The sequence below is a fragment of the Balaenoptera physalus genome, assembly GCF_965194825.1.
Source record: "Balaenoptera physalus genome assembly, chromosome: 20".
NCBI classification, from domain to species: domain Eukaryota; kingdom Metazoa; phylum Chordata; class Mammalia; order Artiodactyla; family Balaenopteridae; genus Balaenoptera; species Balaenoptera physalus.
In genome coordinates, this window is record NC_138901.1 from 19,267,445 (window position 1) to 19,376,288 (window position 108,844).

The 108,844-nt window shown below is 51.0% G+C and overlaps 7 protein-coding genes and 1 pseudogene across 15 annotated transcripts in view; 4 read left to right on the plus strand and 4 right to left on the minus strand.

Moving 5' to 3' along the window:
• Positions 1–1,400: 1,400 nt before the first annotated feature.
• GSDMB (gasdermin B) lies at positions 1,401–15,410 on the minus strand. Its single transcript, XM_082443662.1, is given in 7 exon segments — positions 1,401–2,810; positions 3,247–3,373; positions 5,430–5,442; positions 7,305–7,425; positions 8,147–8,401; positions 13,199–13,270; positions 13,274–15,410. Coding segments are annotated over 7 exon segments (939 nt in total). The 5' UTR covers positions 13,481–15,410; the 3' UTR covers positions 1,401–2,666.
• Positions 15,411–15,490: 80 nt separating this feature from the next.
• Positions 15,491–23,600, minus strand: ORMDL3 (ORMDL sphingolipid biosynthesis regulator 3). Of its 6 annotated transcripts, none has more exons than XM_082442484.1 (4): positions 23,334–23,600; positions 18,381–18,580; positions 17,526–17,677; positions 15,491–17,102 (listed from the first exon to the last, which is right to left on the minus strand). In XM_082442484.1, the coding sequence occupies exons 2-4, from the start codon at positions 18,552–18,554 to the stop codon at positions 16,967–16,969; spliced, it is 462 nt and encodes a 153-aa protein (XP_082298610.1). In that variant the 5' UTR covers positions 18,555–18,580; positions 23,334–23,600; the 3' UTR covers positions 15,491–16,966. The 6 variants fall into 6 exon arrangements, with proteins under 6 accessions (XP_082298610.1, XP_082298611.1, XP_082298609.1 ...); XM_082442485.1 differs by lacking the exon at positions 23,334–23,600 and adding an exon at positions 22,801–23,029; XM_082442483.1 differs by lacking the exon at positions 23,334–23,600 and adding an exon at positions 21,893–22,038.
• A 3,248-nt stretch (positions 23,601–26,848) lies between these two features.
• On the minus strand, positions 26,849–35,957 carry LOC309650748 (ribose-5-phosphate isomerase-like; annotated as a pseudogene). The gene is made up of 3 exons (XR_014268693.1): positions 35,086–35,957; positions 33,177–34,761; positions 26,849–32,268 (listed from the first exon to the last, which is right to left on the minus strand). The product of XR_014268693.1 is annotated as a ribose-5-phosphate isomerase-like (transcript).
• A 69-nt stretch (positions 35,958–36,026) lies between these two features.
• LRRC3C (leucine rich repeat containing 3C) lies at positions 36,027–38,555 on the plus strand. The gene is made up of 2 exons (XM_082442481.1): positions 36,027–36,248; positions 36,829–38,555. The coding sequence occupies exons 1-2, from the start codon at positions 36,046–36,048 to the stop codon at positions 37,628–37,630; spliced, it is 1,005 nt and encodes a 334-aa protein (XP_082298607.1). The 5' UTR covers positions 36,027–36,045; the 3' UTR covers positions 37,631–38,555.
• A 5,175-nt stretch (positions 38,556–43,730) lies between these two features.
• On the plus strand, positions 43,731–70,375 carry GSDMA (gasdermin A; the record flags this gene model as incomplete). Its single annotated transcript, XM_082443663.1, is given in 13 exon segments — positions 43,731–43,810; positions 62,280–62,326; positions 62,329–62,377; positions 62,379–62,442; positions 63,270–63,366; positions 63,882–63,929; positions 64,321–64,347; positions 64,863–64,883; positions 65,541–65,695; positions 66,180–66,272; positions 66,276–66,294; positions 67,015–67,088; positions 67,611–70,375. Coding segments are annotated over 13 exon segments (1,017 nt in total). The 3' UTR covers positions 67,854–70,375.
• A 712-nt stretch (positions 70,376–71,087) lies between these two features.
• Positions 71,088–84,705, plus strand: PSMD3 (proteasome 26S subunit, non-ATPase 3). The gene is made up of 12 exons (XM_082440728.1): positions 71,088–71,485; positions 73,862–74,052; positions 75,701–75,838; positions 77,068–77,204; positions 78,115–78,305; positions 78,480–78,583; positions 81,960–82,074; positions 82,179–82,298; positions 82,441–82,544; positions 82,826–82,981; positions 83,999–84,049; positions 84,246–84,705. Exons 1-12 carry the CDS (start codon positions 71,266–71,268, stop codon positions 84,321–84,323), a joined length of 1,605 nt encoding a protein of 534 aa, XP_082296854.1. The 5' UTR covers positions 71,088–71,265; the 3' UTR covers positions 84,324–84,705.
• A 4,934-nt stretch (positions 84,706–89,639) lies between these two features.
• CSF3 (colony stimulating factor 3) lies at positions 89,640–93,004 on the plus strand. The gene is made up of 5 exons (XM_082440729.1): positions 89,640–90,891; positions 91,005–91,159; positions 91,584–91,691; positions 91,838–91,984; positions 92,324–93,004. The coding sequence occupies exons 1-5, from the start codon at positions 90,879–90,881 to the stop codon at positions 92,486–92,488; spliced, it is 588 nt and encodes a 195-aa protein (XP_082296855.1). The 5' UTR covers positions 89,640–90,878; the 3' UTR covers positions 92,489–93,004.
• A 1,638-nt stretch (positions 93,005–94,642) lies between these two features.
• The window catches only part of MED24 (mediator complex subunit 24), a 24,737-nt gene continuing 10,535 nt past the window's right edge, over positions 94,643–108,844 (minus strand). Inside the window, exons 4-27 of one of the 3 annotated variants that reach the window (XM_082441136.1) lie at positions 108,589–108,627; positions 108,166–108,239; positions 107,569–107,801; positions 107,369–107,425; positions 105,813–105,924; positions 105,511–105,661; positions 105,105–105,218; positions 104,546–104,593; positions 104,054–104,136; positions 103,682–103,768; positions 103,131–103,242; positions 102,531–102,673; positions 101,723–101,760; positions 101,198–101,310; positions 100,681–100,859; positions 100,463–100,562; positions 99,977–100,152; positions 97,869–98,133; positions 97,387–97,568; positions 97,119–97,209; positions 96,697–96,796; positions 95,748–95,828; positions 95,344–95,492; positions 94,643–95,181 (exon numbers count right to left, since the gene is read on the minus strand). In XM_082441136.1, the coding sequence (XP_082297262.1) occupies positions 95,065–95,181; positions 95,344–95,492; positions 95,748–95,828; positions 96,697–96,796; positions 97,119–97,209; positions 97,387–97,568; positions 97,869–98,133; positions 99,977–100,152; positions 100,463–100,562; positions 100,681–100,859; positions 101,198–101,310; positions 101,723–101,760; positions 102,531–102,673; positions 103,131–103,242; positions 103,682–103,768; positions 104,054–104,136; positions 104,546–104,593; positions 105,105–105,218; positions 105,511–105,661; positions 105,813–105,924; positions 107,369–107,425; positions 107,569–107,801; positions 108,166–108,239; positions 108,589–108,627 (2,844 nt within the window). In that variant the 3' untranslated portion in view covers positions 94,643–95,064. The remainder of the gene's footprint in view (positions 95,182–95,343; positions 95,493–95,747; positions 95,829–96,696; positions 96,797–97,118; positions 97,210–97,386; positions 97,569–97,868; positions 98,134–99,976; positions 100,153–100,462; positions 100,563–100,680; positions 100,860–101,197; positions 101,311–101,722; positions 101,761–102,530; positions 102,674–103,130; positions 103,243–103,681; positions 103,769–104,053; positions 104,137–104,545; positions 104,594–105,104; positions 105,219–105,510; positions 105,662–105,812; positions 105,925–107,368; positions 107,426–107,568; positions 107,802–108,165; positions 108,240–108,588; positions 108,628–108,844) is intronic. The other 2 variants (XM_082441138.1, XM_082441137.1) reach the window with 2 other exon arrangements.

Below are 108,844 nucleotides of genomic sequence, written 5' to 3' on the forward strand. Positions count from 1 at the left end.
ATGTTTACACATGTAAACATGGTTACACATCCATGTAACCACTATCCAGATCAAGATGTAAAATATGTCCAGTGCCCCAGAAAATTCCCTCATGCCGCTTGCCAGGCAATACTGCACCCACTGAGATAACCACTATTCTTTTTCTTTTTTTTTTTTTGGCTGCGCTGGGTCTTAGTTGTGGTAGGCAGTCTCCTTAGTTGTGGCTCAAGGGCTCCTTAGTTGCGGCATGTGGACTCTTTATTTGTGGCATGCAAACTCTTGGTTGCAGCATGCATGTGGGATCTAGTTCCCTGACCAGGGATCGAACCCGGTCCCCCAGCATTGGGAGCACAGAGTCTTAACTACTGTGCCACCAGGGAAGCCCCAGAGATAACCACTATTCTGACATCTACCACCATCATGTAGTTTTGCTTGTTTTTCACTTCATTTACATGGAGTTATATGCTGTGTGTTTTTCAAGACTTTTATTGATGTATTGAATATAATACACTTACAGTAACATATACTGATCTTAAATGTTAGCTCAATGAATCTTGATATATTTCCAGCACTCCAGAAGATTCCCTCATGCCCCTTCCCAGTCACTACTGTCCCCACTAAGATAACCACTATTTTGACTTCTACCCCTATTGCTTAGTTTTGCCTGTTCCTGAGCCTCATATAAATGGAATCATACAGTACTGTGGTGGCCATGGAGGGTACCACCCAGATTTTCTTTAGGAGAACCTGCTGTGGGAAGCAGAGTTGACCGAGAACCTCTAGCCTACCCCGCTGTAGATCTGTCTTCTGAGCCCCAGCTCCCCGGGGCTACATCCAGCCAAAGACTGAGTATGAGGTACTGGAGCCTGGCCCTTCTGCCTGATGGGGAGCCCTCCGGCAGACCACCTGTGCTCAGGTTGGCTTGGCTGAGACCCTCAGATTGTGCTGCCATCTGAGACTCTGCCTACTTAGTCTTTCCCTCCTCCTCTCCATTCCCAAGTTTTAGATCTTCATTGTGATTTGAAGGTTTTCCATGCCAATTCCTGCTCCCTCTCCCTTTATTCTTCACGGGCTTTCCCCCTAATAAGTCTCTTGCATATCTGATTCCATTTCGGCACCTACTTCTCGGAGGACCCATGTGTTTTTGTGTTGGCTTCATTTGCTCAGCATTCTGTCTGTGAGAACCATCCATGTTGTTATGTGTAGCAGTAATTTGTTCTCTTTTATTGCATAAGTATACCTCAATATATGTATCCATACTAATATTATTGGACATTTGAATAGTTTTCAGCTTGGGGCTCTTATTTTTTTTTTTTAAACATCTTTATTGAAGTATAATTGCCTTACAATGGTGTGTTAGCTTCTGCTTTATAACAAAGTGAATCAGTTATACACATACAATATGTTCCCATATTGGCTCTTATTTTAACGTTTCTGTACATGCAATCTTTTGGTGAACACGTGCATTCATTTCTCTTGGGTATATGCCAAGGAAGTGGAGTTGCTGAGTCATAGGTATATGTTTAGCTTTAGTAGATACTGGTAAACAGTTTTCCAAAGTGGTGGACCAAGCTACACTCTGACAGCACTTACGAGAGTTCCTGTTGCATATAATATTTTTACAAATTTAAACGTAAAAGTAACTAGTTCAAAAGATAGATACAAAACAAATGTATGCTATATCATCCTAGCTTCATGTTTAAGTTACCATTTTTAAAACTGCTCCATAGAAAAAATGTTCACATACCCCAAAATGTTAATAGTGGTTATATTAAAGGGAGAAGGGAGATCACAGGTTACCTTTACCTTTGACTTTGAGAAATATCTGAAATGCTTTACAACAAATATATATTTCTTTTGCTTTTAATTACATTGTCTTGAAAAATGTTACATAGAACTAAAAGGCTTATGATGAAAACCAGCAGTCTCCTCCTACACGCCTCCACGTCCCTCAGTCCCATGCCTCCTAGCTTGCACTCCTATAATTGCTTTCTTGCTTCCAAAGATGTGTTGAAATCCCTTTTCTGCTGCCTAATTCTCTTTATTCTTGTGGGTTTCTATCTTTTCCATCGCTTTATTGTCATGTAGTGAGATTTCAAGAGGGAGAGGAAATTAATATGATCAATCTGCCACTTTTAATCATACAATCCAGGCTGATTTTTGGACATTATCATGGTGAATGGGATGTATCAAAAAATAGCGGCTTGTTTTAAAGACATCATTCTGGTGATTGGGAATAGGGATGGTGAGAATGGACTGGGGAGGGGAGCATCCAGAGGCTTGTGGGGAGAATGCTTAAAGAGCTGACAGGAGGGGCTTCCCTGGTGGCGCAGTGGTTAAGAATCCGCCTGCCAATGCAGGGGACACGGGTTTGAGCCCTGGTCTGGGAAGATCCCACATGCCGTGGAGCAACTAAGCCCGTGCGCCACAACTACTGAGCCTGCGCCCTAGAGCCCGTGAGCCACAACTACTGAGCCTGTGTGCCACAACTACTGAAGCCTCCACGCCTAGAGCCCGTGCTTCACAACAAGAGGAGCCACCGCAGTGAGAAGCTCACGCACCACAATGAAGGTTAGCCCCTGCTCGCCCCAACTGGAGAAAGCCCGCGCACAGCAACAAAGACCCAACGCAGCCAAAAATAAATAATAAATAAATAAATAATTTTTAAAAAAAGAGCTGACATGGTATTAGGAAAACAGAGAGGTAGGCTTCTCACCCATCTGCAGCAGGATGGAGACAACAACGTAGAGGGCACAGAGAGTCCGTGCCTCAGGGTCACAGCCCACATCACGGGGCTGCTCACCCCAGTTCTGCTCCAGGATAGGCTCTACCTGGAAGGAAACACACCAGACTGTAAAATCTAGAAACAAGGAAATATACCAGAAATGGCAAATATTTGGCCGCACTCCTTAATCCTGAGCCCACGGCAGACGTAGCAATCCACCATGGCACTCTTGCCTGGAGACCCTCAAACTCTCAACATAGTGACAGGCGCTGCTGATCAGTCAAGATGGGGCCAACTGCCCTCCTGGGACTAACAGTTTTCCACCCCCTTTCCTGCCCATAGGCAAGCAACAGAGCCTAAAAAGCCCATCCCAAATTGTCCTGGAAACTATATATCCAGGGAATTGCCACAAACCAGCTGAACAGACAGCTGGCAGAGGACTATGAAGTAGGAAGGGACTGGTCACTGGGACTTCTGGATCCCTTGAGAGCATGGGCATTCACTTCCACTAGGACCTGGGCCCTCAGCCCAGGCTGTCTTACCTTGTCCTTCAAAAGGGGCAGGGTCCCCTTATCTAGGGCCTCAGCAACAAGCTGCCCCTCCTCAGACAGCTCTGGGGGCAAAAAAGAGGGTGATTGGTAGAGAGGCGAGGCACGTGGTGGGATGGGGCTTCACTGTCTGGTGAGACCTGGGACAAGCATCAGAGGTTCCAGAGAGCCCCCAGGAGTGCTAGATGGGGGTTCTTCCAAAGGGCTCCTGCTTTCCTCTTAGCCTGCAGGAGGTCGTAGGGGAAGAGGAGGCCCTCCCTCAATCCCTGGCCTGGGAAAGATGGCTAGTGTCTGAAGTGTGAAGTTCTATGCCTCACAAAATGTAAAAGGCAGTGTATACTCCCTTCCTCCCAAGATTTGACTCCCCACAGGCCCCTCTGCTCAGCATTTCCTCCACACCAGCTTACATCCAAACCCCTCCTCACCCATCAAGTCATCCAGGAAATCCGAAATGGCTTCTGTGTGCTCCTCTATCAAGACGCCAGCAGGGTATATGCAATGGAATATTACTCAGCCATAAAAAGGAACGAAATTGGGTCATTTGTAGAGACGTGGATGGACCTAGAGACTGTCATACAGAGTGAAGTAAGTAAGAAAGAGAAAAACAAGTATCGTATATTAACGCATAAATGTGGAATCTAGAAAAATGGTACAGACAAACCTGTTTGCAAGGCAGAAATCGAGACCCAGACGAGAACAAACATATGGACACCAAGAGGGGAAAGCGGGGGTGGGGGGGGTGGGGGGATGAATTGGGAGATCGGGATTGACATGTATACACTAATATGTATAAAGTAGATAACCAATAAGAAACCGCTGTATAAAAAAAATAAAATTCATTGTTTTAAAAACAAAAAGATCTGAGCGGCGTTAAAAAGGCTGCATATGGGGCTTCCCTGGTGGCGCAGTGATCGAGAATCTGCCTGCCAGTGCAGGGGACACGGGTTCAAGCCCTGGTCTGGGAAGATCCCACATGCCGCGGAGCAACTAGGCCCGTGAGCCACAATTACTGAGCCTGCGCGACTGGAGCCTGTGCTCCGCAACAAGAGAGGCCGCGATAGTGAGAGGCCCGCGCACCGCGATGAAGAGTGGCCCCCGCTCGCCGCAACTAGAGAAAGCCCTCGCACAGAAACGAAGACCCAACACAGCCAAAAATAAATAAATAAATAAATAAATAGTTTTTTAAAAAAGGCTGCATATGACAGAACCTGCTGGGTCTTCCATCTGTAACTCCCCAGAGCGCCGGACCTCAGACACCTAGGACCAGGAGATGGGGGAGATAAGCCCGGTCCCATTATAGCAGGTTGTCTCCCCACTGGCTCCTCCCTCTCCCTGCCCCAGTTCTTCCTTGGGCCTCTTGCTCTTCGCTCTAGACCCTGCAGCTCTTCATCCTTGCTGAGGCACTTGGTGAAGCAGCTTAGCACCTCTTTTCGCCCCTCCTCAGTCGGATCCTGGAGGACTTATACCATGTCCTGCACCCTCTCCTTCACGCTTGGGAAATCCTCCAAACTCAAGGACTTCCCAGTAGAGGCAGAAATTAAGAACCCCACCCACCCAGCCTAGCAAGCTCCATTACCAAGGCCCCCCAGACCCCATTCTTTATCTATCTTTCTTCTGGAGACCACCTCTCTGTATCTTCCCTTCTTCTAGTCTTTTCCTGTTAAAATGAATCATCCTTCTTCCCAGACACCCACCAGCATTGCCTCCCGCCGACCCCACTTCCACCTCCCCAACTCACCCTCAGTCTTGTACCAACCCCCAATTCTTCTCCATCTGCAGGAAATCAAAGCTTATGTCATCCTTTCCATTCAGAGTACAAGCTTTGGGCCCCAGCAGGAGTAGTGAGGATTTAGAGGAAGTTAGAGCAGTGGTTCTCAGCCTTGACTGTGCATGAGAATCCCCTGGGGAGTGCCCAGACCCGATGCCCAGGCCAGGCCACACCCCCAGATCACTTAAGTCAGAATTTCTAGAGGTGGGACTCAGGTATCACTACTTTTAAAGTTCCCCCCAGGTGATGTCTACAACCAATGAGAATCACTGTGTTTAGAGGAGACAGATGCAATCTCCAGACTGAAGTTGAAACCTGCTTTGGGCACTGCCCTACCCTTGTCCTCCCAACGAGCTCCACTGCCACACACACATATACACACACACTCACACACACTCAGCTGCCCCACCTGAGCTGCACTTCTTGAGGCCAGAGGGCTCAAGAGTGAGGAGTGCAGCTACCCTGAACACAGCTGGCTTCCATCCTTACCTAACCAAGATGAACCGCCATCTTTCTCTGCAGAGAGGAAGAATAATCTCAGAGAGTCTTCAGGTCACCTCCACCCACCTGTGGACCTTCTTGTCCCAGTGGTGGAAGTTTTCAGTTCTGGACTCTGAGCCCTCACTGCCCATGCCAGGGAGCCTGCATCCTTATCATTGTGTGTAAATGACAAAGCACTATATTCACAGACCCCTTCCTACACCCTCAGAGACAGGCAGGCATAGGATTATGCCTAGATGATTGAAGGAGAAATGGAAGCCCAGAGAGGGCCGCTCAGCAAATTTGGATCAGGGCAGGAACTGGAATCTATCCCCTGACTCCTCTGTTATGGTACTTTAGTCTGTTTTGAGCTAGCAAGACCTTGCCAGGACTGAACCTGCAACTTTTACAACTTCCAGAAATTTTTCTTGAATTTTCTACTCCATCTAGACTTCTCTCTACTCCTTCACAAGGCCTTTTAGGCAGTACAACCCTTATTGGATTCAGGGAAAGACTCTGAAATTCCAGAGGAAGCCACATTAAGAAACATAGGGATCTCCTGGTCTAATCCTCGTTCATTTTAACGTCAGCATAACCATGGCTCAGGAGGCTGTGGAGCTAGCGAGTGGCAGAGCCAGGACGAGGCCCTGAGACCGTCTGACTCCTAGTGCAGTGCTCCTTTCAGTGCTGGTGCTATTGTGTGAGAACGGGCCAGGCAATTCAAGTGTGCTTCCTAGGCCAGCAACCCTTCAGTAAGGGCTGTGAGCCCAGGATCCAGCACACTGACCTGCACAGAGCAAGTCAAAGTTGGCGGAGCCTGGAAACGCTAGGTCAACATGCAATCCAACCTACTTCTCCAACAGGCAGATTTTTCTCCTGCCCTTACCACAGTTCCCACCTGGGTGCATCCTATTACATTCTTAGCACTAAGAACTCTATAATCCCAGGCCATTTGTTATCCTCTTTTTAAAAATGGTATCCTTGCCCATTCTGGAATGATGAACAGGAGGCCCAGAAGCTCACTCACCTTCTGGAAGGGATTTTTCTTTTTTGCCCAAGAAAACCTAATACCTAAACCAGTTTGTAAAAAGAGAAAGAGAGAAAGACCAGTTATCAGAAAGCTCCCTTCTGGGACTTCCCCGGTGGCACAGTGGTTAAGAATCCGCCTGCCAATGCAGGGGACACGGGTTCGAACACTGGTCCGGGAGGATCCCACCTGCCGCGGAGCAACTGGGCCTGTGCGCCACAACTACTGAGCCTGCGCTCTAGACCCTGCGAGCCACAACTACTGAGCCTGCGCTCTAGAGCCCACGAGCCACAACTACTGGGGCCCCCACGCCTAGAGCCCGTGCTCTGTAATAAGAAGCTCGCGCACCGCAACGAAGAGCAGCCCCTGCTCTCAGTAACTAGAGAGGGCCCGCGTGCAGCAATGAAGACCCAATGCAGCCAAAAATAAATAAATAAATAAATAAATAATTTAAAAAATTAAATTAAAAAATAAAAAAAATATTTTTAAAAAGAAAGCTCAGTTCTCTCTCTGTAAGGTCCTCTTTCTCCCCAACCTTCCCACCCTGCCCTCCAACAGAAAAAAAAATACTGGGAGAGAGATGGGAGTTAACACTTCTAGGGAAGAATTAGTGTCATGCTGGGGCAAATCCTGGGTCAGTGGTGTCTGAGCAAGGACCCTTCATCACCCTTCTTCTCATCCCCTGGAACTTCCCCCCACCTTCCAGCTCACCAGGGCCCCTCCAGGCTGACACAGACCCCAGCTGAATCGACCACCACCCTACTCATGTGTTCAGGCTCCCCCATCCACCCCGCCCCACCAGGCCTTGCGTACCCGTACTCTCTGCGTTGGGGAAGATGAGCTGCTTTACTCGATAGCCCAGGACCTTCTCAGGGGTGATGGTCACTTCCGTTTGGTGCTAGGAAAAAGGAGCTCAGGTTGATTGATCCCTAGGTGCTTGACATAGTTATCTTGCCTGATCTCCCAAACAATCCTGGGAGGTAGACATTTTTATCCTCATTTTACAGATGAGAGAACCGAGGCTCTGAGAGGGTCAGCAGATGAGCCCGTTTCACAGCAGTAGAGCTGAAATGTGAACCCGCATCTGACCCCAAAACTCATGTTGTTTCCACTTCATTCAACAAATATTTATGGGGAATTCCCTGGCTATCCAGTGGTTAGGACCTGGTGCTTTTACTGCCAGGGGCCCGGGCTCGATCCCTGGTCAGAGAACTAAGATCCTGCAAGCCACGTGGCGTGGCCAAAAAAAAAATTTTATGGAGGACAAAACATGCCTGTTTTGTTCCAGGCATCGTGGCTTCTGCCCTCCTGCCTCCTGGAAAGGGAGGAAGACAATGAACAAGCAAAAAACACCCGTGTAACTGTGAACCGTGGGAAGCGCTATGAAGCAAATGAAGACAGAGCACCACTAGAGAGTAACAGGGGAGAGACTGAGTGATGCCACACAGACTTTCTTGGGGCAAGAAGAGAAGTCGTAAGAAGGCCAAGGAGCAGGCAAGACTGCTCAGAGAGGTCTAAAGGAAGAGCTGAAGAGCACGGCGGCTGGGCTGGCAGCCCCTGACCTGCAGTGGGTGAGCCAGGCTGGCTCTCCCACAGTCCCCACCTCCCAGGATCCTAACCTTGTGTTCATATTGGAGACCAAAACATTTCATCGGGTCCCCCAAAATATATTGCTTTTCACTTTTCAGGATTACAGTCTTTGTGGTCTTCAGAGTTTCCGTCACTAGATAAAGGTCTTCTCTCATCGCCTGGATTGATTGGAACGTAGGGGGCAGTTTCCTCTTCAGCTTTCTGGAGGGAGTAAAGCGGGAATGAGAGGGGCCCCACCTCCCAGGGACATTTCTCCCTCTCCAGCAGCTCGTTTCTATTTGAGACTAAGAAGTGCCTCTGAGGCCAGAAGACCACAGCACCCCCGTCCCAGTTCACTTTACCCACTGTGGGCGGGAACGGGGTGCAAAGTGGGAAGGGAACCCGCTAGCATTTCTGGAAGATTACAGTGTACCAGCACTGTGAGATACTTCACGCGTCATTTCATTTAACCCTCACCGCCCCGCTATGATGTAGGCAGGATTGCATCCGTTTTTCACATGACGAAATTGAGGCTTAGAGACAGGTCGTGAATGGTCCAGGTTCACACAGCTAATAAATGTATAACTGGGATACAAACCCCAGTCTGTATGAGTCCAAAGCTTGTGCCCTTCCCATGGCACTGAGATAGGTATCTGCCCAGTCCACAACACTCCCTTCTCTGAGAAGGGGCTCCGACTCCCTGCACTGGTCTCTGGGGCCTGGTTGAATTGTCCACCCTTGGGGGTCCATGAGGCATCTCTGATTCCATAAAGAAATTCATTTGGTGACTTAAAACAGCCTGATGGGGGACTTCCCTGGTGGTCCAGCAGTTAAGACTCCACGCTCCCAATGCAGGGGGCCCGGGTTCAATCCCTGGTCAGGGAACTAGATCCCGCATGCATGCCGCAACTAATTGTGCGCATGCCGCAACTAAGACCCTGAGCAGCCAAATATAAATATATGTATAAATCTACCTCCCTCCCTACCTGATGGAACTTCTGGTATTCGCAACCAATAGACCCCCAAGAAAGTCCTACATCCTTGCCTGAGCAGATCTTCCCCTACCTACCCTCCCCAACACAACTCTATTTACACATTCCACATAGCTTCACTCTAGAAACAACAGGCATGTTAGAAAAATTGAGTTCCCTCAGAAAAACTGCAAAAGCCCCCTCCCCAGCAATACCGTGGTGGGTAGGGGTAGTTCAAAGGACCAGTACAATTTCACTGTAAGGCTTTCAGTTTTTAATTAAAAAGGAAAAACAAAAGGCATCCACCCTGCTCAGGGAGGGCTAGCCCAGGAGAGCGGTGGGGCCCCTTCCCCCAACGCATCCACACTTTCCAACAATTGCAGCTAGGGAAGAAGACACCAATACCAACCACAACGTGACTGCTGAGGAGGAAGGCTGGTGATATCCCTCTAAGTCCCTTGGAAGGACCGTGCCCTCAGCTATCAGAACTTCTGTGGCACTTGATTGGTGCCACCCTGGTGGGGTGGGCCGGTGGCACTTCCTGTGCAGGAAATGTTCAACGGGGGTGCTTTGATTTCATTGGGCTTCACTTCAGCTCTCTTACCAAGTACTTACCATGTGCTGGGGATAAACAGAGAAGTTAGTAAAGTCAGTCCTTTGTCACAAGTTGTTCAATTGAGGACCTCAGAAGAAGGGCTCCTGGAGGCTGATCCTGGAAGAATGAGAAGGCTTCCTGGGTGTGGAGAAGAGGAGGGCATGCTTGAGTGAAGCAGTGGGATGGGGAGAGCTGGGAGTAGGGAGTGGGAGGCTGCACCAGCCAGGGGCCCCCCACCTCAGACGCCCTTGGTGCCCAAAATGGGCTTCTCCCTCTCTCCCTCCCCCTTGCTGCCCGCATCCAGCCTCACTTGTTCTTAAGAGAATCCAGGAATTTCTGGAGTATCCAGGTCTTTGATAACTCGATGCCCTGCTCCGGGAACCTGGAGAATGTTATTCCCACTTCAAGTGTTTTTTCTTTGGGTAATTTCACTGTCAAACTTCCCTTCAAGTCTGCGCTGTCCATAACTTGGGACTTAACCTCTTGACCTGGAAAGAGAAAGGTAAACGTCACATTGAGGCTGACCCAAAAAGATCTCTCTCTAGAAAATCCTCCCTGGTGCACCCCGTCCTGGGCTCCCCTCCACGATCCCCTTTCCTTCTGAGGAATTCTTCCAGCTGTGGCTCTCCAGCCAATGCTGTTCTCACCAGAAGACATCATGCCTGGAGCCCACTCTGCCACCTTCTTACTAAATGACCTTGGATAAGTCCCATCACCTCTGAATCTGTTTCCTCATCTATAGAAGGAGAATTTTTTTTTTTGGCCACGGCCTGCAGCATGTGGGACCTTAGTTCCCTGACCAGGGATCAAACCCGTGCCCCCTGCAATGGAAGCTCATTGTCTTAACCACCGGACCACCAGGGAAGTCTCTATAGAAGGAGAAATAGTAATAGTACCTACTTCCCGTGCTTGAAGAAATTAAATAAACTAATGCAGTTAAGCACTTAACGAAGTGCCTGGCACACATACTAAATGTTCAGTAAATGTGAGCTAGTCCTATATAACTATTTGAGAGGCTGAAATGAGACAGGGAAAAGTAAAGTGAAAGAATTAGGAGCCCCTGACCTTGGGGAAATAAAAGTTAAGCAGAGTTCAGTCTCTGTGTTTGTGTGAACTGTGCAGGTGCAAAGTGAGGCAAGTCTGGAAAGTTGCCCACCCAAGTGGACTCTGCCCAGCCTTGCATAAGGCCTTGCATAAGGGCGTGGACTCCAAGTCAGTTGCTGCCCTGGAGTTAGTGGAGCATATGTGGAGATGCTGCCAGGCTGAGAGCCCGTCTCTCAGACCTCCCAGTTCTGAGCCTACAGAGCAGGGAGAGCTTCTACTGCTGGATTTTGGGGACAGGGCCGGATTTACAGAGAAGAAATGCATTCTGAAACTGGTGGAAATATGACAGACCTAGAAATAGTGCCTGAAATCAGTCCTGTGTGTGTGATGCTAATGTCTCAGGGCCCAATTGTTTCTTGAGTAACGTAAAAGTTTGTGTGTACTTTATCAGAGAGAAAGAAAAATCAAACCTTATGCACACAAAGAATACAGTACGGGGGAATTCCCTGGCGGTCCAGTTGTTAGGACTCTGGGCTTCCACTGCAGGGGGCATGGGTTCAATCCCTGGTCAGGGAACTAAGATCCTGCAAGCCGCGCGGTGCAGCAATCAATCAACCAATCAATAAAACAGTATGGCGGAGGGGCAGGGGGAAAGAGTACCTTGACAGTGGAGAAACCCGACAGGCACTACCTCAGCCAGCTGACCAAGGTCAACATCAACAGTGATAAGTCATGTTGATAGTACATAACCTTGATATGATGTGATGGGAACAGCACTTTACCTCTGCAGTCTTCCTCCCCCAAACCCAGTACCTAGGTCTATCCATAAGAAAAAAAATCAGACAAATTCCAGTCCGAGGGGTGTCCTACAATACGCCTGACCAGTACTCCTCAAATCTGTCAAGGCCATCAAAAACAAGGAAAGTCAAAGAGGAGCCAAAGGAGACGTGACAACTACATGTAACATGATGTCCTAGATGGGATCCTGGAACAGAAAAAGGACACTAGATAAAAACTAAGGAAATCTGAATAAAGTATGGACTTTAGTTAATTAAAAAAAAAAAAAACTATGTACACCATATACACCATATAGTTAAAAAAATAATAATCTGTTTGAAAAGGGAGCAGGCCAAGTCACTGAAAATCAATTTAAATTACCAGTTCACCTCATTCTTAAGGATTTTTTTAGTTTGGTTTCACCTCTCCGTCTGAAATTTTTTATGCAAACAGATAGACTTTCCCTTAAAGGAAGTTAACTGACTTCTTAGTCAAATTTTTTTTTCCATAATTAAACTTGCCCCTGCCCCTGGGGAGTAATATGATCACTGCAAAACATCCTAGTCTTGCTTTAAAGTTTTCTTGTTTCCAGTGAACTTGTCATTTTTTTTGTTGTTGTTGAGAATTAGCTTTTAGTAAATTGACTCTTGGCAATTCTCGTTTCAGAGAATTGACTCAGAGTCTTTGAAAAATACTAATCTGAAAATTTCCTAAAGTCCCTGGCTCACTTAAACCCCACTTGTGGAAAAGCCCACCACCTCAGAGTATTCTGGGCACTGCTCTTGGTCACATAACAGCAGTACCAGGCACGTGGCAGGTGCTCTAAAACTATACAGTGGTGTTAGAATTCTTTTCCATCTCTTGGTGAGACCCAAATGGGCTTTGGCAGAGATGTCTGAGCTGTAAAACTCCTCACCATGAGGAGATGCTGCAATAAGATGCTGCAATAAGTCTCCAAGTGAGGGTTCATCAACACCTATCCTGGGGCTTCTGAAACCCAAGAAACCCCAGGAGTCGCTGAGCTTGGAAGCAGGGGGATGGAACAGACTTCTCTACTAAGGCCTTTGAGCCCTTAAGGGAGTTCTGCTCACCAGCAACTTCCCATTCAGCCATGATCTCCAGGAACAGAAAGGGATAATAATAATAACCGCCACCAGTAGAATGATTGAGGCGAACTTTTATTGGATGCTCCTTCTTGCAGGCACTGTGGTAAATGATTTACGTAATTTCTCTCTTTTGATTCTTGCAACAGTCTTCTTGAGTTGACAGATGAGGAAACAAACTTAGATAAAACCACTTGTCCAGAGGTTACCCAGCTGGTAAGTGTGGCAGAGCCAGGTTTCGAAGCCAGATGCCCCCAATTCTAAAGACTGAGTCCTTTCCTAACCACTAAGCAAACTGCCTCCATTTAATTATCCATTTAAATGATAAACATTATAAACACATGAGAAGACCTCGGCTAATTTAAAAGCGAATTATTTACAGAGGAAAAAAATAGGAAAGACGACTATTTAAGAAGAGTTTCCAATAAAAATAAATTTCCATTTCCCCTATTCCCTTCTCCCCGTGCAGCTCTCCCGTACATTTCTTAAATTAAGGTGTATGGACGTGTACATACAAATACCACGGTTTCTTTTTTGACTGGCTGACCTCGTTGATAGCAATGGGGTGTTGACAGTGGGGTAGCGTAGGCGTGGGCAAAGTCTCTCACCCACCTCATACTGACCTTGGAGCCCAGGAGCCAGCTTATCAAACAGCCCTTCACCCTTGTCCATCTCCAGGATGTCCTACAGGGTGAGGTCTCTCTTATCATATTGGTATCCGAAGAAACGTCTCCTCTCCTTCACCAGATAGAAGCAGTGGAATCTGTCAGCATCAATGAGGCCTCTGACAGCAATCATATCCCCACCAGCGTCCATGTGTTGGACCACAGCTCTTGTGATTTTCTCAAATACCGCGAGCATGGTGCCTGGACCAACTGGGAAAAGGAAGCCCATTGCAGTTTGGGGGAGGGAAATATTGGTTCAGGTTTTTAAATCTTCTACCTTTGGCAGCTTGGGGTCAAGAAAGATCCAAAAGTTCTAGGCCACCCAGAACGGTTTGCCTTCCCTGTTTCCACAAGGTGTGGTGGTCACTACACACTAAGGTGGGATGGCCATCACAAATGCCGGATTCTCCTCTGCCCCTTGTGGAACCCTTCTGGAGGAAAGCTGGAGTGGTGATTGCCCCAGAAGGAAAGCTAGATCTGTTTTCTGCATCTCCCACAGCAGAGTTGCCCCTTGCTCAGAGGGGCCTGATGGGTGGGAAGGCAGGCCCACCATCCCCAGCCAGACCCTCACCAGTGCTGATGAAGAGGACCCAGGAAGAGATGAGGGGCATGACTGCCGGACGTCACATTACCAACCCCAACAGATGACTCGCTTGGCTCTGACTCCTGGCGCTCCCCCCTTTCCTGTTCTGCAAGGCAGTTGGATGGTTGCCCCTACCAACCATTTCCCAGTGAGATGGTCATAAACTGGCCACAGAAGGAAACAAAAGAGAAAAGGTAGCACTCTACCTTGGTACTCAGAGTGGCTTGGAGCTAGGTGCTCTGGACAGCCCCCCACCCCCAAGTCCTGTCTCCTCAGTTTCTGGTCAACTTCTGAAGGGTCCCCTTATACTTGGTAAAATAAAATGAATCCCAAAACCCCGCCTGGGGCATCTCCCTCCACCCACTCTCCCCTTCACCCTCTCCTGGTCTACTTTTGTCTCCATCTTGCCTGCCCTGCGGGACCCTCCACAGGCCCACCACCGGGCCAGCCTGACACAGCTGCTCCTCCCCCATTTCTATTCAGCAGCAGCTCTTGTGCCCCCACCACGTTGGACCCTTCGGGCTCTCTTTCCTCCAAATCCTTCTTACTCTTTCCCCTTCCATCAATCATTCTGCATCTCCTTCCTTTTGACATCTCCTTCCCTTTCTTCAGGCTCCTTTGCCACCCTCCTGAGGCCAGATCACCCCTCAGTCTTCCTGGCCACCTTCCCCTAAGTCCCTTCCGGCTAGCCCAGGCACCTACTCACCCATGCTCCCGTCTCTGCCCCTGCCCCCATCATGGTGGCCAACTCTCAACTCACTCCCCACCTAGGAATTCATCTGGGTATATGGAAAGGCTGTGCCCAGGGCCCACAGGTCCATCTCAGGGGCCACCCACCTCTTTTTTTGTCCTCAGCTACTCACCAAAAATGGAGGTTGTAAGAGTCCCCTCTGTGTAAGATCTCTGCACAGTTCCTGGCCACTGTGTCTCAGGAAATTATAATACGGGAATTGAAAACAAAAAAACAACTGGAAAGCTAAGTGCCCCACCTCTCAGGCTTTTAGATAAGCCACATTATGGCTGGGGTGGAGGCAGACAGGCCAAAGGTAAGAAACCAACCCTTCCCTCCTCCTGGACCCAGGGAGCGGGTGGGAGATAGATAGATATACACAGATGACACTGCACTGAACTCGCTGTAAAGACTCCTCCCTCTCCCGGCCGTGTGAGCCTCAGTAAGTCCTCTTCCCCTCCCACTCATGCTTACGGCGGGGAGAAGGAAGCAGGAAGATTCCCCTGAAGACACAAAGGCCAGGAGGAGATGCAGCCCTCCAGGGCAAGGAAGAGAAGTGAAACAGCGGAGGAATTCAGAGGAAAGGACTGGGCACCCCTTGGGACTCTGGCTTCTATATGAAGCCACTGCTGAACTGACCTCCTCCCTGGCCGTGTCACAAGCTATCCCTCTGCCAGCCCAGCCTGGCTGAAGCCCAGAGGTGTAAGTTCTGTCTGAGGACCAGCCAGGCGAAGTCCCAGAGCAAAATGCTGCTCTCTGGCCGGCTTGCTGCCTCTGCCGGTTCCCCGCCAGCCCCTCCAGCTTGCTCTGCTGGAGGCGGCAGGAAGAGCAGAGGTCCCAGGGGCCCTCCCACCATCCAGGCAGAGGGTCGGACTGATGCTCCACGCTGCCCCCTCTCCGCCCCCTCCCGGAAGCAGAGGCCAAACTCAGGGGAAATAGGAACACACGTGTCCTTTATTTGTGTTTCTCAGAATACTGTACAAAGGGAGTAAAAATCCTATTCACACTTTGCTTAGAAAGATTTTGAGGTCAAAGTTCCTTATGATACGTGGGGCGGGGGTTGGGGGGACCAGGACGCAGAAAACAGGGCCAGTGACGCCGCCACCGCCGCTGCCACCGCTCCCTCAGCGCCCTGGCACCCACACCTTCTCAGAAGTAACACGGACCCCAGTCAGGCTGGGGAGGGGAGAAGGCGGCTCCCCTCCAGCCCACGCGCAGGCTCCTCCCCGCCCCTGCAGGTCACTCCCTGCACCTGCCGCTGTCCCGCTTGACAGGGACCATGCGGGATTCTGCAGCCCACCAAACCCATTTGGAGGTGGCCTGATGGCCCCATAGGTGCATGCCACACGAGAGGCCCCGCCCCGGCGCAGTCTGCACGAGGAGGTTACCGGGTGAAGGGCTGCGGAAGGGCCCCACCATTCGTCATTTCTGTCCCATGTCCCCGCGGCCCTCACACCACTGCAGACACGGGTGTCAAACTGGACCTGTGCTTACCATGACGCACAGGCCCCTTCCACCCATCTCCACCCCCTCATGCCAACCCAGGAGCTTCAAACCCATGGCAGCCTCCCTTCCCATTACCCCCACCATGCTGTGGGTAAGTGATCCCTCCAAGCCTGCCCCCTTCCCTGACCACTTCCCAAAGAATGAGGTTGGGTCTGTTCCTCCCCCCGCGTCTTACACGAACCCCTGCTGCTATGCGGCCCCGTCCTTTTCAGTCTCAATTCACCCTCCCCACCCCTGCCCCCAGCCCCCTCCCCACCTCCACCAGGGCCAGGAGGCTGCAGCCCTGGCCCCCCACCTCTGCGACCAGGCCATGCACACCCAGCCCCACCCCCCACATCTCCTTATCCTCCCCACCCGCACCTAGTACCCCGGGGGGGTTGCACGGGAGCTGTCTGACTTGAATTAGACAATTCCCTACCCGGAGGGATGAGGCCCTGTCACACAACTGCTTTCGTATATATAAGCACACACTAAGTGTCATCCTAAAGACTTAAGAATTAAAGTGAAACAAACTAGAAGCTGTACCGTTCCCTCTGCCCTGCTCACAGGGGTTAAAGTGCTTTAGCAGGCCCGGGAGGAGCAAGCGAGCAGGGGGCTTCCCTGGCCCCTCGTCACAACCTCACAGGTCTGTGTTCAGCCCAGGAGCCCAGCCCATTCCAGGAGCAGCCCCATGAGGCGAAAGGAAAAGATCAACAAAATCAGAAGGGGTCAGAGCCCCAGGGGGGCCCACCCCAAACTACTTCAAGTCTGCTACTGCGGGAAGTGAGGGGGAAACTAGGGCCCAGAGGCGCAACCCCCATCTCTGGCGGTACCCAGCGGCTCCTTCTGTCTTCAACATCACAACACAGGCTTCTACCCCTCCGCTGCCATCCCAGGCAGGGGAAGGGGCTGCACCCTCAGTACTTATTGATTCCAAAAATCCGGACTCCATGGAGCTGGGGCAGCTTGGGGATGAGCACGCTCATCAGGGACACGGTGTTGAGGATGAAATGCATCTGGTCGTACTTGGTGTAGAAGCTGGTGAGGAAGTACCTGGCGGGGAAGGTGGGGGCAGGTATAAGACTCTGTTTGGAAGACCCCTTTCTCCCTCACTCCCTGGTCGGGGGAGGCAGATTCCTGATAGCTGAGGAGTTATGGGAAAGACCCCCCCGGAACAGAAGGAGGGTGGCAAGATCCGCGCAGCTAAAGAAGCCCCTGCTGACCCGGTCCCCTTGCTCTACCCCAGGCCCATGGGCCAAACTCACTGGCAGGAAGAAAGCCCCAACCGAGGAAAGACAGGACCAGGGAGGCACAACCTGAGCCCAGCATAAGACCCAGGGACACCCCAACTTTCCTTCCTTTGCTCATTCCTACGCCAAGAGCCACAGCTGGCGAGGGGTTTAAGCCTCGCAGGGCCCCAGGGTCCCCCAGGCCTTGGCCTTCCTGCTGGCGTCCCCCTCTCCCCAAGGCACTCACAGCACGATGGGTGTGATGGTCAGGAATTTCCGAGATGCCGTGAACTGGACTCCATAGTCCATTTGCTCCCAGTGGGTGAGCAGCCTCGCCTTGCCCTGGTCCGGGGTCTCAAAGGGGGTCCCCTTCACCGTGTGCAGGAAGATGTACATGCCCTGGAGGGAGGGGCCTTTGTTAGAGGACGCAAAAGGCCAAAGGCCCTCCAGCTCAGCTCCTCCGCCCCAGTCACAGACGTGGGCTCCTGGTGATCTGGAGCCCCCTCTGCTGGGCAGGGGGATGCGGGCTGGAGGTCAGGCGGGAGGAGCTGGGAGCCTGGCCAGAGAATAAGGGGACCCACTGGGTGAGAGGGCAGCCCTGGCATGAGGAGAGCTCCCGGGGGGAGGTGTCAGCCACAGAACCAGCATGGAGACGCCACCCCTCCAGCCCAGGGCTAGGCTCCCTGTGCCTGCCAGCTGGCAGGGGGCAAGCAGATGGGAAGGAACGAGGCCCCTGCTTGCCCACCAAAAGAATACCAGGGAGCAAGCAGGTAGTGAGGGAGCAGAGAGGGGCAAGAGGGAAAGATGCTCTGAGATCCTAACTCGGGAAAGAGGCATTTCTGCCCCAGGCTAGGACCTGGGTCCTCTGGACTCTTTAGGGCCCTTAGTTCAGCTCTCCATGGCCCATCTTCCAGGTCCACAAGTCACCCCATCCTAGAGGTGTGGACATATCTGCAGATTTTATTCCAATAAAGAGGAGTGGGGCAGAAAGAAGAGGGTGGGGTCTGGGCTCTGGTGACATCACCCTGACATCTGGCCCACGTCTGGCGGGCTCCCACACTCGCCAGCCCCGCCAAAGGCAGAGGCGGCAACAGGCCCTCACCATGTTGTGGATGAGGTTGGTGAGCGTCCAGACGACGGGGACGCTCACGAAGGGGATGCTGAGCAGCACGACGTGGAGAAGCCCGATGGCCAGCACGTAGGACAGCCAGATGCCGCGGCTGTTCATCACCCGCGTGTTGGGGTTCACCTCGCTGTGTGCCGTTCCCACGTTCATCCTGCTGCCCCTCTCCTGCCACTGTTCTGCAAACAAGCAGCACAGGTGAGACAGGCCACGCCACTTTCCCTGCCCGCTCACACCCGCCACATCCTGCAGGGAAAGAGGCTCTGCTCTCCCCCAAGAGCTCCAAGCAGGTCTACCATTTTGATTCTCAAGCGAGGAGGCCAGAGAAAGTCCATGTAGACTTAACTCTATTCACTTCTCACTGCTGGGTTGGGATAAACACCAGGCTGCTCCGCACACAGTCCAATCAGGACGGTGCCCTTCCAGGCACTGGGACTGCCTGGGTGGATAGGTCACCAAGAGGCATCGAGCCCCAGAGTAAAGAAACCACTGCCCATCCCGCAATCTCACCCCCCAGAGGGCCCTCTTCCCACGAAGCCCAGGGGAGGGGAGAAGAGGCCTGTGCCCTAAGAATCCCTCAGCATAACCCCTGCTGGACTCCGTCTTGCTGAGGGTCTGACATAAGACATCTCCACCCCTGAGCCCCCTGCCCTCCCGTTAGAAGGAATAAAAGGAGATGAGAACAGTCAGTAGTGGATAAAATATTTGGGGGTCATTGCTTCTACCCATCTCCCCTAATTCTCCAATCCTGGGTCTGACTGGCAGGGTAGAAAGAGAGGGAAAGGGAAGAAAAGAGAAAACAGACTAGAGACAAACTTTGCCCAGACCTGGAAGCTGCCTTCTTGGTGACACAAAACAACCCATCCAGATGTTTTATCCATTTGGCAGCCACTCAGGCTAACCCTCGTGATGCCACCCATTTTGCTGCCAAACTACCAGGGCCCTTTTCCCCACCAGAGGAGAGGCAAGGATAGAGAACATAGCCAACATCTACAGCTCCCACGGGTGGCTGGAGCCCACATCAACATACCTCTCCCAGGGATACAAAACCACACCTGTGGCCTCTCTCCTGCCCACCCCCCCTTTTCTCTCTGCCCACCCATCCTCACCTGGGCCTCCTTTCCCAGCACCTGTTTCCAGGTGTAGGTTAGCACCATGCCTTCCCCTGCCCAGCTCTAAGGGCAGAAGCCCTGCAGCAGGAGGAACCAGGAGGGCTGCCCTTGATGCCCATGAAACAGTGCAGCCCAGCTGCATTCCTGGATGCAGGTAAGGAGGGGAACGAGCAGCCCCGTGTCCAGAGCTCAGCTGTCCCCAGATCCCTGAGGGCCCTGTGACCAGCAGGAGGTGGGGACAGATGACACCTTTGTACTGGCTCTCCTCCCTAGCTGAGGGAAGATCCTGCCTGACAAAGACCCTAAGGTCATCACCATGACAACAGCCCCATCTTTCCTGGGGATACAGAAAGGGGTCCCAGATGAGGGCATCCTGGAAGTGCCCAGAAGGTCACCTCCCTCACCCTGCTGCAACAAACCCCCTCAGAATCAGCTGCCCTCTATCTCTGGCTAGGATCACAGAGTCTGCATAGGAGCCGATTCTCAAGAATCAGTTCCCTACTTCCAGGATAATGGGAACAAGTTTCCTCCTTTCAGATGGCTCCAAGCTTAAAGACCTCAGGGGAAATGTGACCCACAACACACTTTCCCAACATACAAACATACATGAGATGGCCCAGGGTGCATCCAAAAGTAGTGACGCTCCTGGGGCCCACCAGCTCAACCCATTAGGCTGGATCACTGGGCCTAAGAGAAACCCAAGGAAATTAGAAAACCAAGAGTGACTCAGTTGTTTACCTTCCCAGGGCCTTAGGGCTTCAGTTGCCCTAACAGAGCTCCTGGGACACCTACTGCACAAAAGCCTCCACCTGGTGGACAGGCGGGTCGGGGAGACTGGCTAGGAAGTGAGGGCTCTGAAGGACTTCATTACTGACGAAGGAGAGGGAAAGAATTCCCCAAGTCGACCAGAAACTGCTGCCCCTCCCCACTTCTCCCTAACCTAGACCTACAAGGGTGTAGGAGTAGCTAGACCTCTGGCCCTCCCTAGTGTTTTGTCCGGGAGTGCTAAGCGCCTTGCTGAGTTCCAGATCATCCTAAACTCCTTTCTGGCTGTATCAGGGCATCCAACGAAGCCTGATGAGTCTAGGAGGGGCCCAGACCTATGACTTAAATGATGCCCTGGGAAGCTTCTTCCTGCAACCTGAACACTAAGTGCCCTGAGGGCAAAACATCTCAGGAGCCCGCCCCCTCAAAAGAGGCCCCACCCCCAAAAAAGAAAAAAACAGAAGAGGTCAATAAACTAAGAAAAAGACTGGCAGCAAGAAGCACCCTTGAGACTTTTGTGTGACTAAGGGTACATATCACCTCTGCTAGTGAAATAACCAACTGCCCCTGGCCCAGAAGGGGAGAAATGGAGAGAAGAAGCTGTTGGAGATAGAGTAGGCGCACAGCAGCGGAGCCTGAAAAGTTCTGCTGCCACAGCTGGCAGCTGGCAGGTGGCTGCCTGTGTCAGTCCCTGATGTGGTTTCACAACCTGCCTCAAACCAGAGCCTGCAGCAGCTTTGTTCTGTTAACTACTTTCTTGCTGGTAACTCTTTCCTACTCCTTCTCTCCCTTCCCCTCTGGCTCCGTATACAAATATCTCTGCCTAGCGGGTCTGTCAGACACCTAAGCCGAGGCCACAGTGCCAGCAGCCAGGTGAGCGCTTCCTAATCTCTCCCCCAAGTAAGGGCAGCAAATCTTTCGCCTTCTGGGTTGAGGAGCACAAAGCATCCGAGCCCACAACCTGGACCCCAACGGGGAGTCCCTGGCAGCACGCCACAGTGCCATTTTCATTCCGCCCACCCCGCAACCCGCAGGGCCACAGTCGTTCACCTCGCAGCTCCGGCTCTGCCTCCCGGACTCGGGGTAGCGGTGGGAATGGAAAAACGGCGAGTACAGGAGGGAACCCACACTAGCACGGGGAGAGGGTGAAGCGAGGAGGCGGAGTTCTCACTATTGTTGGGGTTTTCTGAGTGGGACTTCAAGACGAAGTGGGGGGCCTCCGTTCCGTTCCCCAGCCTGGGACCTCGCACTCGGAGCCTGGCCCGGTCCGGAGCCCCACCCCCACCCCCACGCGTTCACCCAGCCCTGGAAGCGAACAAACCTTTATCCCCGAAGCCCAGCCTCTCCCCGCCCCCCACCCCCAGACCGAGCACTCCTCCTCTACGCCCCATCCCGGGCCTCCCGCCCGCACTTTCCCCTTTGGGCATCCCTTCGACTGATGCACGCCCCCGCCCCCCGCCTCGGCTGATGCACCCCCTCCACCTCCGCTCACCCTGTCCCGGTCCCCTCCAGCCACGGGCGCCTCCCCAGCAGCCCCTACCTCCTTTCCCGTCCCGCCTCTAGCCCCAGGAGGCTCCCGGTTTGGCCACTTCGAGGCCGCCCGTCCGAGCTCACCGTGCGGGGCCGCAGCTCTAGGCCCGGGAGAGTTGCCCGGGGGCGAGGGCCGCTGCTGCTCCAGCAGCGGTAATAAGCCGCGGCGGCAGCCACCCCGCTGGCAGCTCCGGCCGAATCAGCGCCCCGCGCCGGCCCCCATTACGTCACCGCCCAGCGCCGGCCCGCCCGCCGCCTCCTGGGAGTTGTAGTGTTTTTTTTTTTTTTTTTTTTTTTTTTTTAAAACCCTGCTCCAGCCCAGGCCTCGCTGGGGCCGCACGCAGCTTTCAATAGCAAGAGAAACAAAGATCAGATGGTATCGCTTTGGCGCATAGCAATGCCTGATTCGGCGTCTGCGCGCTGCATGTGGGGTTTACTCTTGCCCGGTTTTGCTGGCGAGGAAACTTGGAGTTTTAAGTAACTTGCCACAGCCCCCCGCTGGGTCCTCCCCCGAAATTCTGACCTCAAGTCAGAGTTTTTCATCTACACCTCGCTGTCTCTGCCCTGGCCCTCCAGAAACCGACTGGCTCAGCCGGTGCTGGACCCTCCTGGAAGAGGGTTTTTCACAACGTTGGTTAGGATGAGAGTCTGGAGGGCAGAGAACTCAGTCCACAGCCTGTGTGCTCCTCAGTTACACCTGACCCAGGCTGGCCTGGGCCAGGTCATATCCTCGGCCTCCCCACATTAGAAGTTGGAAGAGGACTTGGGAAGACGACCTGATGAATAGCCAAGACCCTGAGTCCCAGCCACAGGTCAGCTGTTTGGCTTTGGGTGGGAGGCTCTCAGATCTGCACTTTTCACCTCTCCATGCTGTAAAGGCAAGGGCACAGATTTTCCTGTCAGGTAGACTTAGCAGGCACTGCTTCACCAGCAGTGTCACCCTGGGCAAATAACTTGTCTTAATCTCCAATTCCATACCTGTGCAAACCTACCTCCGAGGTTGTGGGAATTCAAAAGAATGTATGTATAGCAACTGTTGCGTGGTAGGAAGCTATCGCTGTAGGAGGTTGAACTAAATGGCTCTTGAGGTCTCCTGGGTCACTCCCACTCTCCATGTCACCAAGAGTGCCTTGTTTGAGGAGTTTCCACTCCCCCGACCCAGCTTCTAAGTCCACTCTATGCACAACAGGGCTGGAATAGCAGGATCAGGTGATGTCATGACACGCCAATCTGGCTGTAAACACACACTGAAGGTGAGGAGACAAAAAGGAGAATGCTGGCCCAGGGGACCTGGGGCGCACTCCTCTGTGACCTCACCCACCCCTCCCCAGGGGGCTGCCAGGGAACAGCTGTCACAAAACAGGAGTGGGACCCCCAGAGGCACCTAGTGGGCACCAAGCAGGTGGATATCTGAACCACTCATCTCAGGAGAACAGGCAGCTTCTCGAATATTTCCAGGGCCAGTAGCCCAAGAGCACTCAGCCCAAGACCTAAATAGTCACCCCAGAGTCTGAAAATTTTTTACCTGTGTCTTACAGAAGTTCCTGCTGCTTGGGAGAGGCCCCTTTCCTTACAGTCAGCCTTGTGAAGAAATAAGCAAAAACTGAGTGTTGTCCTTTCCTTAGAAGCCTCCCCGGTATTGAGGCAAAAAAAAAAATGTCTCTTATTTTTCCCAAAGTGAGCCTACTTGTCTCCTTCGACTTTTCTCTGGGATTCTTCCGTCTTCCCCGAAGTTGCTCAAGCTCTCTGATCTTTGCCAGTTTCCTCACTCTCTGTGAAGTCCAGTGACCCAGACTGGATCCACGTCTCAAATAAGGGTCTGACTAATGCATAGTCTTAACAGAAAGATTATTGGACATGCCATGCCCTATTAATAGCTCCTGTTATCAAGGGTTTGTTTTGTTGGGGGTTTTTTTTTTTCACAACGGGAATGAACAGAGTACTGACTCACTCTAGGTTTGTGGTAAATTGTGGCTCGCTTTCTGCTTAATTTAGCCTGAGTCTGTGTCATCATCTTTCTCCTCTAGCTCTCTGCCTTCATAATTACCATGTCTTCACCAAACATCCTTCAGCCTTGACTAGGCCTAAATACTTAGAATGAGTGACAGCACTCTTGTGTGGTGCTGGGGATGCATAACCCCTTGGACAGACACTTGGTGATCTGTGCCAAGAGGCTGAACAATTGTTCAGGCCTCAGAGCCATGACTCCATTTCTGGTAGCATATTCTAAGGAAGTACGTACCATGCACTATGTGTGAAGATCTTTATTCCAGCATTAGTTATAACAATGGAAAACTGAAAGCAACCCAAATGCCCAAGAAAAAAATTATTGTACTATATCCATTGGGTGGCATAGTAGGAAGCCATATAATAAGCAGTATAGGAAAATGTTTGCTAATTTAGATGAAAAGATCAGGACACAAAATAGCATGAGCTGGGAGTTCCCTGGCAGCCCAGCGTTTAGGACTTGGGGCTCTCACTGCCATGGGCCCAGGTTCAATCCCTGGTCAGGGAACTAAGATCCCACAAGCCCTGCCCCACAGCATGGCCAAAAAAAAAAAAAAAAAAAAAAAAAATAGCCTGAGCATTCTCCAGGGGTGCAGTCAACAAAACAAACACAATTCCCTCATTAACAAATAAATTGGAAGAAAAAAAGGAAAGGGAGAGACTTACACTTAAAAGAAATTAAGCAATCTGTCAACCAAAAGCCTTATCTGGGTCCTCATTCAAGCAAACCAACTTTTAAAAAAATATATATTTTATTAAATTATTGAGGAAATTTGAATACTAACTATTCAAATTGATGATCTTAATGAAATATACATTTTAAAGCATGATATGGTGCTGTGGTAATTTTTTCGATAAAAAAACCTCGTACTTCCCTGGTGGCGCAGTGGTTAAGAGTCCGCCTGCCAGTGCAGGGGACACAGATTTGAGCCCTGGTCTGGGAAGATCCCACGTGCCGCGGAGCAGGTAAGCCCGTGAGCCACAACTACTGAGTCCGTGAGCCACAACTACTGAGCCCGCGTGCCACACTACTGAAGCCCCTGTGCTTAGAGCCCGTGCTCCGCAACAAGGGAAGCCACCGCGATGAGAAGCCTGCTGCACCACAACGAAGAGCGGCGCCCGCTCGCCGCGACTGGAGAGAGCCTGCACAGAGCAGCGAAGACCCAATGCAGTCAAAAATAAAATAAATACATTAAAAAATAATAATAAAATAAATAAATAAATAACCTCCTTATCTTTTGGAGATAAATACTAAAATATGTGTGGATGAAATGATATGATGACTGGATTTGCTTCAAAATAATCTGGGCTGCGGATGGAGGAAGGGAATAAAAGAAACAAGTTGGGCCATGAGGTGATAATTATTGAAACTGGGGGATGGGAACATGAGATTCCTTATATTATTTTCTCTGCTCTTTTGTGTTTGAAATTGTCCATAATAAGTTTTTATAAACCTGCATATACATTAACGATTATGATGAGACAAAATAGAGTAACACTGGTAAGATCCTGGCTCCAGACTGCCAGGGTTCAACTCCCATCTCCTGTAGTTACCAGCTGTGTGACCTTAGGCAAGTCACTGAACCTCTCTGTGCTGCAGTTCCTAAAAATAAAGGATGTTGATGATCACGGTGATACCCACCTCATGTTGTTGTGAAGATTAAATGGGTCATTAAGTGTGAAGCATTTAGAACAATTCCTGGCACATAGTGAGTACTCTATATATGTATCAACTTTTGTTAATCCGTTCCACATTTGAGTGATATTTGAGCATCTACTTTACTAGGCTGTGGAAATTCAATAAAATAAAAACAGATCTTGTGTTAGGATGGAGGGGTTGGGGGTGATCTTTTTCATTCTCTAGTTTCAAACTTTGTGTAATGTGAGATTATTCGTTTTAAATTTTTTATGAAAACTGTTTGTGTTTTTAAAACAGAGTGAGTCACCTTTGCAGGCTCTCCCTGCCCTCTGGGAGCTCCTTAGTCTGCTCAAGTAGACGTGTTCCCAGCCTTGGGGTATTTCCATCTGGCAGGGTGGTGTGGCCTCTGCTTGCCATAGATACACTGTGTGGGCCAAGATAGCAAACACGGGCAGGGTAATAAGCTGGGAGTACATTCCTGGGGTGATGGTAGTGGTGGGAAGTGAGGAGGTGGGGCATCAAGAAACAGAGCCCCTTCTTCTGACCCCTGGGGGAATGAATGGCACCCCTCCATTCTTACCACCTCCTACTCCGCTCCAATTCATTCCTGCTACCCTCCGGCTCCCCCCCCCACCTCACCTCCCTCCTTCCCGAAGGGGAGGTTTTGAGGTCACACCCAGAGCAAGCGCGAGGAAGCAAGGAGCTGTTTATTTCATTGGCAGTTGTTTTCATTTGGGTGGGGGTACCCTGGGCATGTAGTGGCAGCGGAAGGGAGGGGGCAGTGATGTTGAGCAGACGGAGCACTGAGTGACAGCCACCAAGCTGATGAGAAGCAGGAGGAGGTGCCGGGACGGGCGGCGGTGCCAGTGGGCGCCCCGCTCTCCTCCCCTCGCCCGGCCCTGTGGTTAGCTATTTTGTGCTGCAGAGGGAAAGAGCCATGCCTGCCAGGGCCTCCAGGGCCAGAGCCAAGGCCAGAGAACCAGAACCTCCCTCTGGGAACCAAGAGCGGGCTGTTCTTTAGGAACTCCTCAATCTGCATATTCTCTGATACAGACAATTGAGATTTTCTCTCGTGAAATAAAAACAGTTTAGAAGGGGGCTTCCCTGGTGGCACAGTGGTTGAGAATCTGCCTGCCAATGCAGGGCACAGGGGTTCGAGCCCTGGTCTGGGAAGATCCCACATGCCGCGGAGCAGCTAAGCCCGTGAGCCACAACTACTGAGCCTGCGCGTCTGGAGCCTGTGCTCCGCAACAAGAGAGGCCGCGATAGTGAGAGGCCCGCGCACCGCAATGAAGAGGGGCCCCCGCTCGCCTCAGCTAGAGAAAGCCCTCGCACAGAAACGAAGACCCAACACAGCCAAAAAATAAGTTAATTAATTAAATTAAATTTAAAAAAAAAAACAGTTTAGAAAACTGTAAATATTACAGATCAAAAGGGCAATGGATATAAAACCAGAAGCTTCAAGAAAAGCTCCCCTCACATGCTTCCAGTCGCATTTCTACCCCTAGCAGGCCCCACCTCTTTAGAAATTCTGGGCGGTCACTGTCCCAGATCAGCTTCCTCCTTCTCCTCCTAACACAGCTCCTCCTTCAGTGGCAATCACAGCCAACATTATCAGCGTTTGCTGTGTTCCAGGCACTGGGCAAAGGCTTTTACATACATAAGCGCTCTTAATCTTTAAAACGGCCCTGCAAAGTAGGTATTTTTATTATCTCCGCTTTACAAATGAGGAAACTTGCCGTACAGTGAGTTTAAATATTTTGCCGAGGGTCACACAACTAGGAAGTGGCATTTCTCCCAAAAGTCAATCCTGGACACAAACACTCCTCCGTCCATGTGTCCCTCATGTTTCCACAGGTGCCTTGTAAAGACTTCTCTCCTACACTGAGGGTGCTGTATTTGAGTTATCTGTTACACATCCGCTTCCCCTGGAGGCTGCTTGCTTCATATTTCTTACTCATATTTGCATTTCCTGCATATACTGGGTCCTCAGTAAACATTAGCTGAGGGAGGTAATAGACCCATACATCCCAAACTACAGTCACACCAAGCCCCTCACCATTCTCAGAACACACCTTACTCTTTCTTGCTCTTGTCTCAGCCTACAGTGCCTTTGTCCATCTGGTAGACTCCTACTTGTCCCGCAAGGCCACCCCTCACCTGTCACCTTCTCTGTGAAGGTTTCCCCAACTGTCCAAACAGAATCCACTGCTTCTCCTCTAGGATCCTCTGACACCTGCAAACACCTCAACTAGAGCCCACCCCTAGGCTATCAGGAGGCTGTGTTTGTGCACACATCCATCTTCGCCGTTGTCTGGGGGCTGTTCTACTTCTCTCTGCATCCCCAATGCCTAAGGAGCCCAGGAGGTGTGTGTTGAACAAATGAGAGAGTACATCGGAGGATGGGAGCAGGAGGTGTATACACCCTTGTCAGTTTCCGCAAGGAACAGGCATGGCAGAGGCCTTTGCTGCCCCTCCAGCCCACACCGCCTAGGAGACTGGCGTTAGATGGGTCCCTGGCTGACATGATGGGTAAAGTAGCCAGCCCTCCTGCTTTCCTTTCGATCCCCCTCTACCCATGCTGGATCTGGGATGGTAGATCCCATGATGGGGCATGGAGTTACTCCCCTTGGAGGAAGGAGTTGTGACTCAGTCCGCCCAGGGTCGGGGCCAGAAGGACCTACTTTCTGGGACCCTGAACTTGGGAGCCAGGCCCTAACGTGCCTCAGCCTCTTCCCTGCCCCACCATCATAGACACATTGAACATCAGGCTGGCAGGGATCTCAGAGGCCATGAGGTCCAGGGAATCGAAGGCCCAAGGGAATTGGGAAGGGATATGCCCAGTGGCACAAATGTCTGATGATCTTGGGCTCCTCCAGGCATAGCTCCTTCAGTCCCATGCTCTGGTCCACCAGGCCCTCATCACCTCCCACCTGGACTGTTGCAGTAACTGGTCTCTCTTCCACCAATACATCCCCCACACAGCCAGCAACATGATCCAAATATCAAAGGTAATTAAAAAACCCTTCAATCGGGCTTCCCTCGTGGCGCAGAGCCCATGCTCCACAACAGGAGAAGCCACTGCAGTGAGAAACCTGCACGCAGCAACAAAGACCCAATGCAGCCAAAAGTAAATAAATAAATAAGTAAATAACCTTCAATCCATCAGCCATGGAACCAAGTCCTAAATCTTACATGGTGTATAAGACCACAGGGATCTGGTCCCTTTCCACTTTAACTGCAGCCTTTGACACCACCCCTTCTGCTCTACTGTCTAGGAGAAGCCAAGCCTTCTCATGCTCCCTTGACCCTGCACATACTCTGCTGCTTCACCTGATGAACTGAGCGTTAAAGATCCAGCTCAAATGCTACTCCTTGGTAAAGCCTTCCTTAATATCTTGGAAAAGTTAGTGTATCAGGTAGGAATGCTCTCAGTTAAAAGCAACAGAAAACCCAAGCCAAGGAATTTTTGTGACCCTAGGTTGCCATCAGAATCTCTTAAGGATCTTTAAAAAGTCCCATCACTGTACACATGCCAGATCAATGTAATCAGAATCTCTGAGGTGGACCCAGGCATCCGTAATTTTCAAAACCTCCCATATTCGAATGTGCAGCCAAGTTGAGAAGCACTGAATGAAGCAGGAGATTATTTTTCTCACATAGTGAGTCCAGAGGTAGGCGGTTGCCTGTGTCGGTTGAGCGGCTCAGCAATATCCAGGCCAATGTCTCAGTGATACTCTTCACCTTTCCTTTCGGCTTTGCTGCCTCAAGGTCACAAAAGACTGTAGTTGACCCTTCATGTTCAAAGCCTGAAGAAAGCTGTACGGAGAAGGGGAGGGCCCAAACCATCCTCTTTTATGAGCAAATCAAAGACTGTCCTAGAAACCCCTTTAGCAGACTTCTGTTTAGACGTCATTGATCACAGTGGACCACGCCCAGCTGCCAAGGTGACTGGGAAAGTGGACGAGATTTCTGACAAACTGAGAGGACCAATCAGCTCTGTCATGAGGGACGGAGCACATTGCTACTCCCAGAACAGTGTGTGTTATCAAGGAAGGAGCTTAGGAATGGATACTGAAGGGTGGCAGAATACACCACCCCAGAGGCTTCCCTGGAGGCGCAGTGGTTAAGAAGCTGGCTGCCAATGCAGGGGACACGGGTTTGAGCCCTGGTCGGGGAAGATCCCACACCCCGCTGAGCAACTAAACCCGTGCGCTACAACTACTGAAGCCTACGCACCTAGAGCCCGTGCTCCGCAACAAGAGAAGCCACCGCAGTGAGAAGCCTGCGCGCAGCAACAAAGACCCAACGCAGCCAAAAATAAAATAAATTTATAAAAAAAAATACACCACTTCAAAATATGCCACTTGGGCTTAAGGATTATTTTGAGCAGATGCAAGAAGAGCATTCTAGTCTCCCCTTTTCTTCCAGAAAACAGGAGACCAAACCCCCATGTGAAAGGTGCCCTCCCTGTATGGGGAGAAAAGAAACATTCTTCAATGGAGAATCAAAGCCAAGAGAATTCTGTACAAACAGGCCTTGTTAAAATAGTTTTTCCCTTCCTTTAAGCTCCCTGTATATTTTAGTCACTTCACTACAATCACTGCTCTTTATTCAACCTAGTATAAAAGTATTAATGTTTTACCACTTCCCTAGGTCTTCATTTCCTTATGAGGGCTCCCGTGTCATTTATATAAATTAAAAAAAAAAATTTTTTTTCATTGAAGTATAGTTGATTTTTTTTTTTTTTTTTTGGCCGCGCCACACACCTTGCAGGATCTTAGTTCCTGCAGGGATGGAACCCGGGCCCCCTGCAGTGGAAACGCGGAGTCCTAACCACTGGACCGCCAGGGAAGTCCCATTGAAGTCAAGTTGATTTACAATGTTTCAGGTGCACAGCAAAGTGAATCAGTTACACACACACACGTATTCTTTACAGTAGGACCTTGTTGCTTATCTTTTTTGTATATAGTAGTGTGTATCCGTTAATCCCAAATTCCCAATTTATCCCTCCCCCTCCAAGACATATAAATGTGTACGCTTTTCTACTGTTAATCTGTTTTATGGTTCTTTAATTCCCAGGCCCACCTGAAAAGCCCTAATTGAGTAGAGGTAAAAATGTCACCCCCCCACCCCCACCCCCACCCCGACAACACCAGCAGATTCTGCCACAGTGACTTAACCTCTCTCTGGGCTTCACAGCTCTGGGCTTCACACACTGGTTCTGGCAGACATCACATTAAAGGCACTGTGCAGACATGTGTCCACACGTCCATGTCTCCCTCTAGACTGGCAGTTCTTTTTTTTTTTTTTTTCTTTCAAAATGGCACCATCCTGTTTTATTTCAGCCCTCAAACGACATAAAGAGGTAACAACTTCTGATGCCATGCAACTAACAATAAAGGAACGAAAAAAAATTTTATTTTATTTTTTTATTGGAGTATAATTGTTTTACAATGTTGTGTTAGTTTCTGCTGTAGAACAAAGTGAATCAGCTATATATATATATATATATATATATATATATATATCCCCTCCCTCTTGGACCTCCCTCCTCCCATCCCACCCCTCTAGGTCATCACAGAACATCGAGCTGATCTCCCTGTGCTATACAGCAGCTTCCCACTAGCTATCTGTTTTACACATGGTAGTGTATATATGTCAATGCTACTCTCTCAGTTAGTCTCAGTTCGTCTCATCTGCATCTCTTTTCCTGCCCTGCAAATAGGTTCATCGGTACCATTTTTCTAGAATCCGTATATATGCATTAATATATGATATTTTTCTCTTTCTGACTTACCGCACTCTGTATGACAGACTCTAGATTCATCCACATCACTACAAATGACCCAACTTCGTTCCTTTTTATGGCTGAGTAATAAGGGAACAAAAAAAATATTAACAACAAAAACACAGTCTTTGAAAGGTTGCTCACAGCAGTAGGTTGGCAACACTGGCAAGTATTTCTGGCCAATGGCTTCCAACAAGAGGGGTCTGAACGAACCCCCTCAACTCAGCAAAAGAGCTCCCACATTTTCCCTTGATAGTTTACACACTCTGCGTCACGCGTGCCACACCACTACACTCACCAGACTTTTGTAATTCACATCTTAAAACATGTAACTACATGTTGTGCGTAATCGCAACAAAAACTGAAAACAAAACAGTGTGGCAGAAAAGTAAACGAACCCCAATGTTTCCAGTAAGGCATCAGGGAATCACTGCTGGCTGCGCCCTTCATTTCACCAGTTTAAAGAAAAGTTTGATTTACATCTCTCAGCAAACCCAACATTCAGAAGCTTAACCAGCAGCCTCAAGTTAAAAGTTTAAAAGACAGTCCTCCTTTCTTTTGGTATATGGTTCATATACAACATGAAATCAAGTTCTACTTTATAAAAAAAACTGAGTATTTTTAACAGCAAAAATATATATGTTTGTATTTCTCTTTTTAAAAAGACATTTAATAACAATAATTCAGAGGACAGGATTTAACCCTCAACCCCCCACCCTGCCAGGTGTCCACCTGGCACAGATACATTAAGGCAAAGGCTCCTGGAGAGGCATGTCCGCCTAGGCGGTGGGCTGGGGACGTGAGGGGAACACATTCCGCTCCTGCAGGGCCAGTTTAGAAAGGCTTCTCCCTCATGTTCACCGAGCCGTCCTGCATCCCGGAGTAGACTCTCTCCGCCATGCTGATGAACAGGCCCGTGTCCACCACACCTGGGATCATTTTGATAGCTGTGTTCACTTCACTCCATTTGTGGACCCCGTCAAACTTCCAGTCCAGGATAAAATTCCCATTACAGTAAGTCCCCTACATACGAACCTTCAAGTTGCGAACTTTCAAAGACGCAAACGTGCGTTCACATGTCCAATCACGCAAGTTAGTTCATGTGTCTGGCGTACGTACATTGTCACATGCGTGCATCCTCTGCAAGTTGTTGTGCTTTTGTGTACTTTACTGTACAGTACTGTTGTTGTGCAACATGAGGAGCTTACTAATGAAGACCTGGTGGAATTGGAGGCCCAGAGAAAGGACAAAGAGAGACAAGAGGAAGAAGTAACTAAAGAACCGAAGAGATTCAGGATGCAAGAAATGGCAAGGGGATTTTCTTTATTTGAAGAGGCACTGTTAGTTTTTGAAGCACAGGACCTGAACGTAGAAAGGTTCACGAAGGTTGCAGCTGCCGTTCAGGATGCAATCCAGTGCTACCATGTCATCTATGATGAGAAAAAAAGAGCTACTACCCAGCATCACTGGATCATTTTTTCAAGAGGGTAGATAGAATTGAATCCAGCAAGGAACCAGAACCTGTGCCATCGACATCAGGCATGAGTGAAATTTCACCTTGCCCTCCGTCTCCTACTGCTGACGATCCTTCAGCTCTACCATCTCCCACCTCCTCTCCCTCCTCCAGTCAGTAACTCTTCTTGCCTGTTCACTCAATGCAACCCCTGTATGCCAGCTGTTGTACTGTACTACTGTACTTTTCAAGGTACTGTACTGTAAGATTAAAAATGTCTTCTTTATTTTTTGTGTTTGTTTTTTATGTATTATTTGTATGAAAGTATTATAAACCTATTACAGCACAGTACTATATAGCCGATTGTGTTAATTGGTACCTAGGCTAACTTTGTTGGACTTATGAACAAATTGGACATATGAATGAGTTCTCCGAACGGAACTCATTCGTATGTAGGGGACTCACTGTTATCCATCACCAAGGGATCTGCCTTGTTGATGGCCATTCGAAGTTCAATCACGCCCCCAAACTTGTGGGTCACAGCTCGGCTCACTGGGACATTGGCCATCGGGATGACCTTGATGGGGGTTCCCCTTGTGCCACTGATTCCCCGAGGTTCTTTGACTCTTTCCTGAAATCTCTGATCACGATGAAGCAACTGGCATTGCCAGCCACAATTTTCTCCTGGGTCAGGCAGCCTCTACTGCCCTCGATGAGATTGAGATCAACATCTACCTCATCAGCACCATCGATGGTGAGGTCAGTCTCTGGGTGTCGGTCCAGGTCACCGAGAGTTCAGCCATACTGCAGGATGAGCTGACGGGCCTGGAAGGAAGTGGGAATACAGACGGGGTTCAGATTCTCTTGTTTCACTCTTTCAGCTATTCGCTGCACAGCGTGGACAACTGTAGAACCACTCCCAGTTCCCAGCACTTGGTTATTCCTCACGTGGTTCTCCACCGCTGCGCGGCCCGCCAGCTTCTTGGCCTCCTCAGCCTTGGACATGATGGAGGGGGCCAGGCAGATGCTGTTAGCATCTCCGCCGCCAGTACTTGTCTAGACCGGCAGTTCTTAACTCAGGCTGCACATTAGAAATACCTGGGGAGCTTTTAAAAATACACCAGCGCCTAGACCCCATCCACAGAGATTTTAACTAAATTGGTCCAGGTAAACCCAAGCATGACTAATTCTAGAAGCTCCCCCAAGTGATTCTAATGTGCAGGCTGGGTGAACCACTGGGTTAACCACAGCCGTCTGAGACCCTCAGAACAGGGGCTGAATCTTGAGCACAGTACTACTTATAACATGGGGCTCACAGGAAACCCTCACTGAACGAATGAATGAATGAATGAATGGCAAGGAAGAACTTCTGCTCCAACCTTGTCAACCCCCAGTCTGCACTGTGCACCGTCCTGAGTGTGGTTCCTCCCTCCTCTCTGTTCTCCCTTCTCTACTGAGCACTGCACTTAACCACCCTCAGTGGACCACATCCATGAGCCAGCTGGACCCTCCTAGGTGAGCAGACTTCCCACTTCTCCAGCAGCTGCTGTGCTGGACACCCCAGTCCCACTCTTTCCTGGTAGCTGGCCTAGTCGGAGAAGGAGATAACTCACCTCTTGTGCCTTAGTTAAAGCCCCTGCCCAGTGTGACGGGAGAGCAGTGGGAGGGGTAGGCTTCCATGTGCTTCCTCTTCTGCATTCAGGCCCAATCCCGAAATGGACTCCCAAGTATTCAGTGGCAGAGTGCCTGGCCTAACTAACAAGCAACCACAGACAAAATGTTCACTTCTGCCCAGGTGTAAAAACTGTGTCTTATCTGATTCCTTGGACAAATGGGAGTCTGAGAAATGACCCTGTTGATGTCACCAGAATGAGTCAGTGGTAAATACATGCCCAGAGATAACATCATCCAGTATCCTACCCTCTGATTCTGGCTTCCATCACGCGTCTGAAACTGCTCGTTCAAAGGTCACCTACAGGGCCAGCTTCAGGGGCCTGCGACCTGTGCCTCACGCCCTGCATTCCGAAGGGCCCTGCACCTGGTTTTACGATGTGCTGTTGTTGCTGTCTTGAAATTCTTAACAGTTTTTTTTTTTGTTTTTTTTTTTAATATTAATTAATTAATTAATTTATTTATGGCTGTGTTGGGTCTTCGTTTCTGTACGGGGGCTTTCTCTAGTTGCGGCAAGCGGGGACCACTCTTCATCGCGGTGTGCGGGCCTCTCACTATCGCGGCCTCTCGTGTTGCGGAGCACAGGCTCCAGACGCGCAGGCTCAGTAATTGTGGCTCACGGGCCCAGTTGCTCCGTGGCATGTGGGATCTTCCCAGACCAGGGCTCGAACCCGTGTCCCCTGCATTAGCAGGCAGATTCTCAACCACTGCGCCACCAGGGAAGCCCTTCTTAACAGTTTTGAACAAAGGATTCCCACATTTTCATTTTGCACTGGGCCCTCACTTCTGTTGTCCGATCCTGGTCACCCATAGTCTCCTACAAAATCCAGCAAGGTTTTCCTTCTCAGAAAGGTCTCCACAGCGTATGACCTCAGTCTCCCTTGTGCAAATCTCTGTGACACCCGGTCTTCTGTTCCCTTCCCTTACATTAAGAAAGGGTGGTGTGATGGGCTGGCATGGCTGCAAATGATGGAAAGGATCAAGAGGCCCTGGGGAATAAGTCGTACAAGCCCTCCTTGGCTCCCAGGCATGAAGGAGAGTTAACAGTACCAACTTGGGAGCTCAAGGCCCCAGCAAACTAAGAGAATCTGAGTCAGCTCCAATCCAGAACAGAAAATGAGCGTGAAAACTTGTAGATGACCGTATTGGACTTCAGAAACCGTGAAGAACCCCTTCCAACTCCTTGAGGGGCCATCTACCAACAGTGCAGAGAACTAACGCAGTGCCCCCTGCCAGGCAAGGAGGTCGGGCACCCTGCGAGGAGCCAGGAGATGAGGTCCTCTGGAGAGAGAGAGACAAGTTTTCCAAGGAAAAGGCTGAGGAAAGTTTGTTCACCATGGAAGACAGTGCACGGTAGGAAGACAGAAGGGAGGTATGGAGCTGAAGGGAGATGAGATGAGTTCAGGAGACAGTGGATGTGAGAGGGGGCCCACCCCAGTTCTGCCCCCCAGGCCTGCCAAGCAGGGACCCTCCTGCTCAGCCAGGCTCTGGGCAGAGGGCAGAGGTTCTAAGAGGCAGAGTCTCAGCCCCGGCTGGGAGAGGAAGGATGGAGGATAGCATGTCAAGGCCTTGGAAGGGGATCCTGAGGCAGGGAATGGAATTGGGGCCCAGTCTTCCCAAGACAGAGTTCATCAGGGTCCGGGATCTGCCCTCTCTTGGCATCGCCTGGCCAGGCCATGGCTCAGGTATCTGACACCTGGGGCCTGGAGTCACATGCCAGGAAACCCAACACTCTTGGGCCCCAGCCCCCAACTTCCAGCAGCTACAAGCGAGCGCGAGCAAGGCTTCTGGAGGAGGAAGCGGGTCTCCAGAGCCGAGCAGCAGGGAGGCTACTTCCGGGGAGAGGGCAGCACAGGAGAAGGCTCTCCCACCAACAGGGGTGAGAGGCTGGGAGGAGGAGGGAGAGGACAGGGAGGAAGAGTGGGGCGGAGAGGACAAAGCCGGGATGGGCAGAGGGGCGGACGTTGCAGGAGAAAGGGTGAACGGGTACAGAAGCTGGGGCCTGAATCACCTAGCCTAGCTGGATGCTGCAAAGCCCTGTTGCTACTCGGGCCCTCTGGTGCCTACCTGGCCCACCTGGCAGCCATCCAGGTAGGCCGGCTGGAAAAGCCTGTATTCCAATGAAGGAAATCAATACATGAGCAGAAGCAGACACTGAGAAGCCCCTAGACCCAGAATGACCAGTAGGGCTTTGGACCAAGAGACTTCATAGATTAGCCTTCCAGAATCAAAGAGACCCTAGAAGAGTCTCAGGCCCAGGGGACCCTCTACCCAAAGGGCCCAATAAGGAGTCTTGGACCCCAAAGAAGCAAAAAAGCCACCCAGGCCTGAGAGACCCCCCCAAAGGAGAGGCCCCGGCCCAAAAGGAATCCACAGGGAGACTTCAGGAAGAGAATGCTGGCCGTGGGAATGGAATTCTCTTGACTCATTCTGCATTTATGGGGCTTTTTCTTCCCCAGATCCTGCTCCACTCCAGGACTATGCCAATCTGTGGCCATGCTCCCACCAGCTGGTCACCTCCTGTCCCTTCTGCTGGTGATAGGCACAGGGGGTACGGTGCCCAACCCCCGGCTGGCTCCCCAGGGCTGCTACGTGGCAGAAGAAGCTGGGGAGCGGACGTTCCGCTGCAGCCGGGCAGGCCTGAGGGCTGTGCCCACCGGCATCCCTAACGACACCCGCAAGCTCTACCTGGATGCCAACCGGCTGGCGTCCGTGCCGGCTGGGGCCTTCCAGCACCTGCCTGTCCTGGAGGAGCTGGATCTATCCCATAATGTCCTTGCCCACCTCTCAGGGGCCGCTTTCCAGGGCCTGGCGGGCACGCTGCGCCACCTCGACCTCTCTGCCAACCGGCTGGCCTCGGTGCCCGTGGAGGCCTTTGTGGGGCTGCAGATCCAAGTGAACCTGTCTGCCAACCCGTGGCGCTGCGACTGTGCCCTCCAGGAGGTGCTCCGGCGGGTGAGGCTGGCACCGGGCACTGGGACGGGCATCGTCTGTGGCCCGGGAGCCCGATCAGACCTCGTGGGGCAGGAGTTCCTGCCGCGGGTCGGGGAGGAAGAGCTGTGTGGCACGGGGTGGGGCGGGGCCCGGCACAGCACCGACGTGGCCCTGCTGGTCACCATGGGGGGCTGGCTGGTGCTGGTGGTGGCTTATCTGGCCCAGTACGTGTGGCAGAACCGGGATGAGACCCGCCGTCCCCTCAAGCGGGCCCCCGCGCTGCCTGCGCACTCTGAGGATTCCTCTACCCTCAGCACGGTGGTCTGATGACCAGCGCTCCTCTTCCGGCCCTGCACCCCACACCCCTGCTCCTATGCCCTCTCCTCTCCTCCGACCCCCTCTGCCTCCTCTGCAGCCTCTTCCCATCCCCCAATTCCACGTCCTTCCTCCTCTGTCTCCCCGAAACACCTGATGTCTCTCACCCCACCAACACCATCTTTGGTGCCTGGGAGTTTTGGTGCCGACTCTGGGCCTGGATTGTGCTAGACTCAGAGACCCAGAGCTTCTGAGTCCACAGTGATGGGGGGACCACAGAACAGAGAATGATGGTAGATGGTCACGTATGCCAACTTGGAGGTAGGAGCAGGCAGCTTGAGAGCGTGGCAGAGGTGATCTCAAAGGCTGCGCTGTATGGATGTTTGAACTGACTCTGCAAGAATGAGGGGGGCTTTGGGCAGAAGAGGGAGGCCCCCAGCTGAAAGATGGTGGACCAAGACGAAGAAGATGTAAAACAACTTGGAATGTCTGGGCAGCGGCAAGACATACCTGGGGGCTGGAGAAGAGGGCGCATAGAGGGGCGAGGGGATGGTGGGACCAAGCTGGCAGTGAGGTCAGAAAGGACCCCGTGGGCTCCTCCTCTCTTCTCCCGCCGCCTCTGCCGAAAAGCTCCCCTCCCCGCCCCTTGCCCCGTGCTTCTTGCCTCTCTCATGGCCCCAGGCTCCTCTCCCTGTACCTTCTATTGTGAGCCCCTGGCTTAGGGTTCCCTGCTTCCTTTTCTGGAGATTCCCTATCTCTTTGCTCTCTCATTTTTACCAAGAAGGGCTTCCTGAACCCTTTCCCTTGGGGGAGAAGAAGTTTCTGCTCTGCCTGAGCTGGGGATGGGTCACTAGAGAGCTGGAAGGGAGGTGGGGAGGTTTCCCATCCCCAGAACATCACTGGACAATTCAATAAAGCCCCTTTATTGATGCCCCGATCTCTTTCTTATCATTCAGTTTGCTGAACACGTGTGGCCCCGCAGTGAGGCGTGGGAGGGTGTTGAGATCTTCTCCGCCACCTCCACCACCCCTTTGGTGCGGGTGCCCCCGCTGGGCTGGATGCCAGCTCCTCTCTCCCATCCTACCTCCCAGCTCCTGACACCAGAGTCTGTCTGCCAGGCCTGCCAGGGCCTATGCATTAATGATGATGGAATGGAAGGATGGGGCATGGGAGGGGACACGGAGGGAGGACAACAAGGGAGGAGGGAAGGAGGCCAAAGCCCAGGCGTCAGTCTCCAGCCTGCTCAGGGTGCGCAGGAAGTAAAGGAAGAGGGAGCCGGTACTCTCTTAACAGTCTGTCCCTTCTCTCAGCGGGAGTCTGGGCAGGGGGTAGGGAGAAACTGGATGTGCCCGAAGTTAGTAAAAGAATTCCTGGGCAGAGGGGGAGGGCAGAGACCAGGTTGGCTGAAGGAGGGGGCCATATGAGACATCGTTATCACCAAATAGGCTTTTCAAGGGACCCAAAGGGGCCAACACTCCCTGTCCCTTGCCCACGTGAGGGTGATTCATCATGTGGCTTCCATGGAGGAAACAGCCACTTAGGGAAAGCCCTCAGGAACCCTAGTAGAAACTGAAGATAAGAACCACTGAACCAGGGTTCCACCCCACTTATGGCAGAGCCTGGGGCAGACTAGGAGGCCACTCAAGGAGTGGCAAAGAGGAATCCGTCACCTCCCCTGGTCCCTCTGACCCATCCTGACTTCCCTGTCTCCTTTCCAGCCCTGCCCCCTCCTCTCGCGATCCCTGAGGCTCTTCCCAGCACTCCAACGCTGAGCTTCCTCACCTCATCCAGGAAACCTCAACTTACTCATCTCAGAAGAATGTGGGACAGCCCCCCATCTTCTTTTCTCAGGAGACATGGGCCTCCCTCTTCATTTCCAGAGGTGCTCAGGGATGGAGGAAAGAACTTGGATGTGGGAAGTTTCAGGCTGTACCTTTGACCGTCCACCCAGCCACATCCTGGCCTGGGCCTTAGAATCCTGGCCCCATCCCTATCAAACCCTCCATCAGTCCCTCCCCTGCCACTCTCAGAATCTGTCCCACTCTGCTCACCCACCCCCTTCTGGAATCAGGCTGGGACTCATCTCCCTAGGTTCTGGGAAATAGACTGTGGAGACCCATGGGGGTGGGAGGGTGGGGGTCGGGTGGGGCCCCGTGTCCCTATCGTTGATGCCCATTCCTGGAGGCTCATTCAACTCCCTGTCATCCTGAGCAGTGGAGATAGCATCTTTAAGGTCTGCAGAGAGTGGGTTCCCCTACCGTCACCCCTAACCCCAACGATCAGAGGTAAGTTCAGGATGGGAAAGGATCCAGGGAGGGAAGCTTTGCTTGGAGCCCAGGTCAGGAGGGGTCCTGGAGCCCTGGATAATAAATGTCCCACCAGTTATCATTATGGCTCCCCTCTGGCTCCAATTTCTTTCCCTCTCTGGAGCTAGGACAGGAGGGAAAGGAGAGGGAGGCCAAGTGGGGCAGAAGATGGGGGGGCAGGGTGGGGAGGTGGCAGGCAGGTGCTTCACTGGCTCTCCTCCCCAGGGAGAGACCCCTTCACCCGAGCCAGTTGGGGTCTCTGAGTCAGAACTTGGTGCGAGGCGGGTGTCCAATGCAGTAACTTCGGCTCAGCCGATCACAGGAGACTGGACAAAGTGGGGCCGCCACAGACTCAGAGAAGCTCCTGCTAGGACAACAGTTACTGAACCCCTAAGCCCTACCATCAGCACCCTGGCCTCCGGGTTGTGCTTGTCCTCTGGGCAGACAGGAAGGGGTGGCATAAGTGGTTTCAGCCCCATCCTTATCTCTGCCGGAGACCAGTGATCATAGGACCAGTGTTCCGAGACGCCACGTGGGCCCTGGCAAGGCAGCTGGATGGCCTCGTTTTTGTTGCCTGCTTCTGGCCCTTCTGCCTGGTACAGAGGAAAGGGGGACATGCTATGTCAAGACCAACCTCTCCCAACGGGATGTGCTGGAGCCAGGAACAAAGCTGCTTCCCTGGTGGTGCAGTGGTTAAGAATCCACCTGCCAATGCAGGAGACACAGGTTCGAGCCCTGGTCCGGGAAGATCCCACATGCCGCGGAGCAGCTAAGCCCGTGCACCACAACTACTGAGCCTGTGCTCTAGATCCTGTGAGCCACAACTACTGAGCCAGCGTGCTACAACTACTGAAGCCTGTGCGCCTAGAGCCCGTGCTCCGTGACGAGAGAAGCCACTGCAATGAGAAGCCTGCGCACCACAAAGAGTAGCCCCTGCTCGCTGCAACTAGAGAAAGCCCACGCGCAGCAACGAAGACCCTACACAGCCAAAAAAAAAAAAAAAAAAGGCTGCCAGCTACCAAGAGAGCCCAGCCACATGCCTGGTCCAGCTCTGATGCAAGAACCCAGGAAGGCAGATCCCGGCTTGCCATCCATGGGCAGCACCCTGGAGCCGGTGGTCTGTGGGTGGGGGTGGGAGGAGAGGAGAGTCCCTCACTCAGCCCTTCCACCACCAGCTTCTGGAGCAGCAGAGAAAGCAGATGCCGCCCTCAGGGAGCCCCAGTCTGAGGAGGAGAGCTATGACCCTATCTCTCAGGGAACCCCCAGACTAATGGAAGAAATAGGGTCCTTTCTCTTTGGGGAGCTCTGATGCTGGTGAGACCAAGACATCCCCCAGACACAGAGACTGAAGCACCTAAAAGCCTAGTTATCTACTAAAGGAAGTGGAGAGAGAACAAAGCAAGTACCAGGGAGCTGAGCGAGGCCGTTAAGAAGTAGTGCCCCACCCTTCTTGTCCTGGGCTCCTGTGCAGACATTCCAAGTGCAACCCTGAATGAGGGGTGTCAGTATCAAAACCAGGAGAACCCAGGCAGCTTCTTCCAAGTACCTCCCCCATTAGACTATGGGGAGTTCCAACCAGAAACAGTTTCCCCTCGTTTCTCTGGGGCCCTGTTATCAGCAACCTCGGTTGCCTGTAAGGCATGATTTCCCAAACCAGGAAGGCAGAAAAGCAAGCAGACAGAGCAAGACAGCTGAGCTGCCAAAGCGGATGCCACCACAAGTCCACTGGCTCGTTCAACAAACATTTATTGAGTTACTACTACATACCAGGCGCTGCAGATTCAAAGATGAGGAAATTGTGGTGCCCATCCTTGGAAGACCTGACAGTTAGTGATGACAGCCCGGGCGACAGAGGTGTGCGCAGGGGCCACGTGAGCCCAGAAGGGGCATCTAAAGCCCAGAAGGGGCATATAAAGCAGGTACTTTGTCCACAGGAGCACTCACTCAGAACCCATTTATTTTGCCTATTTTTTAAAATCTTATTTTACATAGAGTTCTAATAATTTTGGAACTATGGTTTCCTTGATACAACAGGTTAGAAGCAGTATATTTGAAGTAGGAAAAAAGTTCACTACAGATAGAATAACAGCAGGGAGGATCAACAGCCTGACAGCAGGGAGAGACATTACTAAAAGTATTTTTAAGAACTCAAAAAGCAACGCAGTAGGGCCCTGTAATGTCTTCTTTTTTTAAATTTATTTTATTGAAGTATAGTTGACTTAAAATGTTTTGATAGTTTCTGGTGTACAGCAAAGTGATTCAGTTATACATGTATATACATTCTTTTTTGTTTTTTAATATTTATTTATTTATTTAATTTATTTATTTGGCTGTGCCGGGTCTTAGTTGCGGCACACGGGATCTTTTTAGTTGCAGCATGCAGGATCTTTAGTTGTGGCATGCAAACTCTTAGTTGCGGCATGTAGGATCTAGTTCTCTGACCAGGGATCAAAGCCGGGCCCCCTGCATTGGGAGCACGGAGTCCTAGCCACTGGACCACCAAGGAAGTACCTACATTGTTTTCCATATTCTTTGCCATTATGGTTTATCACAGGATATTGAATATAGTTTCCTGTGCTATACAGTAGGACCTTGTTGTTTATCTATTTTATATATAATAGTTTACATCTGCTAATCCCAAACTCCCGATCCATCTCTCCCCCACCCCTCCTCCTCCTTGGCAACCACAAGTCTGTTCTCTATGTCTGTGAGTCTGTTTTTGTTTTGGAGATAAGTTAATCTGTGTCATATTTTAGATTCCACATATAAGTGATATCATATGATATTTGTCTTTCTCTTTCTGACTTAGTACGATAATCTCTAAGTCCATCCATGTTGCTGCAAATGGCATTATTTCATTTCATTCTTTTTTATGGCTGAGTAGTATTCCACTGTATATATGTACCACATCTTCTTTATCCATTCATCTATTGATGGACATTGAGGTTGTTTCCATGTCTTGGCTATTGTAAATAGTGCTGCAATAAACACTGGGGTTCATGTATCTCTTCAAATTACAGTTTTCTTCAGGTATATGCCCAGGAGTGGGATTGCTGGATCATATGGCAACTCTATTTTTAGTTTTTTGAGGAACTCCATACTGTTTTCCATAGTGGCTGCACCAATTTACATGTAGTGTCTTCTAAATGACCCTGTGTGGACAAATTATTCTCCCTGCCTCTAAGGGGCCTATGGATGTTGGCAAAATGCATAATATTAATCTCACTGACTTTGAGTTACCTGCAAAAAAGGTCAAATCTTGGAGTGTCCACTTTCAGGGACAGGGAGCCAGTGATGCATTTGAGAAAGTTTCCCTCCTATCAGGGCAGAAGTAAATAATGCAGAACGACTATTGGAAAAATGCTTGTTCTACCAGGGCTGCCTCCTTGTTCCTGCCTCCACAGGACCAAGATCTGCCCTGACGCTGTGCAGAGTAGCCCAGTCTCCCTGGAAACGACAGCCCTTTGGATGGGTGAAGATGGCTCTCCAGCACCTGATTCAGCACATCATGGTCCTTCTCTGTTCTTGTCTCTCTGTCCCTGATTAATGTCCCACAATCACCACCACACCCACACACCTGCCTCAGGTCCCTGGAAAATCCAGTTTATCTCCTCCCAGTCACAATACTCATTTCTGCACTTATGACAATTATTCTCTTCCTCTTTTAGAATGTTTAAAAAAAAAAAAAACCTCAAGTCCCCACACTAAAACTAATGTCTGAAGTCAGCACTCAATTTTCATTCATTTTAGGGGTCGGGGCAATTTATCATGCAGAGTCAAGCCATCAGGGAAGGTTCTCTCAAAGGATGTATGGGAACAAGCACAAGGGCATGGTGTCTGTCCTGGAGAACCAAGAGAAGACTCCAAGATCACCAAGACTGCAGTCGTAGGGCTCCTGGTGAATATCTCTGTCACAGTCAGCAGCAAATGTCAAAATTCCACGGACATCCAAAACCTCCGCATTGTGAATGATCTGGAAAACCTAAGAAGGGGTGAGCTGCCGAGTGAGGTGGGGAGGCAGGTTGAGGATTCAACCTCACCTTCATGCACCAAGGGGCATGCCCCCGCCCAGAGTGGTTCAGGCTAACAGAGCTGGCAGGGATCTTCACTTTACAAAAGGGCCCAGAGAGGGATGGTGAGTTGTCCAAGGTCACACAGGGAGTCAGGGAAGAAGCAAGACTAGAACCCACAGGTCCCCTGTCCCTCTGAGACACACACACACACACACACACACACACACGCTTCCTTCCAAGGGAATGGGCTGAGAGAAGGGTAGACCTAGGGGTGCCACTGAGGGAGCTGGACATGGATCAGAAGAGAGCCCCACCCACTCCGAGCCAGCACCACCCCCGCAGCACAAGAAGCTAGGAAGCTTCAGGAGCATGGGGAAAACCTGTCTGTACCTGGTGAGCGAGGCTGTGAGATGCTGAGGGAAGCCACCCTGGAGGAGGGGAGCAGGACTGGAGGGGCCATTCCATCCCCCTCCTCACTGCTGCTGGCTTCAGAGTTGGGAACCTCCAAGATGCTTTCCATGCCCCACCCCATCCATACACACGCTTGCCCCCACTCCTTCCCTCCCACAGCCCTTGAATCTCCCCTGCATCCTTGCTTATCATTAGGGCATCCTAATGTACCTCTCTCCCGTCCATACCTGCCTCTCATCCAGTTCCCCCTAACAATGGCATCTTCATCTTTTATAATACCGCTCTTCTCTTTTCTAAGGACTTTTCCATCTATTATTTCACATGAGATAGGTAGGCTACTTGCTACTGCAATCCCCATCTCTCATGTTTAGGAAACTACCTCGGAAAAGTCCAGTGGCTCACCAGCTACTCAGTGGGGAATCCGTGAGCAAAACCCAGGCTTTGAGACTCCAGCCGGTGCTTTCCCCTCACAGCTCCAGCCCCTTCTGGACTTCTCACCTCCCTCTGCCAAGTTCCCCTCTCTTCATTTCTCTTCCATCTTCCCCCCCCACCACCTGCCCCTTGACAACCTGTCTTTCCCCAGGGCTCTCTCAGTCCCAACACCACCATCAGCCTACCCCAAGCAGTAGTCACTGGGTAGAGCAGTGGAGTGCCCTGGGTGGAAGCCAGCTAAATGTGAAGGAGAGGAGGGGAGGCAAACAGCCCAGGGTTGGTGCCCCAGTCTCAGGGCTGAAATCTGGGAGGTGGGGGTCTTCCATTCCTCTTTCGGCTCTGCCCCCGCAAACCAACTGATGACCCCAGACCCCACCTCAGGCCCTTCCCACCCTTTCTGTGCAGCTCCCTAAAGCATACACCTCTCACCACTCCTCCCCTCTAGGAGACCACACTATGTGGGTATGTGTGGTGAGGTGAGCTGGCCAGAAAAGGCAAGGAGTAGGGAGTCAGTGACAGCCAGTGCCCCATTTCTGAGCCCTCACAGACATCCTCCCATTCAAGGACCAGAACCTGAAGCTGTTCCCCTCTGAAGGTGAGAGAAGCTGAAGGACTCTTCTTCCTTCCACATCCCATAATGTGATGGGGGCTGGGGAAGGGTGGACAAAGTCTCAGAAGGTGAGAGTGACACAAAGATCCCCCTTCTCCAGCAAAGGAAAGAAACCGGTCAAGTGAGGAATTCAAGCCCAGAACCCTTTCTCAAAACCCTGGGGTGCTGGTGGGTGGGATGCAGAGGGGTCTCTCAGGATGCAGTGATGACGGGCATCCCAGCCATGGGTTTCCTGGGCCTTTAAGTGCATCCTGCCCCTGCCCCAGGCTCCACCAGGCTCTTCTAGGCAGGATGAGGCTGAACCCACCCAGGGCTGCACCACCGGTCAGGAGGACGCCTCTTCCTTTAGGGCTCTCAGTCCTCCTTCTTCGGTCACAGTCACCCGTGGTGTCCCTTTCCCCTCTGCAGGATCCTCAACGTCCATCAAAAAATACTGTAAGGAGCTGAGCTCCCCCGTCACCCCACACCAGACCCTGCCCTGATCCTCCCTGGGGAGGGGTACTTGAGGGAGACACAGGACACCAAGCCTCAGAAGGGGGCCTCTGTGCCCGGGGGTGGGGGGACCCTCTGGGTGAAGTTATGTGAAGGCAGACGGGGCGAGGTAGGGTCCTAGTCACCACTGTCCTGTACTCATATCTCTGTCTGGGCCTGAGCCGGTCCCCCGGGAGCCCACGAGGTTTCGGGAGCTACAGGCTTAGGTGGAGGAGGAGCTGCTGGCGCTGAAGGGCCTGACCCGGAACAGCAGACCGCCGGGCTGAGGGAAGGACTGGCGCTGCTGGGCCAGGGGCGGAGGCTGCAGGAGCTGTGGGACACGGCGGGGGCGGAGCTGGGGCGCCTGGGGGCGGGGCCTGGACGGAGTGGGCGGGATTGCGGGAGGCTGGGGGCGGGGTGATGAGGGAGTTCCGGAGCACGCTGGAGTGGTAACTGCAGGACTGAGGGGGCGAGAGGCGGGGCTTAAACGGCTGGCGGGGGTCTCTGGGGGGGAGATGGGGGCGGGGCCAAACTGGTGATGGCTAGACTGTCTGCTGTGGGGGCGGGGCCGGATGGTGAAGGCGGGGCTACGGGAGCGAGGGGAGGGGCTTAATATGGCTGGGGGCAGGAGTGGGCAGCCTGGGGCGGGGCTACGGGTTGCAGGGGCCAGATGCAGGTTGGATGGGGCGTGACTGGCCTACTCCAGGGAGATCTCAGCCAGCACGTCCACGAGGGAGGATTCTTTATGCTAAGGGAAAGACTGGGCTCCCGCCCTGAGGGAATCCTCATTCTGAGTGGGGAGACCTGCTCCCCCTCCCTCGGCGAGCTCTCTGTCTCACTAACTGCAGGAATATCTAGCTGATCACTTCCCATCTCTCTGCCAGGTGGATGGGGCCCTGGATCTTAACAAGCCAGAGGTTCTGGGAGTCCGAGGGGCGGGCCCAGTTACTCAGTCCTCGAATGACTACAGGAGACTTCTAGCAAACTCAGTTCCATACTGGCTGGATACATCGTCTACGTGCTGGAAGTTCTGAGTGATGAGGGTCAGTCTCTGATGTGACTGATGGGCCTACTGGGCTGGGCCCAATTGTACCAAGAAGGACCTGCAGCATAATTTACAAGTCCCGCTGCAAAATGAAAAATACAGGGCTCCTTGTTAAAAATTTGTTAAGAAATATTCAAGATGACAACAGCAGAGCGTTAAACCAAGCATGGGACCCAGTGCAACTACACAGGTTGCATGCCCATCAAGCCAGCTGTGGTACCAAGCTACAAAGCAGAGTGACTCAGCGTCCAAACCCAGGTGTCACCTCCGAGGAAAAGGCAAGAAGTGCAAGCCCTCCTACCCCACCCACCCACCCATTTTTCCTAAAAGAAAGGGGAATGTATCCTCTTAGGAATCTTCTCTTATCCTCTCCTGGAGGGGATTGAATCTGCTGCCCCCCCAACACACACACACACACACACACACACACACACACACACACACACACACACCCCAACTACCAGAGCTGCCTTACAATCCGCTGCCCACCAGAGGAAGAGAGTGTGCCCCTGTCCCTCACGTGGTCTCCACTCCTTTACCCTCTGCAGAGCTGAGCAAGGAGCAACAGCGGCTACTAGCCATGTCCATGGAAAAAGGGTTCCTTCCCCAACAGACAGAGCTGATGAGGATCTGAGGGTCGCAAGATGGGGTCAGGGATGACAACTAGGGTAAAACTGAACACTAGAAACGATGTGGGAGCGCATCCAGCTCCACCCCCTCTCTCACTGATGAGCACTCTGACCAGAGAGCAGAAGGTACTTCTCCAGGGCCACACGGCAGGCTCTTGGCAGAGCTCTCTACAGAGCTCAGGTTTCCAAATTCTTAACCCATGCCTATTTTTCCTCTGCTCTAGCACTAATGGGCAGAAGGGGTCAAGGATGGGGGCAGGGGCTGAAATTTAAAATTTTACTGCAGGGACTTCCCTGGTGGTCCAGTGGGTAAGACTCCATGCTCCCAATGCAGGGCGCCTGTGTTCCATCCCTGATTGGGGAACTAGATCCCACATGCACGCCGCAACTAAGAAGCTCGCATGCAGCAACAAAGATCCCACGTGCCGCAACTAAGACCTGGCATGGCCTAAATAAATAAATAAATAAATAATTTTAAAATAAAATAAAACTTTACTGCAGACCACCTCTGAAGTTAGTAGCTCCCCAAATGCAAAGCATCTTGTGATGTTTATTCTCTACTGTGCAGGTGGTGACCATCTTGGACCAAATTTTCCCAGGGGGATGCAGTGCTCTTCTGTCTCCACTTCAAGCTGCTCAGGGGCTTTTAGGGTGAGGAGCTGAAGGTCACCGAGCCCTGGTCGGACTCTGCAGCCTTGACATACAAGGGGATGGACACCATTATACCCAGGATCCCAATGCCTTGTCACCATTCTGTGCCCACCATGCCATCCTCGCCATATTTCAGGTGTGGCCAACAACACCTGGCTTTCCCCAACCAGAACTGGGGAAAACAGAGTGGGGCTTGGCACAGGCCTGGGGGAGCTGGTGAAGTGGAGAGGAGCTTCGACTCCAAGTTCTCCTGGAAGCAGAGCTTCAAAGGCTCCATCTGGGACCCAGTCTCTTCAACAAGGATCTGGGACCTCTGTCCCATCATGAGGGCCTAGCAGTCACAGCTGAGGAGGAAAGCTTCCCTTTCATCAGCTGTGAGTGGACAGGAGCTGCAGCACCTGGCGCAGCTGCATCTTCAGCCTGACTACGGGTAGGGGGCCTGGCAGCAGAGGGCTGGGGGCAGCGAGGGCTGGCACCTTGTAGTTTGACCTTGAGTTTGTCGCACTTCTTCAGTGATCCAGCACAACTTGAGTAAGTATCACAAGCCACTGACCAGTGTCTGCTCAGCCAGGATTTTGGAGATGTCTTAGGCTCCAAAGCGGATTTGAGAATTTGGGAAGAACATTTTTTTAGGGGATAAGAAAAGAGTCTGGGGGTTTTCCTCCATTCAGAAAAGAAGTATAGTTTATTTATGGAAGTATAGCTCACAATCGGCAATCTGCACCCCAAAACTTCCAACCTCCCATGAGAGATATAATTTTTTTTTTTTTTTGGCCTCGCTTGGGGATCTTAGTTCCCCGACCAGGGATCGAACCCGCTCCCCCTGCTGTGGAAGCACAGAATCTTAACCACTGGACCGCCGGGAAGTCCCCCATGAGAAATATAAAACGCAACGCCCTCACGGAACATTCTTCCTGCTTCTCCACCACTCCAGCCTGTCTTCATCCCTAGCTAGTCCACCTCCTTTTACTCAGCAAAGGTCTGGGAGTATGTCTGTGCAGGGGGTCCCTTCCCCCAAGTGCTCCAGGCTTCCCACACCCTACAAATTGGCTCTGTCTGCTACAGGCACGTTCCTTAAGCTCCTTCCTGCCCTCATAACTCCCAGGGTGTCAGCTTCTTCCCATTCTTGCCAGGATCAGTGTCTTCCACCCTCCTGAACTTCAGTAGCCTACCCCTCTCTCCTTTCTCTTTGGCCCCTTCCTGAGGAGAAAATTAAGAATAATAAAGAAGGACTTCCCTGGCGGTCCAGTGGTTAAGAGCCCGCACTTCAAATGCAGGGGGCACAGGTTCGATCCCTGGTCGGGGAACTAGGATAACACATGCCATGCAGCGTGGCCAAAAAATAAAACAAAATAAAATCTACAACAGAAGGAAACCCCACCCCACCCCCAAAAGAAGAAAAAAACTGTAAAAAAATAAAAAATAAAAAATAAAGAAGAAAATGGGGGGGGTGGGGAAAGAAGAAGAAAATGGGTAAGTAAATAATGCCCCGTCCCAATGTCTGTGTCTGTCTTCAGAGTCTGCAGTGTACTCTGTGGGTCAGGGTCTTAGAGAACAGGTGGCTGGGGCTTCCTCCCCTAAGTCGATTCCCTTGCCTGATCCCCATCTCCTAGCAACGACACACAAATCACAAGATTGGAGCAAACCTCAGGGATGATTATCGCCCATTACCTTCCTTAACTGACCACCAGAGGGAGATACAGAGCAAAGCCTGTTGCCTGCATCAGCACCATGCCCTACCCAGGCTCCTGTTTCAATAAATCACTATTAATTGACCTAAAGAGTACTTACACATTAACCCAACTTAAATTTCCTCCAGCACAATTTGAATTGTGTCCCAGATTCCCCTGAACATAAACAAGGACTCTGGGCTTCCCTGGTGGCGCAGCGGTTGAGAGTCTGCCTGCCAATGCAGGGGACACGGGTTCAAGCCCTGGTCTGGGAAGATCCCACATACCGCGGAGCAACTAGGCCCGTGAGCCACAACTACTACTGAGCCTGCGCATCTGGAGCCCGTGCTCCACAACGAGAGGCCGCGACAGTGAGAGGCCCGCGCACCGCGATGAAGAGGGGCCCCCGCTCGCTGCAACGGGAGAAAGCCCTCGCACAGAAACGAAGACCCAAAACACAGACCAAAAAAAAAAAAAAAAAAGAAGTAAATACATTAAAAAGTTCTTTAGGGACTTCCCTGGTGGCGCAGTGGTTAAGAATCCGCCTGCCAATGCAGGGGACACGGGTTCGAGCCCTGGTCCAGGAAGATCTCACAGGCCGCGGAGCAACTAAGCCTGTGCACCACAGCTACTGAGCCTGTGCTCTAGAGCCCGCGAGCCACAACTACTGAGCCCGCGTGCCACAACTACTGAAGCCCGTGCACCTAGAGCCCGTGCTCCGCAACAAGAGAAGCCACTGCAATGAGAAGCCCGTGCACCATGATGAAGAGTAGCCCCCACTCACAGCAACTAGAGAAAGCCCGCGCACGCAGGAACAAAGACCCAACGCAACCAAAAATTAATTAATTAATTAATTAAAAAAAAAAAAAACCAAGGACTCTGAGAAAAAGAAGTCTCTTGGAGGTTTTCTTGAGGAGCTGGTGCTGAATGGGGTAGAGGGTGACAAAAAGACAGGATATTCTGGGTGGGAGGAACAGCACCAGGACAAGCCTGGCATGGATGTTTTTATTCCAAAAGCACAAGACCTTCCAACCTGACTGACCTCACAAGCCCTTATTTCTTCTCTGTGCCTTGAACCCTCAAAGGCTCCTGCTTGGAACACCATCAGGCGGTTGGGGGGACGGTGCGATGGGGTGAAGGTGGGGTGGGAGCAGGACAAGGAGAATAAGGACAGGCTTGGTAGAGTTCAGAGGGAATGAAGGAGGGCAAGAGAAATAAAGGAGCAAGGTTTCTAGGTGGGAGGAGAGAAAGCTGGCTTGATGGACTTTCTGGGTCCTCAGGAAGAGCAGAAACAGGTGTGACTTATTTTTTTTAATATTTATTTATTTATTCTTGGCTGTGTTGGGTCTTTTTTTTAAATAAATTATTTATTTATTTATTTATTTTATTTTTTGGCTGCATTGGGTCTTTGTTGCTGCACGTGGGCTTTCTCTAATTTCAGCAAGCGGGGGCTACTCTTCGTTGCGGTGTGCGGGCTTCTCATGTTGTGGAGCACGGGCTCTGGGCACGTGGGCTCTAGAGTGGCGCACGGGCTTAGTTGCTACGCGGCATGTGGGATCTTCCCGGACCAGGGCTCGAACCCATGTCCGGGCAGACTCTTAACCACTGCGTCATCAGGGAAGCCCCTGTGTCGGGTCTTAGTTGCGGAACGCAGGATCTTTTTGTTGCGGCACTCGGGCTCTCTCGTTGAGGTGCATGAACTCAGTAGTTGTGGCGCTCAGGCTTAGTAGCCCCGCGGCATGTGGGACCTTATGTCCCTGACCAGGGATGAAGCCCTCATCCCCTGTGATGGAAGGCGGATTCTTAACCAGTGGACCAACAGGGAAGTCCCAGGTGTGACTTGTTGAAATCACTATTCTCCAAATCTTTGGAGGATGAGCTGAACTGGAAACCTTGGCTTGCAGTCAGTGGGAGGAAGATAGACACTAGGAAGAAACTCCCAAAAGTCTGGCTGAGGCAATGGTGGGCTGGGAAGAGGGTGGAGAGTGGAGCTGCCTTCTCTGGAGCTGATTAAAGGATGGGAGACTGCACAGCCCAGGACCACATGCTGGATTGCTGTCGTATCACATCAATGTGCTGAATAAGAGATACAGAGAGGAAGAGATGGAAATCCAGGAAGAACCAGGAAAAGAGAGATGGAAAGGATATTACACAGACACACATTTCTGCATACATGTGCAGTTGTGACAGGAACCGCATGACTAATGGCAGCCTTCCCACACGCCCAAGCTCCCATCCCACCGCCTAAGGAGAAGGGATGTTTGTTTAAGGTAATGGTTAGAGCTGTCGAAGGAGGAGGTATTAGATAGCTGCACAAGACGAGCCCAGGGTGGATGGGAAGGGAAGTGAACCAAAAGATGGGGGCAGGGACCAGAGGCCCAGCAGGGGCAAAGTCTTCTTTTGTTTCAAGACAGGGGAGAGAGACTTGGGAGCAGCTGTCATATTGAATGAGACTTTGGGGACAGAGGAGGAACAGTCAAGTTTTTAGGACTTTTGCTGAGTGTTATGTGGTCTAATCTCCCCCCATTCACCACCAGCCCCTCAAGAAAACCTCCAGTAAAGACCTTGGGACTTCCCTGGCGGTCCAGTGGTTGAGTCCGCGCTTCCAATGCAGGGGGCGCAGTTTTGATCCCTGGTCGGGGAACTAAGATCCCGCATGCTGCGCAGTGCAGCCAAAAAAAAAAAAAAAAAAGACCTAACTTGCTGTTCATAGCCTTCAAGGTCACATTTCATTGTTGATGGGTGATACTGAGGAGACCCTAAAGGTGAGTGTATGAAGGCTCGTGGTATTCAGGTTATACATGCGGATGCGCAGACACATATCCCAACACCACAGGAGCCTTGCTTGTAAATGTCTTGGTTTGTCATCTAGAGATCTGCCATGTGTGTAAAGTCCCCTTTAAAATTCCTTCCAGGCAGGGATTTAAGATAAGAGCAAGACCCTGGTGGGGAGGGATAAATTAGGAGTTTGGGATTAGCAGATACAAACTACTATATATAAAATACATAAACAACAAGGTCTTACTGTATAGCACGGGGAACTATAGTCAATATCCTGTAATAAACCATAATGGAAAAGAATATGAAAAAGAATATGTACATATATGTATAACTGAATCACTTTGCTGTACACCTGAAACCAACACAACATTATATTGGGTTGGCCAAAAAGATCATTTGGTTTTTTCTGTAAGATGGCTCTAGTAGTGCTTAGTTGTCTTTAACTTCATTCAAAACAACTTTGTTAGATTGTACTGTGACAGCTGTCATATCAGCATGCATTTAAAAAAAATCAAAATTGGTGAATTTTTTTATTATTTATTTATTTATGGCTGCGTTGAGTCTTCATTGCTGCGCGCGGGCTTTCTCTAGTCGTGGCAAGTGGGGGCTTCTCTTGTTGTGGAGCACGGGCTCTAGGCACCCGAGCTTCAGTAGTTGTGGCACTCGGGCTCAGTAGTTGTGGCTCACGGGCTCTAGAGCGCAGGTTCAGTAGTTGTGGCACACGGGCTTAGTTGCTCCGCGGCATGTGGGATCGTCCCGGCAGGGCTCAAACCTGTGTCCCCTGCATTGGCAGGCGGATTCTTAATCACTGCACCATCAGGGAAGTCCAAAATTGGTGATTTTTTGTGTAGCCATTTTAATATTGAAGATGGAAGAAAAAAAGCAACATTTTCTGCATATTATGCTTTATTATTTCAAGAAAGGTAAAAATGCAACTGAAATGCAAAAAAAGGTTTGTGCAGTGTATTGAGAAGGTGCTGTGACTGATCGAACGTGTCAAAAGTGGTTTGCGAAGTTTCGTGCTGGAAATTTCTTCTGGACAATGCTCCAAGGTCAGGCAGACCAGTTGAAGTTGATAACAATCAAATCGAAACATTAACTGGAAAAAGTCAACGTTATACCACGTGGGAGGTGGCCGACATACTCAAAATACCCAAATCAAGTGTTGAAAGTCATTTGCACCAGCTTGGTTATGTTAATCGCTTTGATGTTTGGGTTCCACGTAAATTAAGCGAAAAAACCTTCATGACTGTATTTCCTCATGTGATTCTCTACTTAAACGTAACGAAAACATTCCATTTTTAAAACAAATTGTGACGGGAGATGAAAAGTGAATACTGTACAATAATGTGGAACGGAAGAGATTGTGGGGCAAGCGAAATGAACCACCACCAACCACACCAAAGACCAGTCTTCATCCAAAGAAGGTGAATGTTGTGTATATATATGGTGGGATTGGAAGGGAGTCCTCTATTATGAGCTCCTTCCGGAAAACCAAACGATTAATTCCAACAAGTACTGCTCCCAATTAGACCAAATGAAAGCAGCACTCGACGAAAAGCGTCCGGAATTAGTCAAAAGAAAATGCATAATCTTCCATCAGGATAACGCAAGACCTCATGTTTCTTTGATGACCAGGCAAAAACTGTTACAGCTTGCCTGGAAGTTCTGATTCATCCACGGTATTCACCAGACATTGCACCTTTGTATTTCCATTTCTTTCAGTCTTTACAAAATTCTCTTAAAGGGAAAAAATTTCAGTTCCCTGGAAGACTGTAAAAGGCACCTGGAACAGTTCTCTGCTCAAAGAGATAAAAAGTTTTGAAAAGGTGGAATTATGAAGTTGCCTGAAAAATGGCAGAAGACAGTGGAACAAACCAGTGAGTACATTGTTCAATAAAGTTCTTGGTGAAAATGAAAAATGTGTCCTTTATTTTTACTTTAAAAACGAAGGAACTTTTGGGCCAACCCAATAAATCAACTATACTTCAATAAAATTTTTTAAAAACTATACTTCAATTAAAAAAAAAAAAATAAGAGAGCCCTGAACCAAGATGGTGGAGTAGAAGGACATGCTCTCACTCTCTCTTGTGAGAACACCAGCATCACAACTAGCTGCTGGACAATCATCGACAGGAGGACACTGGAACTCACCAAAAAAGATGCCCCACATCCAAAGACAAAGGAGAAGCCACAATGAGGTGGTAGGAGGGGCACAATCACAGTAAAATCAAATCCCATAACTGCTGGGTGGTTGACTCACAGACTGGAGAACACTTATACCACAGAAGTCCACCCATTGGAGTGAAGGTTCTGAGCCCCACATCAAGCTTCCCAACCTGGGGGTCCAGCAACGGGAGGAGGAATGCCTAGAGAATCCGACTTTGAAGCCTAGTGGGATTTGATTGCAGGAATTCAACAGGACTGGGGGAAACAGAGACGCCATTCTTGGAGGGCACACACAAAGTAGTGTGCGCATTGGGACCTAGGGGAAGGAGCAGTGACCCCAGGGGAGACTGAACCAGACCTACCTGCTAGTGTTGGAGGGTCTCCTGCAGAGGTGGGAGGTGGCTGTGGCTCACCGTGGGGGCAAGGACACTGGCAGCCGAAGTTCCAGGAAGTACTCCTTGGCATGAGCCCTCCCAGAGTCCACCATTAGCCCCACCAAAGAGCCCAGGTAGGCTCCAGTATTGGGTTGCCTTGGGCCAAACAACCAACAGGGAGGGAACCCAGCCCCACCCATGAGCAGTCAAGCAGATTAAAGTTTTACTGAGCTCTGCCCACCAGAGCAAAAGCCAGCTCTACCCACCACCAGTCCCTCCTATCAGGAAGCTTGCACAAGCCTCTTAGATAGCCACATCCACCAGAGGGCAGACAGCAGAAGCAAGAAGAACTACAATCCTGCAGCCTGTGGAACAAAAACCACATTCACAGAAAGATAGACAAGATGAAAAGGCAGAGGGCTATGTACCAGATGAAGGAACAAGATAAAACCCCAGAAAAACAACTAAATGAAATGGAGATAGGCAACCTTCCAGAAAAAGAATTCAGAATAATGATAGTGAAGATGATCCAGGACCTCGGAAAAACAATGGAGGCAAAGATCGAGAAGATGCAAGAAATGTTTAACAAAGACCTAGAAGAATTAAAGAACAAACAAACAGAGATGAACAATACAAAAACTGAAATGAAAACTACACTAGAAGGAATCAATAGCAGAATAATTGAGGCAGAAGAACGGATAAGTGACCTGGAAGACAGAATGCGGGAATTCACTGCTGCGGAACAGAATAAAGAAAAAAGAATGAAAAGAAATGAAGACAGCCTAAGAGACCTCTGGGACAACATTAAACGCAACAACATTCACATTATAGGCGTCCCAGAAGGAGAAGAGAGAGAGAAAGGACCAGAGAAAATATCTGAAGAGATTATAGTAAAAAACTTCCCTAACATGGGAAAGGAAATAGCCACCCAAGTCCAGGAAGCACAGGGAGTCCCATACAGGATAAACCCAAGGGGAAACACGCTGAGAAACATAGTAATCAAATTGGCAAAAATTAAAGACAAAGAAAAATTATTGAAAGCAACAAGGGGAAAACGACAAATAACATACAAGGGAACTCCCATAAGGTTAACAGCTGATTTCTCAGCAGAAACTCTACAAGCCAGAAGGGAGTGGCATGATATACTTAAAGTGATGAAAGGGAGGAACCTACAACCAAGATTACTCTACCCGGCAAGGATCTCATTCAGATTCGATGGAGAAATCCAAAGCTTTACAGACAAGTAAAAGCTAAGAGAATTCAGCACCACCAAACCCACTCTACAACAAATGCTAAAGGAACTTCTCTAAGTGGGAAACACAAGAGAAGAAAAGGACCTACAGAAACAAACCCAAAACAATTAAGAAAACGGTCATAGGAACATACATATCGATAATTACCTTAAACGTGAATGGATTAAATGCTCCAACCAAAAAGACACAACCTCGCTGAATGGATACAAAAACAAGACCCATATATATGCTGTCTACAAGAGACCCACTTCAGACCTAGGGTCACATACAGACTGAAAGTGAGGGGATGGAAAAAGATATCCATGCAAACGGAAATCAAAAGAAAGCTGGAGTAGCAATACTCATATCAGATAAAATAGACTTTAAAATAAAGAATGTTACAAGAGACAAGGCAGGACACTACATAATGATCAAGGGATCAATCCAAGAAGAAGTTATAACAATTGTAAATATTTATGCACCCAACATAGGAGCACCTCAATATATAAGGCAACTGCTAACAGCTGTAAAAGAGGAAATCAACAGTAACACAATAATAGTGGGGGACTTTAACACCTCACTTACACCAATGGATAGATCATCCAAAATGAAAATAAATAAGGAAACAGAAGCTTTAAATGACACAATAGACCAGATAGATTTAATTGATATTTATAGGACATTCCATCCAAAAAGAGCAGATTACACTTTCTTCTCAAGTGCGCACGGAACATTCTCCAGGATAGATCACATCTTGGGTCACATATCAAGCCTCAGTAAATCTAAGAAAATTGAAATCACATCAAGCATCTCTTCTGACCACAACGCTATGAGATTAGAAATGAATTACAGGGAAAAAACCGTAAAAAACACAAAACACATGGAGGCTAAACAATATGTTACTAAATAACCAAGAGATCACTGAAGAAATCAAGAGGAAATCAAAAAATACCTAGAGACAAATGACAATGAAAACACAACAATCCAAAACCTATGGGATGCAGCAAAAGCAGTTCTAAGAGGGAAGTTTATAGCTATACATGCCTACCTCAAGAAATAAGAAAAATCTCAAATAAACAATCTAACCTTACGCCTAAAGGAACTAGAGAAAGAAGAACAAACAAAACCCAAAGTTAGCAGAAGGAAAGAAATCATAAAGATCAGAGCAGAAATAAATGAAATAGAAGCAAAGAAAACAATAGCAAAGATCAATAAAACTAAAAGCTGGTTCTTTGGGAAGATAAACAAAATTGATAAACCATTAGCCAGACTCATCAAGAAAAAGAGGGAGAGGACTCAAATCAATAAGATTAGAAATGAAAAAGGAGAAGTTACAACAGACACCACAGAAATACAAAGCATCCTAAGAGACTACTACAAGCAATTCTATGCCAATAAAATGGACAACCTGGAAGAAATGGACAAATTCTTAGAAAGATATAACCTTCCAAGACTGAACCAGGAAGAAATAGAAAATATGAACAGACCAATCACAAGTAATGAAATTGAAACTGTGATTAAAAATCTTCCAACAAACAAAAGTCCAGAACCAGATGGCTTTACAGGTGAATTCTATCAAACATTTAGAGAAGAGCTAACACCCATCCTTCTCAAACTCTTCCCAAAAATTGCAGAGGAAGGAACACTCCCAAACTCATTCTATGAGGCCCCCATCACCCTGATACCAAAACCAGACAAAGATACACAAAAAAAGAAAATTACAGACCAATATCACTGATGAATATAGATGCAAAAATCCTCAACAAAATACTAGCCAACAGAATCCAACAACACATTAAAAGGATCATGAACCATGATCAGTGGGATTTATCCCAGGGATGCAAGGATTCTTCAATATATGCAAATCAATCAATGTGATACACCATATTAACAAATTGAAGAATAAAAACCATATGATCATCTCAATAGATGCAGAAAAAGCTTTTGACAAAATTCAACACCAATTTATGATAAAAACTCTCCAGAAAGGGGGCATAGAGGGAACCTACGTCACCATAATAAAGCCCATATACGACAAACCCACAGCAAACATCATTCTCAATGGTGAAAAACTGAAAGCATTTCCTCTAAGATCAGGAACAAGACAAGGATGTCCACTCTCACCACTATTATTCAACATAGTTTTGTAAGTCCTAGCCACGGCAATCAGAGAAGAAAAAGAAATAAAAGGAATACAAATTGGAAAAGAAGAAGTAAAACTGTCACTGTTTGCAGATGACATGATACTATACATAGAGAATCCTAAAGATGCCACCAGAAAACTACTAGAGCTAATCAATGAATTTGGTAAAGTTGCAGGATACAAAATTAATGCACAGAAATCTCTTGCATTCCTATACACTAATGATGAAAAATCTGAAAGAGAAATTAAGGAAACACTCTCATTTACCATTGCAACAAAAAGAATAAAATACCTAGGAATAAACCTACCTAGGGAGACAGAAGACCTGTATGCAGAAAACTATAAGATACTGATGAAAGAAATTAAAGATGATACAAACAGATGGAGAGAAATACCATGTTCTTGGATTGGAAGAATCAATATTGTGAAAATGACTATACTACCCAAAGCAATCTACAGATTCAATGCAATCCCTATCAAATTACCAATGGCATTTTTTACAGAACTAGAACAAAAAAATCTTTAACTTTGTATGGAAACACAAAAGACCCCGAATAGCCAAAGCAGTCTTGAGGGGAAAAAAAAACGGAGCTGGAGGAATCAGACTCCCTGACTTCAGACTATACTACAAAGCTACAGTAATCAAGACAATATGGTACCGGAATAAAAACAGAAACATAGATCAATGGAACAAGATAGAAAGCCCAAAGGTAAACCCACACACCTATGGTCAACTAATCTATGACAAAGGAGGCAAGGGTACACAATGGAGAAGAGACAGTCTCTTCAATAAGTGGTGCTGGGAAAACTGGACAGCTACATGTAAAAGAATGAAATTAGAACACTCCCTAACACCATACACAAAAATAAACTCAAAATGGATTAGAACCCTAAATGTAAGACCGGACACTATAAAACTCTTAGAGGAAAACATAGGAAGAACACTCTTTGACATAAATCACAGCAAGATCTTTTTTGATCCACCTCCTAGAGTAATGGAAATAAAAACAAAAATAAACAAATGGGACCTAATGAAACTTCAAAGCTTTTGCACAGCAAAGGAAACCATAAACAAGACAAAAAGACAACCCTCGGAATGGGAGAAAATATTTGCAAACGAATCAATGAACAAAGGATTAATCTCCAAAATATATAAGTAGCTCATGCAGCTCAATATTAAAGAAATAAACAACCCAATCCAAAAATGGGCAGAAGACCTAAATAGACATTTCTCCAAAGAAGACATACAGATGGCCAAGAAGCACATGAAAAGATGCTCAACATCACTAAATATTAGAGAAATGCAAATCAAAACTACAATGAGATATCATCTCACACCAGTTAGAATGGGCATCATCAGAAAATCTACAAACAACAAATGCTGGAGAGGGTGTGGAGAAAAGGCAACCCTCTTGCACTGTTGGTGGGAATGTAAATTGATACAGCCACTATGGAGAACAGTATGGAGGTTCCTTTAAAAACTAAAAATAGAATTACCATATGGTCCAGCAATCCCACTACTGGGCATATACCCAGAGAAAACCATAATTCAAAAAGACACATGCACCCTAATGTTCATTGCAGCACTATTTACAATAGCCAGGTCGTGGAAGCAACCTAAATGCCCATTGACAGACGAATGGATAAAGAAGATGTGGCACATATATACAATGGAATATTACTCAGCCATAAAAAGGAACGAAATTGGGTCATTTGTTGAGACGTGGATGGATCTAGAGATGTCATACAGAGTGAAGTACGTCAGAAAGAGAAAAACAAATATCGTATATTAACGCAGGTATGTGGAACCTAGAAAAATGGTACAGATGAACCAGTTTGCAGGGCAGAAGTTGAGTCACAGATGTAGAGAACAAACGTATGGACACCAAGGGGAGAAAGCCTCGGGGGGGGGGGTTGGTGGTGTGATGAATTGGGCGATTGGGATTGACATGTATACACTGATGTGTATAAAACTGATGACTAATAAGAACCTGCTGTATAAAAAAAAAAGAAAAAAAAAGCACCAAGTCCTAACCACTGGACCACCAGGGAATTCCCAATCATTTTTCCATATATACATATATCAAATCATTACAGTGTAGCTTTGGCGGTCCAGTGGTTAAGACTTTGTGCTTCCAATGCAGGGGGCACAGGTTCAATACGTGGCCAAAAAAAAAAAAAAAGAAAGAAAGAAAGAAAAATCATTATGCTGTATACCTAAAAGTAGTACAATATTATATGTCAATTATATCTCAATTTTTAACAATGTTAAAAGTAGTTGGAAATGAGGACCTGGAGCTCAGGAGAGGAGTCAAGGTGAAGATATGTATGTGGTGGTCAGCAATTTAAAGATTAAAACTATAGGAATGGGGCAGGGGGAGCTGTTGGAGGGAGTTCAGAGAGCTGAGAAGAGAATCTTAGAGACCATAAAATTATAGGGAACCAAAGAAAATGAGAAACCTAGAAAATGAGTCACAGACAGAATGGATAGGATTCGGAGCCAGAAAGACAGGAGCAGAACCCCAGACGGCAAAGTGTGATATGAGAAGGCAGCATCGCACAGAGGGCTTGGACATCAGGGTCCAGTGTCAAGTCAGGGAAGGTCATTGAGTTTGGTGGGCAGGCAGTCATTGTGATTTCAGTTGAGGAGTGGAAATAGAAGCCAACTTGTAAAGAATTTCGGAGTGGTCAGTGAGGAAGTAGAGACAGTGGGTATGGGCCTATCTTGTGAGATATTTGCCACTGAAGTGAAGGAAAGAAACAGAATGATAAGTTGAGGAAGTAGCAAGGTCAAAGAACGTGTTTATATATGTAAGCAAGTGGAAAGAAGGAACTGGTGTAAATAACAAGAGAGAGGATAAGAGATGGAGAGAGGGAGTTCCCTGGCAGTCCTGTGATTAGGACCCGGCGCTTTCACTGCCGAGGGCACAGGTTCCATCACTGGTTGGGGAACTAAGATCCTGCAAGCCACGCAGCACAGGAAGGTGGGGAGGTGGTGGGGGGAAATGGAGAGCAAGGACCCCGGGAGATATACACAGGGCTAAGAACAGGGAGGAAAAGGAGGGGAATCCAAGGGAAAAAGAAGCAGCCATGAGGCCCCATTCTGGACCAGATGCTGTGCCTGAGGGTTACCCAGTCTCTCTCTCAGCAACCCTGGAGGTAGATGTCATTATCCTCATTTTATAGATGAGGCAACCCAGACTCAGAGAAGCTGCCCTGCCAGGAAGTGAGGAGCTGGGCTTCAACCTACCCACTGCAGAGTCCTCACGCTTCCCCTGATACCACCAGGCCTCACTCCTGGGAATGACAGAAGAAAAGAGGGACTTCCCTGGTGGCACAGTGGTTAAGAATCCGCCTGCCAATGCAAGGGACACGGGTTCGAGCCCTGGTCCGGGAAGATCCCACATGCCGCGGAGCAACTAAGCCTGTGCGCCACAACTACTGAGCCTGCGCTCCAGAGCCCACAAGCCACAACTGCTGAAGCCCGCGTGCCACAACTACTGAAGCCCTCACGCCTAGAGCCCGCGTTCCTCAACAAGAGAAGCCACCGCAATGAGAAGCCCACTCGCCTCAACTAGAGAAAGCCTGCACGCAGCAATGAAAACCCAACGCAGCCAAAAATATAAATAAATAAATAAATTTATTTATTTAAAAAAAAAGAGGAAGGGGAGGGCCTAGATGAGTAAAAGGTCCGGACAGTTCCCTGATGTTTCTCCTGCCACAGGAAGCTGGCAGCAGAGCACCCGTTCCTGGAGGAGATGCGAGGGCAAGGAGGAATCTGTACGTGGTGATGGAGGTGGTAGAGACTGCACAGGAGGTGACTGGCAAGAGCTGGCAAGGCTGACGGCTGTTTCTCCCTCCCATTCTTCGCCCCGCTGGGGCTACAGGTTAGGTACACACACACACACACACACACACACACACACACATATTCACTTTACCCTCAGAGGCTGCATTACTTAACCCGATCAGTGCCCCCTCAGGATACTGAAAAGGACCCACTTCCTCCCCCTGCTCTTCAACATCCAGACCCCAGTTGGCCAGAAACAAATCATCCCCATGGTCAATGGTGCCCAGCTGGGTAGAGTCCTGTGCCAGATGCCACAGGGAGCTACCAGGGAAGGGGACACTCTTAGTTGCAGATTTTCCCTCACGATGCTCCCAATCTACAGGAAAGGCATCCTTGCTGTCAGAAAGTTCTCCGTCTCATGCAGGAGACACAGAGGTTAAAGGCCAGAAAATTCAATGTAAATAAGTAGTGCTCTACATACTTATATCTATATCTATATCTATAGGGACATACCTATCCCTATATGAGTGGGAACCGGGAGTAGGGAGTAGTCATGGAAGGCTTCCCAAAGGAGGTGAACATGGGACAGATGGCGAAGAGGAAGAAGGAACCAGGGCCTGGATGGAAGCCCTAAAGTGGGACAGGGATGCACAGGCAGGTGATGGAGCCCAGTTCCTTCATGTGTCTGAACCAGGAAGAGAGAAAGAGATCATTAAAGGGATGATTGGCGGAAATGAGCAGAATAGCTCTGAAGCTCACTCCACCAGGTGGAAAGGCGATCAGGGACACCGCTGAAGGGCTCCCAACTTCTGATCTCCCCAAAGGCTCTCGGGCCTGGCCCTCCACTTGTCCCCCACCCCTCACTCCCAATGTCTCATACTCAGGATCTCTGCGGATTCGCAAATCCTCATTGTCTACGCCTAGGGATCCATAAACCACAAGGAGGCTGTCACCATCCCCAAGGGCTGCGTCCTGGCATTTCGAGTGAGACAGCTGACGGTCAAAGGCAGAGATGAGTGGGGTGAGCATGTTCTCCCCTCAAGACAAGAATTACCCGCACCACTCCTAAGGCATCCTGGCCCCCTCCTGTGGCAACGCCAGGGGAGGAGTAAAGGAGTGTATTGTATTGTGGTCCAACCGACAGAGACAGAACTGCAGAGGCTGCTATGGAGAGGGAGTGAGGAACACCTGGGTTCTGAGCATCTCCTGAGTGCTAGGCACTGTGTTAGACGGGGGAAGGGAGTACAGAGATGAATGAGCACAGTCTCTGCTCTCAAGAAGTCTGGGGCCGCTAGAGGAAACAGACACACAGACACCAGCACTAGAATGCAAGGTAGAACAGAGTGGTATCATAGGAAAGGATTTACAGAGGAAGAAATGATTCCTTCCAGCCATAGAGGTGGAGCAGGGGATTAGGTGAGGCATTCGAGGGCAGGGTCCTAGCCCTTAGCAGAGCCCATGGGCTTGAGACCAGAGAAGAAAATTTGGGACGGCTGTTAAGAGTCCTTCTGCCCTCCCCTCTCTTGCTCCTTACAGACATTCCACACATCTGCAATGATAACATGCAAACCTTCCCTCCCAGGGGTGAGTGAAATTGCTTCCTAGCTCCCCACATCTTCCTCCCTACCCCTGACATTATCTGCTGAAATCCTGCACCCTCTAATAGGGTATACCATAATCCCCCAAGGAGCCCCCTGGTTTTGTTTCCCAAGGCCCGAAAGATATCTATCCTCAACTTTAGGAAAGGCAGATAGAGGCACAGAAATTTGCCCAAGAGAGACAGAGAAGCAGAAAGAGACCGGAAGGCACCATCAGAAGCAGAAATACCGGAGACAGTGTGTGTTCCCAAATTGCGGGGGCGGGTGAGCTCTGTGTTTTTATAATGATCACTGATAAAGCTGCCTTGACAACTGCTCTAGATAAAAAGGCACATAGAGGTTTTATGCTGACATATGTGCATTGTTTCTGTCTTCAGAAGAGCCAGAAGAGGAGAAGCTCACCTGTAAGCGTTTCCTGTCATTTCACTGCAACTTTCTTGACAGAATTTTAAAACTCCAATCTTTTTCTTCCCTTCTCTCTGGGACTGACAAGGAACATGGCAGAGCAGATCTCAGCAAACTATTGCCTCTGAAATGTGGCAGGAATTCCAACAGCTTAGGAAAAAGCAGTGGAAGGGGAAAGTCTCTGGACAAGATGCCCAGGTGGTCTGATGTCTCCGACTTCTGTCCTCAAGGCCTTAGTAACTATAACCTGTCATATGCCACCCAGCGCCTGGGGTGGGAGCTGCTGAGTCACAGTGATGCCAACTCAATCCAGGTGCCCCTTTTCACAATGCATTAGCTTCTGTGCTGCCCCAGTCCTGCCTTCCACGAATGGATCAAGAGCAACCTTAAGGTGGTTGGGATGTCCCAGGAGACAGGATATACTTCCTCATTCATGTCTCATCCCCTGGGTACGGCTACTGGTTTGGAGGATTGCATTCTAAATGGTTTTGTTTTGTTTTGTTTTTCCCCTCAGTTATCCAGGCATCTGATGTTGGTAAGGAAGTTTGTGTTTCTCCCTAGACTTTGGCAGGATGGCAGTGGAAGTAACCTTGGGGTGAAGGGAGGGGATGACAAGTGCTGAGTCCCAGTTGCTGGGGGTTGCAGCCACTTCCAGGAAGCCACTCTTTCCAAAGCAGGCTGGACATATTCCTAGGATGCCAGGCCGCTAGAGAGGCAGGCCAAGGTTCAAGCTATCTTTAATCCACCCACATCCCTGGGTTTAGACCCATTGCTCTTTGGAGCAGTCCCCTCCTGGTCTTTACTCAGTCACCAAAATTATTCTTCTTTGTCAACTAACTCTTGAGAAGGGAAAATAGACCTTCCTTATCAACTCTTAGCTGGGGTCTTAGAGAAAGGGAGGTCAATTGTCTACTGATCCGGGATGGGGCCTGGGATCTCAAGGAGAATGAATGCCTGTCTTGGATGATAATGTGGGTCCTGGCCCACCCCCTCCCACCACCCCACCCCCAACACCTCAAGTCAAGGCTGGGGGATGACTTCATAACTGTGTTCCTTGGCCAAGCAAAAAGATAGGAGAGCAAAGCCCGGGGGCATCAGAGCCTGGGGCCTGAGCAGGGCTGAGTGAAGGAAGCCTGCAGGGAGAGCACTGATTGAACTGATGGGGAGTGTACCACATCTACTGTCCCTACAGGGGAGGTACACAAGGACTTCAGGACCCTAAAAGAAGAGTTTCAAAGGGAGACCCGGGAAGTGGAGAAGCTGAGCCCAGAAAGGAAGAGCTCCCTGCTCAGCTCCCTCAGCAAACTCTTAGGGAAGGAAAAGGAGCTAGAAGACCTGGAGCTCACGGTGAGGACCCAAGGGAAGGGTAGGAGATGCAGAAGAAGGAAGGCTTTTGGTGGAGGTGTGTGTGGGCAGTGCAGCTGGTGGGGGATCTGACGGATCTGGCAGAAGGTGGGCAGTGGTTAGAGGAATCGACAGTGGATGCCTTCCCCAAGGCTGGTCAAGTGTTCCCCAGGCTGCCAGGGTCGCCACTGCTCCCTGTGTCCCTCTGGAGAAGGGCAAACAGAGCAGATTCCCCCAAAGCACATGCTCCCTCCTCATGGACAGAGGGTAGGCCCCCCCTCCATTGGAAGGGGGCTGGACCTTTCCTTTCCAGAGTCCAGGGCTCAGACACCAAGGAACCCAGGAGTCCAATACTTTTCAGGACTTGATACCTTGAAAAAGAAACGAGGAAATGGAGATAGTTAACACATCTCAAGGGAATGTTATGTGCCAGGCACTATGCCCTTTAACTGTGTTATCTCAAATAGTCACCCAACTTTCCCCACAGCTTGAAGGAGCTCTAGACAAAGGACATGAAGTAACCCTGGAGGCACTCCCAAAAGATGTCCTACTCTCAAAGGAGGCAATGGGTGCCGTCCTCTAGTTCCTTGGAGCTCTAACAGGTAAGTGGGGAGTGAGGTCTTCATTTATATACCTATTTAGTGGTAGGAATGAGTCACTAAATGAATGCCCAGATGAAAAAATGAATGAATGAGTAAATAAGTAAATGTCAGGCAAATTATACTACAGTTAAGTAATTTAGATCTACATTTTTAAAAATTGGTTTCATTCCCAAGGATTCACTTGGTCATCATAGCCTAGTCTTGCTAACAGAGGTTGGGAAATAACCCTAGTTTTATCAGCCATGTACTTAAAACTTCTACATATAGCTAAGCTCATCACTTTTATATCGATATCTGTTAGCTTTAATTTGAGGACAACATCTTCTGATCTTGACCCTGAATTCTCTTCTTCCCTCTGAAAGAAACATTCCCCCACCTTGAAAAACTCTCTGGACCTTCACGTGTAAGCTGAGGTGTTTGTTCCTTCAAGAAGCCTGCCCTCAAACACCAAGACCAAAGTAGACCCTCAGCTATGGCTCCTGTAACAGCCTGATTATAATTGCATGTTACTTTGTCTTCTCCACTAGACTGCAAGTTCCTTGAGTGAAGAGACGATGATTTTTACCTAACACGTCCAGCAAAGATGTCTGGCCTAGAGCAGGCATTCAACCATGGATGAACGTATGAATCAACGGATGCCGACATTCTGGAAATACACCCACTGGGAGCCTGTAGTCCCCTTTGCACCCACACATCTCTTTCTCTGCTTTTCTTCTCCAGAGCTAAGTGAAGCCCAACAGAAGCTGCTGGTACAATCCATGGAGAAAAAGATCTTACCTTTGCAGCTAAAGCTGGTGAGAAAAAATGGCAGATGTCGGGGAGAGTTTGGGAGGGAGTCAGCTAGAACCAATGGAAAGATACCATTTCGCCTAATGACAGAACCATCCTCCAGGGTCTCTGTCTTATCCCAGGAGCTCATGCCCGCTTCTCATTTCTCTCCATGTTTCTTCCTGTTTGCTATTTCACAACTAGAGGGAGAAGAGCACACTTCTGGGCAACTATCTGGGTTTTTCAACCTGATCCTAGGAGAAGAGACAGAAAACTCTGACTTGGTTTATTCCTAGCCAAGGGATGTGAGCAAATCTTAATGTCTCTGAGTCTGCCTCAATTCACTCCTCTGTTAAATGGGGCTAAAAACAAATGTGCCACTCATCATTCAGGGTTATTTATTAAAAGGCCCAGACAGAGTTGTCATGTAATGTAACAAAAGGGATTATAGTAAAAGAACGGTAGCCCTCTTCATGGTTTTTTTGAGTTAGGAAAAAGGAAGAGAGGTTTCTAGTTCTTTCTTTTCATACTACTTTGGTTCCTTCCAGATGGAGAGCACAATGGAACAGAATTTCCTCCAGGATAAAGAGGATGTTTTCCCCCTGCAACCTGAGCTGCTTTCCTCCCTTGGGGAAGAGGAACTGTCCCTCACAGAGGCCCTAGTGGAGCTGAGTGGCCTGGAAGTGCAGAGATCGGGCCCCCAGTACACATGGGACGCAGTCACCCTTCCCTGCCTCTGTGCCCTTTACGCTGGCCTCTCCCTCCTGCAGCTACTGACCAAGGCTTCCTAACTTGCCTTTTCCATTGGCTTCCTGCTTCCCTAAGGCCTTCCCTACTTGATCGTGCCCTGTCCTGACACTCAAGGGCATTTCGGAGCCAGCAGGCTGAGGATGATGGAAACCTTAGCTGATTACCCAAGACAATCAATTTCCACTTGTCCAGCTCTGTATATCCCCCTGCCCCATGGCTCCACAACCCACCTGCTGATGCTTAAAGTGGAAACACTCGAACTTTTAAAACTATGAACCATTTCAGCAAAACCAAAATTAAATAGTTTCCTAGCCCAACCCCTACCCCTTTAGAACCCCCTATCTAATCAAATACCTGAAGTCCTCTTTTTCTTTATACATTTTAGGTGTTCATCCGTTTGTTTCACTGTTCCACTGTGCTAAATATTTAGCGATGATTATAATCTATGGAGTGTGGCTGTGGACGTTTTCCCCCCATATGATCCAAATCATAAGACTGAAAATGTTCTCTCAGCTCAGGAAATGGTTTATCCAGTTGTAGATCTTCCAGTGCATCATCTGGGTAAAACCCCTACCACTTATGATTCCAAAAATCAAGCTTTACTGGAATTGATGAAAAAAATATTATTTCACCTTGGGTGAAATGTCTTTTGGTGTTTTCTTTGAAGAATCTATCCTAAGGAAATTCTTAATTTGTGCCAGGAAAAAAAAAAAAACATTATCATACTACGTATAGATTATATGTACATGAATACTATCATGTGGTCCTCAGATCACCTGGAAAATGCTCAGAGAAGAACTGTGAGGGTGTGGAATATGGAGTCTAGATTCTAAAGTCAGAAGATGGGACTTCCCTGGTGGTCCAGTGGGTAAGACTCCACGCTCCCAATGCAGGGGGCCCGGGTTCAATCTGAGACCCCGCAGGCTGTGCGGCACGGCCAAAAAAATAATAATAAAATTTCTTTTAAAATGCAGATAAGTAAAAATAAATAAATAAACGATACCCAAGAATTAGACTGATGCAAAACTTTAAAAAAGAAAGTGTGATATTATCTTCTCGTTTCACCTTTCCTTCTTCTGCCCTCAATTAGGGTGGTTGCCATGTGGGTAGGCTTGGCATGTGGAAGGGCTAATATAGACATTCAGTCTCGTAAAACTGCTGGGTTCATACCAGCCTCCTCTGCCTAAAGCTGGGTTTTAACATCTTTCACCAATCTCTTTTAAAATAGTTTTATGGGTGGAATAATTTCTGCAAGGTTTTTGGCCCCAGGAGTCAGACTCTCCCCCTTCTTAGACACCCCCTACCCAGGCTGCTTCCCTCGCTCACCAAGAATTCATGACCCACTGACAAAAGCTTTGCGTTAAGCCATCCTCCCCCATTCTGGGGCATCTTCCAAGGCCTCGCTATATTGCTCAAGGACATACTGGGTAGTTATCTGCTGACTTGATTGTTTTTCCCTTGCGATGTAAACTTAACAATGAAGTGAGCTAACACCCTAACTATCCAGAAGGGTAACCTCATAAAGATGAACAACAAAACCTGTCTGTTTTCTTCCTTTACCATTCTCACACGCACCTTCAGTTACAGATATGGTGTTACAAAGAAGAGGTTTTCATGAGTTTATTCCAGTGATGATTCAAAAGTCCGGTTATCCGGTTATCCGTCTCCCAGTCCTAGGGGGCAGGGGGACAGTTAGGGAGGAATTGGTCAAGGCATTTTTCCCTAAAACTGGAGCACACACTCTTCCATTTAGCAAGTGGCTGTTTAGTGCAAGGAGCTATTCGCTGCAATAGTGTAAAAGGAGGAATGCAAAGTATAACCTCTCTCTGTATAAATAGAAAGGAGAATATAGTCGAAACATGTTATCTGCCCTCTAGGACCTTACAACAGGGCTAGATTGTCTTGCAGGGTCTGACCTGGTCTAAAACTCAAAACTTCCATTTATGGAAGAGATAAAAAAGTTCCAAGATAGGAAGGGAATATTTGTTTTGTGTCTTAAGAAATTGGAACCTGTATCCTCCTCCTGCAGAATCACTGGAGTATTCCTTTGAAAAATAAGTGGACAGGGTTTCAGGTCCAATTTCTTTCCCTTGGAGGATTCTTAGGTGCTCCTTAGGTGTACTATTATTCTGTCCCCCCATTTCACTACAGTGTCTGTCTGGATGCATAGAGGCGCCCCCAACGTACCCCCTGAAGCCTCTCTCTTTCCTCCGGCCTCACAATACACAGCAGCCCAGAGCAAAGCTTCCAGCAGACTACATCCTGGAGCTGTTTTTTACCACCCCTCCCCCTGAATGTGCTAGCCCTGGGCCTCACAGAGTGGACCCCTAAATTTTATTAAACTTAAGTAATCGCACACAAATGCACTCTGCCCCCATCCGCACTCCCAGGCTGCAGAGATTTTATGCCTTATTTTCAGCACGAGCTAAACTCGGACAAGGAAGTCTGAATCCCATAGGGTTCTTCCTTGTCTCCAGTTTGGTTTTATTTTAAGCGCAAAAACCTAGCTCCACATCCCTTCGGGCGGCGGTTGAGGACCAGCCTCGTGGATATCAAAAGTGACCCCTTGGGATTCCCTGGTGGCGCAGTGGTTGGGAGTCTGCCTGCCAATGCAGGGGACACGGGTTCGAGCCCCGGTCTGGGAGGATCCCACATGCCGCGGAGCGACTAGGCCCGTGAGCCACAATTGCTGAGCCTGCGCGTCTGGAGCCTGTGCTCCGCAACAAGAGAGGCCGCGATAGTGAGAGGCCCGCGCACCGCGATGAAGAGTGGCCCCCACTTGCTGCAACTGGGGAGAGCCCTCGCACAGAAACGAAAACCCGGCACAGCCATAAATAAATTAATTAAATAAATAAATAATTAAAAAAAAAAAAAGAGGTTGTACTAAATTAAAAACTCACATCATTAAAAAAAAAAAAAAAAAAAAGTGACCCCTTGCCGGGCACAAATTGAGCGAGTTTGGGCACGAAACCCACCCAGCAACTCGTGGCGTCATCACGCCCTGCGTTCCGATAGGCCCTAACCACTCCACGCGGGGTGGGGTGCTCTTTGAGTCCGCGGTAACACAGTTGGAGCCTGAGGTGACCTCTTGTGGACATATACGGAAATGCACCCGAGAGGAGCAAGAAAAAAAATCAACACACTGGAGCACTCCAAAGCAAGCCCCGCAAACTCATGAAGGCTCCTCCCCGCTCCTTCTGCGAAAATCCGCCTCCATCCTGCATCTCGGCGGTTGACTTTTTTCCCCTTTGATGACTCGGCCGTCGGCCAGCCCGGCCTGGCGTTTCCCAGAAGGCCCAGCGCCGGGAAGGGGTTTGCAGCTGCTCCGTCATCGTGCGGCCCGACGCGAGTCCACGCTCGTGGGCAGGCCCGGCTCTGTTCCTGGTCTCCGGTGCGAGGGTTCACGCGAGGCCCCGGCCTCGGTCCCCGGACTAGGCCGCGACCCCGGGCGCCATGAAGCAGGAGGGCTCGGCGCGGCGCCGCGGCGCGGACAAGGCGAAGCCGCCGCCCGGCGGAGGGGAACAAGAACCACCGCCGCCCCCGGCGCCCCAGGATGTGGAGATGAAAGAGGAGGCGGCGGCGGGTGGCGGATCAACCGGCGAGACCGATGGCAAGGCAGCGGCTGCGGCGGCTGAGCACTCCCAGCGAGAGCTGGACACCGTCACCTTGGAGGGTATGAGAGCTCGGGCCGGGGACGTGCCATGATCACGGGTGACAGCGCCGCGGTGATCCACCCTCTCCTTGGGATCCCAGCGCAGCCTCCACCACCTTGACTTGGGGGTTCCTTGGGATCACCCCCAAATGCCTGCCCTCACTACCCTGACACTCCCGACCCCAGCCGGATAACTGAGCACTCTCTCTAGGCTCAGGACTCCTCCGTTCGCACACACCACCCCCACCGGGGATTGCATCTAGAAGTAGGTCTCACTGGGCCCATAGACTTTCTAAGTTCTCTCCTCTGACCTTATTACTCCATTTACATCCCACCGGACTGATTCTAGTGACCCCAGTGCACGATTGATCTCTCTAAAAACCAGTGTCTGTATTTATGTTTGAAGGGGGTCAGAATGACGCAGAATACTGGCCCCTGCATTTTAAGAATGGTTTCTGTTGTCTTAACTACCTTTAGCAAACTCCTCTAAAAGAGCCCTTTCTACCTAGTATCTTGCTTCCTTGTTGCTGTAATTGAGGTGCCCAAACGATCCCATTGCTTTTTCTTTCCCTGCAAGCCCTTACTCCTACTCTGTTTCTAAAGAGTTTAAACACATTACACACTTCAACTTTTTAGGTGTCGGATGTTTGAGTTCCTAATGTTCACCTTCCACGTAAACTATATACCAATCCCCCCATTTCTTTTCTCCTAGGTGCCTGTTCCCTGTTTCCTATCATCCTCTTGTTCCTCCAAGTTCATATTTCACTTTTCCTACTTAGAGCGTCCTGTCCACATTTGGAGTGGGTAGAGTGAGAGCTTCCCATTGTGACCCTGGTGCTCTTTTCTGGTTCTGGATCAAGTAGGACCAAACTATTTATTGGGTTTTCTCTCTACTTAACTGCAGGAGAAACTAGCTCGAAAACATTGAAATAGCAAAGTTAGGCTCCTGGGTGGTGTTTTGAGGATGTGATAGTGTGGACTGCATCAGCTTCTACTCTGAAGTTGGATAGCAGGCTCAGTATCTAATAAAGATCCTTTTACATAAAATAACGATAGTCAACCAGTGGCAAAGGTGCCATTCAGCATTATCTACTGGGTATATACATATGTTTCTTATAAACATTTTAATATGAGAGGTCTAAAGTAGCAGGGGGGGAAGAAAAACAACAACTGTGGTTAACATTATTTCCTATGAATTTTTGAGCTGTTCTCCCATAATTGAGATCAAGTTTATATATACAGTTAGGAACAAGGCATAACTAAATACAGATTATTTTGTGTGCTTTCATGTAACATATCCATAAACAAAGCATTCAATGTGTTCCAGAAACGTTTATTGAATAACTGATATGATGGCTAAGAATATACGCTCTGGAATTAGCTTCCTCATCTCTGTAAATGAAAGTAATAGTACCTACTTAATTGGGTTGTTGTGAAGATTAAAATGTTTACAACTGTGCCTAATACGTGACGAAAATATAGTAAAACCCTCCATAAATATTAGCTGTTCTTACTATTATATCATTAACGTGACCCCGGCACCCTATGCTAAAAATACAAAGGTAACTAAAACTACCAATTGATTACATTCCCTTATTTCTGGATATTTAAGTTGTTTCTATTTTTCCCTGTTACAAATAGCTTTGCAACCATCATCTCTGTGCCCAAGTTTTTGATCTACCTCTATAATTATTTCTTCAGTAGAGATCCCTGAATTGAAAGGGTTTGTTTTTAAGGTTCTTGGTAGATATTGTCCAGAAAAACTGTACTGATATACATTATACGAGCAGAAATGTCTTGCTCACCCCTGTACTCTATATGTTATCATTTTTCAAATACCACTAGAATGGTAATTGAAAAATGTTTTCGCTTAGGATTATTTGAATACTAGTGAAATATACTTTTCACATCTGTTATTTGTCGTTCCTCTTTTTGTATTGTCCATTCATGTTCATTTTTATCTATTTTAATCCTTAATACAAGCTCCTTGTAGAAAAAGAATATGAATCTCTGGTCACATGTGTTGCACATATTTTTGTTTTGTTTACAGTTCTCAGAAGAATTTTAGAAGTCTTTTCCTATTTGAAGATATGCTAAATCTCCACGTGTTTTTGTTTTTCATTGTTTTAATCACCATGTGTTTTTGTTTTTCATTGTTTTTTTCTTTTTTCTGTCACCCTCTACTCCTTCCCCCACCCCAGCTTTATTTTTCTTTGTCTCTTGGTTATGTCTTAAAATCAATGTATGGCATCCATAACTATTGCTCTTAGGGCAAAAGCAGTGATTGGCCACATCCTGCCATTTGTAAGAGGCTCCCTAGGACTGCTTGGCTGGAGTGGCGGGGGGTGGGGGGAGTAGGAGTTGGAATTAACATTTTTCTCCCCTTGTCCTCCACAGACATCAAGGAGCACGTGAAACAGCTGGAGAAGGCAGTCTCGGGCAAGGAGCCTCGGTTCGTGCTGCGGGCCCTGCGGATGCTGCCTTCCACATCACGCCGCCTCAACCACTACGTTCTGTACAAGGCTGTGCATGGCTTTTTCACCTCCAACAATGCCACTCGAGACTTCTTGCTACCCTTCCTGGAAGAGGTAAGTGAGTCAGGCCAGCGTGAAGGGTGCAGGCTTGGCTTGACACACACATTCCACCCTGTGTAACTGTTTCCTGTCCTGGAGACCTGTCTTGTTACCTGCCATAGCAGAGTCATGAAGCAAAACAGCCCCTCTTAATACTCATTTGTCCTCTAACAAGGCGACCATCCTTCTGCCCTGTAGAGTCGTTCTTCTGAGTCAGGAAGAGGAGCCAGGAGTCAGGACCCTTCCAGCCACACTCATTTCCCACCACCCCCAACAGGGGGCCTAGGAGAAGGTTCCACTGCCTTTTTGCCTCCGAAGCTTCACCATGAAGGATGTATAGAACAGTGGTTAAGGGACTTCCTTGGCAGTCCAGTGGTTAAGATTCCTCGCTTCCATCCCTGGTTGGGGAACTAAGATCCCACAGATCCCACATGCCGCGTGGTGCGGCCAAAAAAAAAAAAAAAAAGCAACAGAAAAAGGAACAAAAGAACAGTGGTTAAGAGCACAGGTTTTGGAGGGGGTGTTGAATTTGAATCCAAACTCTACCATTTGGTATCTGTGGGACTTGGGCAAATGACCTAACCTCCTTGTGCCTCATTTTCTTCATTTGGTAAATGTGATGAACAGATTTGGGGGGGCAAGGAGGAGGGGGAAAGCTCTTAGCACAGTGTGTGGCACAGAGTGCATGTTGATGAAGTTAGTTTGCTGGTGGTAGTGGTCTCCATGCCAGGAGAAACCTCTCCTTTTCCTTTCTGGCTGTAAAACTCCCCTTATCATCCGGGATACAGTTCAGGTCCTGCCCCTGCTCAAACCTCACTGACCCTTCAGCCACCTTCATCTCCCTAAAATCCTGTATGCTTACAGTCTGTTTCATAGATGTAAAAACTCAGAAAATCCTTGAGGTGGACAGTGAAGGCTTTACTGTCTGGGAAAAAGGAAAAGCACCCTCTCCCAACGCCACCTGGAATGTTTTTTAACCTTTACATCTCTAAAGTAACCCACCATGATCATCTTTTGATCTGTTACACATTATTCCAGTTTTGGTGACTAGATCTGAAGATAAGTAGTATGTATATGTCAATTTCCCCCAAAATTCCTTTGTTCCCACCAAAAAAAAAATTTTTTTTGTTTCATTATCCTTTTTTTTTTTTTTTTTAATTTTGGCCACGCCACACGACTTGCAGGACTCAGTTCCCCAACCAGGGACTGAACCCAGGCCACGGCAGTGAAAGCCCAGAATCCCAACCACTAGACCACCAGGGAACTCCCTGTCTCATTATTCTTGATCTCATGTCTAGAATTATCTCCCTTTGTTAACCCTGCCTGATAGAATTCGCAGTGGTTCCAGGTATGGTGGTTTAATCTCTACTTAGATTGTAGGCTCTCTGAGGGGTCCTTACATCATCCTTTCTGTCCACATTATATTATGTGAGGGTGTTATACTCCTGTAACCCTTTTCTGTATTTATTATATTGCCAGCCTCCTTGACTCCCTTCAGAAAGAGACTGTGTCATCTTTATTTCTGTATCCCCAGCACCTAGAAAAATCTTGGCATGTAGTAGGCACTTATTAAATATTTGTTGAAATACATAGTGAGTGCTTAATAAATTCTTGGTTGATTGATCTGACTGAGCTCTTCCACGGTAACTCATGTCCTCTCCAGCCCATGGACACAGAAGCCGATTTGCAGTTCCGTCCCCGAACAGGAAAAGCTGCGTCGGCTCCGCTCCTGCCCGAAGTGGAAGCCTACCTCCAGCTCCTCGTGGTCATCTTCCTGATGAACAGCAAGCGCTACAAAGAGGTAGCCAGGGCCGGTGCAAGTGACTGACGCGCCCCAGGCGGGGTGCGGGCTTAGCGGGGGAGAGTGCCTCTAGTGAAGAAATAGACAATCACTGGGTTATTAACTGTCCCCCAGACTCTTCCCCCATGTGGGAATGCGCCCAGCCCCACATCCGGGGAAGACCCCTCAACTCCTGCTCAGGCTCTGGGAAAGGGCTGGCAGTGGTCACTCTGTACCCGTCTGTGGCGCGATCCCAGTATAGTGGATGCTTTTGAGAACAGTAGATTTGGAGACAGAAATACCTGGGTTCAAATCCCGTTTGTACCTTAGGCAAATTAATTTCTCCCAGCTGTGTGTAAAATGAGACAAACTGCCCACCTTACAAGATTATTGTTTGTATTAAATAAAGTAATATACTTTAAAAATACTTAGCACAGTGATCTGCACGTAGTAAGCATTCACAACATTTTAATAAATGGTAGCTATTATTATGAAATTGAAAGGCTCCATTTTGGATACCACTCTTCCACCACGCCTTCCAACCGGGGCCAGCTCCTTTGTCAGGCTTAGCTGCTGTCCCAAGAGCACACCCAAGAAATGACACGTCTCCTCAGTCCTCCGTTTTGTTTTTTCCTTGCTCTGCCACTGGTTGGCTTTTGTTTGGTTGGTTTTTAGAAGTAATTCACTCCCTTGAAACCAACTCAGTGGTTTTTGGTATATTCACAAGGTTGTGCAACCGCCCTCACTATCTAATTCCAGACCAGTTTAATCACTGCCCCCACCAAAAAACCGCCATATCTATCTGTAGTCTCTCCTTGTTCTCCCCTCACCCCAGCCCAGTAATCTATTAATATTTTATGTCCCATGGATTTTCCTATTCTGGGCATTTTATCTAAATGGAATTATATAATATGTGCCTTTTGTGTCTGGCTTTTTTCTGTAGCATGATGTTTTCTAATTTTATCCATGTTGTGGCATACATCTGTACTCTGTTCCTTTTTATGGATGAGTAAAATTCCATCATATAGATATACCACATTTTGTTTATCCATTCATTGGGTGATAGGCACTTGGGTTGTTTCCACATTTTGGTTATTGGGAATAATGCTGATATGAATATTCATGTGCAAGTTTTTATGTGAACGTATGTTTCTAGTTCTCTTGGACATATGCCTAGGAGGGGAATTGCTGGCTCCGTGTTTAACTTTCTGAAGCACTGACGCTTGATTCTCTTTTGGCTGCCTCCCCAGGCACAGAAGATCTCTGATGACCTGATGCAGAAGATCAGCACTCAGAACCGCCGGGCCCTGGACCTTGTGGCTGCAAAGTGTTACTATTACCATGCTCGGGTCTATGAGTTCCTGGACAAGCTGGATGTGGTGCGCAGGTACTGTGGCCAGGGGTCTGGCTCGTGGCCTGTGGGGTCAGAGACATGGTCAGGCACTACCACAGAGCTGTGGCCTGGCAGGGGGCCATGGGCTGGGAGTTGCAACGTGCCCAGCAGGAAGTGGGGGTAATGGTTAACACGCCCTGAGCTGTGCGAGGGCTTGAGAGCGAGGCTGAGACTAGATGACGAAACGGAGACCACCACTGGCCTGTTAAGTCCTGTCTCCCAGGCTCTTCCCTTCACCACACGTCAGGGGAGGACTCAGTGGGTCAGAGGTACAAGCAAGTTCAGGCTGGAAAACCTTTCACTCCTCTACTTGAAACCTGCAGTGGCTCCCCGTTTCCCTCATGGAAAAACCAGAGCCCTCATGATGTAAAAGCTTATAAGGCCCCACGGGGTCTGCCCCCGTTACTGCCTCCTTGACTTTATTTCCACTGCTCCGCCGACGCTGGCCACCTCGCTCTCTCGCGGGCACGCCAGCGCACTCTTCCCTCGGCCGAGAATGCTCTCCTCCCTGCCTCCTTCAAGCCTCTGCTTAACTGTTACCTTCTCAGTGAGCCCTGCACTGACTGGGCTATTTAAAGCCGCAGTCCCATCCTCCTCCCCTTCTGCGGTTCCCGTCGCACTTAGCCTGATTTCGACGTCACCCCACCACCTTTTGTGGAACTGCATGGTACGCTTGTTCATCGTGATGGCTGTCTGTCTCCCCCACTAGAATGCAGGTTCCCTGAGCAGAGTTCTGGCCTTCTGTGCACCTGGACTAGTGCTTCATTTGTTGAGTATTCGGTGAATAACCAGAAAAGCAGTTTGCATCACTTTTTTAGGAATTGAGAGAGAATGGAGAGGTCAGAGGCAGCTTGAAGAGTTGTTATGTGAAGGCTTTGACCTCCCGTTTCTTTCCTTCTTGAAGCTTCTTGCACGCTCGGCTCCGGACCGCCACCCTGCGGCACGACGCGGACGGGCAGGCCACACTGCTGAACCTCCTGCTGCGGAACTACCTACACTACAGCTTGTACGACCAGGCCGAGAAGCTGGTGTCCAAGTCTGTGTTCCCCGAGCAGGCCAACAACAATGAGTGGGCAAGGTACCTCTACTACACAGGTGAGCAGGGCCCGCCCCCCAGCCGGAAGGTGTCTCGGGCTCCCTCGGTGCAAATTTGCTAAGAAAGTGGTGCCCTTGGTGCATAGGAGTGCCCATTCGGCACTCTGGTTTGCGGGGGGCCGGGCTTTGGATCACACCATCCTCTTGACCAGCTCTCTTCTTCTCCACACCCAGGGCGCATCAAAGCCATCCAGCTGGAGTACTCAGAGGCCCGGAGGACAATGACCAACGCCCTCCGCAAGGCCCCTCAGCACACAGCTGTCGGCTTCAAACAGACGGTGAGCAGCAGTTCTCACCCCTTTGACCCCCTTACTCGTCTGATACCATGTTAGTGCCGTTTCCCTATCTGAGGAGCCCAGAAGGTCCTTAATCTTCTTACCCTAAAGGTGGCATCACATGTCTATTTGCACGTGACATTGTTCAGGGCACATTAGGCAGACACCGCCTGCACCTCTGGCAGTTTATGTTCCCAGTATTCTCCCTGGTACGTAGGTTTAGAATATTCCTGATTCCCCAGAACCCCCTATTCCAGGTGAGGGCCTGGATTGTGTTGATAAACCCCAGGCTCTTACCTGGTCCCTCACATGCCCCTTCGGGAGCAGTGTTGTCTGTGGCCAGGGAACCCAGAGCTCTCCCTAAGGCTGGCTGACTCAGGTGGAGGTAAACCTTGGCCGTGGCAAAGCTGTCAGTCACCAGGTAGTTTTTTGAGTGCTGACCTTGACATTGGGCACTGTGAGGGGTAGAAAAGAAGGATAAGAAATGGTATTTGCTCTCGAAGAGATAGATAAAGAACATTGACTCAGAAAGGCTTGAGGGCCTGTGTAAAGGCACAGAGCCTGGTAGCCAGAATTAGGACCCAGCTTTCCCAGCTACAAACCTCTGCTCTCACATTAACACATCCACCTCCTAGTGCCCTTGAAAGAGAGCAGGATGAGAACGTACAGTGATTAGCTCAGTGTGGTAGGAGCTTTGCTTTGTTTCAGTTCAGAAGTTCAGAGAACGGCAGATTCAGTTGTGGTCAAACAATTAGAGTAGTCTTAAATAGTTAAATTTGATCTGGGTTTTGAAAGATGGGTAGAGTTTTCATAGAAAGGAATGGCTTTTCAGACACATGGGGTGCATTGCACAAAGTGAGATTGCTTTTACAATGTAGGACGCACACTAAGCCTTCTTCGAAAATTCACTAAAAATACAGGTACTTAACATATAGGCTGTGTTGTGCACCAGGGAGAGGTCTCGTGGGGTAAAGCAGTGTTTTCAAACCAGATTTTGCTATGGATGGATAAGGTTTCACAGTTTTCTGTGGTGGAGCCAGGTCTCCGGAAGAAGGAGCAGGGGGGGCTGGAGTGAGGTCTTTGGCCTGTGGACTGTTGGCCAGGGAGCCAGGAAAGAGGTGGGAGGGTTGCCTGAGAGGAGAAGGGGCAGAGTTGGGGGAACTTTCCACCCAGAGAGACTTAAGCAAATAGGCGATGGGCCAAGGCCTTGAACAAGGTAGGAGGAATGGGATAGAGAGCCCACATGGAGAAGCCAGCTTTAAGTAAAAACAGGGAGAGTGAGAATGGGTAAAGAGAGACATCGAATTTAACATGGAGTCCAAAACAGAGCACGTTGAAAGTGTATCCATCCGTAGAAAATCCACATTCTCGCCTTGGGTGATCTCATTTGCCTCCATGGCTCAGCTGTGACCTCCATGATGCTTCACCAAAGTCCACTGTGAACTGTCTTAGTTTGCTCGGGTTGCTATTACGAGACTGGGTGGCTTAAACAATAGGAATTTATTTCATCACAATTTTGGAGGCAAGAAGTCCAAGATCAGGATGTCAACGTGGCCGGGTTCTTTCGAGGGCTTCTCTTTTGCTTATAGTTGGCCATCTTCTGACGTCTTCAAATGGTCTCCCCTCTGTGCACGTCTGTATCCTAATCCTTCTTATAAGAACCCCAGTCATAGTGAATTAGGGCCCACTCATATGACCTCATTTTACCTTAATTACCTCTTTAACGGCTCTATTTCCAAATCCAGTCACATTCTGAGGTACTAGGGGGTTAGGACTTCAGCATATGAATTTGGGGGTTCACAGTTCAGCCCATGATACAAGTTCTGACCCCTTTCATGAAGCCAGACGTGCAAATCCGACTTCCCACCACACATCTCTGTAGAGATAGTGCCCGGCTCCTCACACTCAGCTTGTCCAGACAGACCCTTCTGGGCACCCTTGCCAGTCCTTCCTCCTGCTCTCCTGATCCAGATGGGCGCCTCCAGGTCATCTTGGACTCCTCCTCCCCCCCTTCGCCATCGCTGAGTCGTCTGTTGATTTGCCTCCATGGCTTTGGTATTCGTCTCCTCTCTGATGTTACCAGTGCCCTTGTTCAAGCCACTGACCCTGCTGGTCGCCATCCTCCCCTCCACCAGCCCAGCTTCCGCACAGCCGCCTAACTGAGCGGGGAGCTCCAGGCCCGTCTGCCTGGCCCGGGAAGCTCGCATTTCTCCCCATTGCCTGCCCGGTAGAGTATTGTAAGTCTTGTGAAGTAGGCGAGCCAGGTATTATTGTTGTTGTTATGCCCATTTTAGGGAGGTGGAAACCAAAGACTCAGTTGCTCGGCGTTTCCTAGCTAGCAAGTACAGGCTAGCTAGTTCTGTCTCCAAACTCAGAACTCAGCCTGGCATTCAAAACCGCACGTCTCCAGACGGGCCCCGATCACCTCTCCAGGTGGCCCCACACACACCCCCTCCAGTATGCCGGCCTCTTCTCCAGCCTGTTCCCTTGGCTGAAACGTCCTCCCTCCTTTTCTGCTTCATCAGAATCCTTAAGGCATATGTTAACTTCTGCCATCGGCATGGCTTTCCCCTCACTCATGGGGTACGCCGAGGGCCGAGGGACAGGGCAGCCTCATGGGTGTGTGTGGAGGAGCGAAGGGTCCTTGCCCAGGGGTGGGCACCATCAGCCACCACCCATTTTAACCCCTTACCTCCCTCGTGACACTTGCTGTCACGTGGTTTAGCTGTCTGTGCTCCTGTCCCTCCTGCTTGGTGGGAGGCTCCTTAACTGCTGGGCATCGTCCCCTCCACCGTAGTCGTCCTTGCACGGTGCTGAATCCACGGGAGGCGCCGTTCAGAAGTAGCACACAGTGGTATTTGGAGGAGGTCTTGTGGAGGAGGAGGGGCCTGATTTTCCAGCCGACCGGCTCACTCAGTGAGGTTCTGCAGGCCCTTTCCTGAGCTTCTGCCTCTACCCAGATAACTAATTTTACACATAGTTCACCTCCCTACCAGCATCTTTGGCTGACTCGCATTCCATTGCCTAGGCCTCTTGGCCCTGCTTCCTCACCATTTCTGAGCCATAGAACCTACCCATCTGCCTGTACTTTAGAGCTTTGCCATTTCAGGGTGCTGTGCACCGATTGGCCAGATGAAATGAAGCTGAGGGCCTGGTGTGGTCAAAGGGTCAGAAGCTCACAAGGCCTGTCTCCCAAGGCAGAGCTTCAATTCCACGCCCAGCACAGCTTGAGGATTTTTTTCCTCTCTCTGTGGGCCTGGTCCCAGTGCCACCTTCCCTCTTTCCCCGTGTGTCTGACTGCATCGAAGCCCCATTTCGTTCTCTTCTCCCACCCGGTGGGGCTCCCTGCCCACTGTGTTCCTGTGTCACACTCTGCCAGGTGCACAAGCTTCTGATTGTGGTGGAGCTGTTGCTGGGAGAGATCCCGGACCGGCTGCAGTTCCGTCAACCATCCCTCAAGCGCTCGCTCATGCCTTACTTCCTTCTGACCCAGGGTAAGGGCTGGTCCCCTCCCAGAGCTTGCCGGACCCCTGGCACTGTGGCCCCTTTTTTGTGTGCACCCTTTGCAGCATTTGATCCACTCCTCTCCCCACTGCAGCTGTCAGGACGGGAAACCTGGCCAAGTTCAACCAGGTCCTGGATCAGTTTGGGGAGAAGTTTCAGGCAGATGGGACCTACACCCTCATCATCCGACTACGACACAACGTCATCAAGACAGGTGTGGAGCAGGGCCTGAGGGGCCCCTGGCAGGGCAGGACCCGGACTAGGCTTCTCCAGGGGCAGGGACAACCCTGTGCGCGCCTGGGCGGGTGAAGGGTCTGTGCCCGCCCCAGCCTCCCCACCGCTCCTTCCTCACCCAGGGGTGCGCATGATCAGCCTCTCCTATTCCCGAATCTCCCTGGCGGACATCGCCCAGAAGCTGCAGCTTGATAGCCCGGAGGATGCAGAGTTCATTGTTGCCAAGGTGGGCCTGGCTCAGGGACCGCGGTTGTCACCTTCCTGCCTTATTTCAGGGATGGGGGTGGGAGGAGGCTGACCAAGGAGGGGAATGGCTAAAGCAGTGGCATAGTCTTTTCAGGGAGTGCCCGTCTTGCAGTGAAGCCAGGAAGTTGCCACAGAGAGAGAGAGAGTGTGTGTGTGCAGTGAGTGTGTGAGAGATCAAGGAGGACAAAGAGATGGGACAAGATGTTCTAGGACTTAGAAGATGGACCTTCTGGTGACTCTTCCTCCCTTTGGGGCCTGCAGGCCATCCGGGATGGCGTCATTGAGGCCAGCATCAACCACGAGAAGGGCTACGTCCAGTCCAAGGAGATGATTGACATCTATTCCACCCGTGAGCCCCAGCTAGCCTTCCACCAGCGCATCTCCTTTTGCCTGGATATTCACAACATGTCCGTCAAGGTGCGGAGCCCTGGGCTGCAGAGGCGATGCTTGGCAGCAGCATGCCCCGCTCCACACCCACGGGTTCCTCAGGGACGACTGGCTTGGGTTGGGGCGCAGTTCCCAGACGATCTCTGTAAAATCACTGTGGGTCCAGAAGGGGCAAAGGACTTTGCTTGTGGGACCACAACACCTTCCCTTTGCTCTTCAGGGGTCTGGTTGCCAGGGAGGATCAGACAGGGATTCAGAGTGCAGTGTTCTGGATTTGGTTCCAAGTTTGAGTCATTTACCTTCTCTGAGCCTGTTTCTCCTTCTGTGAAGCTGATAATGAGGTATTACCTGCCCTGCCCGGCAGGCTTGACGGAATTAAATGAAATCACGTCTTGGGGCACTTAGCAAAGTCTGAATTGTGTAAAAGGTAGGGCTGCCATCTCGTTCCACAAAAGGCTCTTAAGCTCTTACCCTGTGTCAGGCGCTGGGTTAGGTGCTGGTACTGTTGGGCTGCCGATTTTTTTCCTGCTCTCTTCCCCCAGGAAACCAGGGATATAGCTTCACTTAAAACCAGGCAAATGCTGTGCTCTGCTAGACAGGAAAGGCCCTTCGTGATCTGGCCCCCTGCGTCACTGGCCTCCCTCCCCAGGACCGCTCCGCCGACCCCTCCCCTCCACCCCAGTTGGCCCCACTGAACTCAGGCCAGCCTTGTCACAGCCTGAACCCTCTACCTGGAACGCCCTTCCTCCACTCCCACAGCCCGTCCGTTCTTCCTCCTCTTCCTTCTCAGTGCCAGTCCCTCTCCCAGCCCGATCAGGAGGGTTAATCATTTATACCTCCGGATTCTTCTAATTCTCCATCTTTAGCACTTATCCCGCGGCGTCGTAGTAATGAACTAGTCTCCATGCCTGGCTCCCCCGCTGCACTGAACTAGGGAGTGATCACCGGTCGCGCGCACATCCTGGCGCCTGGCACGCGGGAGCACAATGAGTGTGTGTTACATTGATGCCTCCTCTTCACCTTGTTCCTCTCTCCGTTGTGCTTCAGGCCATGAGGTTTCCTCCCAAATCGTACAACAAGGACTTGGAGTCTGCAGAGGTAAGCTGCCTTCTGCTTTGGGTAAGACTGAAAGATCACACTTCCCTACAGAAAGGGGAGAGGGGAGGTTTCTGGAAGGGCTGGGGCACCTCTGAAGCCTGGGCGATCTCTGGCCCTGGGTGGGTCTGGCTGGGTGTAGACGAGTGAGAGAGCCCGACCTGTCCTCAGCAGCCCGGCCCCGCCCCTCTTTCCGCAGGAGCGGCGGGAGCGGGAGCAGCAGGACTTGGAGTTTGCCAAGGAGATGGCAGAGGACGATGACGACAGCTTTCCTTGAGCTGGGGGGCTGGGGAGGGGTGGGACGAGTGGGGCTGGCTCTTTATCTTCCCCCCTTGGGGCCCCTGCCCAGGGAACCGGCCCCTTTTCCCACACGCTGCACACAGACTGCACGTGTGCAGGGGGGAGGGGTGCAGGGAGCCAGGCACCCGCACCTCATCCCAGGGCCCCTCCCCAGCCGGTGACTTAGCACACGTGGGCAGGAGGGCGAGCAGGCAGCCTCCCCAGGGCAGGGTCCTGGCTAGCGGTGTGGGCAGCAAGATGGGAGGGCCTAGCCCTGTGCTCTCCTCCAGGGCGTAGGGCACTGAATTGGGACATGTGTTAGGTTGTATGTTTTTTGAAGCTTCAGTTGTGATTTTTAAAGAATAAAAAGTTCTCCGGGACTCTTTGTGCATCAGTTACTCTTATTTCACTCTCACATGTGCAACGTTAACAGGCCCAGATTTTTTTCTGGCCTGGGAGTGCTGGCCCCAGGCATGACCCGAGGACCTGAAGCAGCTGTAGAGGAGGAGGAGGCCGAGGGCTGGGTGGAGAAGAGGGCCTGGGTTTACTCTTTCACATCCAACTGGCTCTCAAATAACTGGCAGCTCTCCAAACTTCTCAGGCCCCTTTCCCATATCTGCCAAATAAATGATAAGACTCGGTGACCTCCTGGCTCTAAAACTGGGAATCTAAGCTTCCAGTGGATGAAACACAAGGTGCGAGTCTGACCCTCAGGTGAGGTTCGCAGAGGAGAGAAGGGTCTCCAGCAAGGCTGCGGCGGGCTGAGAGCAGGGTTCTGCCCAGTGGCCCTTATGGAGTGGGGGATAGGCTCCTCCCTGAGAGCAGGGCGGGGGTCGGGCGAGAGGGGGCTCCCTGTGGACCCCCAGCCCACCTCCTCCAGCTGCATGTGGTGGGAAAATGCACCTGCCAGGGTCTCTCTAAGTCTCCCAGCCGCTGCCAGCGGTGCTCCCCACATTGGGTCCTTCGCATCATTGACGTTCTCTGGTTGGCACTGGGGCGTTGCCGTACATGTGCCCTTCGTTCCTGCTGAGCCAGCTCTGCTATCAGAACGATGCCTCGTGGGTTTCTGCCTCTCCTCGACTGCATTCCCTCTCCTGTGCAGCTCTCGCTCTGCACCTTGCTGATTGCTACACATCTTCCAGGCATCCTGCCTCACGGTGACTCAACTCCCTGGCTTCTGAACCACTCACTTGATAATCAGATTCTCTTAGGAGGTTGTCACTGTGAAAGCCTTATCCTCCCAACTAGATTGTAACTTCTTAAAGAGCATGAGGCACTTCTGTCCCCCCAGGGCCTTGCTCAGTACCTGGCACACCGAGCTGGATAATGTCTTGTTTGTTAGGAAAGGTACACCATGTGTTCATCACCAGCTGCAGGTTTTCATACCCTGATAGCCCTAACTTCCATCAAAGGCATGTTTTAGACAGGCCTTGCTTTGGTTCCTGATCCCACCCCAGTCTCGGTCACAGTGATTTGGTATTGCCCACTTCCTTTAAGTTTCTGCCACCTCCCCAGGTAGTGAAACTTTTTTTTTTTGGCTGCATTGGGTCTTTGTTGCGGCACAGGCTTTCTCTAGTAGCGGTGAGCGGCGGCTACTCTTCGTTGTGGTGCACGGGCTTCTCATTGCGGTGGCTTCTCTTGTTGCGGAGCACGGGCTCTAGGTGCGCGGGCTTCAGTAGCTGTGGCACAGGGGCTCAGTAGTTGTGGCTCGTGGGCTCTAGAGCGCAGGCCCAGTAGTTGTGGCGCACGGGCTTAGTTGCTCCGCGGCATGTGGGATCTTCCCGGACCAGGGCTCGAACCCGTGTCCCCTGCATTGGCAGGTGGATTCTAAACCATTGCACCACCAGGGAAGTACCTAGTGAAACTTTTTAAAGTTTGCTTTGTGAAACGGCACTTTTTTTCCCAAACTCCCCCCTTGATCTTTGTGGAAGATGTTATTATTCCAGCATCCAAACTTTCCATTATTTTTTTTTTAAAGGATTCAATCTTTTCCCCATTTTACAGACCAATTCAAAAATCTAATAGGAGATCTTTAATTCCTTTCCAGGAAGGATGGGGACTAACGGTGAACACCCGTCCGTGCCCTTCCAGGGTGTGAGGACAGGCTTAGGTGGGACGTGAACACTGGCCTACGTGCTACCAAGTTCAGGTCGCGTTCTGTAGGCTGTGCAGCCTTCTCCCAGCCTCAAGTCTGTGGCTCTGTTATTTAGTTGGTTAGTTTGTTGGTTGGTTTTTGTCCCTACATGGCTGTCCTTCTGACCCATGACCACTTTACCTGACCTCTAAAATGACCTTCTTTTTGAGTGTGTGATAATTAGTTGTAATTATTATTATTCCCAATGACAAATCTTAAAGTCAGCACCCAGCCCAAAGTGCCCCATACCCTTTCCTGGTTGGTAATGGGTTGGAGAGTCTATCATCCTGTTACACAGAGTTGGGGTCATTGGTCATGATTTCCTGGTTCTCACCCACCTTGAGTCTATAGACCATTCTTGTGTCTGCTCACGGTCTGGAAGTTTCTTGTAATTCATCGCCACTGGCTTAGCTTTCTTTTCCTGGAGAAGTTCAGTGTTATTTTTATGCTTGGAGAGTTCACTGTGTTCTCTACCTTCCAGTTTTGTTTTTTAATTAGAAAACTACAGAGAAGTACAAAGAATAACATAAGAAATACCCATGTACTTTCTACCCAATTTTAATAAATATCAACCTTTTGTTATCGTATCAAGTTTTTTCATGCAAGATAAAACGTGACAGATAAGTTAAAAGCCCATCTTCCTTTCCCAGGCCTCCTCCCTCCTTCTCTAAAGGCAGCTGCTCTGATGAATTCAGTGGGTATCCTTCCAGTTTATGTTTTTATACTTTTACTACAAAATATAGTATTGTCCTGAGTTTTTAAATCTTTGTAAATGATGTGTCACATGAAAGTAAGTTCCTTTCACTCAGTATGGGTTTTGAGATCTAATCATGTTTAAACCCGTGCCCAGCACTGTTCTAGGGACTAAGAATACAACTGAATAAAACAAACTGCTTTCCTCATGGATTTTCTATTGTGGAAGGGTGGAGAGGCACCTGTGGTATGAATGGGCCACAATTTATTTGTTTATTAATTTATTGGTGGCCATTGGTTTACTGTTACAAACAACATTGCAAAGGACATTTCTGTATGTCCCCTTGTACATATGTCCTGTGTACTAGTTTGCGAACTTTTCTTAAAGGGCCATATGGTACGTTTTTTAGGCTTGCGAGCCATATGCTCTTGTCACAACTACTCACTTCTGCCCTTCTTGAAAGGGGCCTTACATAAACAATATGTAAATAAATTATTTATGAACAGTGGCTTTTCATGATTTTTACCTGTGATAAAATATTCTTTTGGGACTTCCCTGGCAGTCCAGTGGTTAAGACTCCGTGCTTCCACTGCAGGGGGCGAGGTCCCCGGTCAGGGAACTGAGATCTCGCATGCTGCGCAATGCAGCCAAAGAAAAAAAATCTTCTGATTTTTTTCCAACCACTTAAAACATGTAAAACCGATTCTTAACTCAGGGTTTACATATCTTGGCCCACAGGCCAAGCCTGCAACAAAGGCATTACGCCGGAGCCTTTAAAAGGACACTCCAAGCCCAGTTCCAGATGAAAACAGGAAGTGTGAGTGGAAGCCACTCACCCCCTCTGGCCATTGAGAAATAAGTGGGAAAGCCTTTAGGAAGCTGGAAGGATGAATAACAGCTAGGGTGGTCTCTGGAGCCAGGGCCTTTGCCAGATCATTTCAGCCTGGCTCAGCCCGCATGTGTCAGGACTGGTAACTGGCCTTTCTCTCTGCCTGGTCTTTATTCTCTCATGGGTGGGGATGAAGTCTGGATTGAGCCATCATCCAAGAAGTACATACAGCTCTCTGAACAGGAAGATAGTGTAATAGGAATGATAGGGGCTTGGGAAGGCTGATCACAAATCCTGCCTTGCTCTGCCCCCGACTTGTTCTGTGATCTTGGGCCTTTTGGTTCTCTGAGGCTGTCCCTTGTCTATAATGGGAATAATCCACACTTGGTTGATAGGATGAAAGACACAAGTGTAATGGAAGGTGCCTGGCATATAAGAGGTGTCCGGTAACTGCCAGCCAACATTCGGATTTTCTCTCTATGGAATGGAGGCCAGAACACCTCCCTGGTCAAGCAGTTCACTTCCTCTGGAAGTAGCCCACCCCATCCTCCAGCACCTCTGGCGGTTAGAAAGCTCTTTCCTTGAGCTGAAAGCTGGGTAGCTGGGCTTCCACTCCCTGTCCCACTTCTAGCCCTTGAGACCACGCAACAACCCTCTCCTCTTGACCAGACAAAATGGCCTGTTTTCTTCAAATCATGATCTCAAGTCCTTTCACCATTCTGGCCACCCTTGTTAGAAGTAGCATTTTCTGAGCCAAACCTCTGACACACTTGGACTGTAAGTGAAAATTAAAGTTTGGGTCTAGAGCTGGCCTGGTTATGGGTGAGGAAGGCCAAACATTGGTCAAGAGATTCAATGGTGGGCACTTCCCTGGTGGTCCAGTGGTTAAGAATCCGCCTTCCAATGCAGGGGATGGGGGTTTGATCCCTGGTCAGGAAACTAAGATCCTACATGCTGTGGGGCAACTAAGCCCTCGCCCTCTAGAGCCTGCACACTGCACCGAAATAGCCTGTGTGCCACCAGGAAGATCCCGCGTGCCACAACTAAGACCTGACGCAGCCAAATAAATAAATACATTTTAAATAAATAAATACTTAATGAATGAATGAAAGAGATTCAATGGTTAAGAGTTTAAGACTCTGGCACAGGGCAGACCTTGGCTCTGCTATTTTTGGGCAAGTCAAACTCTTCAAGGTCAGATTCATCTTCTGTAAAAGGGGAAATGGTTCTGGTACCTTCCTCATAGGCTTATTGAAAGCAATGCATTTGCCAATGTACAGGGCATGCTCTGCACAACATCTGGGGCAGGCTGGGTCCTCTGGAGGTTCTTAGGGGGAAGGAGAGGAGGCATGTTTGTGAGAACCTCTGCCATCCCCCCACAGTTCTGCTAAACCCACCCCTCTCCTCCCAAAGAGGTGGGCACAGAACTGGGCTTAATAGGGGCATGGTGGCCAGTTGCCTGCCCTAAGGTGGAGTTGGGGGCCAGGGCTGCCCCGCAGGACCGGGGACCAGAGGCAGGACGTGAATTGATTAGCAGGTGAAGGCCCTGCCAGCTGTGGCCACCAGGGGGCACCCCCGCCCCAGAGATGGCCTGACCCAGTCAGACACACCCACTCCTCATCCGAAGAGACTCTGTTCTGGCCCGTCGTGGGGTAGAACAACGTTCTGTTGGGACAGAACGTGACAGTCTTGGATGCGGTTGGTCAGACTTCCCCAGGCAGGCCCCATGGCCTGTGGAAAACTCTCAGGCCCAAGGCAGAGGTCTGGATTATAACTCTGACTCTGCTACCCATGACCTTGGGCAAGCCTCTTCCCTCACTGGCCCGGTTCACAGGGTTGGAACGGACTCCAAAGTCCCTTCCAGCGCTAACAGTACGTGGTTCTCGGCTTTGAAGCCGGGTGGTTTCTTCTTTCTCACCCTAGCCCTTCTCCACTCAGGGCAGCACACACATGCCCGCTGGCAGTGAACCTGGCCAGGGAAGCCACCTGTCCCAGACCCTCAACTCCAAAGCACAGCGACGCTAGGGGGGAGGGGCAGTGTGGGCGGGAGGAGGAGGAAGGGCAAGGTCAGGTGAACCTGAACCAAGAGCCTCAAAGGGTCTTGCTTCATTTGGGACAGACATCCGGTTTCCTCTGGTCTCTGCCAGGATTCCGGGGGCTTAAAGGAATGAGTCATGGGGGGGATTGGGGAGTTCCCAGCTAACCAGTTCGGCACAGGAACCAGGATGATGCCGCTCAACATGTGGGGTGGGGACAGGAGGCAAGACCGCAATGTTCCTATCTCAGGCCCCTGGCCCCTCAAGAGGGCACTCAGAGAGGCAGCCTCTGGGAATTGGGGGGATAGAAATAGGGCAACTAGTTTCTTCCTTTTCAGAATTGGTGGCCTAGGGAGCAGGTGGCTTGAGAATCCCAAGGGAGAGTGGCAAATGGGGCTGACCCAGGAGATGTGCCAGGGGAGGGCGGGAGGGAGGGCCCCGAGGCCTAGGCCTGCCTCTTCCCTGGGGTCGACCAGACTCCAGCCTCCCTGGCTTTTATCATTGGCTCAGCTTTTGTTCAGCGGTTCAGTTCAAACACTCTGGGGCAATTCAGACCTGGGTGGGGCTGAGGGGAGGAAGGGAGTTTGAGGGGGTCAAGACGTCAAAGAAGAATCACAGATTCCACAATTTCACAAAACTTTCGCAAACACTTTTTTTGTCCCAACCCCCCTGCATTGTCCTGGACACCAAATTTGCATAAATCTTGGGAAGTTATTACTAAGCCTTAGTCGCAGCACCAGGTAATTTCCTCCCAGGCCTCCATGGGCTTGTGTATAAAGGCCCCTGGACCTGGTCCCTGACAGAACCCAGAACCTACAGACCCATCCAGACCCCCGGCTGAACCTGCTGCCCAGAGCCCCATGAAGCTGATGGGTGAGTGTCCGGGCCCCAGGAGGGGAGAGCTGTGGGGGCCGTAGTGGCAGAGGGCAGGGTCCCTGGGCTCCCAGAAAGGTCTGCACGTCTCCTGAGCCCCTGTCTGCTCCCAGCCCTGCAGCTGCTGCTCTGGCACAGTGCACTCTGGATGGTGCAAGAAGCCACCCCCCTCGGCCCTGCCAGCTCCCTGCCCCAGAGCTTCCTGCTTAAGTGCTTAGAGCAAGTGAGGAAAATCCAGGCTGATGGCACCGAGCTGCAGGAGAGGCTGGTGAGTGAGGGCAGCCTGCGGAGGGGCGGGGAGGGGATAGAGATGCTGCAGCAGGGGGCAGGGAGGAAAGAAGTTGCGCAGGGCAGAGCTGAGGGGGGAGAGAGAAGCAGAGGGAAGCAAAGGGAACCGTGGGGAAGACGGCATCAGGAAGGGACATGGGATGGGAGAGGAGAGACTCAGGGGAAATGGGAGAAAATTAGGAGAGGCAGAGCCCTGGGCGGCTGGTGGGGAACTGGGGGAAGAACCCCTACGGGACAGTGCTGGGAGGGGCTGGCTGGGGGCTTGGACGGAGGAACGGGGCTGAGAAGCCTGGCAGGACGTGGAGGGAGGGGAAGATGTGGATGTGGAGAGATGGGGGCACTCGGGAAGGAGGAGCTGCCCGGCTCTGCCAGTGCCCCTCACTCAGCATCCTTCCCATCCCCAGTGCACCACCCACAAGCTGTGCCACCCTGAGGAGCTGGTGCTGCTTGGGCACTCTCTGGGCATCCCCCAGGCTTCCCTGAGTAGCTGCTCCAGTCAGGCCCTGCAGCTGGTGAGTGTCCGGAGGGGAGAAGGGAGATGAGGGGACGGGCAGGGAAGGATGACCTGGAAGGCTCCCCAGTCCTCCAGGCTCCATGCTGGGGCCCTGAGGGGAGCAGCCCAGGCAGCGTCCCCTGACTCTCCTATCCCATCTCCCAGACAGGCTGCCTGAGCCAGCTGCACGGCGGCCTCTTCCTCTACCAGGGCCTCCTGCAGGCCTTGGCGGGGATCTCCCCAGAGTTGGCCCCCACCTTGGACATACTGCAGCTGGACGTCACCGACTTTGCCACCAACATCTGGCTGCAGGTGAGTCTCTTCGGGAGCAGCAAGCGTTAGGGGCCCGGACCGAGCCGGTCCTCAAACGTGGTGCTGCCAGCCTGGGGACCCCGGAGTCCTCTAGGGCTGGGGCAGGAACATTCTCGGTGGGCTGGATGTAGGGAGCTACCACCTCATCCCAGGACCCTCCCCCATCCCCCCTAGTTGAGGGCATGAGGCGGGGTCACTGGACCTTAAAGAGACCTGGGTTCGGTCCTGGCTTCCCCATGAACCTTGGATCGTCTGCAGCCCATCAGCCCTTCGCCTTTTCTCCCTGTGCTAACTACCCACTCAGCAGGGCCTGATTGCTGACCTCATCTTCCCCCACAGATGGAAGACCTGGGGGTGGCCCCTGCCGTGCAGCCCACCCAGGGCCCCATGCCGACCTTCACCTCGGCCTTCCAGCGCCGGGCAGGAGGGGTCCTGGTTGCTTCCAAGCTGCAGAGCTTCCTGGAGCTCGCGTACCGTGTCCTGCGCTACCTGGCCGAGCCCTGAGCAAAGCCCTCCCCCTCCAGTGTATTTATCTCTATTTAATATTTATGCTTATTTAAACCTAGTATTTAAAGACGGGGAAGACAGAAAGGAGCCCCAGACTCCTGGGTCCTTCCCTGCACCTCCAAGTTTCATTCTCCTGCCTGTAGCAGGGAGAAAAACTCCCGTCTTCCCGTCCCCTGGACTGGGAGGGAGTTGGTAAATACCAAGTATTACTTCCTGTGACTGCTCCCTGGCTGGCCCCTTGGTGGGCTCTGGGGAGAGCCACAGCGAACCCCTACCCTGAGGGTGCCTACCTCGGGGCCCTTGGAATCATCGGGAAGTCTCCCACGTGGGAGATGAGACAGCCCTGTTTAATATTTAAACAGCAGTGTTCCCCAACTGGGTCCTTGCACCCCTGGCTCTGGCCTGACTTGGCTGCTTCCCTTGAGTCCCCTTTGCCTCGGGCACGAAGCCCATCAGAGGCAGCCGGAGCCGGGACGCTTGACCCTGGGGTCCCGCAAATTTGCTGGGGAATCGTTTTAAGATTTTTGGGGGGCACGTTTTGACCCCTTGTGTGGGGAGCCCAGGCATCAGCGACGCCTCTTGTTTTTCTGGATGCGCTACAGACACCATCAGGCTAGTGGCGCCTGCCCCACCCCGCCGGGGTCAGGGTCGGGATTCTGACTCCTTCTCAGGCTGGGCAGTCGTGTCTCTGCCTGGCTGGGTGGGACTGGGAATGTGGGCGGGAAAAGATGAGGGGGCTCGTGTGACGGGGTGTGAGAGGGACGCTCGACTGTTCACCTTCCCCCTCAGCCCCCACTTTCTCATTGTAGCCAAACTTCACGATAATAAAGTGTTTGTCTCCAGTAAATGTCCTTCCTCCTTGAGTCCAGCTGGTGCCTGGCCAGGGGTCGCGGGCGGGGAGTTGAATGGAGGGCGAGGCCCGAAGGAGGGGAAGAGGAGGTGCACCCACTGGGTGCAGACACTGGGCCGGGTGCTAGGACACGGCAGTGAACAAGGCAGGCGTGGTCCCTGCCCTCGTGGAGCCACCGCCTAGCAGGGAGGACGGAAGGTAGATGGGTCACCCGTACCGGGAGAGGAGAGAGTAGGGGTGGGAGAGGGGGACGGGGGGGGCTCAACAGTCCAGACACAGATGGACACGGGCCTGAAGTGAGGGAGGATTTAACATGTGCACAGGGCTTCAGTTTACCATCTTCCATAAACCTTCACCCATCCATGCTCACAGCTGCCCACAAAGATAGAATTATGAAGGGCCTTTTACAGATTAGGAAGCTGAGGTCAAGGTGACAGCTTGGGTTAGACCCCAAATTCCAGGCTCTGCACTTCTGTCCCTCGTCAAGCACTGCCTCTGATCTGGCAGGGAGCCCGCAGCCTTCCTACCTGTCTCGGGCCTCATGGGCTGAAGAGGCCTGAGCTCACACCTGGGGAGAGACCGGAGGGGCCGCTTCACAGCACAGGTTCAAGACAAACCTCTCTGTGCTCTCAGCTGAAGACGCACGTATGCTTCCAGGCTGCCACCACCAGACCAAGGACGTCCAGATGGCCAACCAGTCCCCAGGTCCCCTCCCAAGACTTCCCCATCCTCAGCTCCTGAGTCACTTCCCACTTCCCTTCCCCATCTGGTTCCTTAGAAGCAGGGTCGGGCTGAGTGGGGCTAGAACCCCCAGCTGCATGGCTCAGGGTCCCCCCCTCTCTAGTTGGTCCTGAAGAAACGGGGCTTGGAGACGAGCAGGCAAAGAAGGGTTAAACAGAGTTCCTGCCTTCATCCCCCCTCATCCCTCAGCCCCTCACCCCTCATACCCCCAGTCCTCTTCTGGAGAGGAAGGATCCAGCTCCGGGCCAGTCAGACGCTGGGTGGGGCTTGGCCGGGCTGGGGAACATCAGAACAGGACACCCTACCCCAGCACCAGCGGGCCTTTAGCCAAAACCTCTCCCTTTTCAGAGTAAGTCTGACTTTGCGAGGTGGGGGGAAGCGGCAGGCAGGTATGAGGAAGGGAAGCTGCTCCCGCCGCCCCGCCCCGCCCCTACTGAGTGCACAAACAAGGGAGCCTGAGCCCAGCCCTCCTCTGGGCACCCTCCTGCTCCCTCCACCACGGACTGCACGGCATTCCCCACCCCCATCGCACACAGGCACCCACAGCACCAACAGGCACAGAGGGATCCACGAGGTCTTTATTTACAAGCCAGCCGAGGTGAACATACCACGTGTAAAAAGAGATAATACATATATACACATATACCCTGCACCTATCAAGTTCCCCGGAGGTAAACCCACCCTTGGCAGCGGGAGGCGCGCACAGGGGTCGGGCGGGAGGGCTGCAGTGAGACCGCCCTGAGTCAAGGAACCAGGCTGCTCACACGCATCAGGTACTGGCAGTGGGGAAGGAAATTATGAAAGAAACTGGGAGCTGTCTTAGAGGTCAGAAGTCAGGAGCAAGGGAAAGTTCTGGAAACCGACTGAGGGCGGTTACATCATGTGGATATGAGCAATGATGTCTCATCTTTCCACACGTCCTTTTCTGAGACGCCCGGGGCTGGGACCCTCCCTGCCAGCCCCTGCGGTCACTCCAAGCCCCTCAGAGGGCGGCAATGGCTTTGGCAGCCACCTGGCGGCCCAGGGGCAGGCTGAGGTCCGTGATGGCCAGAACCACCTTGGGGCTGGACATGGCCGACACCTTCACCAGTTCCGATACCTGTCAGACAGACAGACAGCTGCTCAGCAAGGTAATGGTGGGTGCGATGCCCAGGAGGAAGGAGCCCTCCCTACCGGCCGCCGGACCCCAAGCTCTCCTGAGACTTGCTGACCCGCTCTGAGCTGGAGGGTGGGCCGGCGGGCCCGGGGGCGCGGCACTCACGGTGGTAAAGGGCATGAACTGCAGGATGCTGCCTCGGCCGCCCTGCTCCAGGCAGCCCACGCAGTCCTCCATGAACCACTGCACGAACTGCGTGTGGGGACCGGCGGTCCGAGACCCCAGGATGGAGGAAATGAGCAGGAACAGGTTGGCTGTGAGGAAAGGGTGGCGGGGGAAGGAGAAGGATTCCATGAGAAGGGTTTGCGAAGAGGTCAGATTCTGGGAGAAGAAAGAAGTGCTAAGGGTGTCCCCCCAAATGCAGACGTCAAAGAGAGAAAGTACAAAGGAAAGCTGGGGGCGAGCCAGAGAGGGATGAGGTGGGGGCCCGGGGGAGACAGGAGAGCTGGCAATCAGGGGAGACGGAGGGCCGAGGGGAGAAGGGTCAGAGCAGGGGTGGGAGGACTCACCCAGGACTCGGTTCAGCGGGTCCCTCATGTTAACCGTGTGGAGCTGGGAGGCCGACAGGGAGCTGCTCATGGACCGGTCCGCTGTGGGGCAAGCGAGGGAGCACTGAGGAAACGGCCTCCTGCGTTCCAAACCGCCGCCCACGGGAGCCCTCACCTGTCGGGGGTGGAGGGCCCGGCCGGAGAAGATGCTTGGGTCCAGTCACACGGGCCCCAAACACAGACTTCCCCACAAGCAGGTAAGAGAGAAGAACTACCATCTGGTCAGCACCGCCAGGTGCCAATCTGCGGGCTGCATATGGCTGAAACCGCCAATCCTCACGTCTCCATTTTATAGACAAAGAAGCTGAGACTAAGATTTGCTAAGTAACTAGCCAAAGGCCATAGCATCTTTCCTCTGTTCAAGTGCACAATTGGTCCCCTAGTCCCTAAAAGACCTCAGAGAAACTTCTAGGCTCAGGAGAAATCTCTGGAAACAGGAAGAACTGAATGCCACGGAAGAGCCCTTAGCAGGGAGAGGCGATGACGTCTAGGGAAGCGGGTGGAGTCAGGATGCTCTCCAGGCAGGAAGAGTGGGAAGCAGTCCCAAGCGCCAGCCCAGGCCTGCTCCAGGCCTCGGGGCCTGTTTCAGGGGAAGGAAGGCCAGAGCTGTGAGTCAGTGGCACAGACTGTGCCCAAGGCACTGAACTCATCGCCGTGAGGAGTGGGGAAGGGTCAACTATGCACCCCGGGCTGGGATGGGATCTGGGCAGAAGAGCTTCAGCCCTTAGGGAGTGATCCACAGCAACCTTTGGTCGCTCGAGGATAGGAAACAGAGCAGCTGTAGGGGACAGAATGGGGCAGACTCCTACCACAGCCGCTCTGACCAGCCAGCGAGATGCAGAGCAGCTCTCAGAAGGAGTGAGTTCCTGGGAAAGGAAACAGCCCGCCCGGCCCCTGTCCACACACTCACTGGGACTCGAAAGGATATTTGCATCTTCCTCATTGGAGCTCAGCAGTCGCATCAGCTTCGAGGGCTGCATGTCATCCAAGGGGAAGAGGCTGATGTAATCCTGGGGGGCAGGAGAGCCACTGTTACCCACAGCTGCATCCCCAAATCTTCCAGGACTGGGAAGACGGCTGGAGCTCAGGTCGGAGTCAAGCCCCCATAGGCCGCAGGCAGCATCTCCAGGGGGTCAGCTTCCCTCTCCTCGCCCCTCCCACTACCTTAGGGAGAGACCCTCCCACACAGTCACCCCTGACACAGTGGCCCAGAGGCAGGGACCATGCCTGGCTGCCTGTGCCCGGGAAGGCGCCTCTTACCAGAAGAGGCTCAGTGAACATCTGCTGAACAAGCACAAGGGCAATGAATGGTGGAAGGGGCCCCTATCCTACCTCGATGTCTTCACGCTGTCTCTTCTTTTGGCGGGAGGACGCCTGCCCCTTGTGGGAAGAGTAGGAACTCAGGGCACACCAGACGGCCAGCCTGGCAAAGGGGTCCAGGAAAAGGGGGTAAAATCAAAGAGGCCCCAATGCGGTTTCTGTGCCCATGCTGATCAGGCCCCACCCGACAGGGCTTCCCCACAGCCCAGCTTCCTGGGTGGCCCAGGCAGGGTGCCCCACTCCGGGCTGGGGGGACTTAAGGCTCTCCACAAAATCCTACTTGGCGAGAGCGGTGCCAGGGGGGTCCATGAGGCTGTGCCACTTGGAGGAGTCGGTGAGCAGGCCAGGCAGGATGTGGCCCAGCAGGACCAGGGTCACTTGCTGCATGTCCAGACAGAAGATGGAGTAGAGCAGCTCCACCGCCCGCAGCGTGTGCTCCTTGCGCGTCTCCTTCAACAGCTCCTGGATGGACGGGGCAGAGGAGGACCGAGGAGCTGAGGGCCTTCAACGTGGCCAATGACGTCCTGCAATTCCCTTCAGACCCCAGGAGCTCCCGAGGCGAGGACCGGCCTCTGGAGTCCAAGGAATCTTCTCTGCATTCAGTGGGCCTCGCAGAGAAGCCCGGCCGACTGGGCTGGGGGTTGGGAAACCAGAGGACCAGACCACGCTTGGTCCTGTCAGGCGTCTTCTCAGCTGTCTCCGGCAGTCTGAAGATGCCTGCTCCCACCAGCCCACCCCCACCCCCACCCCCGACCCCAGTACCTTAATCAGGTTGTTGCAGAACCAGTAGACGCCTCCCATGTGCAGCAGGGTGTCAAAGATGTGGATGGAGCGACTGTCCACCCATCCCTTCTCCAGCACCTTAGCAAATATGTCCGTCAGCACCTCCTTGATGGGTCGCTTGGGGGGCAGCAGGTTCCAGTAGGGCATGGTGTCCATGCCCGTGGACGGGAACTTGATCTGTGTGGCCGTCTGCTGCAGCACGTCCGCACACATATGCTCCAGGATGGAGCTCATGATCACCACCCTGATGGGAGGAGGGAGGCGGGAGGGCCTGTGGTTCAGGCAGCAGCAGGTTCAATAGCTGGGGTGGGGGCAGGAACATGCAGGCCCGACTCTTCCCAGGACTCGGAATACCAAATTAACCCCATTCTATGCTGAGGGAGGGGACAAGGGGAAGTTGCAAACCCCTAGGAGACCTGACCCCACGAGTCCTGCTCCGGCACCAGCCTACGGGGGGCAGGGGCACTTGCCTCCCCCAGGTCATTCTAGCAATATATTCATACTTTCTCTCACTCTCTCTCTCCAACCTCCTCCATCCCCCAGGCCTGGGCCCTGACAATCCTCTGGCATAAATAAATACAATCACTTCCCTCTAGGCTGAGTGCCTGCGGGGGTTCCCCACCCAGCCTTGGCCTCCTCCCAAAGTAACTGTTACTTCCAGGACAGGGGCCCAAGGGCTGCCCCACAAGACTTTTCCCGGCCGTTGGTAGTTGGGCAAATATAAGTGTATATCCAGGAATTTTCTCATGAAGAGTCTTCGACAGTGAATGCAGGCCTGGGCCTGAGCGCTAACCGTTCGGGGAACACTGGGTGGCTCTGGGAAAGTCACCATGACTTTCACGGCCACTATTTCCACCTGCATGATGGAGCCACAGATTTCCCAGATAGGAGTCAGGGTGCTTAGAATGGATTACGTCATAGAAAACAGTCCATTACTTTTGCGGGGAGGATGATGAGGGAGGGGAGGAATAAAGAGGAGGTGAGGGAAAAAAGAGGAGATGTCATTTTACAGATCCTCCCAACCTCATTTCAGCTCAGTGTTTCCACTTCTCTTAAAAGACATCCTGATGGCTACCTTGTGGGTCATCACTCATAACTCATTGCTTGGTGCATGCCCACGTTCACAGCAGCACTATTCACAAAAGCCAAGAAGTGAAAGAAACCCACGTGTCCATCAACCAAGGGATGGATAAGCAAAATGTAGTATATACATACAATCCAGCCTTAAAAAGGAAGGAAATTCTGACCCATGCAATGACATGGTTGAACCTCGGGGACATTACACAAAGTGAGACATGCCCGCCACAAAAAGACAAACACTGTATGATTCCACTTACATGGGGTACCTAAAGAAGTCATATTCATAGAAACAGAAAGTAGGACGGTGGTTGCCAGGGGCTGGGGGAAGGACAGGAAGGGGTGTTGTTTAACGGGTCCAGGTTCAGATTTACAAGATGAAAAAGTTCTGGATATGTTTCACAACACTGTGAATATACTTAACACACTACTGAACTGTACCCTTAAAAATGGTTAAGGTGGTAAACTTTATGTTATGTAGTTTTTACCATATTGTTTTAAAAAAGCTTACTGGATGGGCAAATGAACCAACACCACTGAACTCAACACAGCTGAAGTCGCTAGGGAGGTCCTCGAAGTCCCTGAAAAGCCCAGGCAGGAAAATGGCACAGAAGATAGCTGGGCCTGGAGGGGCAGGGCAGGGAGGGGGTGGACAGGCCCAAGGCCTAAAATCTACAGATGGGCTCACAGTTCCTTAAGAGTGACACAGCTAAGATAACCATTCCGTTCTGGCAAGCCAGCTCCCCAGGACTCGAGCTCTTTGAGGGCAGGAACCATCGCCACGTGGGGTCTGTAGTTCTGGCGCACACACAGCAGTGCTGGATAATAACACACCCGGCACAGAGACACACACTAAGTGTTGCTGAGAACGTGAGTGAATGAGGAAGAGAGTGCACAGGCGAGCGGCACGTTTGGGAAGGTAAGAGAAGAGGAAGAGAGTGGTTTCTGGAGGCGCTGCCTTCTCAGGACAGACCTGCAGAGTTCCAGAAGGGAGGGGGTGGGCCACTGACCTCTCGTTGTAGAACTGCAGGGTGTTCTCGCTGTACAGCGGCCCTGCCAGCTGGCGGATCATCTGCAGCGACTTCTCACGCTCGTCCAGCCCCAGCATCCGCACGTGGGCCACAAGCCAGGCCACAGCACACACTGCCAGGCTGCACACCTTCCCCTTGATGTTATCGGTGATTTTCTGGGGGAGGGGAAAAGGGTGATGGGGCCACCCTCTCCCCTTCCCTGGCCACCATTTGCCCCAGCCTCCGTGGGCAGCTTAGCGCGGCAGTGGGATCCAGGGCCACGTTCCACGCCTCTTTTCACCACAAGTTTGATTTTCCCCAAGTTCCCTGTGGGGGAGGGAGCAGCTAAGACTATGACTACAGAAAGATCAAGAGCCACACACAGGCTCCTGGATTAAGGGCCTTTTCATTGTTACGAAATCTAACAAGCTATCGAAGACTGCCTCTGAGTCTCAGGGAAGAAGGCTGCTGGAAAGGGGGGGCTACCTGGATGGACTCAAAGGCCAGCACCCCATTCTCCCAGGCATTGAGGATTTCCAAGATGGCCGCCGAAATGTTGAGACAGGCTTCATGCCACTTCATCTGCCTACAAGAGGGTGGGAATGGCAGGAAAATCACCACTGGGGGGCGTGGGATGGGCTGAGGGAGAGGGTCTGGGCCCTACCCGCACTACCACCCTTGGAGTGGGCGCCCAGGCCACTGACACCAGCTTTATCTCCGAGGAATTGTTGAGCAGAGCCACCAGGGACTCCACTTTGGTGGAGTCGGGCCGGAAGCAGGGGTGGTCAGGGTTCAGGATTTTTCCCTCCTCGGGCATGCAAGTCTGCATCCAGGTCTCAAAGAAGAACACCTCTCCTCCCGTGTTTGACTCGGACAGGATCACCTGAGAAAGGAGGGGGTGGGGAGGTGCAGCACCCTGCACCTGGTTTCCTGCCCAGTGGTTTCCCCGCTCCCAGCCTGAAGAATTGGGGACAAATTGATCTGAGGGAGAAAGACGGGCTATGCTGCCACCTAGTGGTGGGTGTGGAACTGAAGGATTCAGGACATGACAAGGGGGGCATCTATTGACTTGGGGCGGGGGCATCTGATTTCTGCAGCCAGGAGAACTGGCTTGGGACACTGACAGGGGGTGGGGTAGGGGTGTGAGGTAGAGAGAGTTATTGGTTGTTACCTTCCCCTTTGTCCCAAGTGCCCCAATCCTGACTGCTCCCCGTCACTCACCTCTGAGCCATAGGTCTGGGCCACGTGGCACAGCATGAGAAAGGAGATGTCAAAGAGCAAGGCTCGAACTGAGGCCGCCTTGGCTGTGAAGGATGAAAAGGCTGACCCCCAGCCTAGGGCAGGGGCCCAAAGGCCTTGTCTGGGTCGGGAGGGGCTCAGGATCTGCCTCGAGGAAGGTCAGGGACCGAGTGGCTCCTTCAAAGCTCTGAGGCTCAGAATCCTTTTCTTGAGTCTCAGTTGGAACATCATCCCTTCCTTGGAACCAAAGACTCCTGAACCCTCCTTTCCCCCAACACCTGACCAAATCGTAACAGGGGATGGAGAGAGACAAAGGGTGGTTTGGGAAGAATGCTTTTCCCAGCATGACCCTCTTTCAAGGCTCCCCAAAAGCTTCAGTCAGCCATGCCTAGGGGAGAACACAGCCTCCCCGGGATGAGCAAAAGCGCTCGCTTCCCTCCCCTGTTCTCTCCCTCCACACCCCTCCTTCAGCACCACTGGGTCTGGGGGCGTGTGGCGCTGACTTACTGCTTTCTTCACTGCGGTGTGTCGTGAATTCGTTCAAACTGCAGAAGGAATGGAGACAAGTCGCATCAACCAGGGCAAGGGCTGGGCAGCGGCTGGGATCAGGGGCTCCGCCCACTAGAGTCTGAATTATGGGTTCAACTTAAAAGGAACACCATTGCTACAGAAACAAGAACTCTATTTTTAAAAGATTTCCAAGGCCTAGAGAATGGCTCACTGAATGGAACAACCTTCTATACATCAAATTCCAGGTCAATCCACAAAGTCAGCAGAATTTGAGAGTCCCTTATTAATAAGTGGGTATGAACACAATCCCTCCACATCTGCTGTTCAACACCTCGTCACCTTGCCAAACACCTCCACTCCATCCTCAGCTGAAGAGAAAACAGCACTTCATGTCCAGAGAATGGGCCCTTCCCCCAGGTCTCCAGCTGGGATGCTCTGCCTTGGCATCTCTGGGGAGACTCAGACCCCAGTGCCTCGCCCTTATTCTGCCACCTCCTCCTTTGTTTTTTGCTTTCTTCCTTTTTAATATTAATTTATTTATATTTGGCTGTGCCGGGTCTTAGTTGCGGCACACGGGATCTTCATTGCAGCATGCGGGATCTTTCAGTTGCGGCATGTGAACTCTTAGTTGTAGCATGTGAACTCCTAGTTGCGGCATGTGGGGTCTAGTTCCCTGACAAGGGATCGAACCCGGGCCCCCTGCATCGGGAGCACAGAGTCCTAGCCACTGGGCCACCAGGGAAGTCCCCACCTCCTCCTTCACACATGCCTCCCAGACCCCGGTCAGGGGCTCAGGCTTCCTTACTTGATGAATTTCCGGGCAAAGGACTTAAGCTTCCCAGTGGCCGCAGCAGCAGCCAGCAGCAAGTCCAGGCTCTTCCCAGACAGCATGTGGCCCAGGACCCCTAGCAGCCCCTCCGGGGACTTGGAGTGGTCTGCATCCATTGTCTGGGGACAAGACAGGACATCAAGTCCTGAAGGACACTGAAGACCCCCCAGATACAGCCTAGCCACAGTTTCTCTCTCTGCACATCTCCATTAAACGGGATACCAGGACCTGCCATTTAATCGACATCTGACTCCAATCTGGAAATCCGTTCCTTAAATTCTTTGCTCTCCGATCCATTCCTCTCAACTAAACTGGGACGATGGCGCTGGGGTCAGGATGGGCGAGGTCTCTGCTGTGCGATTCAGCGTTGTTTCCGCACCCACCACAGCGCCTGGCTGACCAGTGAAGCTCAACAAACACTTGTTTCCAGGGGCGCTTCCCTCAACTTCCCCCTTTCTCTACTTCCAAAGTAACCAGAAGAGAGAGAGGTCCGTGGCCTATTTACTTATCTGGAAGAAGAGGGAAACTGGAAAGAGGGAAGGCATGCCCCTGGTGGCAAGGGAACAGCGCACTCACTTTGAGGATGTTGGTGACGGTGGGCTCCGCGCGGAGGATCAGCCCGGGGTTGGGCTGGATGTTGGCATTCTCATCTGATTTCAGCTGGGGTGCGTGCTCCCGGTCTGCTTTGCTGTGGCCACAAGAGAAGGTAAGGGAACAGAGATGAATTCCTGACACGCTCCTTAGTCCAGGCCCAGAAGCAGAGGCACAGAGAAGGCGCGAAGCACATAAGCACCGCTGGGCTCGGTGATGCTTATGAAAGTGCATCCAGTATCGCAATTGCTTCAAACCGTCTCTAGTCCTTACATCTATTTTGAAAGTTCATTTAAGACTGAAGGAAGTTTTACAATTTCTACTTCGATCACAAAGGAAGGCGAGAGTTAAAGCCCTAACAGTGCAAAACCCTGGTCTGCAGAAATCAGCGTCTCCTGTCCCTGGTAACCCTAGGTGTGGTTCCCGTCACCCACACTCAAACCCTCAACAGGAGGGAAAAGGCATCCAGCAGCCCAGTCTGGACATGAGGCGGGTAGTCAAGGGGCCCTTGGGCCAGCCCGGGAGCTCATACTTACCGCTTGGCCATGAGGTTGTTCGTACTGGCTTCAGACAGAAGCCCCTGCTTGCTACATTCTTGGAGTAGGAAATTTGTACAGTCACAGCTGTGAGGGAAAAAGATGATGGGGGGCCTAGGCATACTGCAGGGATTATTAATGGGGAGACGTGAGGCCCTGCCCAACATCCTCCCTCCTTTAGGGTGAAGAACATTTTGAGGGCCTGAGGGAAGGGAGAGGGGCTTGGGCGCTCGGCAACCACAGGGCTACTGCCTCCTGCCCCTGCCGAGAAGAGCAGCAAGGAGCCAGTCCCCTGGTGCTGATCTGGCACAAAGAGCAGGGGAAGAGCCAGAACTCCTTCCAGTACAGCGAGGTGAGCAGGGGACCTCATACTTGCAGCGCTGGTCAGCTTTGTCCAGCAAGGGTGTGAGCTTCAGCAGGAACTCAAAAGCAGAATTGACATCCTCGGTAAAGTCCTGCAAAAAGACAGAAACTGCCATCTGGCTTCCAGGTCCTCCGCTCCACCCATGGCCCGTGATGCAGGCTCACAAAGACACCCTGCTGGGTACAGCAGCCTACAGGCCGGCCGTGCCCACTGCTGGCTTCCAGCGACTGGACGAGGACAGCATGGGGCATCGCTGCTCCCTGCCACCTCGGCCCTGGGCATCTCGGGCACTCGCGCCTCCAGAGCAGCCTGGCTGCCTTCTGTGTGTGGATGCCCGCAGATGCTCAGGGGATGCCCCCGCTTCCAGCCTTCCCCAGCACAACGACGCACTACCGCCCAGGTAGGGCCAAGTGACCCTTCCCTTGCCCTTGTTTCTCCAGAGCTGTAACAAGGATTCACCCGTTCCCATGCCAACTCCCCAGCTCATTTCTTTAACTTACCTTGTCCCCATGGGAGTATTTCTTCAACTTCACCAAAACCTGTGGAATCTAGAGGGTGAGGCAGGGGGAAAAAAAGGAAGCTCAATTTCTTCTCTCTTTCACCCAGAACGAAAGGCATCCCTTCAGTCCCCCTGCTCTGGGTTGAGACAGGAACACTCCTGCCCTGGAAGTGAAAGCACTCAAAGAGCCAAATGAGAAAGCTGACGTCTACCCAAGCGCCTGCTGCCCTCAGCCTGCAGGGCCCAGGAACCCCTCACTTCCGTGGCTCAACAAGGAAATGCTCTAAGTGAAAGTGGGCTCCCGGAGCTGCCCCGTGCCAACATGGCTGATGACCAAGCTCCCAGCACCTGTGGGCCAAGACATGGCAGAGGCCTGCCAAGCAGGCTGAACGGCCCTGGGACCTTCAGGGAAAATCACCAAGGGCAACTTGTGCTGGGGGACCTGGCAAGCTGGGCATGAAGTCAGCGGGGAGAAATGCGGGGCAAAGGTCCAGGGTGTCTCCGCTCTTCCTGAGAACCATCCTGAGACTGGCTCTCCATGGCTCCCACGTCCCCGGTACCTTCAGGAAAGTGAAAGCTGTCCACTTGAGCTCCCCCGTGCCCTCAGGAGACTCGATGAGGCCCACGAAGCAGGCTTTCCAGATCTCCAGGACAAAGAGCGGGGTGGGGATATGCTGTGGGAAGACCCAAGGGAGAGCATAAGAGGGCAACCCCCCACCCTCCCGTCTCCTCACCCCCCGGGGTCAGTGGGTCACAGGCGGGCAGCACAGGCACCTCCCCGACTCTTGTGCAAGAACCAGGGACAGCAGGTGACATGGCAGAACCATTCCACCTGACAGAACCATGCACGTTCCACCACGAATTAGGAGAAACCCTATTTCTCCCCTGAAAGACCAGAAGATCCTCCCTCCCACCCCCGTACAGCCGGCCCGCCCTGGGGACAGAGAAGCAGCCCTGGCCTCCCACCTGCATGCGTTTCACCATCATCAGCTGTTCCACCAGGGGCTGCGTCTCGCCCGTCAGGTTCATGGTGCCCTCAAGCAGGACCACCGCGTGGACGGTGGGGAAGCCAGTCTTGTGCAGCTGCTCAGAGTGCACGGACAGCATGCTGGGGATGCTGAGGGGACACGCAGGGGACAGCGAGCGGGGGGTGAGGAAGAGTCAGAGAGGAGGTGAGAGCAGAGGCGTCAGGGCCAGAGGCCACATCTTCCCACCCATACCCGGGCCTTTGCTCTCTCCCTTCACTGGGTCACCCCGGGAGCAGGTACCTCCTAATGAGCGTGCCACACTGCTCAGCCTGGCTCCGGAGCTGGGGGTTGCTGAGACTGGCCAGGATCTCCCCAAGCTTCAAGAGACAATGCTCGATGGCAGTCCAGGAGGCTGGCAGAGAAAAGAAAATGCAGAGAATGATGGGGAGCAGAGGAGAGAGAGAGACTGGCCCCAAACTCCTTGACTTGGCCCCCCCTGCGCCCACAAAAACCACGCAGGGAGGCTTCCCCCGAGGATGGCGTGGAGGCTAGGGGCCTGAGGGCAGCATGCACTGTTTCCAGAATGGGGGTGAGCACCAATGATGAAGCCGCTAGAAACGATTCCCAGAAGCCCGATTCCTTAGGGGTCGCCCACAGCTGACTTCAGAGACTAGGTATGGCAGAAGACAGGCAGTGACAGAGAGAGGCCCAGGGGGCTTGCAGCCCAGTGGCCAGAACAGGGAGGTGACCACAAATCATTTCGAGAGTGGGCCAGCCTTGCCAGTGGCCACCACTCTCCACCCCAGTCAAGCCGGATTCCTGAACAGCCTTCTGTGTTCACCCGCTCCCTGGCTGGGCCTTTGCTCTCACTGTTCTCCCCTCTGAAAAGCCCCTCCTACTCACCTTCTCCCCTCACACTCTCACTATCCTGCGAGTCTATGCTCAAGCCCCAGCTCCTTTAACAACTTACCCAACTGGTCCAACCCACTGACCTCTTACTCCTAAATGCCTGAACTCATGGTCTATACCACATAGTTTGGCACTTATAAGTCATTTATCCTAGTTACACTTCCAGAGGGTCAAATGATGAATAATGGCACCAACTAGCCCATTAACCTCCATGTAGCATAGGGGAAAAAAAACAAAAAGATAAGACCTGAGATCCAATAAAATTAAGTTAAAAATTCATTCATTTTTCAGCCAATAAACATTTGTCAAGCGCTCTAAATAGATAAACTGTCAACACAGCCCATTTTTACATAGTGATCATCTTTCTGGACTTTTCATAGCCAATAACCATATTTTGAGAAGTAATAAATATACTAATCCTATAACAAGTTCTTCAACCAGGTCCTAAAGACCTGGGTGTAACCCATTCCAGCATTCTCGTTACTGGAGAACAAGAGATCCTTAGGTAGTCCCAAGCCTCATCAGCAAGACCGTGGCCTTCAGGCCCCATGTCCAGAAATACCCGTGTTCCCTCCCACCAGGTGATCTGTCTGATCCCGGGCTCTGGAGGGTTCCAACATTTAATATCTGCACTTGAGTCGAGAGGCGTATGGCTCAACAGGCCTGGCAGCAGGCAGGTACTGCATTTAAAGGGATGTTTTAGGCAGCACTCAAACACAAAAGTTATTTGCTTTCAGAGGAGTAACATGGAGACAAACACAGCGATGGATGGTGTGCCTGTCTTGTCCTCTCGTTCTTTCCACGTATATTATGTACTAGCCTTGCTCCCCACTAGCATGTACACTTGTTGAGGGCAGGGACCCTGCCACATGCCCCTTCGGTAGCCCCCCGCCCCCACCCCCAGCACCTGGCACAGTGCTGGGCATACAATAATGCTCAGTAAATACCTGTTGGTTGATTGGCTCGGGTGCCACCCTGCCCAAGTCCCTGGGATGTATGCAATGCTTATGGGGAGAAAAAAAAGGAAGTGGGATGATTTCAGATCCTCCTGGAAAAAAGTGGAATGGCATCCTGCCTCTCCCCTCTCAGTTAAAGAACCGGCTATGGGAGCAGTGACAGGTGGGGCTCAGGGAACCAGGGGACATACAGGCCTCCTCTAGTTTGGCGATGTGGAGCAGGGCCCGGTTCTTGGTGCTGCTGAGGGTCTTCTCCAGGCGCTGCAGGCACATAGCAAGCTGCTTCTCACCAGCCGCTGGGGTGCCGGCCTCCAGCCCCTCCCGGAGCCGCTCTGCAGAGGCTGCGGTGCAGCGCAGCAGCCAGTGGAGGGCGCTGAGAAGGGCCCGGCACAGCCCGATGCACTCCTCCGCTTTGCCGTGACAGCTACCGGGAAAGGATGCAAAATCTGTCTTTGATCCAAAGGCTGAAATCCGACCCACACCCATGTTCCCCAGAGTGCCTGGCACTCCCTTACTAGGGAAGAAAGTTGGGAAGCTTGCAAAGTCCTGGGGAAGACTGCCCTGTTGGCTTTCACTGGATAAGATTTCAAATGAGCTACTCCAAATAGAGAAGAGGCACTTTAATCCTAAGGGAGTAAGTAGAAAAAGATGTGGATGGGTGGGTGCAGACGAGCAGGTGGGAAGAAGTGTGGGAACCAACAGAGGTGGTCTGAGCCTATATGCCGGGAGCTTCTCCTTTACACTAAGATAATGCTGGAAGGTTGTGAGCTCCTCATCCCTGCCATTACCTCAGTCGGTCACAAAACATGTCCATGATATCCAGCAAAGCCTGGACACACAGGTCCCGGGAAAAGTCATCAAACTGTGGAGAGAACAGTGGCTATGCGACAGAGTGTCCCGGTCACCCCCCGGTCTCACACGTGAGGCAGCTGGCACATTCAGGAGTCCTGCTCATCTTTCCTCCAACCCCAGGTTTCAGACTCGGCAGCCTTTCAACATTGGAAATCGGCTCCTAATTGCCAGTGCCCACTTCCCAGGATCCCCCTCCCTCTAATGGAAGGCAGCCATGCCAGCCAGAGGCATGCTGTGCTGCCTGCCCAGCCACAGAGGTCACTCGATCAGAGCAGTCAAGGAGGTGGGGCCCCATCTGTCACTACCATATCTCTGTCCCCCTCATCCCCCATCTAGCTTGTGAGTGGCTATGGTCATACCTTGCTGATAGCTGTGAGGACGGAGGAGTAGGACACCATCTGGAGGGAAAGAAGAAAGATAAAGTTCAGACAACTGGTGTCTGAGAGGAACAACACAGTTGAGAGGAACAAAACACAGACACTTAAAGTTGCTCCTAAAATCTCAACCCCTTCAAGAGGGCTTCCACAAGCCCAGAGGCAGTAACACCAGGCACTGTGCCCCCTGCTTCCATCAAACTCACTAAGACTGACAGCACCAGCATAAACCCACTAAGAA

Bases quoted from the DNA above. Each gene is read 5' to 3' on its own strand.
- ORMDL3 (XM_082442484.1), bottom strand. From the start codon at position 18,554: ATGAACGTGGGAACGGCACACAGCGAGGTGAACCCCAACACGCGGGTG. The intron at 17,678-18,380 runs GTGAGGGCCTGT...CCCTCCCTCCAG, and splicing joins CCAACCTCATCCACAACATG to GGCATGTACATCTTCCTGCA. The intron at 17,103-17,525 runs GTGAGTGCCTTG...CTTCCCCGCCAG, and splicing joins ACCATCACACCCATCGTGCT to GTACTTCCTCACCAGCTTCT.
- LRRC3C (XM_082442481.1), top strand. From the start codon at position 36,046: ATGGCTCAGGTATCTGACACCTGGGGCCTGGAGTCACATGCCAGGAAA. The intron at 36,249-36,828 runs GTGAGAGGCTGG...TTTCTTCCCCAG, and splicing joins AGGCTCTCCCACCAACAGGG to ATCCTGCTCCACTCCAGGAC.
- PSMD3 (XM_082440728.1), top strand. From the start codon at position 71,266: ATGAAGCAGGAGGGCTCGGCGCGGCGCCGCGGCGCGGACAAGGCGAAG. The intron at 78,584-81,959 runs GTGAGCAGCAGT...ACACTCTGCCAG, and splicing joins CTGTCGGCTTCAAACAGACG to GTGCACAAGCTTCTGATTGT. The intron at 82,075-82,178 runs GTAAGGGCTGGT...TCCCCACTGCAG, and splicing joins TTACTTCCTTCTGACCCAGG to CTGTCAGGACGGGAAACCTG.
- CSF3 (XM_082440729.1), top strand. The intron at 91,160-91,583 runs GTGAGTGAGGGC...TCCCATCCCCAG, and splicing joins CCGAGCTGCAGGAGAGGCTG to TGCACCACCCACAAGCTGTG. The intron at 91,692-91,837 runs GTGAGTGTCCGG...CCCATCTCCCAG, and splicing joins CCAGTCAGGCCCTGCAGCTG to ACAGGCTGCCTGAGCCAGCT.